This window comes from Diceros bicornis, chromosome 21 (assembly GCF_020826845.1).
Source record: "Diceros bicornis minor isolate mBicDic1 chromosome 21, mDicBic1.mat.cur, whole genome shotgun sequence".
NCBI classification, from domain to species: domain Eukaryota; kingdom Metazoa; phylum Chordata; class Mammalia; order Perissodactyla; family Rhinocerotidae; genus Diceros; species Diceros bicornis.
The window spans coordinates 25,782,885-25,927,063 of record NC_080760.1 but is presented as its reverse complement, the minus strand read 5'-3'; the positions used below and the strand labels follow the sequence as shown (position 1 = coordinate 25,927,063).

Sequence of the window (144,179 nt, the reverse complement as noted above, 5' to 3'; positions counted from 1 at the left end):
TGCCTTAAAGCTAAAAATGTAGACATGACTTAAAATCATTTCCATGAGTTTCAAGCACTTCCACATGTTTAAAAAAAATAGTCATTTCAATGTTGCTTGAAACCCAGGAAAAGTCATGAGGAGAGGAAGCTGTGAAAACCTTAATCTTGCAAATCTCATGACACAGGGCATGATGCAATGTGGTTTGGAGCCAGAAGGCTTGGGTTTTCAAGCCTCTGTTCTGCTAATTACTAAGTAGGAGGTTTGGGGTAGAATTCATGCCCTTTTCAAACCTTAGTTTTCTCATCCAAGTTGAGAATGATAATACCTACCTTCCAAAGTACCGTGAGAAGTAAGTGATCTATATTTAGTACCTAGGACAATAGGCCTACGGTTCCCAAATTGTACAGTGAGGCACACCAGTGCACTATAGCACACTTATAGGTGCGCCATGGGAGTTTTTTAATTTTCAGGGGAAATACAGTAAAATTTGAAATCTGTCAGCCACTGTGTGAACTACTAGCTCGAAGAGTTCACAGATTCAACATTAGACCATACTACAATCCTTTCAGTGACATCATATCTTTGTGAAGCTGAGTTTTGGTAGTGCTGGACAAAAAGCCAATGAGCATGAAAATTAATGCAGAACAGAAAATGAGGATGGTGGTGTCCAATCTGACTCCAATGTTTGAGAGGTGCACAGTGCCCAAGAGTCCCACACATCTTTTTAGTAATTAACTGTGGTTAAGACTAAAATTAAAACATTTTTTTTCTTTCAACTATGTGTATTATTTTTTCTCAAGAAGCTACTAAGTTGTTAGTATATAAATATATTTTAAGTTGTTTGGACCTAACCACTCAATCAACAGCAGGGTTATTTATTTTGGCCTAGGAATCCATACAAAAACTACCAAGACACTGAGGGTGCCATAAATCAAAAAACTGGGGAACTTCTGCAGTAGGTACCCAATAAATATTCATTTCTTCTCAGACTTAATGTTCTTTCACATGATTGAACCCTCTGTCTCAAAATTTAGATAAATTTAGTTCTGTTCTCATTAGTAACCACTATTCTTAGCTTTTGCAATTTGATGGTGCCCTGTGATTACCTCTGGGGAGTGGGATTTGAAGGTTATGAACTCTCCATTCACTCTTCCCCTGCTGAGACATCTTACTGAGGTGAGGAGACAATGGAGCCTCAAGATCTAAGTAGCTTTAATTGTCCAGTTACTGTATGGAAGACAAGTTTTCCTGGACAGTCATATGGACCCATTAAATCAAGCCAATGAGATTTGGTGGTTTGTTCACTATGAAGCATAGGTTTGTACTATCTTGACTAATACTCAAGCTTGTTTTCTTCTATTGCCCTCTCCATCATTCTCCTAAATATGTTTGTCTTATACTTTTTATGGACAATTCTAAAAGATAATTAGGTAATAACCGGTACTATAGAAAATGTGACTGGAATAATAGAGGCCTGGATGGTGGAAAACTCAAAGAATAACAGCATCAAATAAAACAGCCTGATCTTGGTGTGATGCCCTAGATCACAAACTAGAATCAAGAGCACATTCATTCAGTCAATGTCAAGCTGTGATTCATAATATCTTAAGGGTTAAAAAGAAAATTGCAAACATTTTAACAGGATGATTTCATTTAGCACAGGACACAAACAGTAAGATAAAACCACTTTTATATAAAATGTTGGAACCAAGGATGTTCAATAACAAGGTATTTTCTGTATTCTTGGGACTTTGGCCTTATAACACAAAGGGTGAAGCAATGCAAACATGCACACATTTCCATGGTGGGGAAATTTCTGACTGGGCTAGAGAGTATAGAAGAAGTCAGCTTTTCCAGTGGTTGTAGAATGAGAGTAGGAGGATAATGCTTTGAAAGGAAAATTTAAATAAGTTCCCCAATACTTTAGATATTAGAAAGAAGATGAGGCTGACTAGGAGGAAGTCAGGAAAAGAAGGAGAATTGCATCCACTGATTCATCAATATTTTTTGAAAAATATTCATTCCATAAATGCTACCAGGTAACTGGGACTCGATATCTAATTCTAAAGGGCTACTAACCTAGCAAGGAGACAGACTTAGAAAGGCATAATCACAACATAATGCGTCAATTACTAAAAAGAGCTATACTCTGGAAAATCACAGATCTACAAGAATAAGTTTGTTTGGAAGAATCAGTGATATTTTCCTCAAAAGGAAACATTTAAACTGGATCTTGAAAGATGAAAAGTATCAAGAACTTTAAAGTTTTGAGATTTTTATCCTATCAGCAAACTAACAAATTATCTTGCAACAGTTTCACAGATGTGGGCAGAAAATATGAGATTCCTGAATCAAACAGAAAGGTCTTTATCATTTACAGCCATAGTCATAGCTAGACTATTAGCACTTTCTTATACCAGTTCACTTAGTCCCAATTCCCACAGGTGACACAACAAGGGCCAGGTAACACTTGCACACACAGTGGGTTGCATTACAGAGGAGAAACCTTGAGCTTACAGAGCCCAACTTTTTTATAACAGGGAATAAATTTGCCTGCCCTTTGCTCCAGAGGAAGATACTATTGATCTGGCAAGGCTGCTGGCCATACAAACATCCTGGAAAAGATAATCCAGAACCAAGGCAGTGAGTGTCTCTGTCACAAGAAATGTAGAAATGTAAGAGATTCATGGAGAAACATCTGCCAACAAGCAGGAGTCCACCAAAATACTAGATCATGATATCTTAGCAGAACATATAATATAGGTGAACAGCTGGAGTACAGAATACCTTTCAAAGAATGAAGCAGTAGGAGGTGCAGGCAGCGGGAAGGGTGTGTTGGGAAGGAGAAAATAAATTCATAGAATTATGTTGGAATTAGATAGTGGAGTAGAGGAAAAAAATATAGACTATTAGTCTTTGTTCACCAATATTTATTCAATGTCAGCCTCATGGTAGGAATTCATTATATTAATTGAACAAATGAATGAAAGACCTGCTTTGCCTTGAAAGCATAGGGAACCACCATAATTTTAAATGAAGAGGCAAATGATCATATCTGGCAGCAGTGTGACAAAAACATTCTGTTGAAAGAGAACAATTTAGGCATTTGCCTATAGTTAGTAGGCTTTTGCAATAAGATAGGTTAGAAGAGGTGAAGGTTTAAACTAAAAGAGATCCATTTTGAATGGAGAGATGTTGAATTAATTTAGAAGAACCAACAAAAGATTCTAGCAGTCAACTAGATGTAAAAGTGAGAATTCAAGGATAAATATCAGTTATTTAGCAGATTTAGGAGGGGAGGGTTGTTTAATAAATGGTGATGTCACTAATCAAGATAGACAATGCAAAAGAAGATGCAAGTAGGAGATCATGATGTTGATGTTAGGCTTATTTCATTTATGTCTTAAGAAGATACAAGTTGCAATGTCCAGAAGGATTTCTGAAGCTCCAGAGAGAGGATGAACTGGCAGGGAGTGGTAGACATTGAGATAATAGATACAGACAGAAGAGTGAAAAAAATAACCCAAGGAGAAACTCTATGACCACTAGACAAGAAACTTGCTTATATATTGGAAGTACCAACACTACTGTGTGGGAAGAAGAGAAAAAGCTGGTGAGAATGATCAGAAAAAAAGTATTGGGAGAGGTTGAAAGGGAATGAAGAGAAGATATGCTGAAACCAAAGACAGTTTCAAAAGGGAAAATCATTACCAAGGAGGTGTCAAATTGGATGGGAGCTAAAAAGTACCCACTGGATTTGGCTTTTGGATCATCACAGATTGCAAGAAAATAGTTGGGGCAGAAGACAGATTACAGAAAGAAGCCAACTTCTTAATTCAGAGGACAGGAGAAAGACAGGTTCAATCAAGTTGGCATCAGTTTACCTAGTGTGATAAGCTGTGAAAAGAAAGCACTTTTCCAAATACAACACCTTAAAAAAAACTTTCCAAATGGCACCCAATGGTCATCACCTAAAATCCCCTCCACTATACATTGCTACTTGGAGTCATAAAGGTTTTTCCCTTTTCAAAGAGCCTCCTAATAAAATGCAATTACTTCTGAAAATAGTAATACCTTACACTCTTCCTCTGAAGTGTTAGTTGACAAGGCTTTAACAGAGAAAATGTTCTTGCCTAATGAGACACCAGAGTGGTCTTAGTATTTTAGAAGTGAATAACAGAGGAAAAAGTCTATTAAATGGGGACCTGTGAGGTCCCAAATAAACAAGGCTCCTATTTGATGACTTGGTTAGAGTCTGGCTAGGCTGTCTTTTTGTTGGCTGGCTTTGCCAAACTTTCTTGCTTTTTTTGACTATTTGAGAACACAGCATAGTTGAGAAAATTTAAGTATGAGTAGAAGTGGATTTCTTAAAGCACATAGTAACTGGTGAAAAGTGACTGAGGTGTTAATAGTTGCTGCCGCCACCCAAAATATCAGTTAAAATTTGAAGCTACCGCACTCCCTATGATTACATCAAACATGTTTTCCCGGCACCAACACAGAGTATTTTGCTACTAATCTTCACAGCAAGGCAGATTCAGAATGAGAATATTCAACAGCTGCTTTCCAGGTTAATGATTTAATCAAGCATTTACTAAGCATTTACTATTTACCTAGCATTTAGCAAGACAGCGTTTGAAGAAAAAGAAGAACAGGAGTTGTGCATTATTTTAATTGAAAGGTAAGTTTGTGGCATGTAAACACGTAACAAGGAACTGTATTAAACACAAACAAGATGGTTCCAAGTTGGCCATAACATTCATCTCATTATAAACATAAATGCCACCGTGGAAATAAGAACTCTCTGCTAGCCAGTACATTCAAGATCTTCTCCACTAAGCAAATTCTCATGAACACCAAGAGAAGAGAAAGAAATAAGAATGAATATGTCATCTTCCTTTTTTAATCTGTTACCGAGTTTCATTTAGCTTTACTGTGATGTCTTTAAGTTTCAGAAGCAAATGAGAATATGCTTATGCTTGAGGCTACTTGCAATGATAGATCCTTGTTGTAAGCAGTTGTAAACAGTAGCCAATTACAATATTACCTCCTAAACGATTTAAAGGAAAAATAATTTTCTTTCACTTAAAAAATATGCATCTACTTATGTCTCGGATTTTTCTTTTTCTTTTCTTATTTCCTTTTTTTTTACAGCTATAAAATGCTTGAATTTTTCTGTGAACCTAAAACTGCTCTAAAGAAATGAAGTCTATTAAAAAAAATCTTAAATGCTTGAGGGCAGAGACTATGTTTTTCATGTCTAAGATAGATAAACTTTTATCTATTCTATCATATTATGAATAAATCGGAAAATCTGATATATTTAGTATCTACCAGTGACTTGAAAAAATGGATTCTTAATTCAAATTTCACTAGTCCTTTCCAATTCCAAACTTTAACTTTAGTGTCTGGAATAAGAGAGGTCGGGGCTGGCCCGGTGGCGCAAGCGGTTAAGTGTGCGCGCTCCACTGTGGCGGCCCGGGGTTCACCCGTTCGGATCCCGGGCATGCACCGACACACCCCTTGTTAAGCCATGCTGTGGCGGCGTCCCATATAAAGTAGAGGAAGATGGGCATGGATGTTAGCCCAGGGCCAGTCTTTCTCAGCAAAAAAGTGGAGGATTGGCATCGGATGTTAGCTCAGGGCTGGTCTTCCTCCCAAAAAAAAAAAAGAGAGAGGTAACTGGTGCACTGGTGCATTGATTATTTACAAGGTACTTTACACCATAAGGAAGAATCACAACTAACAAATTTGGGAAGAGGAGCGCAAGCAGTGTGGAGATCTTGCATACAACTCACATGCAGTTCCTTGGGTATCAATTATACTGCAAAAGGAATTTGAATTTCGGCCATATATATAATTTGGCAACACTCTGCAAATTTAAGGCTTTTGAATACTCTTTGTCCCAGAAATTCTTTTCCTAGGAAGTTATCCTAATGAATGTGAGCAAAGATGTATTTACAAGGATAGTCATAATAGTAATATCTATTGAAAAATTGAAAACTCAAATATCCATCAATGGGGATGATTCGATAAACTACTATAATATTCCCCCATTAGGGAATATTATGTGGCCATTAAAAATTAATGTAGAAGAATAGTAAGTGGCAAAAAATGTTCACAATAAATTGTGAAGTTAAAAAATCAAAGAGTTTAAACAGTATATATGGTACAACTAATTTTCTAAAAGAATATATAGCCATAGTTATAAGTAGATATAGATATGAAAAGAACAAAGACTTGAAGGACCATGCTAGTCAAAGTTATCATTCACCTGGTCTCCTGCAATAACCTCCTAACTGGTTTTCATCTACTCTTGGCTTCTACTAATCCAAGTCTTTCTAGACTGGCCATACAGTTACAAAATGCAAATCCTATCATGTCATTCCCAGTTAAAAATACTTAAAAGTGTTCTTTTCACTTCTAGGATAAAAAACAATCTTCTTGCAATTTGCAAGGATTGTTCCCTGTCTGGTTCCCTCTCTCTCCCTCTCTCTCTTTCTTCCCCCTCACCTCTTGCCACTCTCCTCTAGCTCTCTCTTAACTCCATTGTCTGCATTCCTAACAACTGCATCCAAAAATTCAGTTCAGGCAGGCAGGATTGAGGTATTCTTATCATCCTCCCTGATTTGTATGGTACAAGAGGTTTCAAAAACCCATTCCTAAAGAGGAATTTATATTTCCTATCACACCGACAAACAGGCAAAAGGGTTTTCAATCAACCGTGACGCAAGGTCTTGGCTAGAGAATAAACAAAAATGCACAAAGGCAGTTGGCCTCTCTCTGAAGGGTTTCTCTGGCAAGCTATTTAGTGTACAAGAAGAACAAGAGCAGGATTGCCACCATTTGGGTACAGAAAGTGGAGGATCTACTTTCTTGTCTCTGTCTCTGAATCATGGTCATAGAAGAATGTTGATACATAGCAACACTCACATCCTTCCTCATCATATCTACAACTCTGTGTCCTTAGGAAAATCCTTTAACTTCTCAAAACCTCAGTTTTCTATACTGTAAAGTGGGAGTTGAACTCGGTCATATGTCTATTTCTACATTTTGTCCTGATAGCTGTAACTCTAAGACTTGCTGGCCTTGGTGTTCACTTTAACTTGGTTTCACCTGTATACAAATTTGGGCGTGAAGGACACACATTGATTTGCCCGGGTCCTATAAAGCCCTAGGAATGGATTTGACCAATAGATGCCACAAAGAAAAGATTTCTGTGAGAAGTAGACAGTAAATGGCATTGGCAGACAAGGCAAAGCATATAGACAATACATTCAAATCCACAGGCCAATCCAGGCCAAACCTGGACAGCCCAAATGTTTCATGAATTTCCGTGGCTGGGTGAAGCTCTGAACTTGTACAAGGCATGTGTGTGTGTCTGTGTGTATGTCTGTCTGCGTGACCTCTTACAAAGGAAACTCCCCCAAGAGTGCAAACAATCCCCCTTGTGTGCCCGAGGCCTAGACTGCTCATGGCTACACTGAGATAAATTCAACAGGTTGTGGAATGGGGCACCTCAGGAGGCTGATAGGCTAATAGACCTTAATCCTCGCAATACTCTACATTAAAATTCCTTTGAAAAAGGAACTCATAAAAGGGAAATAACATGTCCTGCAGGGAGAAACCAAGATAGACAGTGAACTCTTTCCCTCATAATTTTTCTTACTAGTCTTTCTGATTTTACAGCATGATATATTCTGAACCTTTTAGTAAAATGGAGGTTTCTCATTTCAGCCTAACTGCTGTTAATCTATTCCAAATGTTAACATTGCAAGTAAGGTCTGGTAACCATCGCTGTATTGAGTTGATAATAGGAATAGAGCTGATCACCATCTGGTTCGGTTCAGAGTACAACTTGCTGCCTAATATTGCAGAATTTGAGTTGGAAGTCTCCTGCATTTCATGAGTACCACAAAAAAGAATTTAAACAAACAGCAGTCCCCAATAGTCATATGTCCTTATTTATTGCTCTATAGGTTTGCTAAATATGGAATATCACATTACTAATTTTGGCAAATTCCAGGGTACATAAACAGGCCAAAACCTCTTAACATAAATTACGCCAGAGCTGCCTAATGACAATTTGAAAAATTCATGGTGCTGGTTTTCCAGAGTTATGACTGAAAACCATTTCAGAAATGAGACACAAAATTTGAAATTGGTTTCTTGTTGCATGGCTCCCTTACCAATGCTGCTGTTGCAGATCTATGAAAATATACTTGATTCTACCACATTATGAATAAATTGGGAAATCTGATTTATCTAGAACTACCAGTGATTTTTTAAGTGAATTCTTGACTCAAAAGAAAACATTTCACAAGTTCTTGCCAATTCCAAAATTCTCTGTTGTAAGTATTACAATAATTCTGGTAACAATCTAGCTTTATACAAAGGAAATTTTCCTCTAATTATATTAAATTACTACTAGGTATTATATTCTCTAAAGAGTTTGAGAGTCCAGACAATGAATCTTTAATGACAAATACCATGTTGATCTATTCCCATTATACTCTCAATGTTTTAAATTATGCCTGGCACATAGGTGTCTACTTAATGAATGGAACCCAAGAGACGCATATGGGAAGTAACAAGTCTTTGAATAACAACTTCCTATTTGCTTGAAATTTCTGTCCTTTAATTAGGGGCGTTTATAAAAGATAATCAGAGAATTTAAAGTCTCCATAAACAATGCAATAGCACATAATGCCCCTTTCAGGTATAACATCTATACTGCAACTCCAACTACCTGAAGACTCATTGCTCATTTATTTAGGGATGCATGCCCCAAAATACAAAAGCTAGGCAGACACACAGTAAGGGACATAGCCTTCCTTGACAGAGTTTTTTCTTTACATGATTTTATAAGTGTAGAATATCTCAAGGCACTCTCTCTACTGCAAGGAAACAAGATTTATTTAGACATGACTTTCTCAGTTAACAAAGGCTTCAGGAATTCTGTCTGAAATTTTTGCCTTAGGCCTACAATTTTTTAACTATATTAATAACGGTGTCATTTCATTTTGACAAGATAGGCTTTCTAAAATGTCTCTGTTAAATACTTCTAAGTATCTAAAGGCCAATTCCTTTGGTTAAATGACTTGAACGTAGTAACAGATTTGCAATGCTGGAGTAGAAGTCTTCTAATCCAGCTCTCTGCATCCATTTGTAGGCAGAACCACGTGAAAAAGTATCAAAGAAGATATGAATGTATCGCTCCTATTTTTAGAGACATCCCAAGTAAATTTGAAGAACATCCACTGAATGAACTTCCAAGAATCCTCTTTGAATCAGGAAGTTCTTTAAACTTCATTTTCCTTATACACCTTCTGGCCTACCGGTCTGCCAAAAGAACAGCTCTCATCTCCTAGCCAAAAGCTAATGTCTGTGAACTATGGACTGCTTTTTGTTTTTCTTTTCTAACAGTATGATTTCCATAATATGAGCAAGGTTGAGGTAAAAGAGCAAACTTATCTCCCTGTTCCTTTTTTTCTCCTTCCTTTTCAATCATCAAATTCCTTTCTTTTCAGGTTCTGCACATCATTCCTCAGAAGCCTATTGTGTATTCGCTTTGTCACCTATCAGACATAACTCTGCAGAGAGAAAAAGTGCTTCTGTGGCACATTATAACTTGCGCCAATAAATCCCCACAGTATCGAGAAAATTCCTTTGTACCGTGATGAAGGCGCCTTCTAACAGCCAAGAAAGGAAACACCAGTCCACATGTGCACCTTAAAAGAAACTTTATGTACTTTGTTTTTCCTTTCCATCTGACAGCCCTGCAATCTGGGAAGCTAAGCAGAATTGGATCTGCTTAGTACTTGAAAAGAAGACAGTTTGAGAATACCCAGTACTGTAGGGTTTCTCTCCTCTCACCCCATTACCCATACCCCACCTGCCCAAAGCAGTGTGGTCATGGAGAAAGCACAATGAATTCCAGATAAGCAATAGGGTGATTCAATAACCTTCTATGGATTTTACATAGAAGGTTACAAACCCTCACTGTGCCCAAATTCTCAGGACAGATTTTTAAAATTTCTTTCAGCTCTAAAAGTCTAACATAAGATTTTCATAGCTATTTGTCAATATGGTTGGAAATGGGGAATGTTGATGGGTTACTGAACTTGAAGAAGTAGAATAAAGTTAAAAGTATGCAACATTGAAAATACTCTTAACTTACATTCTGCTTTTTTTTCGCCTGCATTAGTTTCCTCTGACTATTCCTCCATGACTGAATTGTGTTTTCCCTCCACTCTACCTATGCAAGTTCTGTTTCATCCTCAAGACCTAATTCAAGTCTAACATTCTGCTTGAAGACTGTTATAATCTCCATTAAACTCTCTATCCTCTGATTATTATACCCACAGTCCTGACCATATGGTTCTGAGTGTAATGATTCTTTATTTTTTTCATGTGTTAGTCCTATCCTCCCATCCAGATTGTCAACTCCTTGAGAAAGTTAAACTCCTATGAGTTTTGGTACTACTCCTTTCACCACTTTCCAGCTGTATGACCTTGAGCAGGTTCTTGAAACTAACTGTGTCTGAGTTTCCTCATCTCTCAAACAGAGCTAACAATACTAAGCATGCTTGGTTGTTGGGACATAGTAGATAATCAATAAATACTTGCTGACGGATCGATATTTCCTTAATGATTTGAAAAGAATTTTTTAAGTATTTCAGGATCATCATTATAAAAATCTGTTTCCACTGGACAGCATTTTAGACCTAAGGATAGGATAGTCAGGTGATTCAGTACTGACCTTGCCTTAGATATTGATGTTCAAACAAAAAAGTCCCTCTGAACAGTTATACTTGCTTTGTCTCTGCCTCTCTCAAAAGAGGAGGGCCAAAGAGAAACATGTTTGAGCTTTGGTGACTGTTTCTATTAAAAATAAAGTGGAATTTACCATATCTTCACTTTATGAATTGTATATGTCTGCTGAAGATCTATAAGAGGCAAAGACGGCATGTTGAGAGAATCTTTATAGGCAAGGGTTTAGATACCTCAAGCTTTTGATACACCATTCAAAGGAGGGGTGAGTAGCAGGATTGTAAATATCGCCAAATGAATATGATTAGGGCTGGCCAAAATATCACTCATCTTAGCTGTCCTTCCTTCTGGTGTAGTGCAGAATAGTCCCTTGGGGTTAATGGACTCAGCTCACTAGAAAATTTTTCCCATTTTCTCTTCTAAGCATAAAAAAACAAAAGCAAATGGGAAGAGAGTTTAGTGAAAACCTGCTTACCTTTAATTGCTAACAATAAGACGTAAAGAAAAACTTACAAGCTGGGAGAGTGTTTTCTATTTGTGTGTATGAATTATATCACTTTGTTGGCTAATGAAAGTTAAAACACTCAGTGTAGTTCCTGTAGGAAGACTACAAACAACCAGGCACTTTATTGTTACCATCCCACATATAATAAGCTGAAAGAACAACAGGTAACAAAACCAGGGACACACTCTTCTTAAAGTACACATGACAAGATTCAAGACCCCAAGTCATGGAACTAAGTGTTGCTGTGATTCAGCAAGCACGCGTTGAAAAAGCTGTGCAACATGAGGATATGACTACAGAGGAAGGAAGGACTTGCCAGCAATGCAACTAGAAAAGTAATTCTCTAAAAAAGCTTAGCTGGGATGTGAATTTAGTTTGGATCTGAAAGGAGAAATTGCCCAGCATTTTCTGAATGCTAGCACTGCTGGAAAGACCTGTAGCTCCACCAAGCAATGCCAGCTTCCTACCCACTCATAACAACTCAGGTTGAGGAAGATGATTCTGAAAAAGTTATTCCTGTTCCTTTGATTTCAGGCTGAATCCTAGAGTCTAGGATTATATGAGCTCAACTAAATTGAAGAGAAGCCAGATTACACTACCCTTGATTATCTAACTTTAGAGAAGAGGATTAAAGACACAGACAAACCAAAACTATGACAGGACAAAGGTCATTCATCCTCCATACTATTACCAATATGATCTTTCTTTAAACCCTGCCCCCTGCTCAACAACTTTCAATGGTTCTTTACTGCTGATAGGATAAAATATAAATTTGGTAGCATGATATACAAGGCTCTTTATGATTTGCCTACTGCCTATTTTTCCAACTTCAACTCTCACCACTTTCTCTCATATACTTTGAAGTCTATCCATATGCTTTTATCCATTTGCCCGAAATAGCCTAGACTCACACCACTACTCTTCCTGAATTAAGCAGAGAGTAGGCTAATTTACTATAAGAAAGACTCCCCCCAGGAAATAAAATAATGTTATTATATTATACATACAATGTGTACAAAATAATATATGTCTCTTATATATAAAATTATATAAATTTATATTTCTCTAACAATCCAGAGGTAGGGTTGGCAGAGCAGCTCCGTCATTCACAACACATAGCTCCCATAGCTCTGTGTCTAAGGCAGCTGCTCCAATTCTCATCAAGTCACAACCAGTGGCAAAAGGGAAGAAGGATATGAAGGCCATCAGTTTCCTTTTTTAAGGAAGTGACCCAGAGTTGCATAAATTAGTTCTCATATAACCAGTGGCCAAAATTTAGTCACATGGATACATCTAGTTGTGAGGAAGGCTGGAAACTGTAGTCTCTAGCTAGGCAGCTTTGTGACCTCCTAAAAGTTCTGGAGTTCTCTTTCCAAAAGAAAGGAGAGATGGATTTGAGGTAATTAGCTGGCTCTGCTATACTTCCTTAAATACTGACACCATATTATGACTTAGATCACGTCTTTGACCATCCAGGAAATTCAGACTGTATATTACCAGTACGATAGTAAGATGAATATGAAAGATTCATAGTACAACGTCAAAAAGAATCTCCCACTATCTTTCAGCTCAGTAGAGGGTAATACTACCCTTATCTGGATAAAAACTTAGGTAGTCCTTTCATTTTTATTTCTTCTGATGCCATTTTGGAAATAAAATGTCATACGCTTACTTAGTTCACAAAAACACAGTCTTGATTTAGAAGTTAAAAGGGCCAATCCAATACATTAACCAACCCTTGTCTTCATTCAAAGGTAAGAATTTCTGCCCACCTCCCCCACGTAGGCTTGGCTGCAGATAGGGTATAGAGAAGTGGGTGTGGTTTCCTTCTCCTCCCATTCTTACTCATTCCCTACGCAACTCACTGGCTGCTATTCCTGAGTTATTATTCACCTCATGAATGCTCTCTCAATGTTTCACTTCATCTATATCCTCTTTGAGTCATAAAACAGATTTCCAGATATTTCACTTGAAATCTTTATCTTGGTCTAGATATTCATTTGGAATTTTAAATCTACTATAGCTATTTTTAAAATATATATCAGTCTCCTCCACCAGATGAGGAGCTCTCTGAGCTTCAGAACTGCATCTCTAGTGACTGGCACAGAATTTTTTGAATGAATTCTCTGAACCCTTCAATATGGGTTAAGTTGCTCTTTCTGTATATTCCCTAATACCTGGATGTACTTATACCCATTGTAGTCCTTATTTCTGTGTATTCTAACTGCTGTTTACATGTCTGTCTCTCCTAGTCAACTGTAAGCTTCTTGAGGGCAGGCATTATGGTTTTGTATGTGGCCAGCACTTAGAGTGCTCAATAAATAAGTGCTCAATAAATATTTAGTGAATCAACACTGTTTCCTCGAGGAAATAGCAAAGAACTATCAGTCCGGGTACTTCTCCTTAAGGAGTATACAGTTTTATTAAAAAGATAGTTACTTCCTCTTCCTTTCTTAATCTTCCACCCTAGCATATTTTAATTTCACTATTGGCCTTTTTAAACACTGCAGTTATAATCTTAGCATAGTATATGACTGCAGTGAATTATCATTAAAGTATTAATTGCACTTTGGGGATGTACATTAAGGAATTAATCCCACATATATAAAAGGCTACTGTCATGCAATTGTCTACTACAGCATTATTTATAATAGCAAGAAGGGAAAGGAAGGGTAGACAGAAATATACAACAATAAACAATTAAATACTCACTTGAAGTAGTTTTTTAACAGTTATAAATGTTCTGTAATAGCACATGAAGTACTTATAACATAATGTTTAAAAAAACAAGCAGAACAAAAAATTGAATGCGTACTAGAATTACAATTATGCAAATATATGTTTATAGAAAAACAATTAGAAGGGAAAACACCAAAAGGATATTAGAAATCATGTGAAAATAGCATGATTGTGGGTGGCTTTTTACTTTATCTTCCAAACTTTCTGTAGCACTACAAACTTAGTAATAAGTGCTTTCAATTTACTATTTTTAAAATTACCTTTGAAAAAGACCTTCAGCTGTCTGTCTTTTGAGGTAACTAGTTCAAGAGGTAGAGCTTAGAACCAGGATGCAAGTAGAAATGTTTGCTTTTTTCTGCACTCAACACTGTGCTAGGCACTGTGGATATAAGAATGAATTAGATATGGTCTCTATCTTTGAAGATTTTCAAGTGTAAACGGAAAAAGGCCTTTCAAAAATATAGCCATGATACAGTGTTATGAACCCAATTATTTGTATGAATACACAATGTGACTCTCAGAAGAAAGAGCGATTAATTCAGGTCAGCCAAGGAAATCTTCACAGAAGAGGTGGCATATAAATAGGGCTTTGAAGAACAAGCAGGAGTTCATCAGATAGAGAAAACATAAGCAGATAGATGGAATCTGAAAACACATAGCATAGTAAGCAATTGGCATGGTGGCTGAAATACCGGGAAATAAAAATGAAAACTAACATATTGAACACTTACCACACATGAGCACCTTAAATAGATTATAGATAATTTAATCCCCACAAAAATTCTAGGAGTTGGAAACTATAATTGTTCTTATCATTACCAATTTATTGATAAGGAAACTATTCTTAGTAAAGTTAGAAAACCTGCCTGAGCAAATCACACAGGAAGTGGCAAAGGTTGAATTTGCATCCAGGTCTGCATGGCCCTAGAGTCCTACCTTTACCCACCTACAATAATAATACTGAAGCAAGAAAGGACCTTAATTGTCCTATCAAGAAAGTTAGACCTAATTCCACAAGAAATCTAAAATAATCAAAGGTTCCTAAGGTACTTTGGAAGGCTAAAGAGACCAGTTAGGAGCATAATCCAATAGCAAAGCTCTGAATCAAGGAAATGAAAAGGTATGGAGAAGAGAGATTCAAGAGGCATTTCAGAGGGAGAACCACAGAACTTAATAACCATGAAGAGGAGGAAGGAGTTTAACATTTATACTTTGGTGACTAAAAGAATAGTAAACTAACCAACAAAGGGAACATAGGTATAAGGAAAAATAATGAATTTGATTGGGGCAACTTGAATTTAAGGCCTCAGCAGTACATCCCAATGAGCATATTCAATAGACGGTTATAAGCACAGCCTATGGATAGAATGATCTTCTAGAGTTCCTTCTGGTGTTTTCACTCAGTTGAAATTCTACATTTTAGTGGAATTCCTTTTTACCTTGATAGTTGGTACACTCAATAGTTTAAAAATAAATCATTTTGAAATAATGCAAATTCACTGCTGATACAATATTTTCTTAATTAGCAAAACCAAAAAAATTCCACATTTAAAGCAATTATTTCAAATTTAAAGATATACACCAATGTTTGATAATTTAAAAATCATCTCCTCATATTTTTCCAGCTATACCTGAAGTTTAAACAAAAAAATTAGCTCAACTAAGAAAGGGAGAGATTTAGTTTGGCTCTTTGTGCAACGATGGTCATTTTTTACTTGAGATTTCCAAAACGTCTAATGTAATAGAGACATCTTTAACTGGACAACTTCAAATGCCTTCTGCGTATGTCAGGGAAATAAAAATGCCAAATGCTCCATCAAAAATCCCTATATGTCAGGCACAATTAGCAATAAGAACAGCCTCATTAGGAATAGTTGATTTGAGACCGCTCTGCTATTGGAGATTTTTCCTTGATGGCTGAAGGGTTCTTTTGTGGCACCCCTGAGTAAACCTGTTTTAATACATTATTTCCAAAACGAACATAAAGCAGAATTTCTAAAAAAAGACTTCTTGGAGAAAACATCTTGAGGAGGGATGAAAGAATGACTGGAAAATAGTACCATCAGCTATGGAGCATTTAAGAATCAAGTCTATATGTTCCCAGAAATTTTAGGCACCACTGGGAGATTAAGTTTCTTCTTTCTCTTTTTTATTGACCTGAGACTTAGGCCAATTAACATAATAGCATTTAAGCATCTATAATTCATGGTGCTGAATTAAACCATCATGCTGAATACTATAAAAATATTCAGAAAAAAGTACAAAATATGGAAAGTAATTATTTCAGATGGCATTTTAAAAGCTTATGAACTCATTGAAGAGATAAGAATAATAAATATGAAATAGTTAAATAAAGCCAAGTAGTAATATATAATTTATGTAATAAATTGTTAAATCCTATAGTTACATGCTTTGATACAGAGTATTATCAAAACTAATTACAGAGGACTCAAGCTGTCCTTGAGGCAGAGGATTTAGAGAAGAGGAAATTTTGGCATCTTAAGCCCTTCAAAGATAGGCCAAGAAAAAGAGTCAAGGGAATTCTCATGAAAGATTTTGCAATAGTGAAAATCTTTCTCTAGGTCTTTCTTTTGAGCAGAAGCCACTGGAAATCCCTAAGGAAATTCACGATAAGGACCAAGTGGTTGTGGCATTAGTAGTAGGAGTATACAACCATTACTTTAAATCAGTATCTACTATCCATTTAGTGTTTCTTATGTGCCAAGTACTGTTTCCAATTATTATACGATTAATCCTTACAAGAACCTTAGAAGTAGGAATTCTTATTCCCATTTTGCAGATTAGGAAATTAAAGTTTCTACCGTGCAAAATCTGAAATGACCCACACAACTTAGGTCTTCTAAGAATGAATAAACTGTAGAAATATATTTATGCATCTCAGTTGATAGCATTCCAGTTAATTCATCAATAAATGTTTATTAATAACCTACCACTTGAAAGGTACTATGCTAGGAGTTTACATTTCAAGAAAGACTTCCTCAGGATGATGGAATTGATTGAATGTATGATGTATCTAAATGCCTTGAGATACGAATTGGACAACTGGGAAGAGTTTTGGTTTGAATTACTAATAATTGCAAGAAAATAAAAGAACAAGATAGGGAACACAAAAAGTTGTCCAAGAAGTAAAAGCAATTTAATATTTGGACCAGCTATTATATCATTTGCATGGGCAAAATGATGTAAATACTAAATATTAATATGATTAAAATTACAATGTTAACTTTATCGGGAAGATGGGGATGTGGGAAGGGTGTTAATATGTGGTAGGAATGGAGGAAGAGTGCTAAATCCTCATCTTCCATAATGGAAAGTCAATACATAATGCTTAAAATTGAAAAATCAAACAGAAACAACACAAACTTCTTAAGTAAAGACATCAATGTAATGACAAAAGTTAAATGGACATAAGTTAAAAGGATAAAGTAGATGACCTTATAGAACTATTTGACTCTTTAAGCTATGTGTATGTATAATTTGATAAAAATGAAAATGAACAGCCATGATTTATAGACCATGGTGAATTTTTGAGTAGAAGAATAACAAACTTGTTCTAAATGTATTAAGAAAAGTTTCTGTTGGCATCGCAAAAGAAATGATTCAAAAAGGGAGAGAGGGAAATCAGCTGGAAATCTAATCCTCTAGGTTAAAGGAAAGATAGTAAATATTTGAACCAAGTTAGTGTCAGTGGGACCAGAAGGAAAGGAGACAATTTAGAAGACAGTTCAGAAATAGAATCACCAGGACTTGGAGATTAATTGGATATAAACGTGCAGAGGAGGATGTTTAGGACAATTCAGAGGGATGTTTAAGATAATTTGGAGGTTATAACTTCAGTTACTTGCTCTCTGGGTAGTTTTTCCTATTGATTCATAATAAAAAATATATATATTATTATGTCACATATAGAAATATATAAAACATATATAATTTCTATTTTTATTATACATTTATATATATTTATATATTTTTATATATTTAATATACTATATAATATATAATGTATAATTATATATTATATATAAATTAATATATAATATATAACTATAATGTATAAATATATACTATACTTAGATATATAATATATAATAATGTGTGTATATATATATTCTGGAGAGATACTAATCCCTTGTTGGTTATATGTATTTCAAGTGTCACTTCTCAGTGGCTTATCTTTTCACTTTCTTTATGGTGATTTTTGTTGAAGAGAAATTCTTCACCCTGGGATTTATTTGGCTTTCTTGATCTGAGGATTAGTGTCTTTCAATAATTCTGAGGAATTCTTTTTGAATACTGTCCCTTTCCCATTGGCTCTATAATCTCCTTCTAGAACTCTGATTAAAAGTATATTAGACCTTCTCCCTCCTTTCTCCACAACTATTTCTCTCTGGACTATATTCTGGATAATTTCTTCAGAAATTACTTCACCAATTCTCTCTTCTGCTGTGTCTAATATGCTAGTTAATCTTATCACTGAGTTTTTAATTTTAATTATTATATTAATTTCTAGAATTTCTATTTAGTTATTTTTCAAATCCACTTGTTACCTATTTATGTTTTCAAACTTTTATTTCTTTAATCGTATTAAATATGGTTGTATATTCTGTCTGATAATTCCAATGTTTATAGCTTTGGGGGTCTACTGTTTTGGTTGATTCTTACTTACTTACTTCTTGTCTCCTTGGGTGCTTTATGAATTTTTACCATGAGGGTTCATTTTCCTTGGCATCCTATCAGTGGAATGTGGTTGAGGTCTAGACCGAAGCTGAATTCCTCCAAATGATTTTCATTTATTTCAGCCAGTCATCTGGGGCCACTGCCAGTTGGAAACATTCTAGGCTAACCTCTTCACTTGAGGCTTTTTCAGACCCATTGAGGGCCAGCTTGTACTTATATATTCTCAAGGAAACTTTTACTTTCTCTTCGCTTACCTAGCATTAGTGTTAATACAGGCAAATTTCCTTGGTGTTTCTTTCTTTGTTTCACTCCTACATATATCAGCCTTGTGACGGGGTATCCCACTAGGTTTCCCATCATGGGTAGATGCTGAGTTTTAACTAGTATCCTCCATGTCCCCAAGAAGATGTCGAAATGAAAAACCAGTATTTCAGGATTCATCAGAAACTCTCAGAACAAAAACTAGGTTTGGCACTCATCTTTTACGGTTCCTGGTTTACTTTGTTTTTGAATTTTACTTTTTTGCCAACTTATCAACGCTTTTTAAATATATTTTTATCCAGTATTTTATCCAGTTTTATTTTATTTTATCCAGTATTTTTTTTTTATCTGTTCGAAGTGTAGTTTAGGGTAACTAATCTCCAAAAATATACATCCAGATCTCCATCTTCCTTTAGTGGTCAGCTCAACTTTCTTGATTTCCACGTTGTAGTATACCTTCTGTTTTAACTCTGTTCTACTACTTATAGATCTCTGAAGTAGACTCTGTAGTTCTCCAGTGTGGGTTACTATACTTCTTTGCTATAGTGAAAGACTAAACTGATTTAGTCAATATATGCAGCTAAAACAGTTCTACACTGCTAATCTGGCAATACATGAGTACCGGTACACTGTCTTAGGCTGCTGGGAAAAAAAGACAGTAAGTGGCTTCTAATAAACCACGGGTTGCTATATCCAGTGTAGAACAAAAAGACTGTCAGGGATCAGTGAAGTATTCAAGGCTTTTATTTACTTCGTGTGTCAGTGTTTTTTCAGGTACTCTATGTTGTTGAAGGCTGATGTTTAGATAAGTAAAGTTGTATTGTACATAAGAAGCAATTTCAATAACTAGGGTTCACTTCCAGTTATCATAACTGTATTTATTTGAAATCAAATGCATTGGTTTAATCATAATAACTGATTTTATCAGTAAATACACATGTGTTTGTCCAAAGGTGACTGTTTCTGATGACTGCTATTTCACTAAAGTAACTAAGCTCAGGCAAAAAACACAGTTGATTCCTATATTAAGGCAAGGTTAAAGATTAGGAGAGATAAGCAGCTGGAAGGGAATTAAAATCAGAAAAAGGGAAAGTGAGGAACACTTGCCACTTGAGAGGAAAAACAGAGTGTGGTTCTTCATGTTACCAAAAGTAGCAGTAATTCACACGTTCACCATGAGTGTGATAATACATCTACCAACATGAGTATGGAGAAGCTTTACTTTTTGTGCAGAGTAAGGTGGATGATTTTCCTAGCTACAGTGTATCACAGTAAAGAATTACTTCAAACATCACTAAGTAAAGGTCCTATATTCAGATAGAATCATGGTAAACTGAGAAAATCAAAAGCAAACCAATAATTTGCATGTCTAGCCTAAAATTTCATGTCACAAAAATGGTTCGTTCTTAATCCAGCTAGCTAATAGATATGTCTAATCACCCTTATATTTGGGGATGAATAAAATAGTAGTGTGGATTTAGGAAATAACTTTTAAGGTCAATCAATAGAAACATGAGATAACTGCCTGAGAAGTAAGAGAATGTACTTTTGTTCCTCTACGAAAGAAAACTTATTATTACTTATATTATGTATTTAAAGTGAAGTTAGAATTACACAAATAATTAAATTCATGGTTTGAAAGAAGTGAAGAGAAATACAATTGAAGGAAGAACTCAGCCACTACTCTAAGATTAGAGAGATTGATAGATTTAGTATATTCTAATTTTTCTACTTTCTAAACATAATTAGATCCTATTATTTCGCTCACCAGAGATCCACACAAACACAGACTTGGGCATTTTAGTGCCAATGAGCTTTATCCTTAACATAAACTTTGGGTTGAGCCATAGCTTTTTTCCCCCGAATCAATTTTTCTCCCTTAGTTAATCATAAGAAAAAAGGAACCATAAGAGCTAGCCAGATGCTTCAGTGCTGAAGGAAATTGTTTTGGTGTAATCCAAAAAGGGCAAAAAAGCCAGGAAATTTGGAAGGCTCAGGCCATTTTAGACCACACCCAGTCTGCTGCACATCGGCTGTGTGACTCCTGTTTGGCAACTTCCAAAACAGCTATATACCCCATCCAGGTTCAGCATTTAAGTCTTAAATATGTGGGGCCTGAATTGGCTTCCACCAGCTCACTATCCTATTTCATGCAGTCTAAATCAGCCACAATGTTAAACATCCTTCTAACTAAATCATACGGAGTGCAAAACTGCTAGGCAAGCAAATGGCAGGAGAACAGGACTCTTAGGTTTAAAGACGCAAGAACTAGTTACTGACTCGTCAAAGAAACTGGATTTGTAATGAGTCTTCAATTGATTAAAGTGAAACTGAATGATCCTAAAAATTCAGCAAACACCATAGGAATTCAGAGATGTTTGTAGAGATTTAGGAAGAGGAAAATAATCATTGACACTTAAATGCTTTGTAAGCTGAGGAGGTCATCTTTCATCATAGGTACAATCAGATTCTACCTCTTACCTCAAGTTGAAAGGATTTTAGTACCGTTGAATTCCTTTCCTACAAATATCTTTCCTACTAATATCTTGGTCACTGGGAATTTAAATTCTTAAAAAGATAGTGCTTTGTGGTACAGAATGTTTTCTATAAGCAATGTAATTTATGTTACAAAACAACATATTTTATTTTTCCCACATTGGGAAGTAAGGATGTCCATGATTTGCGTTTTTTACTTTGTTTACTCTGCGGTCCTAACCTACAAAAGCTTCCTGCCCTGCTACTTTTGAAAGGAAAATATGAGGCTTTTTAGTCTATATAAAAGTGGAAGATTAGAATTTTTGAACATATAATATGATAACTCAGGTCCTAAAAGACATTTATCTGTTCCAGATTCCCTTTGATGTAATTTGTTGCTTTAGATTGGTCTACCTGAACTTTTAATGCCAAAAGAAACAGTCCTAGATTAAAGTATTGAGAGAAGAAATACCCATACTTAATATGGAAAGAGAGCACTAGCTACTGCTCCCACTATAAAAATCCAGATTTTATTTCGTCATTTGTTCTTTAGAAATGAAGGTCTAATAAGTTAACATTTAAATATTAATATATTTAATTCTTTCATTTTCAAAAGTAAGGCTTTCATGGAACACTTGTGTTTCTAATTTTTTCCCTCCCTGGCATATAACCAGCGTGCTATTTTCCAAATGATATTTCGTTTCAGGGCCTTGTTACGTTAATAATCTTATTCATTTTCTTCTTACCAAATTCAATAACTTACTTTGAGCCATAGCAATGTTTTAAGTGTTGAATCATAACCTAAAATTAAATAAAACTGTTTATTAATCTTGTAATATCTCATCATTTACATTTGTGCCACAAATAGGTGTTCTTCGTTTTCTTTCTTTTACTCAGTCTCCTCTATTTGATAATATTCTAAATCAAGTCAAATTTAAATGTGTAAAAGTAGAATTTCTATGAATTACCTCCATATCAAGTCTGGGTAAGTGCAATGCCAAAGTAGAAGACACTGATCGTTTTTTAGCATATATTTTCATGTAACTAAATGGATTTTTCAAAATGTTCTACATACCGTTTGAAAGAGCATTCCCATAGGCTATAAAAACTGAATGTTAGAATTTTTTAAATAGAAAAACATCTATATATCTGAAATGAGCTTCTTTATTTTCTATGGTTAACATGAAATTCTGCACAGAGGAAATGATACTATGTTACAATAAAGAATCTCTAAATCAAAAATTATGTTACCTAATACAAAATGGAAATGTTAAATGACACGTGTACTCGTTCTAAGTTCTCTAAGTGAAATGAATAAAAGTATTATTTTTTATTTTAAACACCAACCAGAACTAAATTTAATGTCCAGAACCTTAACAACAACTGTATTTTCAATCACACTTGAAGGAAATGGTTTTTCATGTCTATTTTTGATATGGCTATATTAATAAACATTTAATCTTACAAGTAATTTTTAAAATTTTATCCAAATTTTATCTTATTTGTGATTCTAGTTGGAGGACAGATGGTAATACATATACAACTAATTGACTAATGCAAAACTTCATAATTTCATATAGCTCCAATTAAAAAAAAAACATCTGGAAAAGGAAAAACTATGGAGACAAAAGATCAATGGTTGCCAGGGGTCGAGAAGTTGGGGGTGTGGAGGGATGAACAGGCAGAGCACAGAGGATTTTCAGGGCACAGAAAATATTCTATATGATATTATAATGATGGATATATGTCATTATACTTTTGTCCAAACCCATAGACTATACAACACCAAGAGTGAACCCTAAGGTAAACTATGGGTGAGTATGATGTGTCAATGTAGATTTATCCTTGGCAACAAATGTACCATTCTGGTGAGTGATGGCTATGTACCTGTAGGGGCAAGGAGTACATGGGAAATCTCTGTACCTTCCTCTCAATTTTGTTGTAAATCTAAAACTGCTCTAAAAAAATAGTCTTTAATAAAAAAAATACATTTAGAATTTATTTTTAAAAGTACTTTCCAAGCTCAATTTCAAAAACTTGAAATAAATGCATGTGCTATCCCTTGTTTATTTTCTATCAAACATTATATCATCAAGGTAGTCACACAAGTGACTGAGAAAAATAGAATTTTCCTAGACTCCTTGCTATCCCTTACCTTCTACCACATCTATTTTATCGTGTTACTACTTAAGTTTTAATATTTCTTAATCTGCCCATTTTCTCTCATCCCTTTTATTTCTAGCATAGTTTCATTTTTTTCTCACCTGAGCTTGTCTGCCTACCACCTTCCTCTGCCAGCTCAAGTCTGTTTCGAGTATATCAACTACAATGCTAACGAGACAATGTTACTGAAATTAACATCAGTCATACAGTTGCAAGATCTTAATCTGGTGCCTACTATAGGCAAAACTCTGTGTTAGGCCTTAGGGAGATCAGGAAAAAATGAGTAAGACACAACACTAACAGCATAAAACACAAGTCGTGTGTGAAAGAGAAAACATCTCTCCTTAACTCCATAGAGTATGGCTTTGCCTCTTCTGGATGCTAGAACTGGCCCTTCAAGGCCTCTGCCAATTCCAGTGATCTTTTCTGAGATCTCATTTTACTCGCTCTCCTTGCCACATCTAACGCAGAGCACTTTCTTGTTGAAACTCTTCCTTTACCTTTTATTCTATCACCCTCTTCTCATTCTCTTCTGACATCTCTGATTTAAAGAGATGGAATGCTGAGGAGGAAAAAGCATAAGCTTTATTACAGATCTTGCTTTGAATCATCATTGCTCTACCATTTAATGGGTGATTGTGGACAAATTACTTATCTGAGTTTCAACTTTCTCATTTAAATTAGTTTAGAATTATCACGAGTATGAAATGAGATAAAGTATGTAATATCATTCATTCAATGGTTATCGTTCTGTAATTATTATATTTCCTTAGTTCTCCATCCTTTTCTACTTTTTCTTCTTCCACTCCTCAAATTTTAATAATGTCTTAAACTTCATTCCCTAACTTTCTGCTCTCCTCTCTCGATGTTCTCTCTTTTCCTTGAGAATTACATGCAAGCCTATGCCTATGTCAGTTGTTTGGCCATTTCCCAAATAGTTAACAATGATATCTGTTTCTGTATCTAGTTTTGTGTGTGTGTGTGTGTGAGGAAGCTTGGCCATCACCTAACATCCATTGCCAATCTTCTTTTTGCTGAGGAAGATTGGCCCTGAGCTAACATCTGTGCCCAACTTCCTCTATTTTGTCTGTGGGATGCCTCCACAGCATGGCTTGATGAGTGGTGCATCAGTCCGGCCCGTGATCTGAACCTGTGAACCCTGGGCTGCCGAAGTGGAGTGCAAGAACTTAACCACTATGCCACCAGGCCAGCCCCTCTACTTTTTAAAATGTTAATAAAAATTATTTTTGAAATAATAATTTGGAGAGCCTGGGAGTGCAAATGCTGTAAGAATGCACAATGATTATCAGAAATCAGAGAGGGGTGCTCCAAATATAGTCACTGCCAGTTTATAACTCAGTAGAGCACTCCTGGTAATACCTATATCATGAAGGTATTAATCATTATTCAGTTTTAAATCATCTATTTTTGGTCCATTATTACCTAATTTATACACATAATCAGTCATTGGTTAAAGAAAGATAAGATAAGAAAATATTGAAATACATATTAATGAGTACAAATACGATAAATGTGCAAAGTTGCCTCCAAATGATCTTTTTCAGATCCATTAGTTCAATCTCTCTGATCAAAATTCTTTAAAAGTGCACCAGAATTTCTTATATCTCAAAAAGCAATGCTAAAAAAATAAATTATAGTGGCAATGAAATCCAATTTGGCTCTATTTTAACTGGGAATAAAAACCACTTACCATCTATGATACATTTGTGGAGATACACTAATAATCAACATCACTTCAGAATAAAGTACAATAATCATGAAAACTTTTTTGCTAAATCACTTTGTTACATGCCATAGAAAAACTGGAAAATAACTTTTAAAATTCCTGAGTTTGCAAAATCATACATTATTGTGAAAGAGATCATTCAACCAAAAAGGTTAAGAAATAATTATCTACATCAGTGGTTCCCAAGTGTATTCCTCAGAATGGTAATTGCATGGAATTTTTTAATTTCAAAAATAATGCCTTTATTGTTTAAAAAAAAGTGATGCACATTTAGTTTAGAAAGTGTACTGAAAAGTACCAGGCAGAAACTAAAAAAATTTAACAATATTCCATCACCCCAAAATAATCATTGCCAACTTTTATTGAACATCTTTACAAATATGCACAGTTTGCAGAAGAGTACTTCAGATGGCAGATACAAATAATTTCAGGAAAAAATGAAATAATCATGATTATTTTTAAATTAAACATTTTTTAAAATAAATGAAAGGCATTACTGAAATTCAGATAAAAGTTTAACCCCCAATGAAGATATGATTACTAAACAAAAATCTCTCCAAAGTAAGAAAAAAACTATAAAAATCTTTGATGTCACTTTTGCAACTACGTGTTTTACCTTTAAACCGTCTCCTGGCAATGAAAGATTAGATTGTCACATTTTTTCTTGCACCTAATCTCCACCCTATTCTAATTTTTGTTATATTTTTCTCTTTAAATCATCAAAGCTTACATTTATATTTTGTAACAATAATTCCTAGTTGCCTTAGTTATATATTTATTTCTTAAATAGGAGTAAAAAAACTGTACCACAGGTATTTAAATTTAAATGAGAATTACAAGGAAATCCCTTATAAATTGTCAAGTGCTAGAGAACTATTAGTTCTAATACACTTCCCATCATTCTTTCTCTCTACTCACTTTTATAATTCTCATCCTAGCAAAAAAAGTCTACTCACTGTGCCTCTAAAAGGTGGTTTTCTCCTCTCTAAGATTGATGCATAAATTGTTGTCCCTACCTAAAATGCCAACACTCTAAAACTATCCATCTTTCAGTATCAAGACCAAGTCTCTCCCCGCTCCCTGAAGTCTTTACAGAACCTTCTAACCTTCAGTGACATCTTCATCTGAAGCTACACAGTACTAACCTATTAAGTCACTAGACAATAAGTAGTATACTTACACTGTCCTACTGGACCATTATTTGCTGTTTACACCAACAGAATTTTTATTCTTATACATTGTCTCTCAAACTAAGCTCTTTGAGGGCAAGATTTAAGGATTAGATTTTTGTCTTCATATTGCCTTCTGTTTTATACATATGAGTACCACCAGTATATTCATTTCATAAGCTTCTAGAGACCAGGGAACATAACTGTGCAACACAATTTGGGTATACACAAAGGTAGGAATTAACTTAGTAGATATTTAACTAAATTTTGCCTCAGTGATTGCTAGTGTTTAAAAAAATAAAATTAAATACATAAATTACAATGAACATAATCTACAAACCTACAAATTGCAATAATATAATTTAATATGTCAACATTAAGGAGTAATTCTTAGTTCTTTACACTAAAAATCAATATTAAGAAGGCACTTCTATGTTCTTAACATTAAAAAAGTACTTCTTGGGACACCTGAAGATAGCCTTTATGAACACCAAATATCACAGGTTTCTGTGGTAGATGTAGATGAGTTTAGAATATTGGCTTGAGTTAAATGTGCGCTGACTCTAAAACATATACTGGAGGTTGTTTTTAAAAAGAAATCTCGATATTAATGGGTTTACTTTTATTTTCCATTCTGTTTCTCTCATAAAAGTTGAGAGAAGAATTTTTTAAATTAGTTCATTTATATTTTCACTTTTTTTAAGTAAATGAAAGTTTACATAATGATACTGAAGATAACAATCATTTTTCTTTGACAAAACAAACAAACAAACAAACAAGCATCATTCTACATAGGCTAATTTCCCAGATTAAAATTCCACTTGAAAATTGCCATGTCGACTGACAAGACATAATATTTAGTTTTAACATTATTCTACAAGTTTAGTATAACGCAAACATAGTCAGTTATAGGTAGAGTAACTATGGCATACAAATGCAGTTACATTTAGTGTTCTTGGAATATATGGGTCCAAGTAACAAGAAGCTACTGCCTCATTGCCAAGAAGTCAAGTTTAATTTGCTTTCTTTTTCCCTCCCTCTTCAACTGGCCGAAATACAAGTTCCACTGCAATTGCAACAACCAGCAAACACAGTTGCCATCATAAATACATAATACTGCCAAGTAGGAAACCCTACATTGACGAATAACAGAACTCCCCATAGCAACTGGAAGATATTCTGGGCAGCATATTTAAAGTCTTGAAGCTATATTATAAATAAAATACATGCATCCCTTGTAACTGAAAAATAAATTAGTTTTTATTTTAAATATTGACATTTACTATTACTCAATGGGTAATTTTTCTGTCCCATTCATATTCTTAGTCGGTTGAGAAATTTTATAAATCTTTCATTCTGAACTTCTGCAATACATAACTGCTATCAAGGGGGTCCTGCTGTGCCTTAAATAAAATTTGCCATACACAATTAAAAAAAAAAAAACACAGTTTTCAAATTTTGCTAACTAAATTCATAGTCTGATAACCTAATTTGAGTGTTAAAGTTTAGAAACTGAATGACACGCCTCACCAACATCAGTTGGCTTGGAGACAAAAATGTGAAATCAACAAATATATATAAGTATCCACTGTGGCAACAATATATGTTAGATGCTGTAGGGAAAGGAAACCGAAGACAAGACTTCTACTCTGCAGGAATTTTTCCTCTAGTTGGTAGAAGTCACTTATACAGGACACTAATAAATCAAAGCAGAATTTCTTTAGAAAATCTGATCCCTTGAGGGATGTTACAAGAAACATCATTTGCCCACAATTGTTCCAAATTCTGAACTCCCCAAAGCAGAGATTCCAAGAATTACATATCGACAGGTACAAAAATTAGAAGAGAAAAGGATCTTTTAAAGCAGAGGTAAGATAGGGGCTCATGATCTCTCCAAATAGCTTTGGTTTTAAATCCAAAATATTTTGCATTGAATTTTATGAAATCTTTCCCCATCATAGTCACTATGAAATGTCAATGCTGAGGAGTGACATCACCAAGATGGCAGAGTAGGAGACCCCAGCCTCTGTCTCCCCACAAAGGTCAACAATTAGACAGCTATCCATGAACAAAATTAACTCTGAGAGAACTCAGGACTTCACCTAAGAAACTTGAGCAACACAGTAGAACAAAAAACTTGAGAATAACCACACAAAAAGGAGAGAAAGAACAGCTTCATTTTGCCTACCTCATTCCCTTAGGCCAGCACTGCTCCTCCCCAAGAGGGAACTCCCCAGCTAGAAGGAGTTCCCCCAGCCAGGACTGGGAGAGCAGGGCGAGTGATCAGCTTCCTCAGCCTTTCAGGGCACTGCATGAAGAATCCACTTCAGTTTCACCCCATCCAGAGACCAGCAAAGCTGAGACATATAGATATGGCTAGAAACAAGGAAGAAGGGCAAGGGCTACCAGAATCAGCCACACAGCAGGAGTGACCATGGTTCCCAGTGACCTCCTCTGCAGAGGACCCCAGCAGCTTTTGCCACTGAGGAAACCAGCACAGTCACAACAGACCCCATGCATATTTCACTGGTTTTAGCCCCACAGGTTTTTGCATTCACAGATGCCAGATGCCTGAGTTCCTCTCCCCCCTCCCCCCTTCCCTCCTTACCAGAGCCTGGCTTCCGCACAGGCACCCTGTACTGGCCTCTGTGGCTGCATGAGTGCAAGATGCCAGCCTAGACTGCATGGCTGACCCCCACCACCATGCACACACTTGAGGTTAGCTCCTCCAGCAGTGCACTTGCACACCTCCAGCCTGACTCCCTCACCAACCTTCACTGCCACGCACATGCCCAAGGCAAGACTCTGAAGCCACGGAAGTGCACACCGAGAGCCAGGGACCCCACAGCTACCAGTACACCCACAGTTGGCCCTGGTCCTTGCTGCTTGCCCTGGCCCCAACCACTAAAAGTATGTCCGCAATCAGCCCCCGTCACTATGCAGGAACCTGCAGCTGGTCCCCAGAGCTGAGTGTGAGGACACCACTAGCTCCTGTCACCACCATTGCATGCCCTGGTCCCTAGCCACTGGACCTGGAAGCACTACTGAGGAACCAACAGCCCTTGCTGCCACTGCAGATACTCCACAGCACTCAACCACATAGTTGTTGATGTTATGGACTCCAGTGGGCTGAGCCATTGAGACATCATGTCCCCCCAGGACCAGAGCCACCACACAGACCCATACTTGGTGTCCTGAACCACTAGACCCAGGGTCACATCACACTCCAGTGTGCTCCTCAACACAGGGGAAGGTCTTTCCTTACTGAAGTCAGTCCATAAAGTTTGGAATAGGTGACTGCTTCTTCAAGTGTGCAGACACCTACACAAGGCTACTGGGATCATGAAGAATCAGGGAAACACAACACCACCAAAGGAACATAGTAAATTTCCAGTAAATGATGCCAAAGAAATGGAGATCCAGGAATTGCCTAATAAGGAATTCAAAATAATTGTTACGAGGATGCTCAGAGAGCTACAAGAGAATACAAACAATTAATGAAATCAGAAAACAACATAAGAACAAAATGAGAAGTTCAAAAAAGAGACAGAAAATATAAAAAAGAAGCAAAGGGAAATTTTGGAACTGGAGAATACAGTGACTGCACTGAGGAAGTCAATAAGAGCTTCAACATCAGACTGCACCAACCAAGCAGAGGAAAGAACAGTGAGCTCAAAGACAGATAATTTGAAATTATCCAGTCAGAGGAGCAAAAAGAATAAAAGGGAATGAAGAAAGCCTACAGGACTTATGGGACATCATTAAGAGAAAAAATTTAAGCATCACTGAAGTCCAAGAAATAGAAAAGAGGAGAAAGGGGCAGAAAACTTATTTAAAGAAATAATGTCTGAGAATTTCTCAACTTGGGGACAGATTTGGACATCCAAAATCATGAAGTTAATAGGTTATCCCAAAATTTCATTCCAAAACAATCTTCTGCAAGACCTGTTATAATAAAACTGTCTATAATCAATGATGAAGAGAGAATTTTAAAAGCAGCAAGAGGAAAAAAATTTCTGTCATACAAGGGAATCCTCATAAGGCCATCAATAGATTTCTCAGCAGAAGCCTTGCAGGCCAGGAGAGAGTGGGATGATATATTCAAAGTGCTGAAATGAGAAAACTGTCAACCAAGAATACTTTACCTGGCAAAGTTGTCCTTCAGAAATGAAGGTGAGATAAACACTTTCCCAACAAACAAAAGCTGAGGGAGTTACTTTCCCAACAAACAAAAGCTGAGGGAGTTCATCATCACTAGACTTGCCTTATGAGAAATGCTGAAAAGAGTTCTTCAAGCTGAAAAAAAAAGGATGCTAATTAGTAACATGAGAACACATGAAAATATACAACATACTGCTAAAGTTAAGCACATAGTCAGATTCAGAATACTCTAATACTGTAATACGGTGGGGTGTTAACCACTTAACTCTACAATAAAGGTTAAAGAAAAAAGTATTAAATATAGCTATAGTTACAATAATTCGTTAACAAATACACAATATACAATGATGTAAATTTTGACATTAAAACCATAAAATGTGGGGGAAGCAGTAAAAGGGTAGAATTTTTGTATACAATCCAAGTTAAGTTATCAGCTTAAAAGAGACTGTTAGATCTATAAGATGTTTTATGTAAGCCTCAGGATAAACACTAAACAAAAATGTACAGCACATACACACAACATAAAAAGAACAGAATCAAAGTACACCACAATGGAAAATCATCAATTTACAAAGGAAGACAGCAAAAGAGGAAAAACGGAACACAGGAACAACAAAAGAGCCAGAAAACAATTAAAAAGATGGCAATAGTAAGTCCTTACCTATCAATAATTTATTTAAATGTAAATGGATTAAATTCTCCACTCATAAGGCATATAGTGGCTGAATGAATAAAAACACAAGACCCAACTATACGATGCCTACAAGAGACACACTTCAACCTCAAGGACACACATAGGCTCAAAGCAAAGAAATGGAAAAAGATCGTCATGCAAATAGAAACCAAAAGAGAGCAGGGGTAGCTATACTTACAACAGGCAAAATAGACTTTAAGTCAAAAACTGTAACAGGAAACCAAGAAGGTCATTATATAACGATAATGGAGTCAATTAGTCAAGAGGATATAACAATTGTAATTATATACATACAATATATATGTACCCAACATCACAACTCCTAAATATATTAAGCAAATACTTAATAGATCTGAAGGGAATAATAGACAACAATACAATAATAGTAGGAGACTTCAATATCCCACTTGCAACAATGGATAGATCATCCAGACAGAATATCAATATAGAAACATTGAACTTAAACTATACTTTAGACCAAAAGGACATATCAGACAGATACAGAACAGTCCATTCTACAGCAGTAGAATACACATTCTTCTCAAGGGCACATGGAACATTCTCCAGGATAGATCATATGTTAGGTCACAAAACAAGTCTCAGCAAATTTAAAAGACTGAAATCATACCAAGTATCTTTTCTGATCACGATGATATGAAATTAGAAATCAGTAACAGGAGGAAAGCTGGAAAATTCAAGCAAACTGAATTAACAGCACATTAAAAGGACCATACACCATAATCAAGTGGGATTTATCCCTAGGGGGTTGCAAAGAGGGTTTGATATATGCAAATAAATCAATGTGATAAACCACACTAATGGAATGTAGGCCAAAAATCATATAATCATCTTAACAGATGTGAAAAAAAAACATTGGACAAAATTCATAATACTTTCATGATAAAAACTCTCAAAAAATTGGGTATAGAAGGAATATACCTCACATAATAAAGTCCTAGCCAGAGCAATAAGGCAAGAAAAAGAAAGAAAAGGTATCCAAATAAGAAAGGAAGAAGTAAATGAAGTAATTGCCTTTATTTGCTGATGACATGATCTTGTATATAGAAAATCCTAAAGACTCCATCAAAAAACTGTTTGAACTAATAAATGAATTCAGTAAAGTTTCAGGATACAAAATCAACACAAAAAAATCAGTTGTGTTTCTATACATTAACAATGAACTGTCTGAAAAAGAAATTTTAAAAAATCCCATTTACAGTTGCATCAAAAACAATAAAATACTTTGGAATAAAATTAACCAAAGAAGTGCAAGATCTATACACCAAAAATTATAAGACATTTTTGAGAAAAATTGAAGATACAAATAAATGGGTAGATATTCCATGTTCATGGATTAGAAGAGTTAATATTGTTAAAATGTCTCTACTATCCAAAGCCATCTATAGAGTCAATGTAATACCTATCAAAATTCCAATGAAATTTTTCACAGAAACCAAAAAAAAAAAAATCCTAAAATTCATGTGGAACCACAAAAGACCCTGATTAGCCAAAGCAATCTTGAGAAAGACTAAAGCTGGAGGCATCTCACTTCCTGATTTCAAACTATATTACAAAGCTATAGTAAGCAAAACAGTATGATATTGGCAGAAAAATAGACACATAGACCAATAGATCAGAATAGAGAGCCCAGAAATAAATCTACACATATATGGTCAACTAATATTTGACAAAGAACCAAGAATACTCAATGGGGAAAGGATAGTCTCTTCAATAAATGGTGTTGGGAAAACTGGATATTCACATGCAAAAGAATGAAATAAGACCCCTTACATCCTTCACAAAAAATAATTAGAAATGGATTAAGGCCTTAAATATATGACCTAAAACTGTAAAACTCATAGAAGAAAACATAGAGAAAAAGATCCTTGACATTGGTCTTGACAATAATTTCTTGGATATGACACCAAAAGGACAAGCAAAAAAGCAAAAATCAACAAGTGAGACTACATCAAACTAAAAAGCTTCTGCATAGCAAAAGAAATAATCAACAAATGAAAAGGCAACCTAGGGAATGGGAGAAAAATATTTGAAAACCACATATCTGATAAGGGATTTATATCCAAAATATGTAAGGAACTCATATAACTCAATAGCAAAAAAACAAATGATCTGATTTAAAAATGGGAAAAGGACCTGAACAGACATTTTTCCAAAGAAGACATACAAATGGCCACCAAGTACACGAAAAGGTACTCAGTATTACCCCTCATCAGGGAAATGCAAATGAAAACCACAATGAGATACCACCTCACATCTGTTAGAATGGCTATCATCAAAAAGACCAGAGATAATAAATGCTGGAAAGGGTATGGAGAAACAGGAACCCTGGTGCACCACTGGTGAGAATATAAATTGGTACAGCCTCTACGGAAAGCACTATGGAAGTTTCTTAAAAAATTAAAAATAGAACTACCATAGGGTCCAGCAATCACACTTCTGGGTATATATCCAAAGGAAATGAAATTACTATCTTGAAGTGATATCTGCACTCCCATGTTCAAGACAACATTATTCACAATAGCCAAGACAAGGAAACAACCTAAGTGTCCACTGACAGATGAATAAATAAATAAATAAAAATGTAGTGTATATATACACAATGGAATATAATTCAGCCATAAAAAAGAAAGAAATCCTGTCATTTGTGACAACATGGACGAACCTTGAGGGCAATACACTAGGTGAAATAAGTCAGCAGAGAAAGACAAATACTGTACGATCTCACTTATATGTGGAATCTAAAGATGTCAAACTCATAGAAACAGAGACTAGATTGATGGTTACCAGGGGCTGAGGGTTGGGGGAAGTGGGGAGATGTTAGTCAAAGGGCACAACTTTTAATTATACAATGAATAAGTTCTAGGGATCTAATGTACAGCATGCTGACTACCGTTAACAATACTGTATTGTATACTTAAAAGTTGCTATGAGAGTAAATCTTAAATGTTCTCCCCATAACAACAACAAAATGGTAATTATGTGAGGTGAAGGATGTGTTAATTAACTTTACTGTGGTAAACATTTTGCACTGTACACGTGTGGATTAAATCATTACATTGTACACCTTAAACTTACACAATGTTTTTTGTCAATTATATTTCAATAAAGCTGGAAAAAAAAGAAGCGTCAAGGCTTTTTGAATATTGCCTAAAGAAGCCTATCGGCCTCAACATCTTACTCAGTGTTTTCTCAATAAAGACATTTGGGTCTACGGATAAATTTGTTTTTTTGGATTTTTTCCCCCCAAGAAAAAAGCATGTTGCAAGTCCACTTGAAAAACCCTAAGAAGCCACATAACGGTTCTTTTCATTCACATTTTATTAGCATTTGAAAAACTTTACCTACTTATATATTCAGATCTCTAGCATCAAATTTCACTCAATGGCTGTGTCTTCTAAAATTAAACAAAAAATTCATGGAACACATCAAGATGAATGTTTACTGTAGGTGTATTTATGCATATATACAAACTCATTATATATAATATCTTTCAAATATTTCCATAATTATATTAGTTGGTAATAACATATTAAAATCAGTCCTAACATCACTGAATCAGGTTTTAAAAATTGTAATTCCTGAACTTGACTTGCTATCTATGTCAAGAGGGCATATTAGGTAAATTGCTTAAAATGGAACTATTAACAAAAATATTCCATCACATACATAGCAACATTAAGAAAGTTGTATGTAAAAACAAACAATATATAAGAAAAAAATGCCACAATTATTATATTTCGTTTGATTTTGATTAAAATATGCCTACTTTTTGTAGTTTAAAATAACATCAAACTAGTCCAGCAGTTTTTATACTTTAAAAATTATAAAATTTACTCTAGGTGGCGTACTTCTATAAGCTTGCAGAAGGAAAAGAATACAATTGAAAATCAAGTTTTTTGTTATTTCTTATCAATAACTCTGCTAAAATTATGAATTCAAAAACTAGTCCACCAACATTTGAAATTTGCTAATAGAAAATTAAGTTCAAATTTAAAGTTATTACGCTAAATTAGGATATAATTAATAACACAAAATACTCCACTATGATTCCCTTCAGACTATGAAATATTTCCTTGTGAGAAAAACTTTATTTAGAGAAATCTCATGCAGAAAAGTATTTAGCACTACCCCCCCAAAATAAAAAGAAACAATATTGTATGCAACTATTTTTACACCTTTAACTTATTTATTTTTTTTGTGAGGAAGATTAGCCCTGAGCTAACATCTGTGCGCATCTTCCTCTACTTTATATGTGGGATGCCTGCCACAGCATGGCTTGGTAAGAGGTGCATAGGTCTGCGCCCAGGATCCGATCCTGTGAACCCCAGGCCGCCAAAGTGGAGTACGTGAACTTAACCACAACACCGCTGGGCCGGCCCCAACTTAATTGTTTTTTTACGCTCATTCTAACATACCTAAGAATGCATTTGTACAAGCATCAGAGCTCTGACTCTTGGGTGCCACTTGTGATGCAATCACTTGCTTGGTACCTGTCTATTGCCCAGCTGCTATTAGCTTTCTTAAATCCACATATATATCATTCTATTTGAAGTTCTTTTTAGCAAGACAATTTTTATAGTTTTTCTTCAATCATTTTTATCTGGAACCACCCAACTTTGATTCCCCTCACAAGAAATATAGTCATATTTATCTCAGCATTTTTTTTTTAGTTAGTCTAGGGGGGACATTGAGGAATAATCAACCAATGGGGCTGTGCTGTCTCCAGTTCTCTCTGCCATACTGAGTATGACACGTAGACCAGTACAGTGAAATTGGATCCAAAATCAGTTGTCATTTGAGTCCAACTCTTGAAACCACTGGCTATAGTTACCACTCTGGAGACCTTCAAATTGATTTTAAATTGATGTGATATTATGGTACACACATTGTTAGCTAGAGTTTTTAAAGAACATAATTTTTGATAAACCTCAACTTTTTTGGTCATTCATTTGGTACCACCACATTTTCACATAATTCTTACCCATGTTTTCATGTAATATTTAAGTTGCCTAAAAAGGTACTGAATTCACAATTACAGGAAATTCTTAGTAGTATCTCTTTCAAGTTAGTTAGGCATAGGCTCAGATTTCTTCAAAGTTACTGTCTATTCTCTATTTGGAAAGGTTCATTATCACATGGATGTCTGCAAGTAGACATTCCCCTATCAGTGACTTATTTGCCAAATTACTGTCTGTAAGTTTGTTTTGGTGGCAGCAGTTTGTTCAGGTAGAGGAATTTTTCCAGGGCCTAAAGACTTGAAAATGAATTATATGTTCTTATAATGTTTAAGTTTTCTTATATTAAATAGTAAGGATGCAGCTGACCCTACTGGAATTCACTCATTTGTGGCCGAAATGGTTTGTTGCAATATGCTTCTAATTTAGCTTTTTGGGCATCAAAATCTAATTATTAATCAGATTTTATATTAAGAAACAATGAGTATAGAATAGAGGACTTGACATTATTCTTGCTTTCTACTATGCCCACTGTAATATAAAGCTCATACCTTCTATAGGCCATTATGGTTATTACAATTGGGTGCAAAAATAAATACAAATATACATATATACACAGAAAGAGAGAGGAGAGAGATGTATATATGAACATCAGTGTATGTGTGTATAGATAGAATTTCTCTTTTTAAAGACTACTGACCCACCTCCATCTCCTTTTTTTAAAAAAAAAGTTAAAAAAAAAAAGCTATTGAGGGCAACTAACATAAAATAATTCAGCTTGACTTCTGAGAAAGAAAATAGCAGCAAATCTACATATACATTAATTTTAAAATTACAAAGAGAAAAATATTCCACTCAACATACAAAACAAATGTGTATACCTCAGTTCTTTATTACGGCATCTAGGGAAAATCAGGGTTGCAGAACAAAATGGAATGGGAAAAGGGGAAAAAGAAAGAAAGCAGAACAGGAAATAACACAAAGAACGCCATACACAAACACAATATAAGAAACAAAAGAAACAATACAGATCTCCAGAGTCACTTGCTTCTTCCAATCAGTCTTCAAATAACTGAGTCTAGTCTAGACCAATGGTTTTCAAATCTTAGGGCCTCAGGAATACTTGATGGGCTTGTTAAAACACAAATCACTGGGCCCCATCCTGAGTTCCTCATTTAGTAGATTGGGGCGAGGCTCAGTAATCTGCATTTCTAATAATTTTGAAAATGACCATACTTTGAGAACCATTAACTACAACTTTCAATAGCCTATCAGTCACTCTCGGCCATTCACAATATCCTTCGAGTTGGGGGAAATTCTGCAGCTATTGAGACTGGTTTCAGCTTCTATATCTCAGAGTAATCAAATTGCTAAGTATTGTTTTATTTTTCCTATTATTTTTGTGGCATATATATGGTCTCATTGGCAGTCTTACCATAATATTGTTCATGATATGCAGATTAGACTTTCAAAGTGACTTCCTGATTACAATTTCTTTTACCAGGAAGCTAAGTGAAGAAGTGAAGCTAAACTACTTTTGGAAGTAAGGTTTCTTAAATAAATTACACCAAAATGTGTGCAGTATTTTTCTTTTAATTCATTCAAATACATACCATGTGCAGGCATCATGCTAGAAGCTGGAATAACAGTAGTGGACAAAAACAGATATGGTCTCTGACCTCATGTAATTAAAGAATCTACTGGGGGAGACAATCATTTGAAAATATAATTAAAGTGATAAACGCTCCAAATAAAATGTACATAATTAACATAAAAGTAAACGACAAACTGTTTTCCAGAGAAGCTAAACACTTGACATTTCCAAATTGCTCCACATAAACATCAGTACATAGAATTGTCAGTATGTTTTAGTCATTCTAATAGGCATTCATCGGTATCTCATTATAGCTTCAATTTGCACTTCTCTATTAATAGCTAATGATGTTGAACATCTTTTCATGTGCATATTTGCCATCCCTACAGCCTTTTTGTTGAAGTGTCTTTTCAAGTCTTTTGCCCATTCTTTTTTATTTTTTTTTTGGTTTATTGTGGTAACATTGGTTTATAACATTGTATAAATTTCAGGTGTACATCATTATAATCTTTTTTTGTGTGTGTGAGGAAGATCAGCCCTGAGCTAAAATCCAATGCCAATCCTCCTCTTTTTGCAGAGGAAGATTGGCCCTGCGCTAGCATCTGTGCCCATCTTCCTCTACTTTATATGGGATGCCGCTACAGCATGGGTTGACAAGCTGTGTGTTGGTGAGCGCCTGGGATCTGAACCTGTGAACCCGGGGCCGCGGAAGTGGAGCCCTCGCACTTAACCGCTACGCCACTGGGCCAGCCCCACTTTTGCCCATTTTCCAATTGGATTGTTTTCTTACTACGAAATTTCAAAAGTTCTTTATATATTCTGGACACTAGTCCTTTATTGAATATATGTTTGCACATATTTTCTACTTACGGCTTGTCTTTCCACCTTCTTTAACAGGGTCTTTCTCAGAACAAAAGTTTTTATTTTAGACAAAGTTCAATTTATTGATTTTAGAAAAAAAGGATTACACCTTTGCTGTCACTTAAAGAATTTTGGCCTAACCCTAGGTCAGAGAGACTTCTTCCTATGTTTTTTCCTAAAAATTTTGTAATTTCACATATTACATTTAGATCCGTGACCCATTTTGAGTTTATTTTTTTATAAGGTGAGAGGTCTAGGTTGAGGGTTTTTTTTTTTTTACTATGAATGTTCAATTGTTCCAACACCAAGTGGTGAATTTTCAATTGTCCCTGCACAATTCCTCCATTTAATTGCTTATGCACCTTTCTCAAAAATTAGTTTGCCATACTGGCACAGATCTATTCTGGACTCTCTATTCTGTTCCACTGCTCTATATATCTATCACTGCGACAAAACCACACAATCAGTGGCAATACCACATTGTCCTAATTACTGTAGCCACATAATAAGTTTTAGTATCTGGTAGCCTGATTCCTCCCACTTTACTTTCATTTTCAAGATTGTTTAGGCTATTTTAGTTCCTTTGTCTTTTCATACAAATTTTAGAATGTTTGTCTATCTACAAAGAATCTGTCTGGAATTTTGATAGAAACTGTATTAAACCTATAGATCTTTTAAGGGACAACTGACATCTTTACTATGTTGTCTTCCAATCCATGAATATGGTATGTTTCTCCATTTATTTAGGTCTTCTGTGATTTCTTTCATTAGCATTTGTAGTTTTCAGCAAAAATATCCCATACACTTTTTTTAAAAAGTTACATTTTAATATATTTTTAGCAATTTTAAATGATATTGTGTTCATTGCTAGCATGTATAGAAATATGACTGATTTTTGTTGACTTTGTATTCTGTGATCTTGCTAAACTCACTTATTAGTTCCAGGGTGTTCTTAGAGATTTCCTGGGATATTCTAAGTAGACCATCAGGTTATCTGTAAATAGAGACAGTTTTACTTCTTTCTTTCCAATCTGTATGCCTTTTGTCTCCTTTTCTTACCTTAGCACACTGGCTACGACATCAAGCACTACGTCAAACAGAATTGGTAAGAGCGCACATCCTTGCCTTGCTCCCAATCTCAAGAGGAACATGTCTAGTCCTACATCAAGTATGACACTAGATGTAAGTTTTGTAGATGCTTTTTATCAAATTGGGGAAGTTTCCTTCCATTGCTGAGTTTTTTTTTTTAAATCATGATGGGTGTAGAATTTTGTCAAAATTTTTTTTATATTGCTTGTTATGATCATGTGGTTTCTCTTATTTTCTTCTTAACTTGATGGATTACATTGACCGATTTTCAAATATTGAAGCAGCTTCGCATATCTGGAATATAGCCCCCTTGGTTGTGGAAACAATTCAAATGTGTTTCCACGATGAATAAATTACCAGACTGTGGTACATCCATACAATGGAATACTTAGCAATAAAAAGGAACCACCTACTGACACATGCAACAACACTGAGGATCTAACCAGCAATATCCTGAGTGAAAGAAGCCAGTCTCAAAGGGTTACATATTGTGCAATTCCATTTATATAACAATCTTAAAGTGACAAAATTATAGTGATGGAGAAAAGACCAGTGAATGCCAGGCATTAGGGTGAGATGAGGATGTAACTTGAAAGGAGTAGCAAGAGGGAGTTTCTTTGTGATGTAAAGATCTATATCTTGATTATGGTGATGGTAACATTAATCCACACAAATAACATTTCATAAACAGAAAAACAAAAAGCATGTAAATATTATGAAATTCAAATAAGGTCTGTACCTGAGTTAACAGTATTGTTGCAATGTCAACTTCCTGGTGTGACAATGTTCTGTGGTTACGGAAGATAACAGGGAGAAGCTGGTACATGGGAACTCTCTGTACTGTTTTTGCAACTTCTTGTGAGTCTTAAAGTATTTTAAAATAAAACGTTAGTTTAAAAACACAGTAGGAAAAAAAGGAGAAGCCTGACCTCTGAATGATGAGTCTAGGAAGGGTTTGTTCTATAGAGGGAACAACGAGTACCAAGTTTGTGGAAGGAAGCATAACAACTCCATGGAATTTAATTGCGTCTAAATTCAGACACAGAGGGGGAGAGTAGAGGGAGATAGCTTACAGTTAAAGAAATTCGAATCTTCCTTCCTAGTTCTGATACTATATAGAACCCCAAAGGCCATGTTTAGAGCAACAAATGGGAAAACCAACTGAGCAGTTTTAGTGAGGAGGGAGGGTAAAAAGGCATTATTAGTGATATTTAGTCACATTCTAACTGTAGTGGAGAATGCACTTGGGGGGAAGTGAAGAGGCAAGAAACCTACCTATCTGGCTACTGTTGTAGTCCAGGAGTCGGGTGATAATAGTTTGGACTAGGGTGATGGTGGCAAGGAAAATGGAGAAAAATGGACAGATGTGAGATGTATAATAGAGCATAAAATAGATGGAACATGGGCACGGATAAAAAGACTGAAAATGTCCATTAGACTGGTGGCATGGAACTAAACTACTTCAAAAGAATAAGAGGGGAAAAAATGCCAGACTGGAGTAATTTAAAGAATGAGAGGGAAAGAACAGACACGAATTTAGAGAACTGCAAAAATCTGGCTGTAAAAAAAATACGAGAAATCAGGTAGTAGCTGGAGGGAAGTTATCGAAATGAGGGAAGATACTTTAAAAGTGGTAGCAGACTGAGCCTATTTCAGTGTTAATAAGAAAAATCTAGTTGAAATAAGAGAGAAGAGATGATGAAGAAAAGAAATAGTTCAAAGACAAGTGAGAAGAAAAGTGATGATGTGAAGTTTGGGGGGAAGGCATAACGCTCTGTGGTAGAAGGGAGTATGGCAAATTCATGCAACTGAAATATGGCTGAAGTATAAAAAATGAGGGGGGCAGTGGTAGGAAATAGCTCAGAAAAGGGTAGGGCTACTTTCTTCTCTGTAAGAGGAGAAGGGGTGAAGCTGTGTACAAGAATGTCTCATACTGGGTATGTTTTGTCTGGTGACTTCTCTTTTTCTCTGTGAAATAGTAAGAGAGCTATATTTTTGCTAGGGCTGCCTTAACAAAGTACACAGAGGACTGGATGTCTTAAACAACAGAAATTTATTTCATCCAAGTTCTAAAGGGCAGAATTCCAAAATCAAAGTATCAGCAGGGTTGGTTTCTTCTGAGGAATTGCTCCTTGGCTTGTAGATGAACATCTTCTCTGTCTTCCCATGATCTTTCCTCTGTGTGTCTGTGTCCTAATCTCTTCTCATAAAGCTATCAATCATATTGGATTAGGGTGCACCCATATGAACTAATTTTACCTTAATTGCCACTTTAAAAACTCTGTCTCCAAATAAAGTCACATTCAGAGGTACCAGGGGTTTGAACATCAACACATGAGTTTTTGGGGGACACAATTCAGCCTCTAACAAGAGGTTTTACTTGCTGAGAGTGAGAAGGGAGATAGGATACATCAGAAGTTCAAAGTGAAAGAGGTTTGAAATAGTTCTAAATAGTTTGAAATAGTTTTCACATTGAGCATAAATGAAGTAACATGTTAAAGGAGTAATTTAAATGTCATTTAGTTCACAAAATGAAATTCTGACTTGATTATTTCATTGAAAAATTGTTTTACACATTAGAAAATCTGGATTCTAATCCTCGCTCTGCTAATAAGCAATGTCCCTTGGATACATCTGGCTTTCATTTTTGTCACTCTAAAATACGAACAACATATCACAGAATAGACATATACCTCAGAGCATACTAGAAAGAGCACTGACTTGAGAACTCCTGACACCATGGTCCTATTTCCTGCTCTGTCACACAAGAGTTTAATTTCTCAGAACCTTGATTCCTCATCTCAAAATGAAATACAACTAGATTATCTCTAAAGTCCCTTCTAAAATCCTACAGTTCTATGAAATAAAGTAAAATGAAGTTAATTTGAGAATGGATTGTGGCATTAGAATAAGATTCTTGGAAATATTTGCCAAAAAAAATTAGATGCTTCCAGCATACTGAAACATTGGTCTTCCATTTCTATTTTTTCTACATCCTCCTCTGCTCCCAAGTCAATACTATGCTTATAGTTAGTTGCTTTAATACACCTTTTTCTCACCTCTGTTGGCTTAAATACTGGGTGCTGAGTTGCAATAAGTTATTACCTCTTTTGTTATATGTAATTATCTACTTAACTTTAAATCATTACATTCTGAAATAGCTTTCCTAGCATGTCTAAAATAAGAGTTTTGCATGTTAAAAAAAAAAAAAGGTGGACATATGGCTAATCAGAAACATATATGGCTAAAGTAACAGAAAATCCAAACAATGGCTTGAAAATCAAGAGTTCATTTTTCTCATGTAGTTAAGTGCAGAGGTTGGCAACTGCTCATGTTGGTTCAGGTGTTCGACAACGCCATCAGGGACCCAGGCTCCCTCTAATCTTTCTACAGAACCATCTTTGAAAAGTAGCTTTTATTCTCATATTTGCTGTTTCGTCGTCGTAAGACGGCTGTCGTACCTCTAGGCATGTTGCTGGCATTCGTCGCCAGAAGGAAGAGGAAAAGGCAAAAAGCCTCACCATACAAAGCTTTGACATTTTAATTTGAAGGAAGGCCTTTCCCAATAGGCTTCTGTTCATTTCATTAGCCCTAAGTAGGTCGCATGCCCACACTCTAGATATTTGTGCTGTCCAATATGGTGGCCATGAGTCACATGCAGCTACCTAAATTAAAATAAAATTAAAAATTCAATTTCTCAGTTGTACTGGCCACATTTCAAGTGCTCAATAGCCACATACAGCTACCATATTGGACAGCACAAATACAGAATATTTCCTTCATTGTAAAAAGTTCTGCCTTAGCATATCACAGACCAGGAGGAATGAAACCATTCTGCTTCAGATCAAACATGATATGTTCCCTGGGGCTGAGGTAAGGTTCTTCTCCTTGAAGAACAGGGATCTCTCCTCCTATTTGAACAATACAGGACACCGTTAACAAGGAAGAAGCAGAGGTAAAAGCAGTTGGGTAGGCAACTGTCTGCCACAACGGACACTATCAGTACATTTCTATTGAAGTTTATAAATAATTACACATTAACAATGTACTTAATAAATAAAAAATGCTTCTCAAGAAGGTATTAAAATTAGAAAAAATAAAGTGAAACTAAGGCTGATAGTTACAAGAGGCAGTAAATTACTTATTGCACAAATATAACTGCTGAAGTAAGCACTACTATAGTGACTGATGGGAGGAGATTAAAGGGAAGAAAGGTAGTGGAATAATATGTGGGTTCTATTTTCTTTATAGCAAACAAATCTGAAATGGCTGATTATGTCGAAAATGCAGTTACTAATAAACTCGTGAACAAAAAGACTGCATCTTGTGAAAACAAAAATTAGCTGATAAGAATTATTGGGAAGAGTTATTTTACATCTGCTCATTACTCACGGCAGAATAAAATGAAAAAGACTACAAAATGAAAGAATTAGACTAGATATGGAGAATAATTTACTAACAGAATTATTCAAAACGTTAGAAAGCTGATATTGACAACAGTTTTCTTCCTAAAGACTTTCAGGTCGTCAATTCCTCTGTGATCCCCATTTGCCCAAATCCAGCAATGACAAGCGTACAGGAGTTTCTGTATAATGTTGGTGATACCAATACTAACAATACTTGTCCTGAAAAAACAATTGCCTATTTTAAAAACTGATTTGTATCTGAATAAAGTTTTTAACTCTCAAAGTTCTTTCTATTCTATTGAAACATGCAAAAAACTGTTGAAGGTAGTATAATGGTTGTTTACTATGAAAAAAGAAAAAAGAAGAAGAAATCCTAATTATTACGAAGGTAACGAGATATAAGAATTGCAAAAATTTTACTTCTAAAGGTAGCTCAGATTTTCTTATTTCTCCCTAAAGTAAAAATAACTCAGCCACTGAAACCCCTTTCATCCCTATTCTCTATGATCTCTAAGTAGTCTTTTATGTAATTTATAGTTAAAGGTTCAATAAATGTAACTTTCATAAAGGTTAAATTTGAGTATTATAGCATGTATGAACTTTTAAGTTCTTGTGTTTAATTTTTTTTTTTGGTGAGAAAGACTGGCCCTGAGCTAACATCTACTGCCAAGCTTCATCTATTGTGTACGTGGGACACTGCCACAGCATGGCTTGATGAGCAGTGCGTAGGTCCCCACCAAGGATCCAAACCCACGAACCCCGGGCCACCAAAGTGGAGTGCATGAACTTAACCACTACACCACCAGGCCAGCCCCATGAACTTTAAAGTATTTCATAGGTAAAAATCTCAATTATGTCCTATGGCAAAACAAAAATTTTACAAATTGATATTGGTGAACATTGAAGAATGACGTATTTTAAGCAAGATTTATGAGAATAACATTATAGCACATAAAACAATAGCCCACTGGAATGCAGAGTAAAATCCAACCTGACACTAGAAAGAGAGTCAAAATAATTTGCCAGCATTTTGTTTCTATGAGCTATGTATGCAATGTATTTCCAATCACAAAAAAAGGGAGTAAACTAGAAATTGAGTTCTAAAACAATATTCACTATTTGAGTATAACAAAAAGAATCTAGAATCTTCACATGCAAGTTTAATAAATCATCATAGTTTATTTAACAAGTTATTTCTACATCAGATTGTTGTTTAAAAGCAGTTATATATGTGTGATACGAAGAGAATGGTGTACAATCAATACAAGTCTTATTATTAAATCTCCCAGGGACTTTTCCCATCCTCCTGCTTAGCAGTAAAAGGCATTTTTAAGTTTATATAAACACATTCTTTACAACTGCCTTCTTAACAGAAAACTAGTATATAAATAGCACTGGGCATTTAGTAAATAAGTCACAGGTCAATAAGTTCAATTGTGCAGTTGTGAAATGTAATGCGAAAGAGTTTTTGAAACCTTAAGACTGGGTGATCTGCAGTGTTTCCAACATGTCTTCGACTGCCTTAAGAGAGTATTTGGTTTCCTTCTTACTGCGACCTGCAAACTAATTTAAAAAAAAATGCAATTAGACTCAATTTCAGTGGCAGGTTCAAAATCACAATCTTACCTTCACATTGCTAATGAGAGTTAACATTATCTATTTTATCACTAGCAAAATCAAGTATGTTCTTTTTCTTCAATTAAAAAAAAGGTGAGTTTTAAGGACATTTTTATTAAGGTTTCATCTTCAGTGGAAGTGTACAAAAATTTCAGTGCAAAATTGGCCAGTTTAAACATTTAAGTAGTATGATAAATCTATAAAAACAAAGATTTGATTTTTAAACTATCTTCTACAGACTAGAAATTTTTATGAAATAAAAAGCATAATTTATAAATGAAATTTAGCTTATAGAATGTGGACCATTTCTATTTGGCCTCTAAACAAATTTTTACAATTTCAAACAGAGGTAAAATATAAATGTAAAGTACTTTTTATTAAACATTTTAAAGTTGCAAGATATATCTACAATTATTTAAAGTAGGTCACAGTTTTTAAAAATTTTCCAGATTTACTATCTGACTAGATAATATGTTTCTGCAGCAAAGAGCTGCCAAATAAAACTCTATGCTACATATTAAAATGATGTAAAAATGTTCTTAAAATATGCATTTCTAGTATTAAGCTGTAGTTTACTTTATAAAACCAAACTGAAATTGGATTTTACAATGAAAACAAAATATAATGCATTAAGTACTATCTTTGTGTATTTAAAAGCAAATTCATTGCATATTAAATTCAATATAGTGAACACAGTGAGGGAAACATTGTTGAATACCCCATGCTGATTTCAAAATGAGTTTTATAACTAGACTAACAATTCCCATCATTTATCAGTTTTGATTTAACACTACAGAGTTCCTAGATAAATAAGTGTTCCATGTGGGGGTAGGAGAAGGTTTATTGTATCTATATTACCTGTTTTCCCCTGGTTAAGGTATTGATTAATATTCGCTGTTAGCAACACATATTATTTTCAAGTTAACATCTAAGCACTCAATACATTTTTAAGTGACTGATCTTTCCTTCAAATACCAATGCAGTCTTAAGTACTTAGTGCTTGATTTATGATGTGTTCCTTCTCTTTGTTAATTAACTTAATTTGGCAAACTTCTTGTGACCTGTTGAGAAAGATTATGTGATCAAGCACAGGTAACATCATGGAAGCAATAGGCTTCAGGAACTGGTAACCTGCATCTGACCTCTCTGGCTACAGCTTAGCATCATGATTCCCCTACTTCCTAAACCATTAGCTTCTGTGGTTGAATCCTGATTTGATAGAGTAATTATAGGAGATTTCTAAAGGAAATGCCAGGGAAAGATTCCCATAAGAATCAAGATCACTTTGCTTTTCATAAGACGTTACTAATTTAAGGAATTCAAATGTTAAATATACAAGTTGTAATTATAAAATATGGTAACAGTAACAACACATTTAAAACTTTGCCTTTTCATAATTTCTCATGGTGAGTAAATGATGTGGAGTGTGCTTATTACTCCTACTATCCAGTTGATAAATTCACTTTCACAAGGACAACAAGAACAGAAAGGCTTTTCTTTTACCACTGCCTATCCAAAGTAAACAAGAATGGTCCTAATCACATACTTAAAGGACTAATTCTAAGAAAAAGCTTTGATGGGTTCGGGGAGGGGGTACAAAATTGTACACCACATAGTAACATTCACTGATTTTTTAAACAGCAAAATAAAAATGAAAATTTTCTGTAGAGCTGAAGTCATAAGTATTTTAAAATATAGCATTTTTCTTAGTTTGTATCTAAACATATTAAAAATAATAGTAAATATGAATGTGTGATTTTCTTAAATTAGCTAATTAAAAAAAAATCACCTAAGATTGTGTCAACACTACTGACAACCAGTGCAATTTAGAATAAACCAAACTAACTTATTTGTGTCAGAACAAATAAAAAGAAAGTTGGAAATATAAATCTATCACTTCAAATTTAGCCTGACGTGCAATTATTTTGTCTATTCCAGAATTATATGGCAATTTAACTGATTAAGCTGGAATCCTATTTTTCCCTCAAATCATGATTTAATTTTCTATTTCCCAAAAGGATAGTAACAGAATCACCCCTGCAATCATAAATAACATATGGATCACTAGCACAGACAAATTTAACAGTGCACCAAAGAAGCATTTATCTGGAAAATTATTTGAGTAGGCTCACATTAAAGTTTTTCAAGAGCATTAATCAAACTTGCCTGCGTCTACTGAACATGCTAAACCAATTACCTAATTGAAGAGCAAATAGTAGCTATATTCTGTTTCATTATTAAGTAGAAACAAAGAAGGAAAAGCAATTCTTAAAATCTCATTTTCTCTAATTTATAAATGCCTTGAAAAACATTACAATAAGGAATACTTATTGTATACTTTATACTTGTTTATATGCTTAGACATGAGTCACAAAGTTCTCAATTAGATCCCAGAAATTTATCTAATTACTAAAATATCAATCTCTGAAAGTTATACTTTTCCACATTAATCACAAATTCTGCATTTTTGTTTTCACAGACGTAGGCTTTGCTTAGTAAAGTCTTCTTTCGTAAGTCCCTGTTGGATCTTAAAGAAAATACATGAAAAAGAACACTCAAATAATAAAAACTTGCTTATTAAATTCAAAGGTCAATGATTTATCCATTGTGATAACTGGGATATAAGTTCAGCTAAAATTCACCTTTACACAATTTGTGGAAAATAATATGGGTGGACAAACTAACAGGATAAATAAAATGAAACAGTGGATGGATGAACCTCAGAAACATTACGCTGAGTGAAAGAAGCCAGGCACAAAAGAGTACATAACCTATGATCTCATTTATATAAAGTTCTAGTACAGGCAAAACTAATTTATAGTGATAAAAATCAAATCAGTGCTTGTCTGCAGTGCAGGGTAGTGTTGACTGCAACAAGGCAGAAGGGAACTTTCTGGGGTGATGGAAATGTGTATCTTGAATGAGGTGGTGGTGAGAGGGGAGTATATATTTGTCAAAACTCAACTGTACCCTTAAAACGTGTGCATATTATTCTATGTAAATTATACCTCAATAAAGTGGATTAAAAATAGGAAACAAACAGAAGGATAGGACTATGGAATTATACAATAGTGTAATAAACTGCCAAATGCCCACATATTTCTCTCCCCATTGAGAGCGGAAGTATTGCATCCCCTAAATTGAAACTGATCATGTGACTTGCTTTGCTCAATGGAATATTAGCAACATGTGACGCAACTAGAGTCTCGAAAAGCCCTTTGGCACTGGAGTTTGCTTGTTTGCTGCTCTTGGAACCCTAAGACCACCACGTGAATAAGTCCAAATTAGCCTGCCAAATGAGAGACACAAGGCCCAGCACTCTCAGCTGACAGACAACCGTCAGATATTGAAGTGAGGCCATTAACCACTAGCATAGGGCAGAAATATAAACTAGCCCAGTTGAGACTAGCAAAATTAATCAACTGAGCCCTAGCCAAATAGCCTACCTATAGAATCATAAGCAAATGTCGTTATTTTAAACAACTAAGTTAGCAAAAGGTAATGGTTACAAATATTTATGGAATCTGATTCACAGAAAGAGAATCCAGAACCCCTATTGAAAACGCACAGAATATGAAAGCTTCAAAAGCACCAAAAGATTTTATTTAAAACCTGTTACTGGTGTCTAGAGGCAAAATAAATTTTGCATGATGGGTGATTCCTAGTGGAGGAGTACTGGAAGTTGCTATATAGAAACCTGACATGACCAACTGAGAGATGTGTTATCTTCCTAGAGTGGTATTCAAGGTGACAGAAACGGAAAAAAATTCCTTGTACTACTATCCTTTTCCTTTAGAGTCAAGAAAAGGCAAATTATACCTTCAGTAAAGATGTGTAAAATATCTCTGGGGACTATGGAGGTTATGGTGCAAAACTCAAAGACTGAAGAGCACAAGTGATGCTTTAAGAGCTCTTTCCAAAGAACACTGAGACTCTATAAAATAAGTCTGTGAAAAGAGAATGGATCTAATAAGACACAATAAAAATTTTTTTTAAAAGAGAATGGCAGGAAGAGCAAATATTACTAAAGAATAGGGTTTAGATCTACAAACAATGGCTTAAAATACTGACATGACGAATTCATGTCTAGGGGTATAGTGCATCTCAAAAGCAGGGAAGGGCATGCTTGCCTGGTCTTGTATTACTGAAGAGACAAAGAGAAAGGAAACAAAATATCCAAACAAAATGAAACTGAAATTTAGGTCTGAAATGAAAAGAGAAACAAGGGAAGGTAGGATATCAATTATTCACATGAGAAAATAATTGAGAAGGGAGTTGGAAACTAATTACAGCTTCGCATACATTTATAACCGGACATTTCCTTATATAGGCAGTATATTGTGGCCATTAAGAGCACCAACTTTGGAGTCAGTCTGCATAGGTTTGAAAACAGCTCTGTCATTAACCAGCTTTGTCACCTTGGTAATCGCTCCCTCCTTTAATTTCCTCATTTATAAAACAGGAAAAGTATCTAGCTTATGATAAATTTTCTATAAATGTTTGCTATTATAACTGTTATTGTTGTTGTTATAATTGCAATGAACATAGCAGGCATAATAAAATGAACTTAGAGCATGTGATCAATAAACACAATGTAACGTGTATTACTGTCATTTGGTGCAAATTACATATTAACTCCTTTAATCCTCAGAAAGCTTTTATTATATCCATTTTGCAGATAAAAGCTAGGACTAGAGATGATGTGTAACTTATCTAAGGTCACATAGCTAATAAATGTCAGAGCCAAACTTTGAAGGCAAACAATATGGATCTAGCATCTGTGTTCTTCTCTTAACTACTACATGGTACTAGCTTCCATGGAACAGGACTCATGACAGAATACAGAGATAGACAGAAACACTCTGGATAGCTACGTGGGGGGAAACTGAACTCTATTTCACATCATACATAAAAATCAGTTCCAGGGGGCGGCCTGGTGGCATAGAGGTTAACTTCGCATGCTCTGCATCAGCAGCCCAGGGTTCGCGGGTTCGGATCCCAGGTACGGACCGATGTACCGCTTACCAAGCCATGCTGTGGCGGCATCCCATATAAAGTAGAGGAAGATGAGCACAGATGTTAGCCCAGGGTTAATCTTCCTCACACACACACACACACAAAAAAATCAGTTCCAAATGGATTGTAGATCTAAATGTGAAAAGTAGAAGAAAACAAAACTCTAAGACACACAAGATTATTTTTATGAACACGAGTAGCAAACGATTTCTCAAACAGAACACAAAAAGCACAAACCATAAAGGAAGAATAATTACGCTGAACATATTTAACTTCAGACCTTTTATTCATCAAAATCACTTGAGAGTGAAAGCTGGTAAGGAGTTGAAGAGATTCGCTACACGTATAACAAACAAAGGGCTCATAATCAGAAAACTAAAAAAACAAAATAAAATGTCATAAACCAATGAAAAAGATAGACTTCATGAAAAAGGATATCCAAATGGCCAATATACATACAAAAAAGTGTTCAGCCTCATCAGATATCAGGAAGATGCAAGATAAAACCATGAGATACCACCACACATACACCAGAAAGACTATAATTAGAAAAACTGACAGAACCAAGTGTTAGTGAAGATGTGGAACTATAAGAACTCTCAAACACTGCAGGTGGGACTATAAACAACTAATTTAGAAAAAAAGCTTTATCTACTAAAGTTCAATATACATTTGTCCTATGACTCAGTATTTCCACTCTTAAGGCATACACTCTTCAGAAGTACATGTACGCGTACACCAAAAGACTTGTAGGGCAATATTCAGTGTAGTATTATTCATAATAGCCCCAAACAGGAAATAATTCAAATGCCTATCAACAAATGACTAGATAAATAAATTGTAGTATGTTCATACAAGAGACTACAGTACAATGAAAATGAATGAACTACAGATACAAACAAGGATAAATCTCATAAGCATAATGGTGAAATAGGCCAGACAAAAATGAATACATGTATAATTCATTAAAGTTCAAAAAAATGCCAAAATTATGTGATTATAAATTAATACTCCTGAGGAGGACAGAAAAAGTAGAAATTGAGAGGAGGTACCAAGAGAGCTTTGGGGTGCTGTAATGTTTCTATTTATTGACCTGCATAACTCATTGAAATGTACATTTATGACGAGTTCTTTTTTCTATGTATATTACAATTTAATAGAAATTGGTTTTTAAAATATAGTCATACCATGTCAAACAATGCACTCTGAGTAGCTAATTGTTTCTCAAAAATATCTTAAAAACAACGATGTAGTCTGCACACCATTAGTTATATATTATCCAAGTCTTATCTTTATCTCTCTCTCACACACACACACACACACACACACACACACACACACACACACAGATACTCCGTAAGCCTACTCTGCATGGAACCCCATTACAGATCTGAGCTATCTCAAACTGCATTTGCAGAAGCACTGCCTAGCTAATATTCATAAATATTCTGACTTACATGCCAACAGAACTAACATTCTCTATTATAAATAATAAAAATACACAAAAGTGACTTTAAATGATCATGAGGGTCCTGAATTTTTAACCTCCCCAACCTTCTCCAACCAGGAGCATAAAAACAAAGAAACAAACAGCACCAAAACCAAAACCAAAGAAAACAAGCCCAAGGAAGACTTCTTCAAAAAAAAGTACATTGCAGGCAATCCTCCAAAACCCTAGAATATGGTTATATCACACAGTAGGAGGACCTATAAAAGATCAACAGCTGTGCGGTAGGAGCAACAGGAAGTAAAAGAAGACAACCTACTACTCTACAAGCTACAGAAATGAAAAAAGTATGAATTGATGAAACTGTAAATGGTCTGCAAAAACGGACAGTCTCAAAGGCTCCAAATCAAAGATAAGCGTAAAAAATCGCATGCAAATGTGACATTAAACAAGTCTAATAGTCTAGGACTTCAGAATCTCTGAAATATCCATGAAACACCCTCTTCTATAAGAAAAAAACCTTATGTTCTGAAAGAAAACTACTGGAAACTGAAACCAAATTGAATAGGGCAGAAGCACTGGGCGGAAGCGGGACAGAAGGTTGAGAAAAGGAGGGGTGAGGAAGGTAGTGTTGCCCAGAGGCAGCAAATCACAGAAGAAGAAAAAAATCCTAACAAAACACATTTAAAATTGAGAGCAACACCTCAAAATTCAAGATCTGAGGGGCCTAGGGGTAGAAAAGAGGGCTGAAGTCAGAACATTTTTGTGAACCAGACCTAGTTCTTAGCAAGAATATACAGAGAGGTCATATTTGAGTTCTATGTAACAAAGAGGAGGAAGCCACAGAAAAGTCAAGCTGGGAAAGTAATTCTATCCTCTCTCCAACTCTCCCTATTCCATAAAAAGTCCTCCTAATAGCCCAGGAAAACTATCTCATTTAAACGTGGAGAATAAGAAAAAGAATATGAACTAACTCCATAAAAAACTATTATCGAGAAAAAAAAGAAAAGAAAAGAGAGAAAATGACAGAAAAGGATGTGAAAGAAAATGAATGGCATAGGAGGTGGGAAACCAGATCCAATAAACTTGTAATTGAAGACCCGAAAAAGAAAACTTGCACAATCAAACAAAAAAATATTTAAAACTGTAATTCTAAAAGCAACTTTTCTCAAATTAAAAGAAGACTGAATCCACATATTAAAAGGGTCTATTGTGTATTTGGGAAAATTGACCCCAGAATAATCAACAAAACACATTGTAGTAAAACTATTGGATTTTTTTGTGTGTGTGAGAGGAAGATCAACCCTGAGCTAACATCCATGCCAATCCTCCTCTTTTTGCTGAGGAAGACCGGCCCTGAGCTAACATCTATTATCAATCTTCCTCCTTTTTTTCCCTTTTTATCCCCAAAGCCCCATTAGATAGTTGTATGTCATAGTTGCAAATCCTTCTAGTTGCTGTATGTGGGACGCCACCTCAGCATGGCTGGACAAGCGGTGCATTGGTGTGTGACAGGATCCGAACCCGGGCCGCCAGTAACGGAGTGCGCGTACTTAACGGCTAAGCCACGGGGCCGGCCCCTGGATTTTAAAGATAAAGAAAAAATGCCTTTGGGCAACCAGACAAAAAGTCTAAGTCATTTATTAGAGAGAAAATCAGGATGGCATCAGACTTCTTGACAGCAATATTTTATCCTAAAAAAGCAATGGAACAATATGTTTAAGATACTTAAGAAAACGTAAGCCAAAGGTTGTATAGAAAGCCAAATTGTTCTTCAAATATAAAGACTATAGACAGATAAGTTATAAACACGCAAGACAAAAGAAGACACATTTTTCCATGAGCCCTTCTTGAAGAATCTCCTAGGGATGAGCTTCAGAAAACTAAGAAATGAGTGGAGAAGTTTCAGATAAGATCTGACGTGTAAGCAGTGTACATAAACTTGGTTACATATGGTCTGGTTAGTTTACTTTTAGGCTTTTCTTCCTCCTTCTTCATTACTTGAGATACCTCTGATTAAAAATACACTCACATACCCAATCTGCTTCTGAAATGCATCATGCAATTTGTTTATCTTTTCTGGATTTTTAGAATTACTTTTTATTTGCCAAATGCAGAATTACTGAGATTTCCAGATGGTAAGGCTAATTATGGGATCATAACAGCAACAGACTCCCTTTGAATAAAAAAATGTGATCTTATAACTACAAGTTAATTCTACACAGTTAAAACATATTTGATAAAGGCCCAAAGGCATAAAAGTCCAATGATAGACATCTGGCTTTGGAGAAACAAAACTAAGGAATATAATACATTAACTGTATTGTATCATAACTATATGATAATATACAATTATCAGTACTAACCTGATAAGCTCTGTTTATTTGATTAGCTGCCCAACTAGCGTATTTCATGTTGTCCTTTTTCATTTTTGCACTTGCTTTTGGATTAGAAGCAATATGACTCGCTGACTAAGAACAAAAAGAAACATCAAAAACAAAATTTCTTTTTTCTAGTCAAAAACATGTAAGGACCACAGTTTCAATGGGATGATAAAGAGTTTTTAAAAACTGTACCAAAACAATTTTTAAAATAAAGTTGAATGAAATTAGTGTTTAGAAATGAAAATATATTTTAAAATATAGAATAATCCAAAGTAATGGGAAGAGAAAGGATATCTTTTTCTTTTTTGGTTTATTGTGGTAACACTGGTTTATAACATTGTATAAATTTCAGGTGTACATCATTATACTTCTATTTCTGTATGGATTACATCATGTTCTCATGTTCACCACCCAAATACTAATTACAATCCATCACCACACTCATGTGCCTAATTATCCCGAGAAAGGCTATTTTATGTTATATCTAAAATTATTTTATTAATTATATACGAAAGCTCTTTAAGGTAAAATTCTATTATCACTTAAGTACTGTAGAATATTACTAGTGTCATTTCTTGTTACTGAAATACTTCAGCTCTCCTGTCAGAATTATTTAATATTAATATAAGGAAACTCAAAAATAATTCAGTCCAACTCCTACATTAACAGATAAAAATAAATTTAAGTCCAATGGGAGTGATCTGACTTGACTAAAGCAAGTTAATGAAAGTTTTAGAAACAGAAAGAGATCCTTAGATCCAATCTATGTCTCTTTTCACTATACCAAGTATTTCCAAACTGTGTTCCATAGAACCAATTAGAGTCACTGCAATTTGATCCACCTTCTTTTTAAAAATGTATTTAAACAAGGGATTGTTAATCTGAGACCCATGAAAGAATCTGTAAATCCCCAAAATCATATGCTAATTTTTAAGTGTGTGTTTATATTTCTGGGGAGAGGAAGATATAACTTTTGTCTTAAATATATATTTTTAAGAGGATCTGTCCATGTGATTCAAAAAAAAATGTTAAGCCTTTCTTTTATACCTAGCCTGTGTTATAGGCTTTTCCCCTCTGTCTCCTCCTCTCTCAGTGAGGAATTTATATGCAAAAAATGATTTTTACATCTCTATGTCTTCAATGTCACCTTTTTGATATGAATTTCAGCAAATTCCATGGTTGAGTCAGCTGCTTGGGCTGGAATCCCAGCTCAATCACTTAGTGGCTCTTCGGCCATCCTTGGACAAATTAATTAGACCTCTCTGTGTTGTAGTTTCACTTTCTGTGATAGGGTGGTAATAACAGTACCTTCTCGAATAGGTGATGTGAGAATTCAATGATTTAAAATAAAAAATAGAGGTCAGAACAATGCCAGGCACATAAAGTGCTATGTATATACCATTATCAATAATTTACTTGTTACATATTTTTAAAATCAGTATTTAAATTATTTGGTAAAAAGAGACACTGCTACTATACTGTATCTCCAAGCTACTACAACTGGCACTGGTAGAATCCAGGAAAAATTTCTTAAAATGCCTTTGAACTGTTTTCGAATTATATTTTGCCATTTCTTTCCTGAAAACTATTTCATTTATATTTCTTCCTGCTTCCATTTCTGTAATCAATTCTTTTTCACTGAGCCCCAACAAGACATTCATCCAAAAGTCCATGAAAAGACTAGGATAAATTAAAATTTCAAAGAACTGGCCTATTAAAGAAAAGTTTATTTTTCCAGTCATTCTGACTGCAGAGAAAGGCTCAGTTTATATATATTTTAAAGCTCAGCAAATTCTTCCTGTTTCCTATAGCTCTTGTTAACTGACTTTTCTAAACTAGTCATTTGGCATACATAAACAATAGAAATATTTAATTACATGCTACCCACAAATAATTTCCACTGTTTTTCTGTACTATAAAAAATGTTTTAGTTTGACATTAGAGATTTTATTTCTAATATGTCTTTTACTGGTACAGTTTAAAAATATCTCATACAATTACAATTTAAGGTAAGAAATACAATAATGTTGGGCATAAACCCAAGAATATCAAAACAATTGAGAAATACATAATACGGTTTTGTATCTGTTACTATTTAATTTTATAATAGCAGATTTCAATTCTAATACATTAAAAGATACTTTGCAACAAAATGTCAAGTAGCTAAGATGTATTAACATTTAAAAATAAAACTTCCTTACAATCTATTGCTCATAATTAACTAGAGCAAAAAAAATCATATGCTTATCAATGAAATACAAAAATAAGAAGGAAATAATTGGATAGGACAGCTAATGGATTTTAAATGACAGATTTCATAAAATAACATTAAACATACACTTCAACTCACCATGTAAAGCCCAAACAAAGCTCTCATATTTCTGTTGTTCAGTTTCAATGCCTGTGCAAAATACTTTCTTGAAAGTTCAAGATTTTCAAGTCCACCTTGGGTATATTTAACCTGTTAAAAATTGCAGAGTGCTGAACCCTGTTTATTTTACTACTTTGAAATATAGCATGTTTCATCATACCACAGGCATTAGTAATTGAAACAGATATTATGTAAACAAATGAAAGATGTTAAAAGAATTCATCTTAAAGTCGTTAAAGCTAATCTAAATTTTAAAGCATAACCCACCCCCCCAAAAACTATTCTGTTCTATGAAGAGTAGGATCACTGAGTAGTTTTTTAAAAAATGCTGCCAGTATAAAGAAGCCAGTATAATTTCTATTTCAACTGTCTTGCAAATGCTTCACAACTTTATATTTTCTATTACTAGCATTATAAATCTAGACTTGGACAGTAAATTGTCCTTTTCTAAGCTGCACTGAAATTCCTTAATAATGAAGTCCTTCTAACCTTCTAACATTCAATTGTATTGCTATTCTTAAGAGTAGGCAAATAAAATAAGAACTTCCTACTTCCCAAACACTGACCTTAATATGAATTTCCTAGAATATGGATTTAAAAATCATAATCTTTGTAAATGTCTTAGAAACCATTAAATGGTGACAACTGTGGAATAATTAATTCATAATTATGAAAGAAAATAGTATACAAATAAAAATACAAAGAATGTCACTGTTTTAAATAAGAGCTTTTAATTGAGAAATCAGTATTTCCATTATAGTATTAAAAATTTAAAACTTTTATTCCCACAAGTCAATTTTCATCAGATGTTTTAAATATTTATATACTTGCTTAACACGAAGGACATATTCTTAGTTCCATAATACCCAACACCAACAAAAATAAAATCACATATAATTGTTGTTTTAGAAAACACTTACTTCAGCATACTGCTGACAGTATAAGTGGTTGTGTGGATTAGTCATCATAAGCTCCTCTAAACAAAAGGCTGCTTTAGCATAGCTGAAAAATATCAAGAGGAGAAATTAATTTTAAAAGTCACAAATTTTATCTTACACCGTAAATAATTCAAACCAGTTTTAGTGACATCAGACATTTTATTCCCAAAATAAAGTTTTATTAATAAAGTACTTGTTATCTTAAATTCATAAATATGAATAATGTTAAATTTTTTAATGGAATGAATAAACAAACAGAAGCTTAAATTCTAAAGCAGCCTATGAACAATCAATAGATATTACATTTGTAAAACTGGGTCACTACTATGACATCCAAACATTATTAACAACACAAGCTTCAAGATCTAGGATCACGTTACATATAAAATAACTTCTAGAAGTCCACCGATCATTTACTAAAATATTTAAATAGCTTAAGTAAGGAGGAAATAGACATTTTATTAAATACTCTCTATTCACTAAAAATCCTTTACAGACATATATTTACCAACATATTCTATTACAAAGACTTTACATTACTTAAGTTTACTGTCAAATACAAAATTATAATGAAGTTATAGAAAAATAACTGAAAAGTGGATCAAGCTAGTGGTTTTGATATGAACTCTACTAGTCTTTAATCATGTGGTAGAGAAACAAAAATCTTGCTGAAAACATAAAGAAAGAAATGCTGCAAAAGGCTCTGGAAAAGTAGTTTTACATCACGTGACTACAATTCCCTTTAGTGTATTTTATATATTTAAAGCATGTGAATATCCTCACTATTTACAGAAAATCCTAAAGGACACGGGTGTTGTAAAATTTATTTCCAGTGAGGAAGTGATGACAGTACCCAACAGGAAAACGCTACCTACAGTTATTTTTGGCTTTTGTCACCAATATACAAAGGTACCTATCTTTACACTAATGTCTGATATACTTACTTTTCAAAATATACACATTGCAGTTTCACACGTGTACTAATAATAGCTAACTTTTATTACCTGCTTATTATGTATCATGCACTTTTCTAGGTGTGTTACATGTATTAACTCATTTAATCCTACCAAAACCCTAGAAGGAAGAAAATTATCACCATTCTGTAGTTGAGAACACTGAGGCACAGAGATGTAAACCGAAACCCAGGCTGTGCCACTCCAGACAGCCTACACTTTTAACCATTATACATATTGCATATATGCACTACACACTACAAGGAAAAATTGTGGTGGTGATAGTAGTAATTAAGATGCCAATGGTAACATAAAAATGGGTACAGCAATCAAACCTAAAAGGCCCAAGGAACCAAAAACTCCCTGATTACCCAAAAATCAAAGCATTTTAGATTTAGGAAGGACCTTATATATATTCTCATCAAAGTTCATGCAGCTATGTAGTCCGTTTCATTTTTATATCCAAAATCTAGCTCCAGTTCTTGACATATGAGGTATATAATAAATGACTGAATAAATATCTAGAACAAAAGCATATGACTACTTATTTGATATTTATTTATTATTCTATAAGAGAAGGGAAAAGTAGTCTCTACCTTAAATAAACACCCAACTTCATCAAAAAGACAGCTCCCTTGTAAATGCATTCCTTTAACTAGGATGATGCCAAAAATTCATATTAATGCTAAGAACAAATGTTCTTAGAGATTTAAATGGGTTGAGCACAACTGTGACTCTGGTTCACATACAGTGTAAGGTAAGAAAATAGGCAGGTAGGAGTTTCTATTGAAAAATGAATGCCAAGATATTTTTCTCAGAAATGATTTAGCATCACATACAAGAAGGCAATCCCTTCCCCTCAATTTTACAAAGTATAAAATAAAACTAATTTTATGGATAAAGTATAGAATCAAACAAACTTACAGCTGAAAGGCACAAGACATGGTCTAAGGCAGTTTTTCTCAGCCAGAGTCACCCAAGAGTCTTAAGCCATATGGAAAGTGATTTGAGTGATTACGTGCTCAATTCTCCCAAGGATGGTACATAGCCAGTACCATTCCAGAAGCAGAAAGAAATTAATTCATTATATACAACGACTCAATGAGACTAAGATTAGAGAAATAAAAATAGTTTGCATCTATTTTAAATAACCACTATCATTACATGTTAGAGTCAGTAACTAAATAAAGTTTTTGAAGTTCTTCTGTTCCTCATAAAAGCATATGTATAGGTTACAGTATTTGTCCCCAGACTGCTTTATCAATATTATTTTTCCTTATAGGATTTTGGTAATTCCATTTTTTTTAGAATTTTACAGTAAGGCTGACCTACAAAAAGGAACCATAATCACGATCATAATTAATTTATACTACTAGTTGCTCCTTGCTGATATAACATCTAGTTTTAACTATAAATCAAGTAAAAACATTAAGCGTCTTTGTTTAAAATACATATTTTTGTTTATAATACATATTGGTGGTGCTAACACATAAATTATAAGTAATTTTTTATATTTATAAAAAGTAAAGTGTCTCAATATAGTCAACTGGTGTGACATATAACCACCAGAATAACTAACTATAAATGAGAATTTACTTATCAGAAGCAAGGTTATATAAAAGTAACTCAAAGATATAAATAAAGTATGTGGCAGAATTCTATACCTCCTTTCTATAAAAACACTGAATAGGCTTATACAAACATTCTACTGTGGAAATTTAGTTGGGGTAAAAAATTCTAGATCTAGACTAGCAATGCTGTCTGTGACCTACCATATTTAAAATAGCTTATATCTATCCATAGACAGAAAAAAAAGTCAAAATGTTAAATATATCTAGCAATTCCTCAATTGCTACATTTTTGCCACTATGTCCTCAAAACTGTGCTAAATTGACATTCCACAATAATTTATCACTTCTGCCAAAAAATATCCCACCTACTACAATGACTCGCCCAAACAAATCAAATGAATTAAGTGAACAGATTCCGATTTTCATACCGTTTCAAAAAACCCTAAAAATATTTATTTCCCATCACTCTAAATCTGAATATTCCTTCTAAGTGTCCAATTAGAAAAAACGGTCATTTTGTAAATAACTAGCTCCAAGACCAAAAAGAGTTTTGTGATATAAAAGGGTAGGCTGAACACAATTATCATTTCCCCTGAAAAGAAATTATTTTCTAGGTGCTTTTCTGTCTTTGTATGTCTTAATTTCTTGGGATTTTTCAGTTCACTTCTCTTAAGTGTACATTCAACTCTATCTCAATAAAGTCTTTAGAGACTCAAAACAAAGCCAAACTGAATGTGGCCATTACAAGGTAAAGCCAATAATAAAAATAATAAATTTAATGATAGGTTAAAAACAAAGTATAGCCTACTTAAGCACTAAAGAAAGAAATATTAGAAACAAATGCAAAAAAGTAAAATTGAGAAAGAAATAGAAAAAAGTGATATATTTATATAGGTCTTAGAGGACAGAAAACATGAAATTAATAAAACTGATATATCTGACTATCTAAAAATATAAAGTTTCTGTTAATCAAAAACATCAATATTAATAAGACATATAACAAACATGCACATATTTTTAACAGGATAAAGGTTCATATCATTTATATAAAGAGCTCTTAAATTTTTTTTAAAAGGTAACCAATTTTCACCAATCAAAATTTGCAAAAATTGAAAAGAATGAGAGCACTCAGTGTTGTTAACGGGACATTCTAATAATTGCTGGTGTGAGAGTAAACTGATATTATCTTTCTAGTGGACAATTAGGAACAATTTAGCAAAACCACTAAAAATGTGCATATCATATAATCAAGTAATTCTACCTCTAAGATCTCAGCCCAAGGAAACAATTAAAATAAAAATAATCAGTACAGCATTACAGTGAAAATGAAAAACAACCTTTATATTTATTTCCCTAGGAAATTGGTTAAGAATACTAGGGTACAATAATAAGATAGAATAATATAAAGCCATTAAAATCACATTTTGGAATGTTTATGGTGATGAGGAATTTCTGACAAAATATAACTAAGTGAAAAGCATAAGCTACAAAAGATAATTCTGTTTTAGGTTTCTGTTTGTTTCAAGAGTTGCTGAAGAAAAAAATCAAATATAAACTGTAGTTAACTTATGATGATGCAATTACACATGATTTTTGTCTTTGTCTTTATTCTTTATTGGGTTTTCCAAATTTTATGCATTAGGTATTACTTTAATTAAAAAATTTCACTGATGATTTGAAATGTTTTTAAATGCTTTTAAGCACAAGATCTTCAAAAGGCACAAAAACATTTTAAATGACTATCATTTTAGGGACAAAATAAAACTAATGTTAATTTTTTTACTGCACTCCAAAAATCAGTTTCATGTTATTTAAATTATATACTGTATACTTATAAATGCTGACTTTAAAACTATGAAAAATGGAAACAATACCATTTAAACCAAACACACTACCACTCTCACATACATAAGAGAAACCTATGTTTACATACAACATATGTTGTATGTCAACATACAAGCACACATACATCTATACTGAACATGATTCTGGAAATAATTTCTAATGAAAAACAAAGAGAATCTGATAGCAGAGTAGAGAAGTGAAGACTGGTTCCCAGAATACAGTCCATATTCACTGAACGACAGATACTACTTTATTTCAGCTCCCACTTTTATTAGAATTATGCAGACAACTACCTTAATTCTCCATTTCGCATTACATATATAGCCCTGGGCAAAGACAAGAGACAAGTATCTTCATTCTATTTTATTTCCTGTGTCAGCTATTTGTAGTATGAGGATGAAGTTAACTATTCATGCACAGTCAGAATATGTGCATGAGAATCTGATTCTATTCTCTCAAAAACAAGGAAAGAAACAATGTGATATTCTTCAGATTCAGAAGAACTAAGGGGAAAACAAAATCCTGCCTCTAGATGGAGGTTGGTGTTAATGCTGTGATATTAGAAAACCTGCACTAAGACTGGGCTAATCCTCTCACACTGGGATTTCCTCCTGTCACTGCAGCAATAAAAAAGCTAACAAAAACATTAAATATCCAATAAGCAAGTTCCTACAGCATTCAACATTCTTGATTATTCTTGGTTTTTTTACCCAGGCAACAGAATGCTTCTACTTTGGAAGAGTTGATTCTCTTAGTACTAAGGCTAATAAATGCATACAATTGACAGAATTTTTAAACAGCAGGGAGTATAATACTCTTTGTATATAAGAATAATTTAAACTAAAAATTCACAATTTTGATGCATTAAAAATAACCTTAGCTCAGCAAATGCAGGCCTTTCTAATTCCAAATAGAATACCATCCAGATTTGAAAGAAAAACTTATTTCCCAAACAAAAATAATTTAGCAAAACACAAATCACCTAGTTAAAGCAATTCACCTATTATAACCAACAAATTGTTGATTTGTTATTTGTCATTTAATTGTTTACTTATTTTGTTCATTTAAAATGACACATAATTCATACATTCTTACCAATCCTTCAGAAACCATTATGCTTTCTTAACTTATATACTGATGAAAATTGCACTCTAACAAAATTTTATGTTTTTAACAACTTACTCATGTTCATTGATATAAAGTTCTGCGAGTTCATGCCAGGCTTCTTGGTCTCCAACAAATCTGGTGAGAGGAAAGAGAAAAAAAGTAAGTGTGTAGATATTCTGTAAATGAACAGCATGAAGGCAAAAAGGAAAATCAAATGCAAATTCCATTTTAATTAAAAAAGATTTATCAGAATAACAAAACACAATCCTCTTGTAAGACACTCACTGTTCCAGATACTCATTCAGTTCCCGAATAGCCTCCACATTTTTCCCCTGGGCTTTTCGAATGGCAATCTTACGCTTTCTTGCAGCCTATGGGTTGACATTAATAAAGGATTAGGACCTCATGATTCCCTGGGTTTTTGTAAAGAAGTTAATTTGACTGTGCAAATTATTATCTCAATGCCAGTGAAATACCACTGTAGAACTACTGCTTAGTGGGAGTTTATAAACATACTCCATGACATCCCACTGGGGAATTCAAATACTCCTCGAACAATCACATACGCTTTACTTTTGATGTACACAATGTATGCATCATTTCATTCAAATAAATAACCATCCAGATTCTGATAATTACAAGCCAGCAGGGAATCCTAATCTTTATGCAGGCTAAAGTCCTTTACTCTGTCTCATTCATAAGATCTGTATCTTAAGAGATAGAAGGATAGTGGAGATTAGGGGAAAAAAAAAAAAAATCTCACCATGGGCACCTGAATGTCTTTATACAACTATGGCTTCTGACAGCTTTTTTCACAATTTTAAGAAAAAATCTACCTAAGAGTCTTTCAAAAGGATAATATAGGCCCTGAAAGACATATTTTGTAATAGACAAAACATTTAAAACTTGCCTTTTAAAGTTTTTTAAATGACAAACATAAAAATCAGTGCCATTTATTTATGCATTAATCAAATACTGAACATCTATTGTTTTCCAGGTACTGTGCTAGACAATAAAAATACAAGGATAAAAAAAAGGAAGAGATAATTCTTTGTAGGAGCTCAGTCTCATGAGAGGAAGTCATATCAAATAAAAAGACAATGACAGAGACATCTAGGGTGTTGTGGCAACACAGAGATCCTAACGTAGGTTGCGGCAGAGTAGAGGAGGTGGAAGGGCAGGAGGCAAAGAGAGTGCCAGATGTGATACATGTACTGAAATAAAAAGGGCAAGCAGACACTAAGGAAGCAAAAGAGGAAATTATGTGGAGAACACTGCATAGTAGGAGGAACACAAGAGCAAAGGCATAGGAGACAGCAGCATTGTTTGTAATCAAGACTATATGTTTGAGGCTGGAGTGAATAGCCAAGGACTGGAGAGCACTGTATGAATTATTAAATTTACATCCCCTCCATCTCTGATTAATCCAGTGCAGAAGGCTAAGCAATAAATCACACTATAACTAGGGCCAGGTTAAGCTTATTAATTAGGAACATGATTGTCATGGTTTTATATAATACACATTCCACAAGATGCAGACAAGGGAAGTAAAATGAATGGGGCCTCTTTATACTAACAGAGCTACCTGTCGTGGGGTGGGAAAGGTGAGTGTTCTTGCTCTGAAGAAGTGAAAGTCAAAAAATCAGAGAGAATCAAGAGACTCCCCAATAAATAAGACCAAGAGCAATATTTATAATAATAGTGATAACAATATTTTGGTAATAAAAAAATGACATATTAAAAATGTATATCCTTGATTATTCAGCTCGGGCTGAAAGCCTAACACAATGCCTGCCACACAGCTGGTACACAAATATTTTTGGAATAATTTCACTACGTAAAACAATGAAAGCACTATAATGAATGTGAAGTTTAATCTCAAGAATTCAGAAGGAAAGTAAAAGTAAAGTTCTAAAAGTAACTCAATCCTAAAGCCTTTAGGAAGAATATTAGACTTCAAATATGAAAACCTTATCCCAAGTCCTTCTGAAAATAGGTGAGGGATAAATTAACATATAATTAAGAAACTAATTTCTTTTGGACATATAATATCTAATTTCACCAATCCAACATCATTGGAAACATATTTTATTGTTTATTCTTTTCATTTTTCATGATACTAGTTCTTCCACAGGCAATATGGTAGAGCAGAGAGTCCAGGCTTTGAAATAAAAAAGACAAGAAACTGAATCCCAAGTTGTCACTTATCAGCTTTCTAACCAAGGGCAAAATATTTAACCTCCTCAAACCTCGGTGATACCACCAATCTCCAAGTACTAATGTAAAGCAATTGACATAGTACATAGCTAACAGAGGGAAAACAAAGTTCAGGTTCTCCTGCCTCCAAGGCTTACGCCCATGGCCCTGGGAAATGTGGCATTCTAAAAGCATCTTCACCCTTAGCATAGAGGCAATGACACCTATAGTCATGCGCTGCATAACAACATCTCGGTCAAGGACAGACCACACATAGGACGGTGGTGCCATAAGATTAGGACCATATAGCCCAGGTGTGTGGTAGGTTACACCATCTAGGTTTGTGTAAGTACACTCAATGATGTTTGCACAACAATGAAATCATCTAACTGCATTTCTCAGAATGTATCCCCATCGTTAAGCAATGCATAGCTGTACTTGCCATTTTTATGGCTTAAGACCGGCTAAAAGAGAAATCCAAATGGTTCCCCTTATAGACTATGTATGAGGAGGTAGTAACTAAATCCCTAAGTTTTAGGTAAATATTTTAGAACAAGGTGAACTAAATTCAGCTTTCACAAATATATCTCCCCTCAATCCCTTCTGTCCTTCTATAAACGTTTATTGAAAAATCTGTCATGACCCACCAAAGTGTTGGTGTTACTAAGAATAAAAACACTTTCTGTTACTCTAACCACAGAAAGCACTGTGCTGGACACTGAGGGAAATAACAAAGCCATATAAGACCTAGAACTAATAAAGACTAGTAGGGGAAGACTTCACTTAGATGAAAGTTAAGTTACTATGTAGAAGACATCACCAGGGCAGGCCCAGTGTCGTAGTGGTTAAGTCTGCACACTTCGCTTCGGCAGCCCAGGGTTCGCAGGTTCGGATCCTGGGCACGGACCTATGCCCCACTTATCAAGCCATGCTGTGGCAGGCGTCCCACGTATACATGGAGGAGGATGGGCACAGATGTTAGCCCAGGGCCAATCTTCCTCAGCAAAAAGAGAAGGATTGACAACAGATATTAGCTCAGGGCTAATCTTCCTCACCCAAAAAAAAAAAGGACATCACAATTTCTTTTTCCAAAGCAACTTCAATGTATTATCTCAAAGATGGGAAGAAAGTCCAGTTTCATCCTATGCTTAGTACTACTACTAGGATAGAACAATATTTAATTACATATTATGTTAGATCTTGAAGTGAAATGATTTACTCAAAATATCCCCAACTTAAACTGACACAGAAGTAAAATGTTTGACTCCTAATTCCAAGAAAATAAATTACAAGCTATTGATTTTTAACCTGAAATGAGAAAAATACATGAAACTCAAACTTTTCCCAGAAATTTTCATTTTTTTAATATATGACTGTGTGAAAAATACCTTTGAAACTGTGGTGAAGTCTTATAATCAAAATAAGTACATGAGAAAATCTTCAAGAAAAGAAAAACGGTGCATTTTATAAGAGATTGTTTTATTAAAACAGATGGCAAGGTATCAAAATAGTGAAGATTAGAAAATTATTCAAAACTTTCCAGTTTTAACTCTCTTTTTATTGGGAATATCTAGATAAAACTAACAGAAGCTGTTTCTTATTTTTATTTTTTATAACAGGTAAACTTGCAGCTCTGTCAAAACTTTTCCCTGAACTTTCTATATTCTGAAAATCCTCACAAAATAATGAATCGCTCCCATTCAAATATCTACCAAAAAAAAAAAACCTAGGAAGTTTCCAGAAAAAATTTCCCTGGGTTGGGATAATATTAAAAGCAAAAATCTAAACCATTTCACAATATATACATATATTAAATCACCACGTTGTATAACATAAACTTTCACAATGTTACTAGTCAATTATATCTCGATAAAGCTGGGAAAAAACTATCATTTATGCAATACATAAGTATTACTAGAGTATCAATACTCTATTGATACTCTAGTAAAATATCAATTACTAGAGTATCAAAAGGGGCAAGGAGAGATCAAGGATTTATCACCAATGAAAGCCTGGGATAAATGCTACCTAGAAACTGCACACTTCACTGTTCAATAATTTCCCAACTTAGCATAAATAATTTATTTAAAATGAATCAAGTTACTGATGTTCAATTATTAAGCATTTCTGCATTTTACAATCCACAATCGTATATTATATGACTTTCTTAAAATGTACATTTTTAATGAAATACTTGCCAAATAAGAGAACACCTTCATGTATTTGTATTATGTGTTAATATAACAATTTCTCCTTTTATAAAAGGAAAAAACAAACTCAAACTGGCTTTTGTTTTAAAAATTCTAAAAATATTTCTATTTTAGCAGGCATATGTGTGCACGGACATAACACAAAACATTAAAATGCCTGATGTTATCTAAAGTCTCTCCTTACCTCTTCATTTAGTAAAAGGTAAGTCTGAGGGAAGTCATTATGCTAATATATAGTAAACTAAAATGTTCTCAACATTAAAAAAATTTTTTTCACCAGGGTATTTTTAAAATAAATAATACTATATAAGTATATTTGTAACAAATACTCTGCCCAATAAACTGATTTAAATATTTGTTCAAAATCAGGATAAATTAAAGATATATATACTTTTTCTTTATATATATACATTCTTACTCATGTAGAAGGCAGAAAAAAGCAAAACCAAAAGAAATCACCTTCATTAATTCCATAAACTAAGTACAGAGATGATTTCTTTCATTTTTCATTCAAATAAAATATAACTACCCAAAAGAGGCAAGCTACTAATTTATAAACTTCAAAATATCACAAAAACACTGAGCTCTGTTGGACTTTTATGCAAGCACATAAAATTCTTTCTTTCCAAATTCCAACTAGCTTCTCTCTAACAAGATAAAGTCAAATTTTACTGAAGAGTTTTAAATCTATTAAAAAAGAATATGGCCCATCATGAAATATTTAAAATAAAAAGATAAAACCTGGTTCCAAATGCATTTTTCCATTACTTCCAAAATGAATTAATTTCACCTTTTTTTTAACTGAGGTAACATTGGTTTATAACATTATATAAATTTCAGATATACATTATATTTCGACTTCTGTATAGACTACATCATATTCACCACCAAAAGTCTAGTTGCCATAATTTTGCCTTTTAAAATAAACTTTAGATGATCTTTAGGATAATCAGCTAACTTACAGTGTTAGTTGGATCTTCCTGTAAAATTCGATCATATAACTGTATAGCATCATCATATCTATTTAAAAAGAAAAAGAAACATCAAGAATCATTACCTCAAAATTTAATGACAAATAATAAATACAGAAAAAGATTAAACTGTCAGGGCTCTGAATGCATTTACAATTGCTATCCAAGTCTCTTCCGATCTACATAAAACAGTAAAAGTTTGCTATGGTGTCATTTTTTTAAGGAAAAAAAAATCATGTATAATGTATTTATAGAAAAACTAACTTCAAAAATATACTGATTCAATTTGGCCTAAATACAAAGGTAAAAACTAGCAATAGAAATAGATAGATACTTTTCTGATTCACGTTATACCTAGAATTACAGCCAATAAAACATTAAGAAAAAGTTTAACAAATACACTCACACGGAAATTATCTATGTATTAATTCTCCTTTACTGACTATTTATGGTAGTTTTTCTTAGTTGAGCTGGTTCAATTCAATTCATTAAGCACCCATTAAGCTTACACACACAATACTTACTCTTTGCTGGGTTACAATCTCACATGTGAAACAGTTAAATTTACCAGACGAAAAATTAATCAAACATGACAGTATATAACTATAAGGCCAAAATTAACATTATGTGATAGTGAATCAAAGGGAGGGAGATATCAGAAATCACATAAAGCACTTTACCTAACTATATACTCTCATATATGGTAATCTTGATTGGGATGCAAGTTAATTGCTGAGTGATCCTGAAATTCCTTCCTAACCAAATCAACAACTTCCAACTCCCTTCCATTCAATTTCCCCACTTCTGGATATAAATCTTTAGAGAAAGCAAAAAAAAAAAAAATGTTTAAAAAAACTTTTGCAGTGGTGTTTCTAAAACTAGGAACAATAGATACATTCTTGAGATCCATTCATAAGTTCCTCATGCGAATTTTTTAATTTTATATTTTTCTCTTAATGATATTTAACATCTTTTAACTGAACACTCCCACAATTTTAGTGCCCAAGTCTGTATTTGTGACTACAATCACGACAATAGGTAAGAAATCCTTTAACTGTAGTAGACTACTGAGAAAAATAAAAGCAAACTTAATTTGTAAATGTGTCCATACCATGTGAAGGCCAAATGTCATCACTGCACACTAAGTCAATTAGACCCAGCAGTAGTCCAAATAAAGAAAATTAGTTTGGACATCAAATACACGGTAATACAGTAGGTATGCTAGCCTCATAAGAACCTGCAACTACATGAGGAAACAGAAAATAAAATCATTAAATAATAATAAAACAAAATAATAAAATATACAAACAAGCAAAATTAATGCTACAGAGCAGGGGTTCTCACAAGACACAGTACATAAGAATCATTTTTCCAACTATATAACCCATGGGAAACATGTCAGAAATGACACAAGAAGACAGGAACTATTCATTCATTTCATTAACATAATAATAATCGAAATTTTAGTAGTTTTCTAGTTTTTTTTGTATTTTATTAGGAAGCACATTGTTTTTGTGGGGGTTTTTTTTTTTTGGTGACAAAGATTCACCCTGAACTAACATCTGTTGTCAATCTTGGTTTTTTTTTGCTTGAGGAAGATTAGCCCTGAGCTAACATCTGTGCCAATCTTTCCTCTACTTTATATGTGGGTCGCTGCCACAGAATGGCTGACAAGTAGTGTCGACCCACACCCAGGATCCAAACCCGCGAACCCAGGCTGCTGAAGAGGAGTGCACTGAACTTAACCACTATGCCCCGGGGCCGGCCCCCTTACATTGTTTTTATAGTTGTACAAAAACTATACATATAAGGCACCAATATCTAATTTTATATTGGAACATATTTAAGATATACTATAATAAAAAAATAATAATTTATGTAAAAACTGAGTGTGATAGTTAATTTTATGTGTCAACTTGACTGGCCATGGGGTGCCCAGATTAAACATTGTTTCTGAGTATGTCTGAGGGTGCTTCCACATAAGATTGGCACTTAAATTCATAGACTCAGTAAAATAGACTGCCCTTCCCATGAAGGTGGGCATCACCCAATCCCTTGAGGCCCTGAAGAGAACAAAAGCAGAGGAAGGAGGAATTCATCCCTTTTTACTGCTTCACTGCAGAGCTGGGACATCTCATCTTCTCTCCCCCTGCCCTCAGACTAGGATTTACACCTTTGGCTCCCTTGGTTCTCAGGCCTTCGGACTTGGATCAGACTGAATTACAGCACCAGATTTCCTGCGTCTCCAGCCTACAGACAGCAGATCCTGGGACTTCTTAGCCTCCACAATCACGTGAGCCAATTCCTCATAGTGAATCTCCATTTATATGTATATCTCCTATTGGTTCTGTTTCTCTAGAGATTCCTAATACACTGAAGGTCCACAAAAATTTACCTTTAGTCAGCAATGTCTTCAAACCTATTTGTCTATGCACCTGCAGGGCTTTTTAAAGAAAGATCTAATTTATACCACTAACAGACTGATCTCAGTACAGTGAGGACTAGGCAACTACATATTTTTTAAAATGTCACAGATCATTCTCATTCACAATCATGTATGACAATCAATGATTAATGGTCCTATGTGATGAAGATATATAATAGTCACTCTTTCGGAAAAAAGCAGCAAAACCTTACTAGATAAAATGATGATGTAAGTTTCAATTAAAGAATAAGGGTTAAAGAAATTCAAGTTCACTAGATTTCTTAGAACACCTGAGTTAATACTTAAGAATAAGTATTAACCATATCAAATTACCATATCAATTTTCTGTATGGTTGGAAAGAGGGTAGAGGGATAGTTACTATTAAAATGTGTGCTTTGCAAATTAGTACCTCTCAAAACTTTACAAGATAATTTTAAAAAATCATTCATCTTGGATTCTGGGATGTGTTTTGCTATTCACATATTTTAACAATGGTCTAGGATTTTATATTACTTGAAATAAAACAAGTAACATTAGAGTAGAATACTGATTCAGGAGCAATTCTCTGCAGATTTCTTCCATTCTGTCCTCTGATTCAAAATTATTTTCTGCTAACCTAAAATAGTAATATTTTATTTATTTTTCTTTACCTATGCCCTTTGCTTACGTGCAGAGAGGATCCAAAGAGATTAAAACGTACACACACACAAACACAGAAGCCAAAACCAAGGAGTAAAGGGGTTGTGAAACATTGTATCAATACATCCTGCTTAAAAAAAAAGCTACAACAATTGAAGTTACTTCTGTCTTATCTAAAACACCAAGTTAAAAACGTTAAGTAGTAATAAGCTGATCCTAAAATTCACATGTAAATTCAAGGGACTCAGAATAGACAAAATAATCTTGAAAAAAAAGAAGGAAGTTGAAGAACTTAACACTTCCCAATTTCACAACTTAGTACAAAGCTATAATATCAATACAGTATAGAATCAATATGGTGTGGTATATGACAAACATATAGACCAATGGAATAGAACTGAAAGCCCATAAATCAACACTCATATTTACATTCAACTGATTTTCAACAAGGGTACCAAGACAATTAAATGGCGAAAGCACAGTCTTTTCAACAAACGGTGTGGGACAAGTGGATATCCACATGCAAAAGAATGAAGCTGGACACCTACCTCACACCATAAAAAATATTAACTCGGGGCTGGCCCAGTGGCGCAAGCAGTTAAGTGCGCGCGCTCCGCTTTGGCGGACAGGGTTCGCAGGTTTGGATCCCAGGCGCGCATCAACGCACCGCTTGTCGAGCCATGCTGTGGCGGCGTCCCATATAAAGTAGAGGAAGATGGGCACGGATGTTAGCCCAGGACCAGTCTTCCTCAGCAAAAAGAGGAGGATTGGTAACGGATGTTAAGCTCAGGGCTGATCTTCCTCACAAAAAAAAAAAAGAAAGAAAGAAAAAAAAATATTAACTCAAAATGGGTCAAAGATCTAAATGTAAAAACTAAAACTATAAAACTCAAAAGAAAATATAGGTGTAATCTTGCTGACCTTGGATTAGGCAATGGTGTCTAGATATAACACCAACAGTACAAACAACAACAAAAAAATGAACTGGACTTCATAAAAAAATCAATAACTTTTGTAATAAACAGCCCCTGGGGTATATAGGTAAGAGAATAAAGTTAGAAGCGATCACACTGCTTGGGGAAAAATAAAATTGTATCTTGATATAGTTGCAGAGTAGGTGCACAGAGAAGAGAAAAATGAGAAAGCCTGACCTGTGGTCTTTATATATAGTCTAGATACAAGTCTATTATCAGATATATGATTTGCAAAAATTTTCTCATATTACGTGATTTGTTTTTTCACTGGCTTAAGGTGTCCTTTGATTACAAAAGTTTTTGATTTTTTTATGAAGCCCAGTTCATTTTTTATTTTGTTGTTTGTACTATTAAGTTGTTAAGTTTGCACATTCCGCTTCAGCGACCCAAGATTTGCCGGTTCAGATCCTGGGCACAGACCTACTCACCGCTCATCACGCCATGCTGAGGTGGTGTCCCACATAGAAAAACTAGAAGGACCTACAACTAGGATATACAACTGGGGCTTTGGGGAGAAAAAAGAAAAAAGAGGAAGATTGGCAACAGATGTTAGCTCAGGGCCAATCTTCCTCAAAAAAGAAAGAAAACAATCCAATTTACAATTGCATCAAAAAGAATCAAGTAGCTAGGAATAAATTTAACAAAGAAGTGAAAGCCCTGTACACTGAAAACTATAAGACATTGAAGAAGATACAAATAAACGAAAGGATGTTCTATGCTCATGAACTGGAAGAATTAATAATGGTACAATGTTCCTACTACTCAAAACAATCTACTGATTCAGTGCAACCCCTATCAAAATTCCAATGGCATTTTTCACAGAAATAGAACAATCCTAAAATTTGTATGGAACCACAAAAGACCCCGAATAGCCAACGCAATCTTGAAAAGAACAAAACTAGAGGTAACATGCTTCCTGATTTCAAACTATGTTACAAAGCTATAGTAATCAAAATAGTATGATACTGGCATAAAAACAGACACATAGATCAATGGAACAGAACAGAGTGCCCAGAAACAAACCCATGCATATATGGTCAATTCGTTTATAACAAAGGAGCTAAGAGTATACAATGGGGTAAGGATAGTCTCTTCAATAAATGGTGTTGGGAAAACTGGACAGCCACATGCAGAAGAATGAAACTAGACCACCATCTTTACACCATGCACAAAAATCAACTCAAAATGGATTAAATACCTGAATGTGAGACCTGAAAACCATAAAACTCCTAAAAGAAAACATATGGGGTAAGCTCTTTGACTTTAGTCTTGGTGATGATTTTTTGGATTTGACACCAAAAGTAAAGGCAGCAAAAGCAAAAATAAACAAGTGGGACTACATCAAACTAAAAAGCTTCTGTACAGCAAAGGAAACCATCAACAAAATGAAAAGGCACCCTACAGAATGGCAGAAAATATTTGCAAATCATAAATCTGATAAGAGGTTAATATCCAAAATATATAAAGAACTCATATAAATCAACAGCAAAAAAACAAACAAATCCAAGTAAAAAATGGGCAGAGGAACTGAAAAGACTTTTTCCAAAGACATATAAATGGCCAACAGGTACATGAAAAGGTGCTCAACCTCACAAATCAGCAGGGAAATGCAAATTAAAACCACAATGAGATATCACCTCATACATGTTAGCATGGTTATTATCAAAAAGACAAGATATAACAAGTGTTGTTGAGGATGCAGAGAAAAGGCAACCCTGTGCACTGCTGGTGGGAATGTAAACTGGTAGAGCCACTATGGAAAACGGTATGGAGGTTCCAAACGGTATGGAACCTCCATACCGTTTTCCAGAACTACCATTTGATCTAGCAATTCTACTTCTGGATATTTACCCGAAGTAAATAAAATCACTATCCTGAAAAGATATTTGCAACCTCATGTTCACTGCATCATTATTTACAATAGCCAAGACACGGAAACAACCTAAGTGTCCACTGACAGATGAATGGATAAAGAAGTTGTGATATATATACAATGGAATATTATTCAGCCATAAAAAAAGGAAATTCTGCCATTTATGACAACCTGGATGGACCATAAGGGCATTATACTAAGTGTAATAAGTCAGACAGAGAAAGACAAATACTATATGGTCTCACTTATATGTAAAATTAAAAAGATTCCAAACTCATACACAGAGAACAGGTTGGTGGGTGCCAGAGGTGAAGGTGGGGGGTACGTGAAATGGATGAAAGTGGTCAAAAGGTACAAATTTCTAGTTATAAGATAAATAAGTCCTGGAAATGTAATGCACAGCATGGTTACTATAGTTAAAAATAATGTGCTGTATATTTGAAAGTTGCTAAGAGAATAGATCTTAAAAGTTCTAATCACAAGAAAAAAAAATTTTAACTATGTGTGGTAATGGATGTTAATGATGTAATCATTTCCCAATATATACATGTATCAAATCATTATGTTTTACATCTGAAACTAATACAATGTTATGAGTCAACTATATCTCAATAAAAAAATAATAATAGTAGCCTCTACACCCTGAGTGCCTGTGAGGGTACTACACATATATCATTAATTCCCAAAACAACCCTGAGAAGTTGGTAATATTCTTGTTTTACAAAGAAGGGAGGCTGGAAAGGCTTAAAGAAGTTAAATAATTTGCCAGATCAACAGCTAATAGATCCTAGCACCAGGATTTGAAGTCAGTTCTTACTCCAAGCATGATCCCATTTCACTACATCAGAGATGCTAAATGGATTACACTCTTATGTCAAATCCTATTTATTGGGAGTAACCGGCAGGATTTATGCTGAGAAGCACTCCGACACTATTCTGAAGCTCAGCAACAAAAGGTATTACACAATTAATGACACTGCCATAGGTGTACGAGGGCCTAAATGTAGGCCCCATGTTTGCCATTTCAAAACCGGATTACACTGTTTACAAGATTCAGTTACCTTTCCATGGCTTCAAATCTCATGCCAGTTAATCGCTTGACTCTGTGACTGCCAGGGAACTGTCTTCTCAACTCCTGAAGACAAAACTGAAAAGAAAATTGGCAAAAAAGACTTTAAGAGTAGTAATTACATTACATATACTAAATGAGCTACAAGGAACGGCCTACATAGTCTTCAACGTATCTTCTTAAATAATTTCATTAGTGTGAGCTAATGACACGAGGTGAAATTAATCAGTAATGAATAATGGGGTGAAAGAACTCTGACATTATAGTGAGGGCAACAATCAGTTCTCAGAAACTAATCACGCTTTTAACTGGAAAAATGAGCAGATCATGAGGTCCTCTAATAACTCTTCAAATACTACTACCATATTACTCCCCTAAAAATTGTCTCTCTAATGTGTCAGGCCCCACTTAATTGCCTACAACAGTTTCCTGGCCTTTTCTTCCTAACTACGCATAGCATTCTCCTGATAAAATTTAAGTTCTTTGGTAGTACTCTCAAGTCCCTAGCAAATACTATTAATACTTTGTTTTAATTTTGCCTTGTTGAAATCATATACTAATGAATCATCTGGTCAGCACACATCTCCTGATTCAGAGTCATAAAATACAGACACCATATCTATGGAGTACCAATCTCTTTGGGGCAGATATCCATAATTCATCCATCAACTCAACTATATAAATAATCAAATATTAACTGAACACCTACTATGTTCTCAGCAACATAAGAGGAATTATAAGAGTCTTGGAAGTGCTAGAAATGGTAAGGATTATAAAAATGGTCCATTCTAGTGCCCCAAAGCATAAGTGACCAAAAAATGCCTTTAACTAGTGAAGAAACTATTAACCAGTAATAAAACAATTTTTAATACAATCTAGAAGTATAGCTTCAAAGTCTGTGGCTGAATAATTGCCAGGCTAAGGAAAATATTCAAGTTAGTCAAAACTGAAGATAATATTCATTTATTTCTTTGACATCACACAAAACTCATACTACTTGTCAGCTAAATCGTGCAGAAATTCTGAACCATTAAAAAATAGTGTGTTATAATAAAATTATTTAATTTGATCTCCTGCTGTGTTTATCAATATTATTATCTAATTTGATCTCCTAGTTTATCAAATGGCATTTGACTATTTCCAAAAAAATGCAAAATTTCCCTCAAGATATAAGCTGCCACTCTGTGACTATTCAAAAGACTATGTGTGTCTCATAGGTCCTAATGGTAATCCAAAAAGGTTTTGTGGAATATTTTTTACCACTGGCAGCTCCACTGGAATTATGTGTATAGCCAACCTAATGCAATTACCTTGAAAAGGATAATGTTAACTCAGACATGCATATGTTCTCCTGGTATGTCTACTTTCTGTTTTCGTGTAATTCTTTTTGGCTTAAATGAGGAAGCAGCATGAAGTAGTGCTTAAAAACTCATGATAAGGAACAATAGAACAGAAGAACAGAAACCTTTGCTTCCTGATTTATAAAATAAATATAATGATAATATCTAACACAAACCAAATTAAGAAATAACTGAAGATTAAATAAAGCATGATATACAGCATTTAGCATAGTGCCTAGTACATGAGTGTTCAAAATATAGCATTATCATTCTTTTATTTTAAAAGCAGTATTAGTATTTTAAGTCATGTTCTGTACATGTTAGAATTTTCTAATAATTTAAGATATATATTTACAATATTGCAAAACAGTATTTAACATTATATACTACAAAAGTCATTCAACAACCCAAAAGATAAACTTGTTTTAATCTGCTTCTTATTGTAAACTCTACAATATAGAATAATTCACCTATTAAGTGGATAATCTTTACCAACTAATTTAACCTCTTCCGTAAAACTGGGATACTAAATATCTACTTCTCAGAATTGCTAAAAAGATTTAAGAACATATTGTGTCCCCAAGTACCTAGTTAGTTCAACCTATTCTTAAGAGTAGCATTTAAAACTAGCTATAGAAAGCATTCAATACAAGCCATATACTAATTCTTAACTGCTTATATATAATTCATGAAGCAAATTAAATATAAAATAAAATATAATTAGTTTAAATACGTACCAGTGCCAAGTCATCTCGACCATAGTCTAGGGCCGCAATCATCACCTGTTCATATATGATCCAAACTAGATGTATATATAAAGGAAAAAAACTGAATTTAATATAAAAATCTCCTAGTAGAAATTAAAAAATGAATTCTTCTTGTTTCTGTTATTTTAGAGAACATTCTAACTAAAAATTGATTTATTATATTATATCTGGAATTAAGGAAAGAAAGCATCCTTATATGCTTTCAGCAATGTAAAATATTTTAATATCTTTTCAGGTAAAAAATTTTCCAATTATTTAATACCTTTACTATTCTAAAAGATTCTTTATGAAATGCACTTTGACCCGACCATAACTGCAGCCAAGTGAGCTTTAAAACAAAACGGCCTATTTGATAGCTTCACTACTGCCAGCAAGAATAAATCCTTCTCAAAATAAAGCACCATTAGACTTCCCGAAGTGTTTTTAAAAAGGGGACAAATGACAGATAGACTAAAATGAGCAGAAAAAACATAATAAAAGATGGTTTTTAAAAACACTAAGAAGTATAAATGGAACATGTGCTGAGCATGAATGTAATAAATTAAAAAACTTACTATCATCTCCAAGCTTAGAAGCATATTCATTAATTAATTCCTCTCCAACTTCCACAATTTGCTCACTATTTCTTGAGTTTTCTTCTCTCCATTTTCTCATTTTATCTCGCATTTCTGAAAAAAATAAGCTTGTTATACAATTGACAAGATGAAATCAACTTTTTAGGTAAAAAATAAACTCACACTAATATACAAGTCTATGGTATCTCAAAGTTCATAAAGGAGAAAGTCAATTTAACAAGGGCAAAAGATCCTTTAGGAGACTGAAAATACATTACAACTGATATTACAACTATCTTTAAAAGTAATGAATGGTATGGTCTGCTACAAAGATCCTCTATCCCCTTAAGCAACTATGGATCTTAACTTTTTTGAGGTTACAGACAACATTCAGAATTTGATAAAAGCTAGGGATTATTTTTCCAGAAAAATGCATAAAACTGTACATAGAAATCTCAAAAAATTCAAGGTGCTCCTGAAGTTTATCCACTGACTCAAGAATATAAAATTTTCATAATCACGGTATATTAGGCTATTGCACTAAAGGGATATTCATCACAAAACTTCTTTAACAACATTACTAAACAACAGTAGATATAACGTATAAAGATACACAACTATGCTAGAACATACACAGCAAAAAAATCAGAACAAAGGAAATCTTTTGCTTAAATATACAATAAGGAATAAAATGAATAATGTAAAGTAAGGTCAAAAGCACTAGCAAACAACAAAAGTCTAGAGAACAACTTTGTATTATTTAATACAATAGGGAATTCTGGAGCTTTAAAAAACAGCATTTTGATAATAGCAGAAATAATAACTAGGAAAAAAAAGCGTATCTAATCCAGTAAACAAAAGATTCCTTTTTTATACAGTTAAGGTAGAATCAACTGTCCAATTCACCAATCATATACATGCTTTCCTTCCTACCTCTGAGACTCTTACATATATACTCATCTGAAGTACCACCTTCTTTGTTCTGTAGACATAGATGTTGAATAGAAATTAAACAGTTGAATTAAATTGTTGTTCAACAAATAAATTAAATAAACAACATGCTAGGCCCCTACAGAATACATATAAGAGAAGCATATGGGATTTTCACTACTTTTATATGCATCACCTGAGTTCCTACAGTTCAAAGTCTAGAAAAGAAAACAAAAACCATCATAAGATGAAAATAGACCCTAAGTGAATTTACAAAAATGGTTTTAGAAAATCACTACAAATTAACATACAGTTAATTCCTTCTGCTGAAACCTAGAAATCAGCTTGACTCTCACTCTGCACAGGAAGGAACCTTGAACTGAATCTTAAAGGCTGAAGAGGAATTCGGCAGGCAAACAAAAAAGTAGGTTATTCTACACAGAAGGAACTCCTGGTAGTTAGAATTAAAAAAACAGAATGGAATCAGGAGATGAGTGGGTAGGAAGTAAGAAGAATGAGCTTCTAAAATGCCTTTATTTCATACTAAAATACTAGAAGTTTATTTTTGAAGGTGCAGAAGAACCAACTCAAAATGTTAAGCAAAAGGAAAGCAATATGATCAGATATGTATGTTAGAAAAATCATTCTGGTGCAAGAAAACAAAAATACAGAAATAACAAACAGAAGATAAACTGGAAAGGAGCAAAAAGAAAAGAAACCAGTCAGGGAGGATGTATGGTATAATGGAAAGAACACGGACTTAACAGACTTGGTTTGAACCTGAACTCTGTTACATGGCTTCCTACAACTCACGGAATCTGTGCTTCGTTTTTCACACCTATGAATGGAGATAACAATATTCATAGTTCAGGGATGTGTAGTTAGAATTAAATTATAAAGTTCTCAGCAGAATATCTGGCACACAGTGGGGACTTAGTAAGCACTAGTTTCTTCCATGTCAACTGAACAGTGCAAGTGAAATACATGAATCAAGCAATGGCAATAGATATAGAATAAAGGAAAAAATAGATGCAAAAATTATGTATGAATTATTTTATTTCTTTTTTTAAAACAGATTGGAGAGACTACAGAAGGATGGTGGTAGTTACAACAGCACAGTCAGAAGTTATAAGATTGGCATGGTAACACCATCTATGCAGAAGAAAGCTAAAGGAAGCAACAGGTGGAATCTGACGGATCCAGCAACAGAAGAATCCCAAAGAGCCAACAAGTATTCACTGGAAAGCACCATGAGCCAATCTGAAGAGCAACCGAAACAAGGAAGGGCTCTACCCTCTCCAACCCCAGGTGAACGTATAAAGCCAATAGTAAGTAAGACTGAAAAGGCTGGAGCAGTTGAGCTTCTGTGTATTCTCAAAATTGACTGGCTGGGGCTCGTTCTAAGACAAGATTTCAAACTAAGGAGAGGCTGATGGAAGTGGAATAAAAATTCAGTAGCCCAAGGACAACAACAAGGGATACACAGCCAAGAAATCTCAGAAAGCAAGAACACTACACAAAAACAACAGACGAGGGAGCTCTAGGGAGCTCTCTGAAGTTAAAAAAAACTTTACTGAACCCCAACTCATTTTAAAATTTCAGGAAAACTAATTTCACATAAAAATGAGCAATAAATGAACAAAAGTATTAAGGTCAAGTTATCAAAAGAAAAATGAGAACAAAGAGTTGAATATCATTGCTATATACACTGAAAAGATGCCAGAAAGACAAGCCCACAAAACTGATCAAAACTGTAACATATTTCAAAATAAGCTAAAAGACATTAAGAAAATGATATAAAACATAAAATAACAACATGAATCAGAATCAGAAGAACTGAGAAATGAGGTGACAGAACTCAGGACAGAATCTGAAATAAAAGAAAAACAACTTCAGAAGTTAAAACTAACTAGAGGGAACACAGCACAAACACAAAGTGAAAAAGAAAAAATATTTTTTCTTTCAGTTTTATTGATATATAATTGACATACAGCACTGTATAATTTTAAGGTGTACAGCACGACTTGACTTACATATACTGCAAACTGATTACCACAGTATATGTAACTGACTAGTTAACATCCATCACCACATATAGATACCCAAAAAGAAGAAAAGAAAAAAGTTTTTTTCCTTGTGATGAGAACTTGTAGGATCTATTCTCTTAGCAACCTTTCAAGTATACCATACAGCAGTGTTAACTATAGTCATCACGTTGTACATTAATCCCCAGTACTTATCTTATGACTGGAAGTTTGTACCTTTTGATTACGTTCAACCAATTCCTCCACCTTCCCCCTCCTGCCTCGAGTAACCACAAATCTGATCTCTTTTTCTATGAGTTTGGCTTTTTGATTTTTTTTTTTAGATGCCACATATAAGTGGAGTCATACAGTATTTGTCTTTGTCTGAAAGAAAAATTTTTTAAATGAAGAGATAAAAAGGGATGGAAAAAATAATGATAAATATTGAAGACAGGCAAAGAATATCCAACATATGGAGAAAAGGAGTCCTTGAAGAAGAAAATCCAAGCAAAGCAATAGAACAAATACTAAAACCTGTAATCCAAGAAAACTTTGCTGGTATAAAAAAAGATTTGAATTTACATATTGAAAGAACATCCCATCTACCTGAGAATATTAACCCACAATGACCAATATGAAGGCATATAGTAAGTTGGATTTCATCCTTACATGAGCGAGTTAAGCTGATTTGAGTTGGGTTTTTGTTATCACTAAATAAAGAGTAATTTTGCTACTTTAAAAAAAAAAATGAAGGCATATAGTAGTAAAATGAATGGAGTTTAAGAGGAAGAAAATCCTTTGTACATCTAGGAAAAGAAGAGGACTTATAAGGGAAAGGTTTAGATGAGGATTAAACTCTTCCACAACCATGTTTTATGCCAGAAGAAAACAGATAAACACATTTAAGATACTCAATGAAAGAAAGCACGAGCCAAAGATTTTATATTCAGCAAAACTCAGTTCCAAGTATGAAGGGCACAAATTGTGATCAACACGCAGGAACTTAAGAGAATATTGTGCCAAAGCACTCTTCCTGAGGAACCTACTAGAGGATAGGTTTCAAACAACCAAAATGACTAGAAAGACATCAATCTAACGATTTGTGGTGATCATTAATTATCTAGTTACTTGTAGAACTAAAAGTTAGTTCTTAGATAATGGCTAAGAGAAGGAGAACATCTGTTTCATGCTCTGACAATGCCGATATAATACAACTATTTAAAAAATGGATGAGAATAATAGCACACGCAAAAAAAAATTCTTTTAGCATCTTCAGTAATAATATTGGTGGTAATATTAGTACGATTTTTCTAAGATTCTAGCAGTTTTAGTAAAAAAAAAATGAGTAATTATGGGATATTCTAGTCCTGTCATCTTGCGTCCTTGAGAATCAGAAGTCTCTTGTAGAAAAAAGGAGACACAGATGTAAAAGAAAAGGAATTCAAATAAACTTCTGTACTCTTGAATTTAAAGTATCAATATGAACTCATTAGGTAGTTTGTCTTTAAATACATACACACACATTTCCTTTTCTTGTTGTTAGTGCCCTTGAGTAGATTCCGACTCCTAGTGATCCCGTGAACAGCAGAGCGGAACCCTGCCTGGTCTTTCTGTACCACCCTCTCACCTTCTATTGCTCTATCAAACAACGCTCGGCTGCTATTCACAGGGTTTTCACGGCCGATTTTTTTCGGTAGTGGGTGGCCAAGTCCTTCTTCCTAGTCTGTCCTAATCTGGAAGCTCCACTGACACCTGTCCACCATGGGTGACCCTGCTGATATCTGAAATACTAGTAGAATAGCTTTCAGCCTCACAGCAACACATGGCCACTACAGCATGACAACCAACAGATGGATGGTGTGGTTCCCCGAATGGGGAAAAAAACCCAGGCCACACCAGTGAAAGCACAGAATCTTAACCAGTAGACTACCAGGGCTGGCACACACATTTCCTAGCTATCATCAATTCAATAGTAATGAGCTCAAATAGCACCCAAATTGTGGTCTTGAAATACCATTTCTCACTAAAAGAAATTAAGACTTCTTAGAGAAATAACTGATTCCAGGTATGGGGCAAGAAATGGATGATGATCCTGAAACATCTTGTTATACCAGATATCAAGGAAGACTACCAGGGTCAGGTCAAAATGACCCAATAGTCAAACTGAAGAGTTCCCACTCATCAAAGAGGGAACAATTTTGGTTTCAATAATGATAATATTGTAATGGATAGAAACTCATCAAATATGTTTAAATCCATGAATTCATAATGATATGAAAAAGAAAGAACTGGTTACCTTCAAAGGATGGCAGGGAACCAATTCACTACTGAAAATGGGCAAAAAACATTCATCATGACACATGTACCACTGCATAACCAAATAACAGACGAGGGGAAGTGTCTCTTTACATTAGTACTCCAACTAATAAATGAGAAAGAAATGATACAATTAGGATTTTACCATTTTGCAAACTCAATGAATTACTATAGGCAGTAAGCACCAATAGCTGCTAATGTAAGAAAAAGAGAGCCAGATATTAAGTGCCTCCTATAGTCTTGAAAAAAAGATAAAACCTGAGACTGATCCAGTCTCTGAATCCAGCTGCCAATTTGTGAGAGAGAGAGAGGAACATACCAAATTGTACCATGAATATTCAATCAGGACAATGTAGAAAGTGGAAAACTCCACATGTCAAATGGTCCAAGTTAAAGAGAGAAACTTTAAGGAAAACAAAGAGAGAGAATGGGAACCTACAGATCAAGAGATTTAAAAAATTTACCAAACTTTATAAAAATTGGCAAGACTAACGTATAGTGTCTAGGGATATATATATTCGGAGAATAAAACTATTTAAAATGCAGGAAGGTGATCACTAGAAAAGTCAGGATAATGGTTACAGACAAGAGAGGGAGTTGTGACTGGGATAAGGCATGTGGAAGGAACTTCTGGAAGGGATGACAAAGCCCTATTTCTTGACTTGGGTGGTGGTTTCAAGGGTGTTATTTTGTAATAAATAATCAAGCCATAAATTTGTTTTGTGTAATTCTCTCTTTCCGTTTTATTTTACAATAAAAAGATACTTAAAATGAAAGAAGGGAGGGAGGAAGGAGAAAGAAAGAAAAGCGGGGAAGTCCTTTAAAACATAGAGGGGGGGCCAGCCCGGTGGCGCAGCAGTTGGGTGCGTGTGCTTTGCTGTGGCGGCCCGGGGTTCGCCGGTTCGGATCCCGGGCGCACACCGATGCACCGCTTCTCAGGCCATGCTGTGGTGGCGTCCCATATAAAGTAGAGAAAGATGGGCATGGATGTTAGCCGAGGGCCGGTCTTCCTCAGCAAAAAAGAGGAGGATTGGCATCGGATGTTATCTCAGGGCTGGTCTTCCTCACCAAAAAAAAAAAAAAAACAGAGGGAAGAAAACCTTTTGTCTTTTACCAAATAAAACACTGGGAGGTTCAAAAAACCTTTAAGTTGAGTAGCAACATAATTTCCTTGAAATTCTGACACAAAAGTTTATTAACTAAACAGTTTTAAAATACAGAGCTTATGATTGCTAGAAATGATTTCAAATCTCTCATAAAACTGTTACCGTATAATATTTTATAATCTGAAAATCAACCAAAACCACCATGGGGCTACATTTCCTGCGCCTGGCTAAAACACATGGTTCTTGACATGAAGATCCCAAGAAATAGAGTTAAACTGCAACAGCATTAGTAAACACAAATGCTTTTCAGAGAATGGCGGCTTAAAAACACATTAAGAGGGCCGGCCCCGTGTCTTAGTGGTTAAGCGCACGCGCTCCGCTGCTGGCGGCCCAGGTTCAGATCCCGGGCGCGCAGCGACGCACCGCTTCTCTGGCCATGCTGAGGCCGCATCCCACATACAGCAACTAGAAGGATGTGCAACTATGACATACAACTATCTAATGGGGCTCTGGGGGAAAAATAAATAAATAAATAAAATTATAAAAACACATTAAGAAAAGCCTATATAGCCCTAAGCTTTACCCCATTAACTAATTCATCAAATTTTATAGCTTGCATAAAGTTTTAACTACTTAAAATAAGAATGTAATAGCAACACTGTCACCCGTTTAATCATTGATATAAAACTCATTTTGGGGAAAAAAATCAACAAAATTCTATTCACTTAGTGAACAGAAATCAGAAAAAAAAAAAGTGCTATTGTATTTAAATCCAATGATGAAAACCTGACTAAATACATTGTCTTAAAACCGAGGTTAGATAAGTAGGATTAAAACAACGTAGCAGTATACTATCTGTAAAGCTATTGGATTTACTGTTTAACCAGTAATCTAATCCAGATTTTTATCCACAGTTCAGTAAACATACTTTTAAAAGGAATATATATTAGTAAGATTGGTTTCTACCCACAGAATACTTCTGACACCAAATGTGGGCGTGGGAAGGTTCCCCACACCAACCAATTCTCCAAATCTCTGAACACCATCTTAGTGTCAATAATTCGATTTGATTCAATTCTGTTACAAACTACCAGGAACAGGCATCAGACCCCAGAGGTAAGGGCTCAGTCCCACAAGACTGCCCCCACTCAAGGGGTTGTAAAGTTGGAGTTTCCTACAACCCCTCCCTCAGGTCCTATACTGGGCTAAAATGGCTCACAGAAGTCAGTAAAGTGCTTTACTTACTATTACTAGATTATAAGGATCCAACCCAGGAACAGTCAAATGGAAGGAGGGAGTAGAGGAGCTGCCATACCCTCTCCGGGCATGCCACCCTCCAAACACCTTGATGTGTTCACCAACCTAGAAGCTCTCCAGCTCCTGCAGTTTAGGGGCAAATGAAGGTTTCCTTCTGTAGGCATGACTGATTAAATCATGGATGATTAGCTCAATCTCCAGGTCCTCTCTTCTCTTAGGAGGTCGAGGGGTGGGACTGAAAGTTGGAACCCTTAATCATGCTTTTGGTCTTCCCTGTGACCAGGCCCAGTCCTGAAGCTATCCAGCTGTCAGTCATCTCATTAGCAAACAAAAAGACACCCTATCGCTCCAGAAAATCCAATGGTCTTAGAAGCTCTTATGTCAGGAATCTAGGATTAAGACCAAATATTATTAAAAAAACATGTTGCTATCAACCCTACCACTCAAGAAATTACAAGTGTTTAGGAGCTCTGTGCAGGAACTAGGGATGAAGACCAAATATATATTCCTTATTATATCATAACATATACCTTTTACGTGGATCTTTAGATCCACAACTTTGGTTTTCAGAACTCATTCAAACCACATCCCCATACCATAGTTCATTTACACTGTCTGAAGTCCACATTCTCTTTCAACCTGAGAGATTATTTTAAAAGAGGAAGAGGAGCCTTGGGAATATAAATTACTCAGTGTTTTGTAGATCTGTTCCACAACACTGCACGCCCTGCCCATATCCTGACACCCAAATTAAGAAATGCTAGCCCAGATGAATTAATAAAGTATACTGTTTGAATTCAAGAATTATCATTTAATCTAATAGATTGAGAATTCTCTGCAAAGGCCTTTAAGGAGAATTCCCGCCCATAAACTAGAGACTAAAAGAGAAAACTTGATTCCCATCTCCTTTTTTGTCAAATGTCTCATTTACCAACAGTCTTTAATTTTTCATCAGTCTCTTGCTTATTCATAATCAAGATATTGTTGAAATAACTTTCTTGGCCCAACATGGAGCCACTCCTGTCCAGGAAGCCACATCAGCAAACTGAAACTTATATGACCTTCTTGTCCCTGTAAACGCTCCACTTGACCAGAAATGCAGTATGCCCAGTCAGCCAATCCCCAAAGGCCAAGCCAACTCCAGGCCTTCTCACCCCAAATAAAACTGACTATGTGGCCCCAGCCAATCAGATATTTTCTATTTGTCTCTTACTTGTTCTTTACTTCTTATCCTATAAAACCTTCTTGCCCTTTGCCCCATTTTGCAGTTCTCCAAAAGGAGACTATTTTATGAAGTGTTAAAGTTTGTTTGTATCACCTAAATTGTCTTCTTTAATCATTTTTTAACAGTGTATTACCGGGAAATCTCTAGTTTTTAAAACATTCTTTCACCTATTGATACAACCGCCATGACTTCTACTTAGTCATTCAAAAATATATTAATACATTATTTCCATAGCATATGCTAAAAATATAAAGACGAAAAAAAAAATCATTCCTTGTGTCTGAGAAGCTGACAAGCTAACAGAAAAACTGCAAAATAATGTGATAAAAGCTAAGAAAGCGGTATATTCAGAGCACTAAGAGAGCAAGGTAAGGGAAAGATTAATTCCACCTGGCAGGGATAAAAGGTTAAAGACGACATTTGTGATATACGAATTAAGCCCTAAGGCTCAAAGGGAGTTTGTCAGATGAAGTTTAGAGTAAAAGAGCATAAGCCATGGTAGAGGAATGAAAGTATCTGATGTGCTCAGAGAGTGGGAAATTGCCCAACCCACCTATATTATGGGGAGAGGGATAAGGTATGCAAAGCAGTTCTTTTAGGCCACTGCAGAATGGAGCTCAGGTTAACTCTTCATTGATATAACCCAAAAAAGGGGTGGGGAATACATTTCTCTGTCAAAGAGTACTCCCAATGACCCCAAATAAAAACCTGAAGGGTCACCTACCAGAAGAGGGAAAATTAGGAGAGGAAAGCAGTTTTTCTCAAGACTAAAGGGGGAAAACAAAGAGGTCTTTTGCCCAAATATTTCCCTATTTATCCATGCTCTAAATTTTAAAAGAAAATCATATTGAGTATAATATGTACTTCAAGGTATTGTTTTAAGTAAAAGTATAAAATAAGTCTATATATTGTTACGCCTCCTTCAAAGATATTTTTAAAGTGTTACATACTTCGATTTAGCCCCACAATTCTTTTCATTATCCAAAGGTTTTTCCTGTGTTTCAAATTTCCACAAGTTTTACATTTTCATCTTCTTTCTCCAGTTTTCTCTTCTACCCACCTAAAAGCAGTAGTGTGTAGTGGTTAAGAGTAGAAATGCAAAACTCAAACTGCTTCAGTTCAAACTCAGCTCTTTCACTTTCTAGCTGTATGATACTGGGTGAGTTAATCACTTTGCACTTTACTGTTTTTGTCTAAAAAGTGGAGATGAAAAGAGTAATACCTATATCATACAGTTGCTGTGGTAATAAGCATTATGAGTTAATTTACATGTTTTAGAACAGTGCCTGGCACAATATGTGCTCAAAAAACTTTAGCTATTATTAATATTCTTTCCTCTATTTCCTTCCCTGTTCTCATATCCGCTGTTAATTCTCTTTTGTTTCTGAACCAAGAGGCTTTGAAACTTCTCCCCAGGTCAACAGTACATCCTATAAAATCAAATGCCGTTTATCTTTTCCTAATCCCTCCATCTCTGGCTTTCTTCTTCATATTTCATTTAGAGCAGAGATTTAAAACAGGGGTCAATAAATCACAGCCCCAGGGCCAAATTTTGCAGCCATCTGTTTTGTACATAAAGTTTTATCAGAATACAGGCACCCTTATTCAGTTAGGTGTTGTCTATGGCTGTTTTTGTGCTACAATGGCAGAGCTGAATTCAGTACTCCCCCCTTATCCGTGGTTTTCCTTTCCTCAGTTTCAATTACCCACAGTCAACGGTGTTCCAAAAATATTAAAGAGAAAATTTGAGAAATAAACAATTCATAAGTTTTAAATTGTGCACTCTTCTGAGTTGCGTGATGAAATCTCTTGCCGTCCTGCTTCATCCTGCCAGGGACGTAAATCACCCCTTTGTCCAGGTATCCAAGCTGTATATGCCACCCACCCGTTAGTCACTTAGTAGCTGTCTAGATTATCAGATTGACTGTCTCGGTATCACAGTGCTTGTGTTTAAGTAACCTTTATTTTACTAAATAATGGCCCCAAAGCACAAGAGTAGTGATGCTAGCAATTTGGATACGCCATGGAGAAGTCGTAAAGTGCTTTCTTTAAGTGAAAAGGTGAGTTTTTGACAATAAGGAGAAAAAAAATCGTATGCGGAGACTGCTAAGATCTATGATAAGAACAAATCTTCTATCCACGAAATTGTGAAGAAAAAGACATTCGTGCTAGTTTTGCTGTCACACCTCATATATGTATGTACAGGAAAAAAAGCAGTATACATAGGGTTCAGTACTATCTACGTTTCAAGCATCTGCTGAGGGTCTTGAAATGTATCCCCTAAGGATAAGAGGGGACACTACAGTAGCTGAGACAGATCATATGTCACACAAAACTAAAAATATTTACTATCTGGCCCTTTAGGAAAAAAATGAGCCAATTCCTGGTTTAGAGCATGAAGTTACACATAGGGTACAGGATCTACAGTCAGAGGACTTGGGTTTAAATTCCAATACTGCCACTTACCAGGATGGTGATCCTGGACCTGTCACTTAACTTTTCTAACTTCAGCTATAAAATACAGAAGATCACAAGGCTGTCTTATAGGTCTGTGATGAAAGTTATATAAAGAAAAACCTAGACTCCTCAGACATCGCTTGGCCAGTACAGTGTTTGGGGGGGGGTGGATTATTTGTTTTTAATCTGATTTTGATTACCTTTAGGTAGGGCATGCACTCACCAGTTCTTCATTGGCACCACTATCATCTTTCACCCAATTTCACACATTACCCTCATCTGCTTGGTACCTGAGTTTAGGACTCCTAATAGTAGATAATTTAGGTAAACCACTCATAAAATGTATAGTGCTATAAAAATTTTAATTACCTTCATCTTAAAGAAAATCTCTGATAACTGTTTCAGCCTCTGGCAAGAAATAAAGGCTATTCCCTTACTCCTTCCTCAAAGGTGGCTTAAAACTTTTCATTTTACTCTAAATCCTCCAAAAAAAGCATGCTCCTCAAAACCAAAGGCATTTATTATATACTGTGTAAGTAAGGAGCTCACTGCTTGCTTGCATATTTTATTAACAATTGTGCAAGCTCTGGGGATGAGTTAAAGGTCAAAGGTTAAGACATTGGCTATGATTATTCCGTTTGTTTACTCCTTTGAGGCCTAGGTTTCACTGCGGTGAGACAGAGGCTACTGAAAGTTGGGAAAACATGCCTGCTACTTACTCTGCTGATTCCTTTACTCCAAAACTCCTTCCTCAATTCCTATACTTTCTCTACTTCACTTTATTATATATTCTGAAGTATCATTTAGAGATTCATTTACATGAACCAGCATACTCCTTTAAAAGGTCAATACTTGTGGGATAATAGATAAATTTTAAATTATTCATAGTCCCACAAATTTATCTAGTCAATTGGTTTCAGGATGTTGAAAACAGCTGTTCTGAAAGAAAAGGATTAATGAAAAAAGGAAGGATTAATTTATTTTAATGCACAGAAAACTCCAGAAGTGTTTGTCAAACTGTGTATTGCAAACCATTAGTGGGGTATGAAATCAATTTAGTGGACTTCTCATAGTATTTAGAGGGGGAAAAAAAATGAAACAATAAATAGAATAGAATGCGTTGCTCATACTAAGAATAAGTACTTTTTAAATAAATCTTTGGTTTCAGTTTATATACACACTAAAACATATGTATGAGAATACTTAATTCAGTATGAGTTAATTTGCCAAGGGTATTTCTTATTGTGGAAAAACACCACTGTAGGAAAAGGACATACTTATTTAAAGCATAACTGCTAAGAATTAACAGTCTTAACACACAGTCACAAACATTACATAAAAATACGATAGCAGAACACACGATAATGAATGCTGTTTATGTATGAAAATGTAACTTCTGCAAACTAAGCAGCATTTCACGTAACACTTTAAACTGTACTTACACAGCAGGCCCTGTCACACTCTGGATACTCCTATAGATACAATATAAAATTATTTGTCACATATTAAAATGTTCAGAAATGCCTTAAAAACATTCATCTAAAAATTAGTAAAAATAAAAGTATCTCTAGAAGAAAACATGTTTGCACCTTTGATAAATCATTACCTCAAACACACATCAGAAAACCAGTCATCTTTTCCTGACAAATGTGGCTTCCCTTCTCAATGTTTACATTTCTGTTAATGCCACTTAGGATTCCAATTCTGACTAATGTTTCTGACTCCTCCTTCAGTATCTAAGTCCTGTGATTCTTCTGAAATATTTCTAAGATTTATAGCTTCCAGTCCATTTCCACTGCTACTATCCAAGCCCAAGCTCTTATCATCCCATTTGGACAGAAAGACTCACATCATGATTTAGATCTGACAAAGTATCAGCCAACTCAATGAGAAAAGCTCCAAAGCAAAGATGACCCATTAGAGGAGGCCTATGTTGGGCAGAAATGGCCAGGCCCTAGGACCCCAAATTCTTAAGATACTCAGTGATTCCTACTGCCTCTTGGGCAGTACAGTGTGATGACTGGAACCACAGCCTTTGGAGTTATTCATCATTTAACTAATATTTACTGAATGCCTATTATTTGCCAAGCCTGATGCGGGCGTCTGGGAATAAAGTAAGAAACAAGATAAAGTTCCTGTACTCATGCTTACATTCTAGTAGGGCAGAAAGATGACAAACCACACAATTTCAGATAGTGATAATTCCTAAAAAGGAAATTAAAAGGCTACGTGATAAGTCAGGGGATGGGGGAAGGAGGAGCCTCTGAAAAGGGTGGTCAAAGAAGGCTTCTCTGAGAAAGTGGTTTTCAAGCTGAGAGAAGAACGAGAAGGAGCCAGCCATAAACAGCAAATCTAAGTTATCAAGACAGAAACTAGTCTGTCATGTTCCAAGAACAATAGAATGGCAGGCTGAGTGAATGAACTTAACTGGTTAATAACTGAGTCAGGAAGAGCAGTGTAAGAGCAGCTCAAATCACAGCACTCCCTTTTACTAGCTGTGGTATCTTGAACAAGCTGCTTCACAACGCTAGTTTGCTTCTTCATCTGTAAAATGGAAATAAAACCTATCCGATAAGATGTGTGTCAGAATTAAATGAGTATACAAAATATTTAGTAAGCCATTTTCATTATTATTATTACCATTACTATAGATACTAAATCAAAGTTCATAAACAAACTTAATATACTAGCATTCACTCATTGAGCAAACAAGCATTTACCAAGAGCTTGTTTTCTGACTCTCACCACTATGCTGGTCAATGGAAAGATTGAGAAGATCTGTGTGTGTGTAAAGAATGCAAACAAGTAATTAAAATATTACCGGGTGAGATTAACAAGGTTCAGTAAAAACTCTCTTAACCATCATCTAGTTAGAATCAACTCAAAGAATTTCTTTCTGCAAAACAGACTAATGATGCCCACGGCATTTTAGAAGCTCTAGGCTAATAGCCCTCATCAGCTAGCTCTTAGTTAATTGCTTCCATCGGTTGTTACATTAAAAAAAGTCAGCTATGTTTGTATGCAAACCTGTTCAGGCCAGTTAAACTTCATGTAATTATACAGTGTAATTAAATATTACATGAGCCAAAGAAAACCTGAGTGCAAAACAGACTTATTTCTATGAAACAAAGCTGGATGAAAAAACTTTATAAAGGTACACAGCTTTGAAAACCTGCTGTCACATTAGGTAAGGTGACTTAACTAATGCAAAACTGAAAATGGTTTATTAATGATGACAAGGAATTTCAATCAGGGGATCCCTATAAAAGAAAAGGCCCTGCCCTATGTCAACATTTACATTTTAAGTTGAATGATAAGAGCCAGTGATTTTTTTTTTTTTTTAAATAGGAAAGTGGCTCCCAACTATCTACAAAGTAAAGTCCAAACTCAAGCTGGCATTCAAGGCACCAACCTACCTTTCTAGCTCTTACCTTGCAAAAATGACCTTCACAAAACATATACATAACCATAAATATGGATCTTTAGTTTAAAAGTGAAATCTTAGGGTATGTTCTATGAGACCTGAGACCTTGCCTGTCTTATTTAGCACTGTATCCTCAACAACTGGAACAGTACCTGATGAAAAGTACTCAAATATTTGTTCATATAGGCTAATACTTAAAGCTAGGTATGGATGAGGTTGCCCATAGAAGACATTTAACCTTTTTTAGATCTCTTTGAAGCTGATGAGACTTTTGAATCATCTTTTCCCAGAAATATGTAAATTTTTACACACACACTCAATTTTGCATATAATTTCAGGGAATTCACAGACCACGTAACACTTACGCCTGCATCAGTCAAGAGTCTATTGATCTCAGGTATAATAACCATAACCAAAGACGAGGGCTAAAGAAAGAACCATTGGGGACACCAAAAATTGAGGAGCAAATGGACGTAGAGAACTCAGCAAAGAAAAGGTCTGAAAAGTAAGAGAACCTTAATGTTCTTAAGAAACCAAGAAAATTTCTCATACAGGTAGTGATCTGCAATGACAAATGTAGTACAGATGTACAAAGCATATGCATTAGACCTGGCATTAGGGTTCCCTAGAAATCTAAACGGAGTGATAGGGCATAGAAACCAAGTTGTGGTTGTTTGAAGGACTGAATAAAAACAGAGGAAGTAGAGACAGTGAGCATAAAAAACTAAAATTCCCTCAAACATTTTTAATAAATATTTTTTCAACAAATATTCACCTAGTGCCTATTCTAGGCCAGGCATTGTGGTAGGCATCCTATCCATATCATGCCCAAATACCCTATTTTCAAGAAACTTGACTACATCCGCCTTACAACTCTCCTTCCCACCTCCAAACCCCTAAGTAATAACTCCTTTACATAATAAATCTTAATAACTTTCACCTGGCTGAATAAATAAATCACATATTCTACTTTTTTTATAGAGCCCAATAGAGACTAGGAGAATGTTAAACTTACTATAGCTCTTTTATAATCATGTGATAAATTTTCCTATCACAAGAACTCCCGTACTCTTTGAACTAACCATTTCTATGACTTTAATTCATGGTGCTATTCAATGAAATTCTTTTTTGTGTGTGTGAGGAAGATCAGCCCTGAGCTAACATCCATGCCAATCCTCCTTTTTTTTTTTTTTTGCTGAGGAAGACTGGCCCTGGGCTAACATCTGTGCCCATCTTCCTCTACTTTATATGGGATGCCGCCACAGCATGGCCTGACAAGCGGTGCATCAGTGCGTGCCCAGGATCCGAACCCGGGCAGCCAGCAGCAGAGCACACGCACTTAACTGCTACGCCACAGGGCCGGCCCCTCAATGAAATTCTTAAAGATATATGCCCATCTGACACTCCCTCCCCAAAAAATATAAACAAAAAACTATCCCTGAGAGTCCTCCTGTCACTTCTTACATCCTAAAAATCTGTTACCATAAGTCTATGAAAGAAAAATCTAAAATCTTCTTTTCTGAAAAGACTCCTAGGAGAATTTTAATTCTCGAAATGTATAAACCCTCATTATACAAATGAGCAAACTATATCCTATTAGTTAAGTGAGTTGCCTAAGTCTACCTAAGATACTAAAGAAATTATTCCAACACTAGAAAAATGACTTATAATCTTTTTTTGTGACAATTTGTTGATGTTTATTATTAATCCCATTAACAATTCATTTAGTCAACAAATAATTACTGAGTTCCTCTCATATGTCAGGCAGTAGAACAACATAAGCCTGGTCCCTCCCTCCATTCTAGGAGAGACTAAATTTTAAAACTTAACACAATTGGGTAAGTGCTTCAATAGTATGAGAACACATAGTTAAGGACCAGGGGTAGGTTTTGTTGCTTGTTTTTGTTGTAGTTATTGCTTTCTTTCCTTTTTTTTTTTAAATTTTGGTGAAGGGATGGGAAAGAGGTAGGGAGTAGGGTGGTCAAAGAAGGCTCTCTGAAGTACGTAACCTTCGAGGGGGAATTCTGAGAAATGATAAGGTACAATGGGAACAAGAGTGGGGCAACGAGGGAAGAACACTCCTAGTGGAAGGAATAGCATGTGACTCGCCCTAAGACAAGGAGTATGGCATATTTAGGGAATTCAACAAAAGCCAGCCTAGCCAGCTCATAGAGGGAGAGAAGAGCCTAAGATAAAGCTGGAGACATGGGCAGGAGCCAGATCATCTTCTTATATAGCACTTAGTTTAAAAGCACTTTAACATGTTTTCTCTTTTTTTCCTCAACAGACTTGTGAAGTAGTTATTAGTTATTTATTATTCCAAATCTAATTACATCACTCCTCTTTAGAATGCCCACAAGGTAAGATCCAAGTTACTTAGTTAAATCTCCTTGTCTGCTGATAGTTACACATCTACTCGATTCTATACAGGATACTATCATCTAAGATATCTATATTGAACATATCTTCAAAATAGCACTTTCTAAAAAGCATGAAATATTTGCAACATTTTTTTAAAGCATTAAAAATAACAGCCAAGTATCTACCATCCAGGTTAAGGTATACATCCCGACAAGTTTTTTAAAACTATGTATTTACAGGTCTGTCTTCTCCACTAGACTGTGAACACCCTGAAGTTAGGGACTGTGTGTTAATTTGATATATCCAAGATCTAGCACTAATAACACTCTGGCTTAATATAAAGGAATCTCCCAATACACGTAGAAACACTGAGGTCCACAGTCTGCTGCCACAAAACCAATAATAAATCACTGAATTCAGTTAAGTATAAAAGAATTTTAGCTTTTCCCATACATGTTTGCAACTTTGTAATACTGGAGAGATTTATTCACCATCAGTCAATATAACTTTCAGTCTACATGTTATCAGGTCATTGTTTAAACATTCGAAGAAGGTCGTCATTGAACAAATAAGCTATTGAAGTCTACTCTTAAATGCTGGGAATATGAATTTCAATTACACAAACTTCAAGCCTTAGAGATCAAGGCTCCTCTCTTAAGCATGCCTCCCGCTAAAGTTTTTGAGAAGGGAAACTCTCTCTTACAGACTTGGTCCAAAGTTTGGCTGCTTCAAGATTTAAAAAACACACTCCATCTCAGACAAAACTAGGATGGGGAAAGAAGTGCATCACACTCGAGCACATGTCCAAGATAACCAGTTCTTCTCCCCTTCAGAAAAGGAATAAGGAGTAAGAAGGAAGTTGTGTTGTATGTGTAAATGTTTCTTGAGGGGCAGTGCGACAGGGAATAATTAAAAACGGGAGAAATCAAAGACCCAGCTTTTAAGACAGAACCAAACGTAAAGTGGCATGTAGAAAAATCAGATTTGTTCATGGGTCTTCTACATATCTTTTCTATACAGAGTTGTAACCCTTACAGCACTTAAGAAAAATGCCTTACAGGCCTTCCATTTCTTGGCCGCAAAGAAGCTTCAGCAGTCACCTATCCCGCCTCCTCCGCGCCGCCGAGCAGCTCCCGGTCACTCCCGCCTTCTAATGGAAGCTGCCCCGGGCCGCTGGACTGGCGCGGAGGTAGGTCGGTCAGTCTGTCGATGGGCACAAGCGGTGGGGAACACCGCAGACTCCAGTCGGTGGCCGGGCCAAGGAAGGGTCAGCCTCAACCTCCACTTCAGCCACCACCTCAGCTCAGCCCGTCCAGTGAGAGCTCCAGTGCCGAAGAGAGACAGAGAACCCAGCTCTACCAGGGCAGCAGGTACTGCCGAACCGCTTCCCAGAGCTTTAAGGTCTTTCCGCGCCCGCCCCGCCCGCAGTTACCTTCCCAAGTGACATCGTAAAGCTCTGAGACCTTCGCCATCTTCTTAAAACCTAGAGGCAGCGGGGTGAGGGGGCGGGGAGACGCGGTCACGTGACCTGCGACCAGGAGGCGGAGAATTACGACACCACTTTTCATTGGCCGAGAGAGCGGAGGGGGCGGGACCCGCCGCGCACGTGCACGCGGCCCTGCGGAGGGGCAGGCGGAAAGGGGGGCGGGGAGAGCTGGGCGGCGCGCGGCGCGCCGGGCCTCTGAGGACGCTCTGGCGGCTGGTCCGGCGGCAGAGTTTGGGGTGAGGTGTCTGTTTTACCATGGATTTTTAACAAATGCTGAGTTTTTAATGTGCACCACTCCTGGCTTTTCATTTTTATCCACTAGGTGTATTTATTATCTTCCCCCTCGATGGCCTGCTGCAGCGCAACGTTCTGTCCAGATCCCTTATCTGTCTCTAACTTTCCTCCTTCCTTGATGGGATTCCCTTTCCATTTCCTTTGTATGTGTGACTAAGCTGATACACTCCAAAATTTTCGTTAAATCTCTTTAGGGACTAAGCAGGATTCTGCCTTTGCACGTTATGTTCCTGTGGCTGAGGACTGCCTAATGTTCACATGAATGCTTCGTGCCAAGCTATACCCTTAGTTAAGGCTTCTCGTGCATCACTGCCTGCCTGCCACTCTGGATTTGAAACTCCATAAGAGCAGCCAATATGTAAGTGCTTATAAATAAGTGAATAAATGAAATAATAAATGTACAAATGAGACCATCACAGCCCGTACCCATCGCTCCTCCTCTTAACTTTACTGGAGAGCCTCCTTTCCCACCTGGGCTAATTGCCTTTGGACGTAGTCTAGAGCTAGGGAGAAATGGCTGGAGTGGAAGCAAAAAATTTGAGCAGCAGTGGGCCCTGTGGCCTAGTGGTTAAGTTTGCCGAGCTCTACTTAGGGGGCGCAGGTTCAGTTCTGGGCGCTATCTACACTGCTTGTTGGCGGCCATGCTGTGGTGGTGACCCACATACCAAGTGGGAAGATTGGCACCAATGTTAGTTCAGGGAAAATCTTCCTCAGCAAAAAAAAAAAAAACAAAAATTGAGCGCTATTTAGTATTTGAAGCAATAGGAACATGAAAGTGTAAAGGAGGAATACGTAAAATGAGGAAAGAATGCTAAAAATTCCTACAAAACAGCTATAGTTAAGGAAATGAAGAAGAGGCAATCAAGACATGAGAAAGAAGGTGAAAAGAGAGTCATATCCCACAAGCCAAGGCAGTAGACTTAAAAAAAAAAAGAAAAGAATTATCAATGGCATGTGCCACAGAGAAGATACATAAGAACAGAAAAGCCTAGTGAATTTATAAAGTTGGGTTAGATTCTGAATGAGCTTCATTCTTTCCAGACTAAACGAACCTTTTAAAAAAAGTCTTCAGGAGCCGGCCCCAGGGGCGCCAGCAGTTAAGTGTGTGTGCTGCAGCGCAGCGGGGGGTTCGCGGGATCGGATCCTGGGCGCACACCAACGCAACGCTTGGCAAGCCATACTGTGGTGGCATTCCATATCTTCATTCAAAAAATTAAAAATCCTTCACTCAAATTCACATATTCTAATGCTTCAATAAAACAACCTTGTGTAATGGAAAGAACCAGAACTCTTATCAGACAGGTTTGAATCCAGGCTCCAACCCTTAGTTGCTAGTTGACTTTCAGCATGTGTATCTCTGAACATCAGAGTTGCTTATATGTAAAAAGAAGCTAATTATATCTCTACAAAAAGAAAATATCTACCTTGAGTTGTTATTAAGATTAAAGGATATACTGCATGACACTCTCAGGGTGGTACCAGTCCTGTGACTATAAATACTGTTTATATGCTGCTGACCCAAATTCATAAATCCAGCAGTCCCTACTTCTCCCCTGAAACCCAGTTCTGCTTTCTTAACATGTTCACTTAGCTGGCTTATATGCATCTGAATGTTAACATATCCCAAACAGAACTCTGGATTCCTGCCACCACGCCTGCCAACTTGTTCTTCCCCATGACTTGAAACCATCCACCTAATTGCACAAACTAAAATTCTAAGAAGTATCCTTGATTCCCTTCTTTGCCAAGCCCCCTGTATCCAGTTCTATCAGCAAATTCTGCATTGTACTTCCAAAACTTTCCCAAAATCCATCTATTTCTTTTCATCTCCACTGCAACCGCCTCAATCTAAGCCACAGCCATCTCTCACTTGAATAACAGTGATAGCCTCCTAATCTCCTTAGTTTCATTCTTGCTATGTAAAATCTATTTTCTGTACAACAGCGCTACTGGTCTTAAAAAAAAAAAATCACACACACACACACAAAAGTCTTTTGCTCTCAAATGGCTCCCCCTGGCCATAAAAAGATGCTCTAAACACTTTACCATGGTTTACAGGGCTTTACTCAATCTAGCTCCCTCCTACATCTCTTACCCCATCTCCTGCCTTTCTGTTTCTCTTCTGTAGAACCCAGCCATTCTCACCTACTTTCTGTTTCTCAAACATACCAAACCCCTATCTGCCTTCGGTCTGGCATTTGCCCCCCTGTTCCCTTCTGGAACGCTCTTCTTCAGATCTTTAAGTGACTGTCTTTTTGTCATTCATATCTCAGTTTTATTTAAAACTACTGTGTACTCATAGAGAGGCCTTTCTTGACTTTCCAATAAAAAGTAACCCCTAGTTAATGCCTGTTATATCATTATGACACTTATCACCATTTGGTATTTTTTCTTTTTCTTTTTTTCTTATTTTCTGTATTTCTTCCATAAGTTCTTTGAGAGTATGGAATTTGTCATTTTAACCTTGGAACATCCAACCTAGAAAAACACTTGGCACACAGTAAATGTTGAATGAATGAGTGAATTAAATACTGGAAAAAATGACAGCTTGTATTAGTGATTATTAGGATAATATTTCATAGTAGTATACATACGAACTCTACTGTTTGGTTGTGGATAGAATGTTTGCTTTTTATGTCTGATGCTTTCCTAAAAATTAGAAATTAAATGAGTACAAGGAGGATGCCAATTCATTTGATATCTCCCTTACAACAGTATGTGGAATATGTATTTGTGGCATACATAGACAAATTAATATTTGTACTAAGTGGTCGATGCCCAACATTTTGTTGGATTTTTTGAGGGCATGAAAGCCCAAGGAGGTATCTTTAAAGATTTACGATAAATCTTAAGGATTACAACTAATTGAGAGAGTAAATATTTTCTAGTCATTTCAGCTAAATGACCTTGTAGCTAGCTACCATTGTCTATCAGGCAATAAACCATATGACACTAGGTTAAAAGAGGTCATTTTAAGAATTTTTGAGCCGGAAACTAGAATAATTTCATTTTAGACTTAGAAGGTACTTATGATTCTTTAGAACCATGTTTTTCAAACTTTTTTACCTGCAACTCATATTAAGGAATACATTTTATATCAAACAGTATGCATACATACATTTAAAACTGAAACAAAATTTACAAACTAGCCTTACAATGTGTCTTGTCCTCTATATTTTCTATTCAAATTGAATCAATTCCATTTTATTTTCTAAAAATACTAGTTGTGACCCACTAATGGGATAATGACCCATTTTTTTTTTATTTTTATTTATTTACTTATTTTTTGTTATTGCGGTAACATTGGTTTATATTGTATAAATTTCAGGTGTACATCATTATACTTCTATTTCTGCATAGATTACATCATGTTCCCCACCCAAATACTAATTACAATCCATCGCCACACACATATGCCTAATCACTCCTTTCGCCCTCCCCCCTGCCCCTCTGGTAACCACCAATCCAATCTCTATCTCTATGTGTTTGTTGTTGTTGTTATCTTCTACTTATGAGTGAGATAATACGATATTTGACCTTCTCCCTCTGACATATTTCGCTTAGCATAATACCCTCAATGTCCGTCCACATTGTGACAAATTGCTGGATTTCATCATTTCTTATGGCTGAGTAGTATTCCATTGTGTATATATACCACATCTTCTTCATCCATTCATCCTTTGTGGGGCACTTAGGTTGCTTCCAAGTCTTGGCTATTGTGAATAATGCTGCAAATAACACAGGGTGCATGTATCTTTATGCATCGGTGTTTTCATGTTCTTTGGACAAATACCCAGCAGTGGAATAGCTGGATCATATGGTAGTTCTATCCCTGATTTTTTGAGGAATCTCCATACTGTTTTCCATAGTGGCTGCACCAGTTTGCACTCCCACCAGCAGTGTAGGAGAGTTCCCTTCTCTCTACATTCTCTCCAACACTTGTTTCCTGTCTTGTTAATTACAACCATACTGATGGGTGTGAGGTGATATCTCATTGCAGTTTTGATTTGCATTTCCCTGATAATTAATGGTGTTGAACATCTTTTCATGTGCCTCTTGGCCATCTGTATATCTTCTTTGGAGAAGTGTCTGTTCAGGTCTTTTGCCTATTTTTTAACTGGGTTGTTAGTTTTTTTGTTGTTGAAATGTATGAATTCTTGATATATTTTGGAGATTAACTCCTTATCAGATATATGGTTTTCAAAGATCTTCTCCCAATTGTTAGGTTGTCTTTTTGTTTTGTTGATGGTTTCCTTTGCTGTGCAGAAGCTTTTTAGTGTGATGGAGTCCCATTTGTTTATTTTTTCTATTGTTTCTCTTTCCCAGTCAGACGTGGTGTTTGAAAATATGTTGCTAAGACCCGTGTCGAAGAGCATATTTCCTATGTTTTCTTCTAGAAGTGTCATGGTTTCAGGTCTTACATTCAAGTCTTTAATCCACTTTGAGTTGATTTTTGTGTATGGTGTAAGATAGTGGTCTACTTTCATTCTTGTGCATGTGGCTGCACAGTTTTCCCAACACTATCTATTGAAGAGACTTTCCCTTCTCCGTTGTATGTTCTTGGCTCCTTTGTTGAAAATTAGCTGTCCATAGATGTGTGGGTTTATTTCTGGGCTCTCAATTCTGTTCCATTGATCTGTGTGTCTGTTTTTGTGCCGGTACCAAGCTGTTTTGGTTACTATAGCTTTGTAGTATATTTTGAAATCAGGGAGTGTGATACCTCCAGCTTTGTTCTTTTTTCTCAGGATTCCTTTGGCTATACGGGGTCTTTTGTTGTTCTACATAAATTTTAGGATTCTTTGCTCTATTTCGGTGAAAAATGTAGTTGGAATTTTGATAGGGATTGCATTGAATCTATAGATTGCTTTAGGAAGCATGGACATCTTAATTATCTTAATTCTTCCAATCTAGGAGCATGGAATATCTTTCCATTTCTTTGTGTCATCTTCAATTTCTTTCAGCAGTGTTTCATAGTTTTCAGTGTACAGATCTTTCACCTCTTTGGTTAAGTTTATTCCTGGGTATTTTTATTCTTTTTGTTGCTATTGTGAATGGGATTGTTTTCTTAATTTCTCTTTCTGCTGCTTTGTTGTTAGTGTATAGAAACACAGCTGATTTTTGTATGTTGATTTTGTATCCTGCAACTTTACTGTATTCATTTATTACTTCTAAAAGTTTTCTGGTGGATTCTTTAGGGTTTTCTATATATAAAATCATGTCATCTGCAAATAGTGACAGTTTCACTTCTTCCTTTCCAGTTTGGATCCCTTTTATTTCTTTTTCTTGCCTGATTGCTCTGGCTAGGACTTCCAATACTACGTTAAATAGGAGTGGTGAGAGAGGGCATCCTTGTCAGGTTCCTGTTCTTAGAGGGATAGCTTTCAGTTTTTCACCATTGAGGATGATATTGGCTGTGGGTTTGTCATATATGGCCTTTATTACATTGAGGTACTTTCCTTCTATACCCATTTTATTCAGAGTTTTTATGATAAATGGATGCTGTATCTTATCAGATGCTTTCTCTGCATCTATTGAGATGATCATGTGATTTTTATTCTTCATTTTATTAATGTGGTGTATCACGTTGATTGATTTGCAAACATTGAACCATCCCTGCATCCCTGGAATAAATCCCACCTGATCATGGTGTATAATCTTTTTAATGTATTGTTGTATGTGATTTGCTAGTGTTTTGTTGAGGATTTTTGCGTCTATGTTCATCAGTGATATTGGCTTGTAATTTTCTTTTTTTTGTGTTGTCCTTGTCTGGATTTGGTATCAGAGTAGTGTTGGCTTCCTAGAATGAGTTAGGGAGTTTCCCCTCCTCTTCAATTTTTTGGAGGAGTTTGAGAAGGATTGGTATTAAGTCTTCTTTGAATGTTTGGTAGAATTCACCAGGGAAGCCGTCTGGTCCTGGACTTTTATTTTTGGGGAGGTTTTTGATTACTGTTTCGTTCTCCTTAGTGGTGATTGGTCTATTGAAATTCTCTATTTCTTCTTGATTCAGTTTTGGAAGGTTGTATGACTCTAAGAATTGATCCATTTCCTCTAGATTATCCAATTTGTTGGCATATTTTTTTCATAGTATTCTCTTATAATCTTTTGGATTTCTGAGGTGTCCGTTGTAGTTTCTCCTCTTTCATTTCTGATTTTACTTATTAGAGCCTTCTCTCTTTTTTTCTTGGTGAGTCTAGCTAAAGGTTTGTCAATTTTGTTTATATTTTCAAAGAACCAGCTCTTGGTTTTATTAATTTTTTCTATTGCTTTTTTAGTAATGACCCATATTTTGAAAAACACTGATGGACATTGTACGTGTTTCCTAATCTGAGGCCCTGAAGTGAAATGATTTGCTTAAGTTCTTGCCACTAGTAGGTAACAAAGATGGGAAATGTATATGGAGCAGATGAGTTGTTTCGATCATAGATAAAAGATGAAATATTTGCAGGAAAAATATATTTAATGGAAATTTCATCACCAGTAGTACTCTCTAAAGCAGGGAAAGTGCGTGTCTGTTTATATATTACAACATTTCAGATGTCTAATAAGACTTGCATTCTTCAGGTACACTCAGGAAAACCTGGTATATCAGTGGCAAAACTTCTGTATACTTCTTTAACATTTTGTAATGTAATTTTAAATGTAAGTTAAAAAGAAATACCCTCTGTAGATACAACTATAACCCTGAGAACATAAACACCAATCATACTTTCTATAAATCCACCTGTACAAAATGTTCTCAAAGTTTTACCTTTCACCCACTCACTATATTGAAAAAAAAAGAGTTTTCATTCATGCTTGTTAAAAATATTTAATCCAGGGGCCAGCCAGGTGGCATAGTGGTTAAGCTCGTGCACTCTGCTTCATCGGCCTGGGGTTCGTGGGTTCCAATCCTGGGCGCAGACCTACACACCGCTCATCAAGCCATGCTGTGGTGGCATCCCATAGACAAAAATAGAGAAAGATTGGCACAGATGTTAGCTCAGGTACAGTCTTACATAAGCAAAAAGAGAAAGATTGACAACAGATGTTAGCTCAGGGCCAGTCTTCCTCACCAAAAGATTATATATATTTAAGCCAAGTTTCTCTGATTGAACACCACCCAATACTGGTGACAAATATCAAGGAAATATTGAAGCAGCTGCTGTGTCAGACACTGGGAAGCACTATCTTATTTAATGATCTCATCAGCACAATGAAAAAGGCACATGAATGTGGTCTATGATAACACTTTTTTTTTATATGAAGCTATGTTATGATTTTTCTTTTTTTTCCTACAAGATTATGTTTGAATAGTTACAATGATAATACATCAAAATGAACGAGGGTCAGAAAGGAATAACTTCGAATAAGCCCACATTTTCTTTGATATAGGGTAAGCTTTGATTATTTATCAAGCCCAGTTGGCCCACAGAGCACTTTAGAGTGCTTCTCTTTTATGGTCAGGGTTTACTTAATTCAATTAATATTTTCAAACATTATGAAAGCAACTTCTTAAATTTAATAAACGTTATAGCATTTGTAAAATGGACATTATTTAACAGGACAGAGCATAATACCATTTTAATTGACTTTGCAATATTCAACATCTTCATCAAATCATTTCTTTAGAATCTACTGTCTGCTTTGTTCTGTCTTAATCATAGTGAATTAAAATATCCCACATTATGTTGCACAGTTTATAACCTGTATTTACTCTAAAAATTATCCATTGAGGTAAATTGGTCTCACTACAACTCTCATATAAAATTTACCATAGCTTTTAAATCATCTTATTGTTTCTAATTAGTGAATCATATCCATAATCCCTTTGTGTGTAAGGAAAAGTATTATTTCATCTTCAGTCCATGTCAGTAGATTTTCACAGTGGCATGTTCACATTTGGAAGGAAGTTTTTGTTCGAGTTTTATTTACCAAAAGCCAGATTAACATGAAGTTGTTTTAGGAATCTTCTAAACATTGTTTTCTATTACATTTTTAAAAGAGTATGTAATTTATTATGTTCCCCCAAAACACAAGAGCCTGTGCCCCCTTTGCTGGCACAACCATAGCATTTAGACACTTTTAGTTTTTCCAAGTTTGCCGTCACTTGCAATATATATGTTTCAAAATGTGCCAGCTGTTCATTTCACATCCAATTATATTATTTTACAAAGCAAAGAAGAGTCTCTGGGAAACATTTCCAGTGAGATCACTTAGGTCCTTTCACAGTAGAATTCACAAACTGATAATTACCCCTCTGCGCCATAGTTGTAACAGTGAAGAGGAAAGTACATCCAGAAAGAGTACACCCAGGATTTCTCCCACATGGGCAATAAATTAGAGGTATTTCTTTTTGAGATTTATAACCATACTTGGGAGTCCACTTTTTCAAACAGTATTTATTTAATTTCCCCAAAGTGCATATTCTGTTCCGATACACACATACATCTGTGCATATGTAACAGTCCTTGTGCAAAAAAGTATTTTCATAAACATCCCTTTTGGGTATCAAACATCCAGGAGTCCCTACATACTATTACTGTGACCTGATGGTCTCTGGAGCCCATCTAGACTCTATTTTCTACAATAGAACTACAACTGAATTCTTTACTTGAAAAATGTTCAAAAAAGTATTTATTCACGATAAACAAATTGCATTGTGGATAAAGTCATGCAAAAATATGCTGAATATTAACATAAATTTTTTATAATTACACGTTATTCTGTTACAGATGTAATTTTCATTTTTCAACAGTCTCTTTCTTTGGTGGTTTTGTAGCATCACTCTAGCCACAAGTGACTAAGTTCTTTGCTCAGACCTGTAGTTCTGAGCTATGTTATCCTTGCTACCAGGCCACAAGGTCATTTACTTTACTGGTGATCTTTTTCTTTCTCTGGTCATGCTGACCATTCTTGGCCAAAATTGGCTTACAGGGCAATAGCCGCATTGGGCATAAGGTGTCCATCTCATCTTTCAGATCATAAATCATATGCTTTTTTGCACTAGGAAGGTTTATTTAGTCAACTCCATGAATTTATTTGGGAAAAAGACTGGTTTCCTGGCAGAATGTCTATAAGAAAACTGCCCACCTCCTAAATCCATTCCACCAACCCCATCCATCACCACCTCATTTTTGAGGAAATGGCACAATCTCAAATGTTTTCTTAAACTTTATGTAACATAATTTTTTAAATTGTACTTAAAATTCTTTATCTTAAAACTATGAGGTAAGTGTAGGTGGACTCCAAAAGCTTCCACTAGGTTCACAGTACTGCCACCTCACTAGAAATTCTTTCAGTGTTATGTTAACTTCCTTCTGCTCATTATGTTTCTATTACAGATTTCTTTTGCATCTTTTAATAATGGCTTGAACGTTTGTCCTGTGGATGGGGTGGGGGTGGAGACAGGCAGAAGGGGAATGATTTCAGTTGATGCAATTTTTCTGGCAATAGCAAGATTATGGAATATTAAACATAACCTCAATCTAATCATGAGATAATATCAGACAAACCCAAATTGAGAGCCATTCTACAAAAATAACTGACCAGTGCTCATCAGGGAGTGGAAGTGGCATTATGTATTGCTAGGCAAAATGTTAGCACCCATTGACATTTTCTAGTGTCGTATATGTGGTGGAATTGAGAGTATAGACTTACAGTGATGAAAGAATCCCCAAAGTAATTTGTGTTAATTGCAAATTGTACACACCATGTCATAGAAGGTGTGGAGCTCCTTTACATTCTAGGTAACAGCAATGGATCTTTGCCAACATAACATGTACATTGCTCTCTTACAGAACTTGCTGGGTTTTAGTCCCAGGTTACACATTCTAGCTATGTAAATTAAGTAATTTGAGCAAGTTATTTTAACTTCATTGAATCCTAGTTTCCTCATATGTAAAATGAGCGTAATAATACTTGCTGATTATAACAAGGATTACAAGTAATAAACATGAAATTACACAGAATCTGGCACATGGCGTAATAACACTCTTAGTGTTATATACCAGTTATTGAGTACTTACTGTATACCACGCACTGTACAAATTGCTCTTTGTAGATTATTTCATTTAATTCTTACAACAACTCCACTTTACAGATGACAAAACAGTTAGGAGAGGTTAAATAACTTCCCCAAACACACTATGATATACTCCTTCACAAAGTAGGTTCTTAGTAAATAGTAGCTGTCATTTTGGTCCTCTGGCAAGCAGAAGTCCTCTGGAGTTAGGCATACAAGAGGTTTGTTAGGGGACACTTCATGTGAAAGATAAAAGGGGGAGAAAGCAGGATTGGGTAGGGAAAGCTTTCAGACCACAATGCATGTCTGATACCTATGAAAGAAAAGAGAGTAGGAAGCAGGAGTGGACAGAAAGAGCCTCACATCATGATTTAGATCTGACAAAGTATCAGCCAACTCAATGACAAAATCTCCAGAGCAAAGATTACACAGTAGAGAAGGCCAACATTGGGCAGAAATGGCCAGATCCTAGGACCCCCCATGTTCAGTCATTGGCTGGGGGCTGCCTGGAATGGCATGGCCTCAGCTCAGAAGCTGAGATAAATCCTGAAGGCTTTAATAACTAGAGGCTGTCAGCTCCCTGCACTCCTTGCAACTGAACAGCAAGTTCTTTCTTGAAGGGAGATTCTAGCAGTGCACCTCCATAGCTGCCACAGTAGCCACTATTATTATTCTTCCATTCTGAGTGTAATATTCCATTTTTGATGAGAGATAGGGGTTGTTTTCTCCTGAAATGCTAGCTAGACTCAGAAGCTACTTGACGTATATAGCTCAGGAAGCTATTTGACATAGCTATTTGACATAAGGAAATCATATTTCAACTCCACAGAATGTCTTTTTCTAGTATATGATTAATAGCTCAGCAGTGGTTGCCTTGTGTTGAAGAAAAGACATGGTAGAATATATATGGCCCACAGAGGCTTGACAATTTGCTTGTTTTTTATGAGACACAAATCAGGAATTATTCATTCTTTTCTTGGGTTGAGAATTAGTGCTACTACCATTGATAAATTACCTAGAACTTCATATTTCTTTCTTTTTTCACTCAGATTCTAAATATTTCCAAGTAAGTTAGATTCTTTAAACATCTTTCCAAGAATAACAGTATAACTCTGAAAAATGGCAGCATTTCTAAAATTCTAGAACACAAGATCTCCATGAAGTACTAGAAAATTCCAAAGACATTGCCCTCAGAATGCCCTTTGATAATTCATTGGGTAGCTGTCATACAATCATTGATAATTGCTTGTTAATAAACTTAAGGCCAAATTTTATCAATACTTCCTCACCAAAAATAGTTGATTACAGGTCTGATATATGAGTGGTGCGTAAATCCAGAGATCCTCACTGTCAACCTGCTGTTCTCCTTTCTGAATGCCAAGGCAGCCTTAATTAGCATTTGCTGTGCTGCACAGATGCCTTTTGAGGAAAGACATTACATGTGGTCCATATTCTGGGCTGTGAGAAGGAATGATATAATGAAATTGGTATCTAATGGGAGGAGGCAGAGGATGTCCTAGACTCACATGAACAGCAAAGTTATTGAAGGATTATACCTTTTAAAGAAAGAATTATAGCAACAGGAGAAGACTAGTGAACAAAGAAAACTTTGGCAGTTATTTTCAGGGAGCACTTACATGGGACATAGTAGCTATGAATCTCAGTACACGAATTCAGGTGTGCAAGAACAAAATCTGCATTTTTATAAAACTCAATTTCTATTTAAGGTACCATTCTTGGAGAAAGAAAAAAATTTAATCTCAGTCAGATTGGAATTGGCCTCCAACTGCCACCTCCTCCTTTTTCAAGGCCACTCTGACTCATGTGTGAAAGTGATGTTCAAAAAGTATTTAACAACCCACGGGGCAAGGTCACTGACTGTGGTAGGAGCCTTCAAGATGGTCCCCAATGATTTTCACCTCCTGGTTATGTAGTCCCTCCCACGTGAATAGAGATGACCTATGTTGTCAATAAGATATTTCAGAAGTGATGGAGTATGACTTCTGAGGGTAAGTCATGAAAAGCACTGTAGTTTTGCCTTGCTTTCTTTCAGATCACTTATTCTGGGGAAAGGCAGCTGCCATGTCATGAGGGCACTCAAGCAGCTTCATAGAGAGGTTCACGTGGCGAGGAACTGAGGCCTCCTGCAATAGTCCGCATTAACTTGCCAGCCATGTGAATGAGACATCTTAGGATTGGTCCCCTATCCCCAGTCAAGCCTGCAGACCTGGCTGACATCTTGACTGCAAACTCATGATATACATTGAGACAGAACAGCCCAGGTAAGCTGCTCTCAAATCCCTGACCCACAGAAACTGTGAGATAACAAATGTTTATTACTGTTTTAAGCTGTCAATTTTGTAAAGTGTTGTATGACAATAGGTAACTAATACACCAACTAATCAGAAAGGATGTAGACAAGCGTCCTAGAGGCTCCTCTGCCATTCCAGGCATTAATCCTTTAGTTTGGCGAGAGTGGTTGATAAATCCAGTTACATCATACCAGTTATATATCAGTCGTGCCTATGTAGTTTCAAGGCATTGGGAAGTCCACCTATTCTTCCAGTTAGCAGTTATAACCCTTGTTTCTCTCCACAAGTGTCCCCCGTGACTCTCCTAACTACTTTTGAGTCACATGGGAATTTGAGGTTTCCTCCCTAGGCATACCTTCCAGCCTTTTTTTTTCCTAGGTGTTCTCACCTCCTTGAGACTGTCTGGACATACAGCATCTCTCCCTGGGAGCCACAAAACTCTGCTTTTATCAGCTCTCCTTGAGTTTCCTCTTTCTCTCTAGCTCTCCTACCTCTCTTCCCCAGCCCTATGAGAGCAATATTTCGGTCTCAGGGGAAGCTCCCCCACATCCTCAGTACTTTATGCCCTAGGCACTGTCTTACTTGTGATTTATCCAGAAGTACCTATGTATATCCTCTTTGATGGGTTTTGAAAACCAAAACCAGAGAGATGAGGTTCCTGCCTTCCCAGTTTTCAAATCCCGTGATGCTGTGATGCTCTCTCCCCGGAGACAATGATTCAGGGTCTGGAGGAGAGTGAGACAAGTATCACTCTCATAGACAGAGAAAGAGAATATCACTTCTTACCTCAAAAATGTTATCCCACTACCCTGTCTCCAGAGCAAATTAATATCTGCTCACTAAAGAACTGTTGTATTGGCTGGAACACGATGATGTCAGCAAAGTTCAGCAGGCTCTAATTACAACCATTTGCTCTAATTCCATGATAATAAAGCAGTGCTTTGGTTTGCTTTTCCAAGTACCTAGATACCTTGAAGGGGATACTTTGCTCACAAAGCCAATATACCCTACTCATACTTTTTATCTCTTTCCTGGAGAAATCCTTGCCCAACTTCCCCAAATAGGGGTAGGTGCCCTGCTCAGATGCTCTAGTATTCCCTGCACTTTAAAAGCACTTACCCACTGTATTATAATCATTACTTATTTTCATCTATCACTAGACTCTAAGCTCTATTCAACACCTGTGTATCATTTTCACCATCTGTCCCCACAGACTCAATAAGTATTTGTGGAAAGGCAGGAGCTCCATTAGATCAATGCTTACCAACTGGGGCTTTGTGAACCACTAAAATTTCAAGGAAAAAGGTAGGGGGACCAACATAAGGTTGCCAACTTTTTATTTTGCTAAATAAGGACATTAAAAGTAACAACTGCAATTTTACTTCACATCATTTCATCTTAAAACTGCTGCTTTATCACCAAAGGAGTTGTAAGGATTCACTAAAAAGCAGTCCTTGAAAAGCAGTAAATTTAACTTCTTTACCAGAGACCAGTGACAGCTTCTGTCTGAATTGGCACCACATGGCAGACACATTTGAGAGCCTCTGATAACTTCTCAAATCCCTTCCTACTCTCAGACAAGTTTAAGGCAATTTGAAATGGTAATTCACCTATTTTCAAGGTGGCAACTTCTAGAATTTTTTTTTAAAGAAACACTCCCAAATAGCTAAAACTTGTTTCCTATCCTTATTATCTATTTCTTTAATGAAAAAAAATATTACTGAACATCTTGGCACATGAATCTCAGCTGGGACTCATTATCCTCTTCAAGACTTTTTACTCTTTCCCAGTAAATCTCTGAAGGAGTGAACATATTAGAAAGTAAGAACTACTGTAATTTTGTTTATTTTTAAAACATGCTTGGGGAAGGGTTGCTGCAGTCTGATCTAAGAAGAAAAATAAAATTATAGTTGAAGTATCTCATGATGCAAAACATTTCTGGCAAATTTATTTTGGATATAGCTCTTGTCTCATAAATTCAGCAAAATTCAATGTGTTAAATTTTACACTAAAGCAGAATAAAGGTATTATTAGTGTTTCACAAATCACAAAAAGTCTTGATCTCATTCACAAAACAGTGGATACATAAAGGGCATTTTCATTGGAACTGGAGCAGAAGGTACTGTTATCTGCAAATAGGTGTGGTGTCAACAAATGGCAAAGACAATAAAGAAAACACAGAAGCAATGTTTCTGTTTTAAATTTCATTTATTTTGAGAACCCATGGGGTAAATTACAGCAGCCTTTGGGAAAGCAGAGCCATTAAAATTAGGAGATGGAAAAGATCAGATCAATGATGATGTAATCTAGAACCTTGATGACACAGAAGACTTTCTTTAAGATCCTGCCTGCATGCTGGGTCTGTTGTAATGCTTCAGGCTAGGAGAGATTTCTGAATCTAACTTGTGCCTTCACAAATCTATGCTTTCTCCCTATTTTTATTTTACTTTGTATTGTAATTTCCTTGCTGTCTTTAGAAAGAAAAAGAAAGGAAGCCTTAATATTCTAGTTTTAGTCCATTTTTTCTTACAATAGTAATACTGAAAGCAAAACCATGTTATTTTCTGTTATAAAACAAGTTTGCAGGTAAATTTCACAGCTAACATCCAACCTCTCAATAAAATAGTAGATCAAACAATATCCATATGCAGGAATAAAAATTGGAAATCTCATTAATTACAGATCTCTATACACTGTAAGCTCTCAAGAGGAATTATGCTTTTTTTTACATAGTGTTTTTTGCCTCATCAGAAATCTTTGAAAATAAAAGAGTCTAGTACATTTAACTCTGATTTGAAATACACAATATGTAAAATCAATTCTGTGAAAAGTAATCTATTTTAATGTATTGGTTGCCCCAATTATGATATTACCTAATATATTAATTTGAGGAATAATTAATTTAGTAGCTAGAATAGTATTTATGATTATCATCATTAATCTAGCCTAATTTAATAATGAGTATAGGGCATAAGAGGCCAGATTTGCCCTATGTATTTTAAAAAATGTAAACTAGTCTTGCAGGTTTTCATTTAGTTCATAAATAGCTAATAACATCTTTAACCATTAATTTTGAACAAAAATTTTCCCATTTTAAAAACCCTAGGAAATGAAAAACAAAATAAAATGATTTTGATATCAATTTTTGAGAAGTGTTAATGATAACAGTTAAATATTTTTGAACTATCAGCAGCTAAAATTGGTTTATCACTTATGAAAATAGTTATAACTAGCAGCATAATATCAATGAGTGGATATTTTAGTGTCAACACAGACAAGATTATCAACCTGAGCTGCATGCTAAGCACAATTAACTGAAAAACACAAGTTCAAGCAGAGTACACTGGTCTGATTTTGAGAGTTCCTCTCTAAAGTTTCAGATTACAGTCTCTTAAGAGTAGTTACATGAAACTAACTTGATAGGCAATATTCTAAATTAGAAAAGATAAAGAATTTTTTAACTTGAGGTAGAAAAAGTGTGTATTACTCAATAAAATATAAAAACTCTTTTTGCCAAAAGACTCAAGTAGCTGAGCTTCTGAAATATATCTTTGAATTACCAGTGTAAAGACCTATGAAGAGACAGCTTTTTTGAAGAAATTGTCACTCAGGAATAGACATCCAAATGAAATTATAGGCATGCAAATAATGATCTGAATAAATATATGACACAAATAAGAAACTCTATTGAATTGGTTGTTTTTTTCAATTTGCAGCTAATATACTAAAACAGTGATATTACTTAGAATTCTAAAACTTTGACTTGATTTCTAGCTTTACCAGTTAATAATACAACCTCTCATTAAGTCCTTGACTATTTCATTTGATAGGAGATAATAATACCTACCTCAGAGGGTTGTTAAGAAGATTAAATGTGAAAATGGCTGTGAAAGCATAGCACAATACCTGACATATGAATAAAATACATTTTAAGTGGTTAAAAATAATCACTGTAGGGGCCAGCCCGGTGGCTCAAGTGGTTAAGTGCAGGTGCTCTGCTTCGGCGGCCCAGGGTTCAGGGGTTCGGATCCCCGGTGCGCACCGACACACAGCTTGTCACACCATGCTGTGGCGGCGTCCCATATAAAGTAGAGGAAGATGGCCACGGATTTTAGCTCAGGGCTGATCTTCCTCACAAAAAAAAAAAGTAATAATCTCTGTGGGGGCTGGCCCTGTGGCCTAGTGGTTAAGTTTGGCACACTCTGCTTTGGTGGTCTGGGTTCAGTTCTCGGGTGGAAGTACACCACTCGTCAGTAGCCATCCTGTGACAGCGACCCACATGAAAAATAGAGGAAGATTGGCACAGACGTTAGCTCAGGGCAAATCTTCCTCAAGGAAAAAGAGGAAGATTGGCAACAGATGTTAGCTCAGGATGACTCTTCCTCACCAAAAATAAAAAAATCCCTGTAATGAAGTCATCATTTCATGGACTAGTTCTATTTACTTTTCCCTTCATCATTCAGCTCTAGTACAGGATGATCTAGCAAACTGTACTATTTCTTTGGTGACAGTTAAATAGAAGCCTAATGTAGATCTGAAAGTAATATCTCAGAAGAAGCAAAGATCATTTCAGTTTGTTACATTTATAACCACATCTTACTAATCCATCTACTTTAAGTTAGTAAAATCTGCAGGAAGTTGTCTTGAATTTTCAGCCAGATATCCAGGAAGCCCAAATGGTTTCTTAAGTTTATAAAATAAGCAACTGCCTACTCTAAACCAACTTGTCTATGAAGTTGTGGAATGCAATGGGATTATAATCACACCTGTCTCATGTCTCTTCCCACACATAACCTAAAACTGAACCTCTTTAACCCATAAAAACACTGCTGATAAACCCTGCTAGCATATAGTTTTTTCCGGCTCTCTCTTCTCTTTGGAATTTCCCCTAAATATCCTTTGGAAAAAAAGCCAGGATATGAATGTCATTTAACATAATTTTAATTTTGGGTGTTTTTTTTTTAGCTTTAATTGGAAATGAAAGCAATTATCAAGAAATGAATATATGGGATATTTTTATGGGGGCTAACATAACGCTAGGTCAAATATGTTGCGTGTTAGAATCTAATGTATTTCTTCCAGCCTATCACTCATCATCCTAACTCTGTTCCTTATTGCTTACCTACCTTTTTTTTTTTTTAGTGCTGTCGAATCAATTCTGACTTCTAGTGACCCTGATTACAGAAGAGTGGAACGCCGCCCTGGTCTTTTTGTGCCATCCTCTCATCTTCCAGCATTCTATCAGACAGTGCTCCAGTACTATTCACAGGGTTTTCATGGCCAATTTTTTTAGAAGTGGGTGGCCAGGTCCTTCTTCCTGGTCTTAGTCTGGAAGCTCTGCTGAAACCTGTCCACCATGGGTGACCCTGCTGGTATCTGAAATACCAGTAGCGTAGCTTTCAGCATCATAGCAACACGCAGCCACCACAGTATGCCAACCAACAGAGGGAGTGTGGTTCCTGACCAGAAAATGAACCCAGGCCATGGCGGTGGGAGCGTTGAATCTTAACCATTAAACTACCATTTGCTTACCTACATAGGATATAAAATAGATGGGGCTATAAGAATTGGTTTCACATAGTTGGAAATATAAGTGTAATTTTTAAGCCTTTAATAATAAGCAGAGCAACAATAGCATGAACAATGACTTCTGGAATAGTTTTCTGTGACATAGGGTCTATTCTCATACCACTAACAGCCTTAATGAAGATCTTCAAGTAACAACTCTCATCACCAGGGAATTGGCCTATAATACTAGTCAATTGTGGGAATGTCTATAGTTGGAAAAATAGGACAAAGTTTCCTCTAATTCCCCTGATTTAGAATTCTGGAACATACATGTGGAAAAAAAACATTCAAGAACAAGAAGAGAGGTATACATTCTTTACACTTTTCACATTTCATCGCTTCATTAGGGATACCTGTCTGTCACTCCAATTTATGAAGTGTCCACTTTGGAGGAACTGAGTTAAGAAGTGAAAGATATCTTTTGAGTCCTTGTCAAGAGAGCTGAAAAGGAAAAGCAAATGTGTTAGTCAATTTGCCTGTTTGTCAGCCTCTTCTCTTCTCCCACAATCCCTGCGGAGTGAGCATTAGGTCACATGACAGCCCCACCCCACACATGTAGCCCACAGCTGATTGGATCAGTTGTAGGCACCTAACTCAAGCTGAGCCAATCAGATTCTGTCTTCCAAGAATTTGGAATTGGGATTTAGAAATTCTAGTCAGCAACTTTGGAACATTTAGGGAGATCACATAAAGCTGACCCTGGAGAGGCCGTGTTTGGGCTTGTATTAGTGAAACACAGAAATCTGCTCCATAGAGGAAGAAAGTAATGATTCAGGCACATAGAAAGATGAAGAGATGAGAGTCCCTGTGACCCTGCAGAGTGAGAATAGAGAAAATGAAGTCAACAGCCTTGGATCTTGATGGCATTCTGTTTCCTTGTTCCAGTCTCTCGTAAAAACTGCTGTTGAGTTTTTGAAATAGTGCTTTATCCTTTAAATAAATTCCCCATTGTTACTTAGCTAGTTTGAGTGAGTCTCTGTTCTTTATGACCAGTGACTAAAGTAGGAAGTGAGCTGTTCCCTAGCCTCACTTTGAAAACGAAGTTTTTGTAGAGATATATTGTTGTAGAGTTACTGTTATTAACTTAGTAGAATGCTGTGTATGACAGTTTGGATCTTTTGTTCTTGTTTTTTAAAAGTTAGTATATATTTTATGTAAATTTAAAGATCCCAAACAAAAGCATAAATTTAGTTTATCAAGACATTAACATAATGTGAAAATAAGAGAAATATAATTTGACCATGCTGAAAGAAACTATTACAAATAGGGTCCAGTTTAACATGTAAAAGTTCTTTTATGGGGCCTGCCCCGTGGTGTAGCGGTTAAGTGCGCGTGCGCTCCACTGTTGGCGGCCCGGGTTCAGATCCCGGGTGGGCACTGATGCACCACTTGTCAAACCATGCTGTGGCGGCGTCCCATATAAAGTGGAGGAAGATGTGCACGGATGTTAGGCCCAGGGCCAGTCTTCCTCAGCAGAAAAAAAAAAAAAGAGGAGAATTGGCATGGATGTTAGCTCAGGGCTGATCTTCCTCACACACAAAAAAAATAAACAAAAGTTCTTTTATAATATTTAAAGTTTACATATATGTGAAATGTCTGTGACTATTCATTTTCTAGTCTCTCTTACCCATTGTTATAATCTTGTTTTTTCCCTTGTGTGTTAGTTTTCATTAGATTTTTATTTTTATCAAATGTATGTACAGTTTTTTAAGGCATTGTATAAGGCATTTATTAAGGCATTTTACTGTCTTTTATTTACTAAAAGAGTTGTAATAATACCAATCCTTCTCTCCCAAACCAAACACTAAATTCTTCTAAATATATGGTTCCCCTGGTATTTTCATATTTCTAAATAATATATTTTATTGCTGTCTCAGTGTAGCAATGTTATCTCTCCCACTGCTTCTTTTCTCCTTCTCCCATCCTTCCTATATAAGGTTTACTTTATTCTGACCACCCAAATACATTTTGTCACTATGGGTGAAGTAGGACAAGTAGGACATTTTGCATAAGTAGGGCACTGTAAGTACTCCTTCCTTTTTGTACAACTCTTCATTTTTTCTAGGAATTAGTCACTACCTAAAGTTTTCATTTGCCAGTTTTTATTAGTTTTTCATTTGCCTAAATTTACTCTAGTTTTTCAGTTGTGTTTTTCAAGTGCTAAATTATCAATTTTTTCTTCCCCTGCTTTTATTTTTCTTCTATCCCCCTGTTCCAGTCTGCACTGTTCTCTACATATTTCACCTCTAAGGGATTTTCTTGTATAATTCTTTAGATGATTTCATTCCTTCCATTTTCTTGTTTGAAAGTTGGATCTTTTGTTGGATCCTCCTAGTTCTTTACTTTTCATCTCTTGTTTCTCATCTCCTTGATCTTTTTTGTTCTACTATCTGGGAAATTTCTTCAACAGTGTCTTCCAAATTGATTGAATTGTTCTTTTTGGCTATCTTATTTTTCTTTTCCAAAAGTTTTGCTTGTTCTCTGTTCTGTTTTTTAGCATGCTGTTCTTGTGTTATGCTTGCAATAATCATCTGTTATTTCTCCAAGAATATTCCTTTAGGTATGTTCTGCTCCATTCAGTGTCTCTATTTCCTCTAGGTATTTTATTTTCTCTATCTAGTCTAATGTCTGTCTTTCACATTGAAGACTCTCCTGAAAAGTCTTATAATACCTAGCTGTCTGTTTCATATTTAAGCATAAGACCTTGTATAGAAGTATTATGTGTTTTTGAAGAGGGTGCCTCAACTATTTAATGATTGGTAATGAACCTGCTTTTTTTTTAAATTAGGGTCTCTCAAACATCAGTTTCAGTAGGTCTTTTCTTTGGGCGTATTTGGTTCTCCAGAGAATTCTCTTATTCTCTCACCTAGGGAGGTGTATGCCTCAATGCCTGTATTTCAGGAGCAGAGTAGAGAAGGGGGCTAGAGTCCCATCAACCAGTATGAAAATTTGGACTTGTCCTTTTTGGTTTCAGCCCCATTTCCCTTCCCATATCTCCTGCAACTAGTGTCCCTGGTCCAGAGTCTCTTAGATGTAGTAATTCATCTAGAAGCTAAACCATTAGTATCCTGCAGGATGGAAGGTAGGAAGAAAATAGGGAAGGAATTTCTAAGCTTAGGGGTGTGGCAGAGTAGATGAAATCTGAGAATCTAGCCACTTTCAACCAATCTCTTGTTTTCAGCATTGAGCTTCACTACCAACTCCCCCTGTACCTTGGCCCTCCATGTCCTAAACCTTTCCAGGTTTCTGTAGGGCAAATTAGACTAAAAAGAAAAAAGGAAGAGGAAGAAGAAAGACAAAAAGCGTGTTTCTCATGGATAACCTCCGATGTAGGCACCCAGGTTACACCTTCCTTTACTGAACACCACTCTCTATCTACTTTCCATCTCTCGAAGAATTCTGTTGAAATCTCTCATCATCTTTATCTCCCTTCATTTTTTGTTGTTTTTTTTAATTCCTTCCATTATTGGGGCTTCAGGAGAAAGAAAAAGTAGAGGCATGTTTAATCAGAAGTTTTCTCCTCACTTCATGTAGTATAAATTCAGATTCCCTTCTAAAAGATGCTTCTGCTCATTGCTCTTGCTAGGTCCTGATGTTACCCCCAGGGTATAATACTTTAGGGATTTCAACATGAAAAAATTAGCATGAAGAATTTTCCTGAATTTGCATAGAGAAACTTCAATTATAATGTCTTATAATTTTCCTCACCCAAAAGCGTGGTGTTAGCCAAGAGGAAAAAGCACACCATAATAGTGGTAGCCACAGTTGGCAGAGTTGTGAATTTTTAGGCAATGAACATGCTGGCTCAATGCGTGGAACAATGATTCAGTTAATTTGATTAAGCTGAGTGATGGAGCGCTAGGGACATCTCCAGAGGAGGAGAGTGCCATGTGTTTGCCACTGATCCTATGAACTACTCTGCTCTTTAAACTGCAGCCTTAAAAATAGAGTACTGAATTTTCGTTTACCTTAGTCACTCTCCGCCACAGGGAGTCATCTGAACTTTTACACATTGGCCAAAGCTTTTAAATTACTTTATCAGAGCCTGAGGAAAGTCTGATTGTAAACTATATGCTACGATAAGTATTCAGATTACTTAGGAAGATAGCTTAGTCCAGTTTACCAAATAAGCCTGTCCTTTCTTCTTAATTTCACCGTGCTTCTGCCAGCGTATCATAGATGCAGGCAACCATTCTTATGGTCCTTGAAAAAGCATTGGGCAACAGTGGGCTTAGGCCTAAATCATTCTTCTAAAAAACCCTTACAAGTGTGCCATTCCACCATTTTTAGTTTTTCAAAGAACACTGAGTGATGATTCTGTTTAAAATGACAAGGAAGGAACATTTTAATCATTGTAATAGAAAGAATTTCTATTAATTTGATAGACCTGCCTTTTTTTGTGTGTGTGTGAGGAGGATCAGCCCTGAGCTAAATCTATTGCCAATTCTCCTCCTTTTTTTTTTTCCCCCAAAGCCCCAGTAGATAGTTGTATGTCACAGTTGCACATCCTTCTAGATGCTGTATGTGGGACGCGGCCTCAGCATGGCCGGAAAAGTGGTGAGTCGGTGCGCGCCCGGGATCCGAACCCGGGCCACCAGCAGCGGAGCGCACGCACCTAACCGCTAAGCCACGAGGCCGGCCCAATAGACCTACCTTTTAATTAAGATATTATGACTACATAAAAGAATTTACATAGAGAAACTTCAATTATAATGTCTTATAATTTTCCTCACCAAAAAGCGTGGTATTAGCCAACAGGAAAAAACACACCATAATAGTGGTAGCCACGGTTGGCAGAGTTGTGAATTTTTAGGCAATGCCTTAAGGCCTTCTCCAAGTTATGCATTTTCCCTGTAATTAACTATAGTATATGTTATGGGCTGAATTGTGCCCCTCACCCCAAATTCATGTATTGAAGTTCAACCTCCAGTACCTCAAAATGTGACTGTATTTGGAGATCAAACCTTTAAAGAGGTAGTTAAGTTAAAATGGGGTTGTTAGAGTGGAACCTAATCCAATATGACTGGTGTCCTTATAAGAAGAGGCGATTAGGACATAGAGGGAAGACCACGTGAGGACAGGGAGAAGATTGTAACCTACAAGCCAGGGAGAGAGTCCTCAGAAGAAACAACCCTGCAGACACCTTGATCTTAGACTTCAGCCTCCAGAATTGTGAGAAAATAAATTTCTGTTGTTTAAGCCAGCCAGTCTGTGACATTTTGTTACATCAGCCCTAGAAAACAAAAACACTGTTTAAGGCAAAAAAAGAAAAATCTAAGTTAGTAGCACATGTTGTCCCAGGATAATATACGTTCTTTCTTAGAAATTTCACTAATATCCAGAAGATTATTTTCTGGAAACAGAAAAAGGTTAGTAATTTTATTAATTTAATATTGTACTTCACATTATTCCTGATTATTTTAGTTTAAGTTTTGCTAACAAATAAGGTGGTAATGTTTTATACTTCGTGAATAAAACTGCTTTAAGGTCATGCATTCGGTAGCACCATCAAAACACATGTGGGATTTGCTTTGTTTTTTTTGTTTTATGAGACTAAATTTCTTGGACTAAAAGCTCAAATATAGCTAATATACAAGCCATTCTTTTGGCAATTTGTAATGCATTTTACTGACTATATATATGTTATATATATATTACATATATGTATATGTATATGCATATACGTATAGTCAGTAAGTTACACAGGTCTAGGTGGGAGATAAACTTAGAAGTCACTGTCTTTGAAAAATAATGTAGTTTCTCATTATTTTGTCTTTGAAAAATAATGTAGTTTCTCATTTATATTTAAGACAACTTGTATTTTTGAAACTGTGTGGTAGTTCTGGTATGTTAGGTTATTAATATTTAGGTTATTATTTATTGATAAATCAATAAAAATATTTGAAAAGTCTGAAGAATTTACTGATATCACCATACCTGCTCCAACTTATGAATCATAGGAAAGAGGACAAGTGTATTTTATTTAGCCTAAATATAACAAATGCCAAATATTATCTGCTTGAATATTGAAATATAATCTTCCTGTATGTTATTTACCTCCTACAGAAAGATTATATTTGATGTAAATACTATAGAGTAAAAAGAACATTATCTTGGCACATCCTCATTAATGGAATGGCCTTATGAGATGTACTGGTTACTTTTTCCTTGGTTAAGAAAAACAGTAAAGAGGCTTTGAATGTCCTATAGGAATTTGAGTTATTTCTGCCATTTGGAATTGCAGCACAATGGAATTTCTTGAGCTGCAAGCAAGTTCTTTGGACTGAAAGGAGATACTCTAGAATCTAGAAAGCCACTGTTTTATATGTATAAAAATAAAATATGTACAAAAATAAAGCAAAAAGTTAATTTACTTTTAAAATAACTCATAAGTCAAAGATACAATATGAATCTAAGAAAAGTAGTATTAATAATTGAGCATAAGCTGTTTTCTGTAAACAGTACATATTCTGACTTCTCTCTTGTTCCTATTTGTGAGTTGTTTGTGCTCTTATCTAAGGACAGCTCCTGTGCTAGATTCCACACTCTTTCTTCGGCTCAGGCTGTCATTCCAGCAGTTCTTTCCTCTCCTACTTTATCATTTCTCTTTCTCATGGATCATAAGCATAAAAACATGTTATAGTTGCTGCTATGAGATTTTTGTACACTCCTCTCCCCAGATATCTCATTATCAAGGACACAAATGACCTTGACTTTTCTAAATCCAGTGGTTCATTTTCAGTCCTTGTCTTACTTGACCTATGAGCAACCTTTTAAACAGTGGCTTCCAGAACGCTCACTCTCTTGGTTTTATTCCTGACCTACTGGCCATTTCTTCTCAAATTCCTTTATTGGATCCTTCATATCTCTTTGAATCTAGAAACATTAGAATGCCCCAAAGCTGAGTCACTGAACATCTCTATAATCTCATCCAGATACATAGTTTTAAATGACATCTATCTGCTGATGACTTCTAAGTTTGTGTCTCCCTCCTAGATCTCTTCTCTGACTTCAGACTTATATATCTAACTGCCTAGTTGGCATCCTTAATTGGATGCCTGAAAAGCATTTCATACTTAACATGATTAAAATTGAACTCCTAATATTCCATTCTTCAATCCCTGTCCAAGCTAGTATCTCCCATTTTCTGCCCTTCCTCAATAAAGCCAACTCCATCTTTTCAGATGTTCAGACCAAAAAACCTTATACTCTTTCTCTCGTACCCCACATCCAATCTGTCTGCAAATCCTGTTGGCTTTGCCTTTGAAATATATCCAGAATTGGACCACTTCTCACCACATCTATCTCTCACCTGGATTATTGCAGCTGCCTTCTTACTGGTTCCTGCTTAACCCCTTGTTCTCTTATAGTCAATATAAAAGCTAGAGTGGCCTTTTTAAAAGGTAAGTTACATCACATCATTTCTTTACTCAAAATTTTCCAAGAGCTTCTATCTCGTTCTAAATGTAAGGCCTTATAGCAATGTGTCATACCTTCCTATTCTTATTGCCTATTAATCCCTGCTTCCCTCTGCTCAAGCCCCATTGGCCTCCTTGTTCTGGCCTCTTGTTCATGAAACCTGCTAGAAATGGTACCACCTCAAAGCTTTTGCACTTGCTTTTCATTCTGCCTAAAATATCACTTCCTCACATGTTCCCACCTTCCCCCCGATTTCTCTTCCCTCCTAACCTCAATCATTTCATGACTCATTCCTTCTGTTTTAGATCTTTGTTCCAATGTCAACTTTTTAGTGAGAGCTTCCCTGATGACCTTATTTAGAATACTGTAACTCTCCCTCCACCCAACTCTTGGCAGTGGGTATATCGCTTTCTGCTCTGTTATTCCATAGCACTTCCCACCATCTGATATGATGCACAGTTTGCTTATTAGTTTTGTATTCTGTGCCCCCCTTCACTAAATATAGCCAAAAAAGGAAGAATTATTGTCTGTTTTGTTCACTATTTGATACCCACAGCCTAGAAGTGTTCCTGGCATATAGTAGACCCTTAATAAATATTTTTAAATAAATTAATATACACTCTATTTTTAACCTATTCATAGCTAGATTTTAAATAACGATTGTCTACTTTTATTTTGATAAATTATAGCCAATTTATTTTGTATTTTTTCTCTCTATTACCCATAACCTATTCATAGATTTTCCTTTTAATCATAAGATAACAGACTTTTAGAGCTAAGATGGACCTTTTAAGGTGAAGAAAATAGCTTGGCTACCATGGACTATTTATTGAACCTCTTTGGACTTAAGTTTCTTTATCTGTAATTGAATAAGTCAAAGTCAAGTTGTAAATCCAGCTCACCTTTTAAATCAATATTCAATTTGTATATCACAGTATTAGGAGGGTTCACATTTAGTTTTGTTTCCAATATACCCCAAAGTCAGTCACTTTCACTAGAACTATTGAAATCATTTTCCATGAAGGAAAATTTCCTTCGATTAGTTTGGGAGGTATAAAGAAGGAGAATGAGGGAGTTGAGGTTGGATATCTTTATTTTGCTAGTAAAGTGGGAATTGAGGTCTTCACCTGAAAATGAGATGAGATAAGAATAGCAATGGGCATTTGGAAAGAATGGAAAAGAGTTAGAAAAATAAGTGTTAACAGGAAGGTAGAGAATTTACTGAGATACTTTCATTAAATGTACTTGAATCATGCAGATGATTTTTCAGGGGAGAAAAATATATAAAAATAGCAACAAGGAAATTACAACAGTTCTTTGTAAGAGAAATACAAATAATATTTACAAGTGTTATATCTTCTTGTTGGACTGTTCCCTTGATCATTATGTAATGCCCTTCTTTGTCTCTTTTTACAGTTTTTCTTTTAATTACTATTTTATCTGATATGAGTATTGCTACCCCAGCTTTCTTTACATTGCCATTTGCGTGGAGTATCTTTTTCCATCCCTTCACTTTCAGTTTGTGAGTGTCTTCAGGTCTGAAGTGTGTCTCTTATATGCAGCATATATATATGGGTCTTGTTTTTTAATCCAATCAGCCACCCTATGCCTTTTAATTGGAGCATTTAGTCCATTAACGTTTAAAGTAGCTATTGATAAGTATGTACTTACTGCCATTTTTTAACTTTTTTTTTTTCTCAGTGTTTTAGTAGTCCTTCTCTGTTCCTTTCTTCTTCTATACAAAATTGATGGTCTCTTTAGTTTGACCTCTGTCTGAAAGCTCTACTCTTTAACTCCCCTCCTCCCTCCTTTTATGTTTTTGATATCATATCTAACCTCTTTTTTGTGCATTTGTATCCATTACGTACTTATCATGGAAATAAATAATTTTTCCTATTTGTGGTCTTCTCTTTTCCTCTTAAATCAGTCCCTTTAACATTTCTTGTAGCACTGCTTTCTTGGTGACAAACTCCTTTAATTTTTGCTTGTCTGGGAAATTTTTGATCTCTCCTTCCATTTTGAATGATAACCTTGCTGGGTAGAGTATTCTTGGCTATAAGTTTTTTCCTTTTAGCACTTTAAATATATCGTGCCACTTTCTTCTAGCCTGTAAGGTTTCTGCTGAGAAGTCAGCTGATAGCCTTATAGGGTTTCCTTTGTATGTAACTTGACTTTCTTTTGCAGCTTTTAGGATTCTCTCTTTATCTTTAATTCTGGACATTTTGATTATGATGTGTCTTGGTGTGGGCCTCTTTGGGTTTATCTTGTTTGGGGCTCTCTGTGCTTCCTGCACCTGGATGTCTGTTTCCTTCCTTAGGTTAGGGAAGTTTTCATCTATTATTTCTTGAAATAGATTCTCTGACCCCTTGTCTCGCTCTTCTCCTTCCGGGACACCTATAACACGGATGTTAGTGCACTTGATGCTGTCCCAGAGGTCCCTTAGACTGTCCTCACTCTTTTTAATTCTTTTCTCTTTTACCTGTTCAGCTTGGGTAATTTCTTCTAGTCTTTCGTCCAGCTCACAGATCCGTTCTTCTGTATCCTCTACTCTGCTTTTGAGTCCCTCTAGTGAATTTTTCATTTCCAGTATTGTATTCTTCATTTCTGATTGGTTCTTTTTTATATCTTCCATTTCTTTGTTGACATTCTCACTGAGTTCATCTATTCTTCTCCCCACATCAGTGAGCATCCTTAACACTCTTAGTTTGAACTCTCTGTCTGGTAGGTTGCTCATTTCTGTTTCACTTAGTTCCTTTTCTGGGGTTTTGTCCTGTTCCCTTACTTGGAATGTATTCCTTTGCCTCCTCATTTTGCCTCTTTCCCTGTGCTTGTGTCTATGTATTAGGTAGGTCAGCTACGTCTCCTGCTCTTGGATAGGTGACCTTATGTAAGTGATGGCTTAGGAGGCCTGCAGTGTGCTTCCTTCAGTTTTCAATGTTCCAGGGGTGCCCCTATGGGGGCTACGTGTGTCCTTCTGTTGTGGCTTGTTTGCTCTCCCTGTAGGCGCCCAGGGAGGCCGAGTTATGCTCCTGGCCAGACGTTGTAATGCTCAGCTGCTTGTAGTTGTTGTGGGCCCTTCAGTCTCTTTATCAGGTGTGGAGAGCCCCAGCACAGTTGGCTGCAAGTTCTAATACCACATTTGTGTTGCAGTATTTCTTTTAAGTGAGTAGGCCCCCAGCATGGCAGGTTGTTAGGCTCAGGGCCTTACAATCGCTATAAGCCTCCAGCCTTTAGGTCTCTTGTCAGTTCTCTGAGGATTGCAGCTGGGTGGGGCTGGCCTCAGGCACAGGAGCACCCAATTGTTTCAGGCTTTGGAAGGTGGGACAAACCCCCTGTGTGGGTCTTTGAGAAGCACAAGTCTTCTGCAACTGACAAGCCCCACAGCCCACAGGTCCACACACACAGTCGACACAGTCCTGCCCCATGTGCGTGCCCCGACCTCCTGAAGTGGACGCAGTCTCTCCAAGGCAGGAGACCCACACACTCCACCAATGGCCCACACACTCCACCAATGGCCCACACACTCCATCAATGCCTCACACTCTCCACCAGCTTCTTGCGTACGCCCTGTCCCTGAGCCACTCTCCAGGCTGTGGAGAATCCAGGCAGCTCACTTAGCAGGTCCATAAGTTGCCCGAGGGCTTGTTGTTGGGTGGGCCCCGTCCCTAGGGTGGGCTGCCTGCCTTGGCTGAGCTGGATTAAATCAGTGCTCTAGTGGGTGGGGCAGACCGTGGGCTAGCAGGCCCCAGGGAGAACTCCAATGGTGTCTGCCAGTGTCTGTATCAGCATGCCCACCCCAGGCCACTACAGTGGCCACCGCCAAGGTCCCAGTCCCTGGAGAGATCTCACCTCTTACTGAGATGCACTCACAACCAATCAGATGAGTCTCTTTCACCAAAGCCTTGTGCACCTTTCTTTCTGGTGATTTTAGGTTACTTTTTGAAAGGGGTGAATTTGTGTGTGGGCCCTTTAAGAGCCAGCTTCTATTTCTTTGTGAACCAGCTTTTCTGGGGGTACTCCCCAATGTTTTAGCAGCAAGCAAAGTCAGATATTATGCCACTCATCTCGATTGTGCTGGGTCCAAAAAATGCCTACAGCGGGAGCAACTACCCAGCTCAGGGCCCCACTTCTCCAGGGAGGGCTGCGTACCTTTGGGCTGCTCCAGGCAGCCGTGAAGCACTGCGGCTTGTGAAGGAGGCATTTTTTCTCTCCAGAAGGGAATTTCTGCCTCTTCCACTTCAATTAGGATTGTTATTTGTTGCAGGAGCTCCTCTTATCCAGTTTTCAGTTCTCTCTCAGGGGTAGTTTTTCCATGAGTAGTTGTAAATTGGCTGTGTCCATGGGAGAAGGTGAGTTCAGAGTCTGCCTACATTGCTATCTTGACTTCTCTCTCCGAAATGGATAAATTCTTAGACTCATACAACCTCCCAAAAATGAATCAAGAAGAAATAGAGAATCTGACTAGATCAATCACAAGTAAAGAGATTGAAACTGTAATCAAAAACCTCCCAAAAACCAAAAGTCCAGGACCAGATGGCTTCTCTGAAGAATTCTACCAAACATTCAAAGAAGATTTAACACTTATGTTTCTCAAACTATTCCGAAAAATTGAAGAAGACAGAATGCTTCCTAACTTACTCTCTGAGGCCAACATCACCCTGATCCCAAAACTAGACGAGGACAGCACAAAGAAGGAAAATTACAGGCCAATATTGCTGATGAACATAGATGCAAAAATCCTCAACAAAATATTGGCAAATCGAGTACAGCAATACATTAAAAGAATCATACACCATGATCAAGTGGTACTCATACCAGGATGCAGGGATTATTCAACATCTGCAAATCAATCAGTGTGATACACCCCATTAACAACATAAGGAATAAAAATCACATGATCATCTCAATAGATGCAGAGAAAGCATTTGATAAGATCCAACATCCATCTATGATTAAAAAAACTCTCAATAAAATGAATATAGAAGGAAAGTACCTCAACAAAATAAAGGACATATGTGACAAACCCACTGCCAGCATCACACTCAATGGTGAAAAACTGAAAGCCATCCCTCTGAGAACAGGAACAAGACAAGGGTGCCCACTCTCACCACTCTTATTCAACATAGTACTGGAGATTTTGACCAGAGAAGTTAGGCAAGAAAAAGAAATAAAAGGTATCCAAATTGGAAAGGAAGAGGTGAAACTCTCGCTGTTTGCAGACGACATGATTCTATATTTAGAAAACCCTAAAGAATCTATCAGAAAACTGTTAGAAATAGTCAACAACTAAAGCAAAGTTGCAGGGTACAAAATCAACTTACAAAAGTCAGTTGCATTTCTATGCTCTAATAATGAATTAGCAGAAAAAGAACTCAAGAATACAATCCCATGTACAATCGCCACAAGGGGAATAAAATATCTAGGAATAAATTTAACCAAAGAAGTGAAAGACCTATACAATGAAAACTATAAGGCATTATTGAAAGAAATTGAAGATGACATAAAGAAATGGAAAGATATTCCATGCACATGGATCGGAAGAATAAACACAGTTAAAATGTCCATATTATCTAAAGCAATCTACAGATTCAGTGCAATCCCAATCAGAATCCCAGTGACATTCTTCATGGAAATAGAACAAAAAATCCTAAAATTGATATGGAACAACAAAAGACCTCTAATAGTGAAAGCACTCCTGAGAAAAAAGAACAAAGCTGGAGGCATCACAATCCCTGACTTCAAAATATACCACAAAGCTATAGTAGTCAAAACAGCATGGTACTGGCACAAAAACAAACACACAGGTCAATGGAACAGAATTGAAAGCCCAGAAATAAAACTACACATCTATGGAGAGCTAATCTTCAACAAAGTAGCCAAGAACATACAATGGAGAAAGGAAAGTCTCTTCAATAAATGGTGTTGGGAAAACTAGACTGCCACGTGCAAAAGTAGACCATTATCTTACACCATACACAAAAAGTAACTCAAAATGGGTGAAAGACTTGAAAGTAAGACCTGAAACCATAAAACTCTTAGAAGAAAATATAGACAGTATACTCTTTGACGTCGGTCTTAGCAGCATCTTTTCAAATACCATGTCTACTCAGGCATGGGAAACAAAAGAAAAAACAAACAAATGAGACTACATCAGACTAAAGAGCTTCTGTAAGGCAAAGGAAACCATGAACAAAACAAAAAGACAACCCACCAACTGGGAGAAAGTATTTGCAAATCATATATCTGACAAGGGGTTAATCTTCAAAATATATAAAGAACTCAACAAAAAAAAAAACCCAAACAACCTGATCATAAAATGGGCAGAGGATATGAACAGACATTTCTCCAGAGAAGATATACAGATGGCCAACAGGCATGTGAAAAGATGTTCAAATCACTAAACATTAGGGAAATGCAAATCAAAACTACAATGAGATATCACCTTACCCTGTTAGAATGGCTATAATTACCAAGACAAAAAATAACAAATGTGGGAGAGGATGTGGAGAGAAGGGAACCCTCATACACTGCTGATGGGAATGCAAACTGGTGCAGCCACTATGGAAAACAGTATGGAGATTTCTCAAAAAATTAAAAATAGAAATACCATACGATCTGGCTATGCCACTACTGGGTATTTATCCAAAGATGTTGAAATCAACAATTCAAAGAGCCTCATGCAGCCCTATGTTCTTGCAGCATTATTAACAATAGCCAAGACATGGAAGCAACCCAAGTGCCCTTCAACTGATGAGGATAAACAAGACGTGGTATATATATACAATGGAATACTACTCAGCCATAAAAGAAGACAAAATCATTCCATTTGCAACAAAATGGATGGACCTGGAGAGTATGATGTTGAGCAAAATAAGCCAGAGAAAGACAAACACCACATGATTTCACTCATATGTGGAAGATAAACAAACAGAGGGACAAAGAGAACAGATTAGTGATTACCAGTGGGGAAGGGTATTGGGAGGAGGGCAAAAGGGGTACAGGGGCACATATATATGGTGATGGATAAAAATTAGACTATTGGTGGTAAGCACAATGGACTCTATACAGAAACTGATAAATAATAATGTACACCTCAAATTTCACAATGTTATAAACCATTATCACCTCAATAAAATAATTTTTTAAAAATGTATAACTATTGTTTTATGTGTTGTGCTAGTAATTTGAGAAAGATCCTTATTTGGAGCTGCACTTATTTTTTTTTTTTTAATATTTTATTTGTTTATTATTTTTTTTAATTTTTTTCCCCCAAAGCCCCAGTAGATAGTTGTATGTCACAGCTACACATCCTTCCAGTTGCTGTATGTGGGATGCAGCCTCAGCGTGGCAGGAGAAGCGGTGTGTCGGTGCACGCCCAGGATCCGAACCTGGGCCGCCAGCAGCAGAGCGAGGACACTTAACCGCCAAGCCACGGGGCCGGCCCTGGAGCTGCACTTAAATGTTTTCTTAACAAGGCCCAGAAAGAATCCTTCCTTCTACCTCACTCTCAATGTCCACTCAGACTTCAAATAATATCAAATCTATCTTTTAAATATTTCTATCATATGTCTTTTCTTTTCCATGTCCATTACCACTACCAAGTTTACACTCTAGTAATTTCCCACTTGAAATACCACAAGAGCCTCCAAACTGGTTTCTCTATTTTAGTCTTACCTCCCTGGTCACCTCTACATTGTAATTAGAATTGCCTTCTAAAATCCAAGTCTGATGTCATTCCCCTGATTAAAATCTCCACAACTTCTTTGTATTCCAACAATACAGAACCATTTGGATTTTCCCTCAAAGATAATATTATCTCATACATCGTATATGTTTTTCCTTCTGCTGCAATGCTCTTTCCTCCCCATGCCCACATTCTATACCTAGCTAAATTCAACTGTCCTTCCATACTGAGTTCAGGCATCACCAAGGAACTCTTGCTTAAGCCGTTCCATGCCTGCCCCTCTCTGAGTTAAAACTGCTGGAGCCTCTTGAGTGCTTCTATATCACTATGTAACCACCTCTAACATTCCACTTATCTTGCTGAATTTTCAATAATGGTTGACTTGCCTATCTCCCACGTTTATTTCGGAGCAACCTAAAGGCAAGAAATGTGTCTTTGAACTCTGTATTCTCAACAGCTCTTGCAGTATCTAATAAACAGTAGACGTTATTTAAATGGAAACGCTTTTCTCCTGGGAACTATTCTATACTGCTTCTCTGAGGGCAGTACTCAAACACACGGAATCTTTTGTCTCTATTATATCTATAGTCCTCAAAAATAACTTTAAGAAACTTTCCTTTATTTTTATAATTATAAATATAAATACAAAAAATATATAAATATTTATAAAATATGAATATATTTAAAATATAAGATATAAATATATATTATGTATATAGTGTAGAACACTATAAAGACTTCTATAGGATGATAAAAGAAGTAGCAAAATATTTTCAGTAAAAGCGAATCTTAGAAAACTTTGAGTTAAAAAATATTTAAACCAGAGCCAGCCCTAATGGCCTAGTGGTTAAAAGTTCTGCGCTCTCCACTTCAGCGGCCCAGGTTTAGTTCCCAGGCGTGGAACTTCACCACTTGTCTGTCGGTAGCCATGTGGTGGCGGCAGCTCACATAGAAGAACTAGAATGAATTAACAACTATAACATACAACTATGTACTGGGGCTTTGGGGAGGAAGGGAAAAAAAGCAGAGAGAGGAAGATTGGCAACAGATGTTAGCTCAGGGTGAATCATTCTCAGAAAAAAAAAAAGATATATTTAAACCAGTTTCTTACTGAAGTATTTCGGAGAGACTTTTTTTTTTTGCTCAAGTTAGGTCCGTTGATGTTTAATTTACCTGCAGTAAAATTTACCCTTTTTATTATTATTATTATTTTTTTGGTGAGGAAGATCAGACTTGAGCTAACATCTGCCAATCCTCCTCTTTTTCTGCTGAGGAAGACTGGCCCTGGGCTAACATCTGTGCCCATCTTCCTCCACTTTATATGGGACGCCGCCACAGCATGGCCTGACAAGCGGTGCATCTGTGCATGCCTGGGATCCGAACCTGGGCCACCAGCAGCGGAGCGTGCGCACTTAACCGCTATGCCACAGGGCTGGCCCCAAAATTTACCCTTTTTAAATGTATAGTTCTACTAGTTTTGACAAACTTATGCAGTTGTATAACCACCCCCAGTAAAGATACAGGATATTTTCATAACTCCAGAAAGTATCTTCCATCTGCTTTGCAGTCATTCCCCTAACCCCATCCCCAGCCCATGTCAAACAGTGCTCTGATTTCTGTCCCTATAATTTCACCCTCTCCAAAATATCGTATAATCATACGGTTTATAGCTTTTTATGTCTGATTTCTCTCACTTAGCATAATGTTTTAAGATTCATCTTTGGGCCGGCCCCGTGGCTTGGTGGTTGGGTGCATGCACTCTGCTACTGGCAGCCCGGGTTCGGATCCCAGGTGCGCACCGAGGCGCCACTTCTCCAGCCATGCTGAGGCAGTGTCCCACGTGCAGCAGCTGGAAGGATGTGCAGCTGTGGCATATGGCTATCTACTGGGGCTTTGGGGAAAAAAAAGGAGGAGGATTGGCAGTGGATGTTGGCTCAGGGCTGGTCTCCCTCAGCAAAAATAGAGGAGGATTGGCATGGATGTTAGCTCAGGGCTGATCTTCCTCACACACACAAAAATAATAATAAAAATTAAAAAAAAAAAGATTCATCTTGATGTTGCATATATCAGTAATTAATTCCTTTTTATTTCTGAGTGGCGTTAGATTGCAGGAATGTACCACAGCTTGTTTATCCTTTCAGCAATTGGTAGGTTGTTTGCAGTTTATGGCATTATGAATAAGGCTGCTATGAATATTTGTAAACAGGTCTTTGAATGAACATATATTTTCATTTCTCTTTGGGAAATGCTTAGAAGTGACATTGCTTGGTCTTATGGTAATTACTTGAAAAGACTATAGTCTTTTGGCAATTGAAAACAATTGAAAATTCAATTTCCTCATTGAATTTTCTTAACAGTTTTGTCAAAAATCAACTAGACTCTATTTTGTTCCATTTATTTATCTGTTTATCCTTAGGCCAATGCCCCATTGATTACTGTAGCTTTATAGATTTATGATCTTGAAATCAGATAATGTGAGTCCTACAATTTTGTTCTTTTCCAAAATGATTTTGGCTATTCTAGATCCTTTGCATTTCCATAAAAATTTTAAAATCAGCCTGTTAGAGAGAGAAGTCAAGATGGTGGTGTAAGCAGACTCTGAACTCACCTCCTCCCACGGACACAGCCAATTTACAACTACTCGTGGAAAAATTACCCCTGAGACAGAACTGAAAACTGGATAAGAGAAACTCTTGCAACAAAGGACAATCCTAATTGAGGTGGAAGAGGCAGAAACTTCCTTCTGGAGAGAAAAAACGCCGCCTTCACAAGCTGCCAGCCTCACGGCTGCCCGGGAACTGCCCACAGGTATGCAGCCCTCCCTGGAGGGGCAGGGCCCAGAGCCGGGGAGCACTCTTGCTGTGGGCATTTTGTGGACCCAGCACAATCGAGACGAGTGGCAGAATATCTGACTTTGCCTGCTACTAAAACATTGCTGAGTACCCCCAGAAAAGCTGGTTCACAAAGACATTAAAACCGGCTCTTAAAGGGCCCATGCGCAAACTCACCCATTTCAGAAAGCAACCTAAAATCACCAGAAAGACAGGTGCATAGTGCTTTGGTGAAAAGAGACTCACCTGATAGGCCCTGAGTGCAGCTCGGTGAGAGGTGAGACCTCTCCAGGGACTGGGACATTGGCAGCGGCCATTGTTGTGGCCTGGTGTGGGCTTGCTGACACAAATGCCATTGGAAATCTCCCTGGGGCCTGCTAGCCCAGGTCTGCCCCACCCACTAGAGCACCGATTTAATCCAGCTCAGCCAACGCAGGCAGCCCACCCTAGAGACTGGCCCCACCCAACAACAAGCCCTCAGGCAACTTGTGGGCCTGCATAGATTGGTGACTGGATTCTCTGCAGCCTGGCAACTTTGCCCACTTCAGTGGGGCAGGGCGTGCACAAGGAGCGGGTGGAGAGTGTGGGGCAGTGGTGGAGTGTGCGGGGCTCCAGCCGTGGAGAGACTGGGTCCATTTCAGGAGGTTGGGGTGTGCAAACAGGGCAGGACTGTGTTGACTGTGTCTGTGGACCTGTGGGTGGCAGGGCTTGTCAGCTGCAGAAGACTTCTGCTTCTCAAAGACCCACATAGGGGGTTTGCCCCACCTTCCAAAGCCTGAAACAATTGGGTGCTCCTGTGCCTGAGGCCAGCCCCACCCAGCTGCAATCCTCAGAGAGCTGACAAGAGACCTAAAGGCAAGAGGCTTATAGAGATTGTAAGGCCCTGAGCCTAACAACCTGCCACACTGGGGGCCTACGCACTTAAAAGAAATAGTGCAACACAAATGTGGTATTAGAACTTGCAGCCAACTGTGCTGGGGCTCTCCACACCTGATAAAGAGACTGAAGGGCCCACAACAACTACAAGCAGCTGAGCATTACAACGTCTGGCCAGGAGCATAACTCGGCCTCCCTGGGTGCCTACAGGGAGAGCAAACAAGCCACAACAGAAGGACACACGTAGCCCACATAGGGGTCACCCCTGGAACATTGAAAACTGAAGGAAGCACACTGCAGGCCTCCTAAGCCATCACTTACATAAGGTCACCTATCCAAGAGCAGGAGACGTAGCTGACCTACCTAATACATAGACACAAGCACAGGGAAAGAGGCAAAATGAGGAGGCAAAGGAATACATTCCAAGTAAGGGAACAAGACAAAACCCCAGAAAAGGAACTAAGTGAAACAGAAATGAGCAACCTACCTGACAGAGATTTCAAACTAAGAGTGTTAAGGATGCTCACTGATATGGAGAGAAGAATAGATGAACTCAGTGAGAATGTCAACAAAGAAATGGAAGATATAAAAAAGAACCAATCAGAAATGAAGAATACAATACTGGAAATGAAAAATTCACTAGAGGGACTCAAAAGCAGAGTAGAGGATACAGAAGAACGGATCTGCGAGCTGGACGAAAGACTAGAAGAAATTACCCAAGCTGAACAGGTAAAAGAGAAAAGAATTAAAAAGAGTGAGGACAGTCTAAGGGACCTCTGGGACAACATCAAGCGCACTAACATCCGTGTTATAGGTGTCCCGGAAGGAGAAGAGCGAGACAAAGGGGCAGAGAATCTATTTCAAGAAATAATAGATGAAAATTTCCCTAACCTAAGGAAGGAAACAGACATCCAGGTGCAGGAAGCACAGAGAGCCCCAAACAAGATAAACCCAAAGAGGCCCACACCAAGACACATCATAATCAAAATGTCCAGAATTAAAGATAAAGAGAGAATCCTAAAAGCTGCAAAAGAAAGACAAATTACATACAAAGAAAACCCCATAAGGCTATCAGCTGACTTCTCAGCAGAAACCTTATAGGCTAGAAGAGAGTGGCATGATATATTTAAAGTGCTAAAAGGGAAAAACTTACATCCAAGAATACTCTACCCAGCAAGGTTATCATTCAAAATGGAAGGAGAGATCAAAAATTTCCCAGACAAGCAAAAATTAAAGGAGTTTGTCGCCAAGAAACCAGTGCTACAAGAAATGTTAAAGGGACTGATTTAAGGGGAAAAGAGAAGACCACAAGTAGGAAAAATTATCTATTTCCATGATAAGTGGATAATGGATACAAATGCACAAAAAAGAGGTTAGATATGATATCAAAAACATAAAAGGAGGGAGGAAGGGAGTTAAAGAGTAGAGCTTTCAGACAGAAGTCAAACTAAAGAGACCAGCAATTCTGTATAGAAGGAGAAAAGAACAGAGAAGGACTACTGAAACACTGAGGAAAAAAAAAAGTTAAAAAATGGCAGTGAGTACATACTTACAATAGCTACTTTAAACATCAATGGACTAAATGCTCCTATTAAAAGGCATAGGGTGGCTGATTGGATAAAACAACAAGACTCATATATATGCTGCATACAAGAGACACACTTCAGACCTAAAGACACTCACAAGCTGAAAGTGAAGGGATGGAAAAAGATACTCTACACAATTGGCAATGTAAAGAAAGCTGGGGTAGCAGTACTCATATCAGACAAAATAGACTTTAAATCAAAAACTGTAAAAAGAGACAAAGAAGGGCATTACATAACGATCAAGGGAACAATCCAACAAGAGGATATAACACTTGTAAATATCTACACACCCAGTGTAGGTGCACCCAAATATATAAAGCAATTATTAACAGACATAAAAAGAGAAATAGACAGTAACACAATAATAGTAGGGGACTTTAACACTCCACTTATACCAACAGATAGATCATCCAAACAGAAGATCAATAAGGTAACATTGGCCTTAAATGACACATTAGAACAGATGGACCTAGTAGATATATACAGAGCATTCCATCCAAAAACCGAAGAATACACGTTCTTTTCAAATGCACATGGAACATTCTCCAGGATTGATCACATATTAGGCCACAAAACAAGTCTCCATAAATTTAAGAAGATTGAAATAATACCAAGCATCTTTTCTAACCACAACGATATGAAACTAGAAATCAACTATAGGAAGAAAATCAGAAAAGCCACAAATACGTGGAGATTAAACAAAATGCTACTGAACAACAACTGGGTCAACGAAGAAATCAAAGAAGAAATCAAAAAGTACCTGGAGACAAATGAAAATGAAAATATGACAAGCCAGAATTTATGGGATACAGCAAAAGCAGTTCTCAGAGGGAAGTTTATAGCAATACAGGCCTATCTCAACAAACAAGAAAAATCTCAAATAAACAGTCTAACAATGCACCTAAAGGAACTGGAAAAAGAAGAACAAAGAAAGCCCAAAATCAGTAGAAGAAGGGAAATAATAAAAATCAGAGCAGAAATAAGTGAAACAGAGACCAAAAAAACAATAGAAAAAATTAATAAAACCAAGAGCTGGTTCTTTGAAAAGATAAACAAAATTGACAAATCTTTAGCTAGACTCACCAAGAAAAAAAGAGAGAAGGCACAAATAAGTAAAATCAGAAATGGAAGAGGAGAAATTACAACAGACACCTCAGAAATACAAAAGATTATAAGAGAATACTATGAAAAGCTATATGCCAACCAATTCGACAATCTGGAAGAAATGGATAAATTCTTAGAATCATACAACCTTCCAAAACTGGATCAAGAAGAAGTAGAGAAATTGAGTAGACCAATCACCAGTAAGGAGATCGAAACAGTAATCAAAAACCTCCCCAAAAATAAAAGTCCCGGACCAGACGGCTTCCCTGGCGAATTCTACCAAACATTCAAAGAAGACTTAATACCTATGCTTCTCAAACTCTTCCAAAAAATTGAGGAGGGGGGGAAGCTCCCTAACTCATTCTACGAAGCTGACATTACCCTGATACCAAAACCAGACAAGGACAACACAGAAAAAGAAAATTACAGGCCAATATCACTGATGAAGATAGATGCAAAAATCCTCAACAAAATACTAGCAAATCGCATACAACAATACGTTAAAAAGATTATACGCCATGATGAAGTGGGATTTATTCCAGGGATGCAGGGATGGTTCAACATTCGCAAATCAATCAACATGATATACCACATTAATAAAATGAAGAATAAAAATCACATGATCATCTCAATAGATGCAGAGAAAGCATTTGACGAGATACAGCATCCATTTATGATAAAAACTCTGAATAAAATGGGTATAGAAGGAAAGTACCTCAACATAATAAAGGCCATATATGACAAACCCACAGCCAATATCATCCTCAATGATGAAAAACTGAAACCTATCCCTCTAAGATCAGGAACCAGACAAGGTTGCCCACTGTCACCACTCCTATTTAACGTAGTACTGGGAGTCCTAGCCAGAGCAGTCAGGCAAGAAAAAGAAATAAAAGGGATCCAAACTGGAAAGGAAGAAGTGAAACTGTCACTATTTGCAGATGACATGATTTTATATATAGAAAACCCTAAAGAATCCACCAGAAAACTTTTAGAAGTAATAAATGAATACGGTAAAGTCACAGGATACAAAATCAACATACAAAAATCAGCTGTGTTTCTATACACTAACAACAAAGCAGCAGAAAGAGAAATTAAGGATACAACCCCATTTACAATTGCAACAAAAAGAATAAAATACCTAGGAATAAACTTAACCAAAGAGGTGAAAGATCTGTACACTGAAAACTATAAAACACTGCTGCGTTTTTAGTTCTAGTGACTTTTTTGTAGACTCTGCAGGATTTTCTATATTGGCAATCATGTCATCTGTGAATAAAGTTTTACTTCTTACTTTTGATCTGGATTAATTGCATTTTTTCTCTTGCTTCATTTCACTGGCTGGAATCTCCAGGACAGTGTTGGACAGAAGTAGTGAAGGGAACATCCTTGCCTTGTTCCTGATCTTGGGGAGAAACCATTCAGTCTTTCACCATTAGATATGATAGGTAACTCTAGATTTTTTGTAAATTCCCTTTATCACGTTGAAGGAGTCCCCTTCTGTTCTTAGTTTGCTGAGAGATTTCATCATGAATGGATGTTGAATTTTGTCAAATTATTTTTCTATGGCTCTTGAAAAAATCACATTGTTTTTCTTTTTCAGCCTGTTGATATTAATTCTCATATCTTTTATAAAGTATATATATTTTTTTGTTTATTTATTTATTTTTTCCCCCAAAGCTCCAGTAGATAGTTGTATGTCATAGCTGCACATCCTTCCAGTTGCTGTACGTGGGACGCGGCCTCAGCATGGCCGGAGAAGCGGTGCATCTGTGCGCACCCGGGATCCGAACCCAGGCCGCCAGCAGCGCAGCACGCGCACTTAACCCCTAAGCCACGGGGCCAGCCCCTATAAAGTATAATTTAAATCTCCAAGAGGAACAGTGATACAGATTTTGACCACAGGGCCCTCTTTTTCACAGGAAATTTTTTAGAACTAATGATCTATGGAACATACTGAGAAATGCTAATATAGAAAATAAATGTATAACATGGATGTAATCCTTTTGAAACTCATAAGATTATTAATGAGGGGTAACCAAAATAATGTAGATAAAGCACTTAGCTTAATGCCAAGCACATAATAAATGCTCAAGAAATATTCATACATTAAAAGCTAATTCACATATTAATTTGAGCATGAATTCTACAGTTATTGTATGCTTACTCTTTCAGTGTCACTGTTAGTGATATTATAAATATTATTAACAGGAAAATTAAAATGACTTGTTTAAAACATGATTAAATTACTTTTGGTTTTTCTTATCATAAAGGAAAGTGGATGTATATTCTGTCAGAATTGTAATGAAAGGTTGTTTTCACAGCTCAGATTCACCAGATTGTAACCCTGCAGAGAAAGGCCTGACTAAATTAAAAGGTATTCCTCAGCACCAACATGATTATTACTTTAACAGGCATTATTTTACAGGTTGGAAATAGCTTTTGTGAAATTCCTTCCACATAAATAAGAAAAAGAATAAGCATGCCTGCTTTATGAACTAGCCTTGTTCATGAGGAGTCAAAAGACAGTTGACACTTTCATGTTCTCATGTGTCCTATCATACGTGTAGGAAGGCTTCAACTGTGTGGGAAATCTTGGAGATCAATATCTGGGCTTTCACCATCATTATTCCCAAGAAAATGAAAACATTTCTATGGAATCATGGAAAGCAAGGATGTAATTATTGAACACACACACACTAAAAAGTAAATGCAGCTTTACCTTATATTTTATTTTCAACTTGGAGAGTCCCAAACTTATTGTCTGCATTAGTGTTGTCAATGAAAATAATCTATAACCAACGTATAAATCAAATTTAGATGAGTTTATTATGAGCCAAATTTGAGGACCATATAGCCCGGGCCCTGCCTTCCCCAAGGAAGGAAGGGCACCAAAGAAGTGGGGTATACAGAGCAGTTATATACTGTCAAAGAGCATGTATCACATATGATTGCAGTGTCCCTTTTACAGTAGTCACAAGATTGCCCTGCCGGATTACCCAGTCAGCACAGAGATTGATGGACACAGCAGGTATCAGGTCTGCTGTCCCCATGGGCATGGCTGGTAGCAAGTCTGTTGTCTTGAGTTGGGTGGTCACAGGATGAGTGCAGCAATCAAATCCTAGCCTAGGGAGAAATGCTTATCCTTAAGGAAATGCCAACGTGGGGGAAGTTGCTTCCTTATCTTAAGGGCATTCATTCTTGTGTTTGGGACATGGTAAAAAAATGCTAAAGCAGATATACAATGCATGTTCAAATGCCACGTCAGGCCCTTTTGGAAAAACAAGGTCAGGCCGAATTAGTTTTACACCAAATGGCTTCCTCATATACTCCAATAGATCCTATTGCTTGCCATTTATTTATGAGTGTTATAGACCACAGATAACTTTACTGATCAGTCACAGGCTGAGTTTTCATTTGCCTAGTGTAAAGGGCTTGTTCCTTTTAGTATAAGAATTCTCAAGAAAGGAGAAGAACCAGACAATTGCAAGTGATACACCAAATATTTCTTTCCTGTTACAAGTTTTGCTTTAAAACTAAGTAATTATGTGGCTCTGCTGATTTGCTATCCCAGGAACAATAGTTTCCTGACATTTTAGAACAGCAGTTTATAATAATGCTTACATATGGGTTTGATATTTCATGTTGTTAAAAGAATCAGCAGGTCTAGACTGGAGTTTATTTTTTAAGCATATAGTAATGATCTGCTCTATTCCAAACAGAAAAGCATGTGTGCTTACCTCAAAACAAAAACAGTTGGATACCAGGAAGGAACCATACTACCTGTGCTATTGTGGGAAGGTGGGGGAATGAAGAGGAGAAAATATTCATCAGGTCTTCATTCCCTAGCTCTGCGAATGCATGAAGTAAAAGTATCTGGATCAATAAACAGCTATATACTTGGGATGATTCTGCCTTGGAGCGGTCATAAAGGCCAGGAGACCAGCCTTAAAATTAAGAAACCAGGGTTCAAGCCCCACCAATGCCACCTACCTTAGATAAATTACCAATTTCTCTGAGTTTTCTCATTTGTAAAATTCTCATATCATCTTAATCAATCTTAACTCATAGTTTTATGGTAAAACTATAAAAGTGACATGCAAAATATTTTATAACTAGAAATCACTATAATATGACTATCTCTTGCTCAAATCCAAAAACTTAGAAATAATTGCTATAGTCATTTTTAATAACATTCTAAGAAAGAAAAAGGGCCAAATTGTTTTTTTTTTTGTTTTTTGGGGGTTTTTTATCCATGGTCTAAATGACTACAAATCTATTTCTTTGCAATATGTATCAATATTTTCTGAGTTATGTAGTTGATGCTATGAATCTATAGTTTCTAATATTATTTTCCCTCCTTGTGGTTATAAGCACTTAAAACCTAGTCCGTTGGCATCTGGCCAGTCTCCCTGGGCCTTGAAAATAATTGTTAGTGGCTTGTGATGACTTCAGCTAATTCCTTAAGAAACACAAGAGGAAAGAATTGGAATTTACAAATTGGAAATCTCTCAGTTTAGAAGAATATCTATTTTCTCATTTTAGTGCCATCTTTGGTTTTTCATCCACTTGTAGCCATCTAGATGAATCAGACCACAAAGAGAGAGATTAAAAGTAAATAACACTTCAATCTAATCATTAGGGTAGTTGAGATATTCTTTTTATGTTATTTCTTATACTTGATATATTTAATAAACATCTTTCTATATCTTTTATTTTTCTGCATAATTATAGTTTATTTCTTTTGGCTTCTTATTTGAATTCTACAACAATATCCTAAGATATACTCAGTAGTCTTTAAAAACATTATTCCTTTTGGACATCTTAGAGTTTTTTGAGTTGCTTTAAATGTTAGCTTCCAAGTGTCATTATACTCTATGCCTGATTTCATTTATGAATATAAAATTCGTAATTTTGTGTGCATCTGGCTTCTAAGTAAATGCTTTTTAAAGTGTTGCTATGTTTTTTAAAGTATTGCTATGAGAGCATTTCTGTTGACCTCATGAAGCAATGACCCTTTTCACTGAATTAACAACTCTTTAAGTAGGGTTCTTCTGAATTTACAAAATGTTATCTTTTTTTGTGTGTGAGGAAGATCAGCCCTGAGCTAATATCCGTGCTAATCCCCCTCTTTTTTTTGCTGAGGAATACTGGCTCTGAGCTAACATCAATTGCCAATCCTCCTCCTTTTTTTTTTTTTTTTCCGCAAAGCCCCGGTAGATAGTTGTACGTCATAGTTGCACATCCTTCTAGTTGCTGTATGCGGGAGGCGGCCTCAGCGTGGCCAGAGAAGCGGTGCGCTGGTGCGTGCCCGGATCTGAACCCGGGCGCCAGTAGCGGAGCGCGTGCACTTAACCGCTAAGCCACGGGGCAGCCCTACAAAATGTTATCTTAAGAAGATCCTTTACCATCTCTTGAAACAGAAAACTACTTTTTAACTACCATGTTATTATATATAGGGCATACAAAATGCCACATCTTTATTGCATAGTCAGGTGGATTTTAAAATTTAATTAGTGAAATTTAATTAAACAAGAGAGCATGGCTTCTGTTAATGTTTTGGATAACTATCTAATCAATGAGATGTTCTTAGATGAACAGTTTTGTTTTTATTATGCCTTGTTAAAATGGTTAATGGTTAACTATAAGACACAAGTCAAATATTTCATTCACATTAATAACTGTGTCAAGTAATTTCATTTTCTTTTGGTAAATGTGGCCACTCTCACTGTGTGCAAGCTTTTAATTTTTATTTCCTATTTTATAAACATCATAATCGTAGTTGATTTCAGTATTTTACATTTCTTTTTTCTCTTCTCTCCATTATTTTATTCTCCGCATAGAAATTCTAAGATAAAGAAAGGATGCCTTACTCTTAACTTGCTCTAAATGAAGACATTGGTCACAACATTAAATAATTTAATCAAAAGCAGCATGAAATGATAATATCATAGAAGATGTTGCAGCTATTACACAGGTTTAGAAATTTTAAGTAAAAATTAATATAGCTAATAAATGGCAAAAACAGTACTTAAATCCAGGTCTTCAGACTCCTAGACCTATACTTGAATTTCCTCCTTGACCTCTCAAAAAAGAACCCTTATTCTTTTCTTGTCACATATGTAATACATGTTCATTTGTAAACCTTAGAAATTAGAAATGCGAAAAGAAGAAAATAAACAACAGTAAATGAAAACCGCTGTTATCATGTTATATACCTTGTCGATCTGTGCTGCGCAATGTAATAGTCACTAGCCACGTGTGGTATTTAAATTAAAATTAAATAAAATAAAAAATTCAGGGGGCCTGCCCCGTGGCTTGGTGGTTAAGTGTGTGCGCTCTGCTACTGGCGGCCCAGGTTTGGATCCCGGGCGCGCACTGACGCACCGCTTCTCTGGCCATGCTGAGGCTGCGTCCCACGTCCCACGTACAGCAACTAGAAGGATGTGCAACTATGACATACAACTATCTACTGGGGCTTTGGGGGAAAAAAAAAGGAGGAGGATTGGCAATAGATGTTAGCTCAGGGCCAGTCTTCCTCAGCAAAAAGAGGAGGATTAGCAGGATGTTAGCTCAGGGCTGATCTTCCTCACAAAAAAAAAAAAAATTCAGTTCTTCAGTTGCACTAGCCACACTTAAAGTGCTCAACAGCCACAAGTTACTAGAGACTACTGTATTGGGCAGCAGAGATACAGCACCTTTCCTTCATCATAGAAGATTCATCAGAGACTGCTGTAAATGTAGACATTTTTCATGCATGGAGAAGTGCATACACATACATGCACAAAGAGGTATATATACACTTATAAATTCATATTTTAAAAATATAAATGGGTCATACTATATATATTTGTGATCTAACTTTTTTCACTGAACAAGTATAAACATTTCTCATGTTAATATATGTAATCTGCATAATCATTTTAAAGCATCAATTGTTCATTGTAGCTATATACCATAATATATTTAATCAAGCTCTTATTTTTGTACTTTTAGATTATTACCATTATTTTAATGTGATACGTAATGCTACAATGAACATCCCTGTATCTGCAACTTTATGCTTTTACCTGATTATTTCCTTAGGATGAATCTCTAGAAGGGGATTTTTTAGATGGAAAAGGTATGCACAATTTTAAGGCATTTGCTATAAAGGCAAAATTGACCTCCAGAAAAAAATGTAATAATATACATCTTCACTAGTAGTGTGAGAAACTCACCTGTTACTCCCTTCGCTTACTAGCATAAGTGTCAGTCTATTTGCTTTTTAAATTCCTGAAGACTTAATTTACCTTATTCTTGGTCCATCAGTCTCCTCAGAAGTTTTATATTTAAGAAAGAAGATACCAGCTAAATAA

The 144,179-nt window shown here is 35.9% G+C and overlaps 1 protein-coding gene and 1 long non-coding RNA gene across 4 annotated transcripts; one reads left to right on the top strand and one right to left on the bottom strand.

Annotated features, from left to right (window-relative positions):
• Nucleotides 1–45,448: 45,448 nt before the first annotated feature.
• Nucleotides 45,449–97,154, bottom strand: EMC2 (ER membrane protein complex subunit 2). 3 transcript variants are annotated; one of them, XM_058564791.1, is made up of 11 exons: nt 97,094–97,154; nt 78,562–78,675; nt 77,978–78,042; nt 75,893–75,978; nt 68,911–68,968; nt 63,828–63,913; nt 63,618–63,677; nt 58,049–58,130; nt 57,108–57,218; nt 54,740–54,844; nt 45,449–45,856 (listed from the first exon to the last, which is right to left on the bottom strand). In XM_058564791.1, the coding sequence occupies exons 1-11, from the start codon at nt 97,131–97,133 to the stop codon at nt 45,770–45,772; spliced, it is 894 nt and encodes a 297-aa protein (XP_058420774.1). In that variant the 5' UTR covers nt 97,134–97,154; the 3' UTR covers nt 45,449–45,769. The 3 variants fall into 3 exon arrangements, with proteins under 3 accessions (XP_058420774.1, XP_058420775.1, XP_058420777.1); XM_058564792.1 differs by lacking the exon at nt 97,094–97,154 and adding an exon at nt 88,370–88,439; XM_058564794.1 differs by lacking the exon at nt 54,740–54,844.
• Nucleotides 97,155–97,334: 180 nt separating this feature from the next.
• LOC131419547 (uncharacterized) lies at nt 97,335–116,279 on the top strand. The gene is made up of 4 exons (XR_009223275.1): nt 97,335–97,383; nt 97,636–97,799; nt 109,495–109,723; nt 114,896–116,279. It is a non-coding gene; the product is annotated as an uncharacterized LOC131419547 (long non-coding RNA).
• The last annotated feature ends 27,900 nt before the right edge of the window (nt 116,280–144,179 follow it).

Excerpts from the sequence above, each read along its gene's own strand:
- EMC2 (XM_058564791.1), bottom strand. The coding sequence starts at position 97,133 with ATGGCGAAGGTCTCAGAGCTTTACGATGTCACTTGGGAAG. Across the intron at positions 75,979-77,977 it reads GTCGAGATGACTTGGCACTG|TTTTGTCTTCAGGAGTTGAG; the intron begins GTACGTATTTAA and ends TTTTCTTTTCAG. Across the intron at positions 54,845-57,107 it reads CTTTGTTTGGGCTTTACATG|TCAGCGAGTCATATTGCTTC; the intron begins GTGAGTTGAAGT and ends TTTTGTTCTTAG.